We start from the raw sequence: 110,044 nt of genomic DNA, 5'->3' as shown, positions 1-110,044 counted from the left end.
GCCCAGAACTGCACACAGTGCTCGAGGTGAGGCCGCACCAGCGCAGAGCAGAGTGGGACGATCCCTTCCCTCAACCGACTAGCGATGCCGTGCTTGATGCACCCCAGGCTGGCCCTTCTGGCTGCCAGGGCACACTGCTGGCTCCTATTCAACTTGCTGTCAACCACAGCCCCCAGATCCCTCTCTGCGGGGCTGCTCTCCAGCGTTTTGTTGCCCAGTCTGCACGTATAGCCAGGGTTGCCTCATCCCAGGTGCAGGACCCAGCACTTGCTCTTGTTAAGCTTCATGCAGTTGGTGATCGCCCAGCTCTCCAACCTGTCCAGATCTCTCTGCAAGGCCTTTCCACCCTCAGCTGAGTCCACAACTCCTCCAAGTTTGGTGTCATCTGCAAATTTGCTCAAAACACCTTCTAGTCCTACATCCAAATCGTTTATAAAAACATTGAAGAGGACTGGCCCTGAAATGGAGCCTTGAGGGACCCCACTAGTGACCATCCACTTGATGTGGCCCCATGTACCACAACCCTTTGAGCCCTGCCCGTCAGCCAATTGCTCACCCATCGTATGATGTTTTTGTTCAGTTGTACGCTGGACATTTTGTCCAGTAGGATCCTGTGGGAAACCACGTCAAAAGCTTTGCTGAAATCCAAAAAGATCACATCAGCTGGTTTCCCTTGATCATCTCGATGGAACAATTAACTTTATTTTAGAAACATGAGATACAAAAACTTAGCTACCTCATTTTTTTATTTTATGTCACCGGAAGTAAAAGCAAAGAAATTCCTTTCACTCCATGTTATGCGTGATTTTTACACTTCAGAAGTTTTTCAACTGTAATACGCATATATATTGCAAATGACATGCAAAACCAATACGCTTTAAGCTTCCTGTTGTCTCCTGTTCATTTGGTAAAGTTGTGTTATAATGGAAAAAATAGTGTGATAGATCTGGATATGCATTTTTCTTAGTTTTGCTAGTAAGTATTTGATGTATTGGCAATATAGTGAACTGCACATCCTGTGTTGACAAAGAACTGGGCATTTACAGAATGGGTCTGCATGTTTTTATTTATTTATTTGGGGGGAGGTATTATTTATTACTTGTTTCAGTTTTGACTTTTTTCTATTCTGGAGCCATTTGAAGGTATCCTTCTTTCTTCTGGAGAATTCTGAGATCAGTGATAAGAGTTTATACAACTGTGAATCCGATTGTTGGTGAGTAAATTGGCCAAATTCCACTGAAATAAAGGGAGCTATGCCAGAATACAAAACCAGGCGGTCTGTGATCCAAAAGCATTTCTGTGAAATGAATGGATCCACTCTTCCCTGCAAGAGACTATCAAAACGGAGTGAAAAACATGTGTTACCCTTAGAGGAACATTGAAGTATGTCTTTTGTCTCTTAGGATATGACCGGCTGTTGCTGCAGCTTTGCATGAGCCTGGGAAGGGATGGCTCTTCTGACTTTAGAGTGAACTAGGAAGAAGCTTGTGGTGGGATGAAGAAGTGACTGGAGCTGGAGATGCTGTTTTGGAGAGTTACTTTTTTTTTTTTTTTTTCTTGAGGACTGATCATTTCATTATCTCCCCAGTTGTGTGAATCCCAGCCAGTTTTTTCCACCCCTTTTTCAGCTTTTTGCCTATGATTTGTGATAGACAGTTGCTTTTGGCCTGTGCAAATGGTTGATATTGTCGCTGCCATTTCTTATTTACGGTTTGGTAGTGTCAGACTGCAGAAGTTACTTCAGATAGACCAGAAGGCCTGCTGAGTTCAAATTTAAGGGAAAGAAAAAAAAAAAAAAAAAAAGGAAAATATATAGGATACAAAAGGATGAAGGCTTACTTGTTTACAGTTAGAGTAAAGCTTAAACTTTATTGGAAATGTTTTCCCTTGCCCTAGAAAGAGAGAGGATGTTGAGGATACTGTCAGAAGAAGTAGTAGGAATGTGGCTTTCTTAAAAACAGCCTGCCTCAAATTTGCTAGGTGAGATCAGTTTTGAACTATGAGAAAATTATATTTGGCTGTTGCAGAAAAAAGGAAAATGTGTTTGTAATGTCTTCTGGTGCAGTCCAGCTTAATTATAGAGAAGAACATGACTGAAAAAATATTTTTGGTTGGTAACAGAAACAACTGGCTCAGTGCTGAATTGTGGCTAAGATGGGAGAACAGAATGTGGTGGTAATTCCTGACTTTATCCTAGAGATGGGTTTATATGTTATATAAATGCACAAGTATCCAGTCAGATGAAGAAGCTGTTACAAGTATAAACTGTGGTTAGTTAAATGTTCACGAGCTCCTTTCTTTGGCTGCTGTCTTCTTTAAATCAGGCTTTTTGTATCATCTTTCAGTCTCTTTCCAGTTTTTCTCTCTGATGTGCTAAGCAAAGACTTATTTTTTGGTGGTGTAATCTCTAGTTGTCTTTTCCATGTGTTGCTCTGGTCATCTTGAAGTGGTCCATGTCCCCACACAGGTGAACTGATGCTCAGTTATCACCTGCTTGGAATTCACTCTTGAAAAATTGCCTTGTCTTGAGAAGCAGCTGTGGCTTTAATCCTGGGTGCTCCATTTAAATTTGTGATCAAAGCTACCAAGAGTTTCATGATGGTATTTGCCAAGTGTTATTTAAAAACAAACAAAAACCATTAGATATCAAAAGAGAACTGAAATGCAGTCACTTGCTGTTCTGTAGACGGTGCTGTTTTTGCAGGTCAGGCAGTATCATCCTCTAAACACATAAATCCATTGCCTTGTCAGACCAGAGTGGAGTGCAGTGCTCCAAACAGAAGTTGCCTTAAAGTAACAATATCAACGTATATAACAATTCAGTGCTCAGTTCTATTTGCTAGAAATAAGTGAAATGAATATAGTATGTGCAAATTGAAATTCTTGGGTCAAGTGCAAGTTCTTCACTCTCCTGACCAGGAATGATGAGATGAAAATTTGAGTGGATGGTGGATAAGCAAATCTGGACTTTTGAGGTGCAGAAATTAGGAAAAGTGATCTCAAGCACTGTATCTTTGCTGTTTGAGACTTTTCAATACCTAGAGACCAACACTAGCATCTGTAACTTAATACTTATTGAGTGGCAAGCCTCTTTGTGTGCTGTAGAATTGCCATGCACAGCTGTAACAGTAATTAGAAAGGTCATGCTTTTTCACACTAGCATTTGTGAGGTAGCAAAGGATGAGAGAGAGTAGAAATTGTGCACTAGTAATGTGTTCCTTTAAGTCATGTGCTTAAACGTTACCTAAGAAGTGGGAGTAGATACTTAACTTCAAATACCACTTTAAGAGGAAAAGAGCAGTATATTAACAATCTAATCAAAATCATAGAATCACAGAATAGTTGTAAGCGACCTTAAAGATCATCTAATTCCACCCTCCCCTGGCTGTGGGCAGAGACACCTCCCACCAGACCAGGCTGCCCAAAGCCCCATCCAGCCTGGCCTTGAGCACCTCCAGGGATGGAGCAATCACAGCTTCTCTAGGCAGCCTGTGCCAGTGCCTCACCACCCTGAGTGAAGAATTTCTTCCTTATATCTAATCTAAACCTATCCTCTTTTAGTTTAAAGCCATTACTCCTTGTCCTATCCCTACACTCCCTGACAGAGTCTTTCCCCACCTTCCCAGTACCTTTAGGTACTGGAAGGCTGCTATAAGGTCCCCCTGGAACCTTCTGTTCTCCATGGTGAACAATACCAACTCCCCATCCTGTATTGATCTGAGGTGCTCCAGCCCCTTGATCATCTTTGTGTCCCTCCTCTGGACTTGTTCTAATAGGTCCATGCCCTTCTTGTGCTGGGGGCCCCTGAGCTGAAAACAGGGCTCCAGGTGGGGTCTCACAAGAGCAGAGCAGCGAGGGAGAATCACCTCCCTCAGCCTGCTGGCCACGCTGCTTTAGGTGCAGCCCAGGATATGGTTGGCTTTCTGGGCTGCAAGTGCCCATTATCATCTTACGTTGACCTCCTGTCAACCAAAAACCCCAGGTCCTTCTCAGGGCTGCTGAATCCATTCTCTGCTCAGCCTGTATTTGTATTTGGGATTGTCCTGGCCCAGATGCAGGACCTTGTACTTGGCCTTGTTAAACCTCATAAGGGTTGCACAGGTCCAGTTCTCAAACCTGTCTAGGTCTCTCTGGATGGCATTCCTTCCCTCCAGCATGTTGATCATATCAAACGTACGTAGGGAAGAGAATACAGTGAAATGAAGTTCCACCATGAGCTGTATAACAGCTAAAAAAAAAAATATTGCAGTTTCACCTAAGAAAGTGTCATTGCATGTGGTATAGGGTGCTTGATAATCCAGAAACTATTTCTAAATTCAAAGCTGTAAAATAAATAAATAAAAAATAACCAGATTGCCAAGCCACTTTCCACCATCTAACAGTGTTCCTGGTTATCTGGAGAGGTCCCAGAGGACTGAAGGCTTGCTGATGTGACTCCCATCTACAAGAAGGGCCATAAGGAGGACCGGGGGAACTACAGGCCTGTCAGCCTTGGTTCTAGGGAAGGTTATGGTGCAAATCATCTTGGGTGAGATCACACGGCACTTGTACGACATCCAGATCAGGCCCAGCCAGCACAGGTTCATGAAAGGCAGGTCGTGCTTGTCCAACCTCATCTCCTGTGACTGTGTGACCAGACTGGTAGATGAGGGAAGGACTGTTGATGTAGTCTACTTAGACTTTAGCAAAGCCTTTGACATGGTCTCCTGCAGTATTCTTCTGGGGAAACTGGGTGCCTGGGGCCTGGACAGGTATGCTGTTCTCTGGGTAAAGGACTGGCTGGAGGGCTGTGCCCAGTGGGTAGTGGTTAATGGAGTTAAGTCCAGCTGGCGTCCCGTTACAAGTGGTGTCCCGAGGGGTCGGTACTGAGGCCTATCTTGTTTAATGTCTTTATTGATGACCTGGATGAGGGGATTGAGTGTATTCTCAGTAAGTTTGCAGACAACACCAAGTTGGGAGGTAGTGTCAATCTGCCTGAGGTTAGGAAGGTCCTTCAGAGGGATCTGGATAGGCTGGGCTGAGGTGAATGGGATGAGGTTTAACAAGGCCAAGTGCTGGGTCCTGCACTTTGGCCACAATAACTCCACACAATGCTGTAGGCTTGGGGCAGAGACTGTGAAGAGGAAAGCAACCAGGGAGTGTTGATCGATGCTCAGCTGAACATGAGCCAGCAGTGTGCCCAGGTGGCCAAGAAAGCCAATGGCATCCTGGCCTGTATTAGAAATAGTGTAGCCAGTGGGAGCAGGGAGGTGATCGTGCCCCTGTACTCAGCTTTGGTGAGGCTGCACCTCAAGTCCTGTGTTCAGCTTTGGGCCCCTCACTACAAGAAGAACATTTGAGGCCCTGGAGCGTGTCCAGAGAAGGGCAGCAAAACTGGAGAGGGGTCTGGAGCACAAGTGGGGAACGGCTGAGGGAGCTGGGGTTGTTTAGTCTGGAGAAGAGGAGGCTCAATGAGGAGACCTCATTGCTCTCTACAACTTCCTGAAAGGAGGTTGTGATGAGGAAGGGGTTGGCCTCTTCTCTCAGATAAGTAATGATAGGACTCAAGGAAATGGCCACAAGTTGCACCTGGGTAGATTTAGATTAGATATCAGGAAAAACTTTTTTCTCTCAAAGAGCAGTCAAGCACTGGCACGGCCTGCCCAGGGAGGTGGTGGAGTCACCGTCCCCAGTGGTGTTCAAGAAGTGCCTGGATGAGGTGCTACGAGATGCGATTTAGTAGCTTAGTGGGTAGTATTGGTGATAGGAGGACGGTTGGACTAGATGATCTTGTAGGTCCTTTCCAACCCTGTGTTTCAATGATTCTGTGATTTTGTTGCATATCTTTCTCATCACTCCTCTTATTTCCTCCTTACATGTAACATTATTTTTGGCATGAGTTAATGACTTAGGCTTGGCACTTTTTAAATTTTTTTTGATGCTGTTTTCAATATGTTTTATTTTGCCTTGAGTGTGCTCTTTTCTGTTGGGGGGGGGGAAGGGGATGGGAATGAGGATAGGTTAGTAAATGTGATACTGGGCTGCAAGCACCACTTGGTGTGACTTAACATATTCCTATTGGAAGAGTGAGCAATAGGTCTATGGTTTACTTGTCAACAGGTCCAGAAAAGTATGTCTTGGTACTGTGCTTAATAAAAAGTTATATTTAAAATAAAATATAATAAAAAAGCTAAATGCTCTTAAATTGTTTCCCCTATTTTATTTTGAACAGTTTTTTAAAGAACAAAATTAATAATAATAAAAAAGCTTCAATGTCTGCCTGTTTTATTTGAGGGATTTGAAATACATTTGCTAATCCGTAACCAGAGTCTGTTAGACTTGCCAGCAGCACAAGGGGAACTGATGAGAGGGGTTGAGGAAAAAGGATCAATCAACTCTGTAATGTGTGTGCTAGGAAATCTAATTATCTGATTATTGCTATAGCACTTCAAAAGTGGGGCAGCAAGTCATAGTGATTATATGATTAGTGAGTCCTGGAAAGGAAAAGGTGAGAAGTGTTATGTTCAAGCTGAGTGCTGTCAGCGTATAATGTCTTTTTGCCTCTGCTTTCTTTTCTCATGGTGTGGAATTGGAGATTAGTACAGAACTAACTCACTTCTCATGCACATAGGAATACGTAGTGTGGTCAGCCATGCAGAAGCACTGGCACAGTGAACATATAACAAACTCCAAAGTGCTGGACAGACACAGTAGAGCCTGGCAGAGGACGAATGCTGGGCGAAGAGCTGTCCTTCACACTATTTTCCTCCTTTCCTTCAGCACTAAGTCACAAGAACCTTTCTATCTTTACTGCATAGCTATTGAAAAGGCTTTTTTTTTATTATTTTATTTTATTTTTTTTCTCCCTTGTAAGCTGCTGCTGATGTGGTCCAGAAAACAGTGAGGAAGGAGTCCTAATGTATTTTAACTGATCGGTGAATCTGGGAAGTTAGTACAAAAGGAAGATTCTGTGTTTGCGTGGTACATTCCTTTAACAGAAAGCTGGCAAATGAATAAAAGTGATTTGAAATTAAAAATTGGAACTGGGGAGTGGGGGATCCTTGTGTACAGGTGTGTGCTTCATGGCAAGGCAGCATGCTGGAACCTTGTCAGAGCAGCTTTCATCAGTGAAGGATGCCTGGATGTAGGCAAGGAGAACCAGAGGAGAGCAAAGAAGGAGGCTCCAGATGCAAGTTCTTCCAAGATTTCAGTGAAAACTGATGGACTGTTGCCAAGTCAGGAAGAGTTCATTATATATATATATATATATATATATATATATATATATATTTATTTACTCTTTTTTTTTTTTTTTTTTTAGTAATGTTTCTGTAGCAGCAGGGAGATGATGGAACTGCAGGGCTGCCCTGTGCTGGACACAGCCATCTTTACAATGGACGCAACAGAAGACATAGATGAACCTGAACCCATCAGTGACACCGGTGGAGCCTCAATGAAAACATGCATAAGAAAGGGTGGAAAAAGCTGAGGAAGAGGAACAACACAGCCACAGCAGGAGGAGGAATTCTGTGGTGGAGTGGTAACATCCCTGATACGTTTGCAATTTAGGAATAACCCACAGTGTTGGGAGATGTCTGGAGTGAAGTTGAACAGGGGAAAAGGGGAGAAAAGTGTTATCCTTCCCCCCCCCTCCCCCCGTTTTTTTAAAAGTGGTTTCTCTGTTTCTCAATACCAAAACCAGTAATTAAATTATTGTTAGTTGGAATTAAGTGAAGTTCCCCAAGTCTAGATTCACAGTTCCATGATGCAGATCAGGACCTCTTCTTTTTAAGATAAATGGGGATGAAGGAACCTGGTGTGGGATAAAGGATGTGGCGTGCAGCTGCCTGTTATGAACATCTGAAAAAGCCTGAGGGAAGTAGGACTTCATAGTGGCAGCCTTCCTTCCTGGGAAGGTGCTTTTAGAACATGATGCTGGGCCAGGTGCTGAGTCTGCTTTAGAGCAAAAGGGAAATGTTCCTGTCACAGTAAAGTCTCTGAGAATGAAATGCCCCTTGAACGAGGTCCTTCTGGGCAGCCTCAACTGGGATGGGGAATTATCTGACATGCCTAAAATGAACAAAATGCACTTTTATTTTATCCCTGGTAGAAAGCAGAGCTCATGCTTCTTACTTCGGGGAAGGCAACTGTTACCTCACAATCCCATTCCCCACGCAAAATCCATCGCAGACAGGTCTAGTTTTATGCTAGGAGAGAGGAGAAAGCAGCTGGAGGAAGCCTAGCCCGAGGCTATCCCCTTCCCCTCCCGCCCGTAGGCTCCCAGCCCCGGTCGCCATTTCCTGGCAGGCGGCGCCGCGGGCACCAGGAGCACCCCCTGCTCTCCGCCGCGGTCGCCATTTTCCCTCAGCCCCCCCCTCCCCGAGCCCCTTTCATAGCAGCGCCCGCGCCGCCATTGGCTCCTTCTCTCAGAGGGGCGGGCCTTTCCCCTCCGCCCCCGCCAATCGGCCTCCCCTTTCCTCGCGACGCTGCTTCCGGTCGCGTGGCCGGCCGCGCCCAATGGGCGGCCGGCGGGGGGGCGGGACGCCTCACCCTCACCGAGGCAACGGGTCGGCCGGGCGGTTCCGGGTGCGCGCGAGGCCGGCGGCGGCGGCGGCGGCGGGTGAGTGCTCGGCGCCTGGCCCCGCCCCCCCCCGGCCCCCCCCCCCCCCCCCCCCCCCCCGCCGGGCCGTAAACGCCCCTCGGGGTCGCGCGCTGCCGGGAGGTGGGGGGCGGGGCGGGGAGCTCCCCCTGGTGACGTCACCCCCGTGAGCGGCCGAGGCCCCGCCTCCGGCAGGGCGTTGCCATGGCGACATCAGCGCTGAGGCGGCCCCTCAGGAAGGCCTGGCAGGAGCGGGCGGGCGGGATTTCCTTGCTGGTTTTTGGCAATAAAAGTTGCTTTTCTGCCTTTTTTTCGTGCGTCTCTGTGGCTCCTCGTTGGTCGTTGCGTGCTCCCCGCGGCTCACGTTGCGCTCGGGGCTCTCCGCGCTTGCCCTGCTGCCCAGCGCTGTCCTGCCCAGCGCTACCCAGCCCCTGTCAGAAACGAGAAGCTCCCGAACGCGAAAAGCTCCCGCAAATGAAAAGCTCCAAAACACGAAAAGTTCCCCCAAACGACCCCTTCCGCGCGGCCAGGGCTGAGACGCAGCCATCCCTACGTGCGCCTCCTCCTCCCCTCATCTGTAGCCGGCTGTGTGTCAGTAACCGCGGGCGTCCGCCCCGCAGAGCGGGAGGCGCAGCTCTGGGTCCCTCGGGGGGCGCCCTGTGTCCCCCCGGGGCCCACAGCCGGTCCCTGGGGTGTGTGGCAGGCTGCGCGTGCTGGCTGCGACACCCGTGCTTAGTGACTTTATTTTTCCTGAGCACCCGCCTAGGAGTTCGGCGCTTGTTGCTCTGTAAATGCAGTAAGTACCTCGGGCTGCTTCGGTGGGGTTGTCACGGTTTGCGTTCTTTGCGGGCCTCCACCGTTTCTGTAGCTGTGTGGTGAGGAGCGATGCGATCAGCGCTGTCAAGTGTACCAGAGGCCAGCAGAGAGAACAGGCGAATCTCTAAAGGCAGCTGGAAAGGGAGAGGCAGGCTCCATCTGGAGCTTAGAAAGTGGAAGCAGCAAGTTTGGGAATGACGCTTGAAGAAGGGTTTGGAATGGAAGGGATTTGACAAAAATTGGCCTTGAATGATGTTAATGAGATGAGTTTAATATATGTGATCTTTTTAGCTTACTGTGTGAACTCTGCGACTGCCTTGCTCGTAAAAATCACCACATCCTCAAACCCGAGTGCGTGTTAAGGCCTAATTAGGATTTTCAGTCTGGAGCTGTACTATTATTTAGGCTTTAAATAGCATCTCTATCTTCATTTTTTAAAATGATTTCTCTTCCAACTTTATTACTGTTTTTTTTTTTTTCTTTCTTCCAAAACCTGTGTTCCATACTTGCTCCTCTATCATTTTACTTCAGTCTTCGTTGTGCCCCTGTAGGTGTGTGCTGCAGTAGGATGCAGGAAAGTGGAGTCTGTAGCAAACAGGCTGTGTTTTCGGGTCACCTCCTGTACCAACGGCTGCTGGAGCTCCCTTGCTGCTTGTTAGCAAAAAAGGAAGTAAATTGGAGTGGTTGTGACGTGACCTCGAGCTCTGAAGTCTATACATGAGACTTACAGTTGGATGTAGTTTATAAATGATTTTACTCTCTGTAGAATCTGTGTGTTGTAGAGGTAATTTTGTATGAATATATGTGTTTATATTTACATAAGTAAACATAATTATTTATATATGTCTAGAAATATATGAAGATACAAATACGTATTTAGCACCTAAGAGAAAATGAGTGGAAAGAAGTAGCTTCCTAGAAAGCTGTGCTAATTTTCAGTGTTGCAAGGATGGCTTTGGTAAACCAGTAAGTTTGTCTTTTCTGTGCCAGTGCAGAATGTTGACGAATAACATTTGCACTGTTATGGTTGTTTTAAGTGTTTTAATTCCTGGAGTTAGCTGTACTGCATTTGCGAAATTTGTGGCTTAAATCCTACATATTAAACATCCCCTATTCACTTACTAGTATTTTTAGGTTACAAATAGTCCTTTTAGAGGTGGGAGGGGTGATAGATGTCATACTGGAATATCTTGACACGTTATCAGAGGTCTTCATCCATGCATTACGGCAACGTGCTTGTTCACTTCCTGAATTAATCCGACACGTAGAATGTGCTTTCAGTTTACCAGCTGAACTAGAGGAATGATAGTGTCGTTATTTGTCGGTAGAAAAGAGAAGCAGTAAATACAGCAAACTTATCTTCTGACTCTTGAGGAATACAATACATTTTTCTGTACTATCAGTTGAGAGCTTTTACTTTGTATTCTAGAAAATACTGTTGGCTTTTCCAGAAACATCAAATTCTATAAACATGTTAAGGGTTAAGATCCAAAAGCTAGCTAAAAGAATGGGTTTACTAAATTATTTGACTTTGACTTAAGTGTGTTGTGGTTCATTAATAGTCATGGTAGCTGTTATTTTTCTCTAGGCAAACTTTCCTTCACTGTCTTGGGCTTATTTGGCATTATTTTTAGAAATACTTTGCAATTAAAAAAATACTCCTTTTTTCTTTTTCCCCTGTAAATTAGTGGAGAATAATAAGGGAAGGACGTAGAAGGCTATGGAAGACTAGGAATGAGTTCATTGTAGGTTCTTAAACAGCTATTTCTTTCAAAAGAAAGAAAAAGATAAGGCATTATTTTTATTGATATGCTGCAATTCTGTGGAGAATGTGTTAATGATTTCTGATAGACTTGAATTTGTGTTAATGTATGTTTTCTACATCACCTACATAAAATATCAACACAAAATCATGCAGGCAGATGCCAGCACGTGATTTCCGGACAGGAGGTTATGGACATATCTATACATGCCATCTTTTAGCTTTTGTAGCGTTGTTATAATGATGCTTAGGACTTGTCACATGAGAAGGGGATGCCACTTTTAAGAAGTCAAGATTATGACTGTGAAGCATCATTGCATTTAAAACTAGTTAGGCATGCTGGGTGGAAAAATAAGTTATAATGCTGAATAAAAGAAGACCATAGAAAGCAGCTTTCTCAGTTGCATGCAAGCCTTAGATCAGCAGTTCCCTAGAACAACTGGAAAGATTATTAGGTTCAAGTCTCTCAAGGGGAGCTTAAAGGCTGATTCCAACTTGCAACATGGACTTTTCCAACTGAGTTGGTTATCCTAAGCCATGTCAATAGTGCTAGCTAGGAAAGAGGCAGAACTTAGAAGCCCTTCTTTCAACAGGTGTTCTTGCCTTGTTTCAAACCTTTCTTCCAAAAATTCTTTCTGATGTTGATATATATGAAATATGTCTCTTGGAAATCAGTATCTAACATTTGCATGTGATTTGATTTTAGGATGATTCCTCTCCAGAGTTTATTTTTGAATGGAAGCATGCTCTTTTCCAATAGAAGATGGTGATCCTGATGTACGATCATGGAGAAGGGTATAAGTTCGATAGAAGTGTTACCTTCCAAATCATCTCAGGTTACAGCTGTAAAAGTGGTGGTCAAAGAGCCCGAAACAAAGCAAACCCAAAGAGGGAAACGAGTGGGATTTGTGCTTGTTCATGCAGGTAAGGTGCGGAAACGTAACAGCTGGAATGGAAATAGTGCGTATACAGACTACATGTCAATGTTTTATATTGGCTTTGGTCTGCTAGTATGTTAATGAAACATATAATGAAATGAAAATGATTTAATGAAATGTGTAAATCACACATTTACATCCAAATGAAACTTTGGATGTAAACGTGTGAGTGGAGAGTTTGTTTGGAAGTTGCATTGGCTGGAGAATCTTGGGAGCTGGTACTAAAAATGTAATTTTTGGTGTTCTGAATGGTGTTTGTGTATATACATACTTATATATATAATCATATGCATTTGTTCTTTGTCAAAAAAATATTTAAATTTCACAGTTATAAAACATCAAGTTCTTCAGTTACATCTGCTAATAGGGAACCCTACAAAATGTGAGAGAGGTCTATGTCAGTCTGTTTCTTTACCCTACAGAAGGATCAAACAGAGCTCTTTGATTACTGACAATTTTTTGTCTAGCTTGTCCTTAAGCATGTCTAGTTAAGACTTTCTGAAACCTTAGGCAATGTGTTGCAGTATTTGACTCTTTTTACACTTTGAAGCTTTTCTCCAAGTCTATTTTTTTATCATGTCCTTTTTTAAGCGAATCGTTATTTATTCTTTCCACATGTAACAAAGAGGTCTTCTACTCAGATGTGATATAAAAATGATGTACTATGTGTCTCTTGTTCATAAATAATTTTTAATAGGTTCCTTCTTAAATACTGTTAGTCTTGAAAATATGAATAACATTTACATCTGGCTATACATTTGTTTTTAGCTGCTGAAATCCTTCAGGCAAAAAACAAAAAGTCTCCATGGTGCTTATTCTTGGTTGATATTGGAAGACCCTGGTATTTTATTTAAAGAGCAGATTGAATTGATCGATACGTTGCCCTTTGCTGCTATATTTTACTATTTAAAATTCCTTTTTTTTCTTTGCTGGAAGTGTTAAAACTGATTTTATTAGAGTTTATCAAGGCTGGCATTACTAAAGGTGAGGAAAGGGAAGTTGAAATCAATACAAACGTGTTTGTCAAGTTTAAAAAAAAAATGGAAACTAAAGGTCAGTGTGCTAATCTTGTCTGCTGTTTTTCTGGTACTGTATTGAGTCAAATAGTGGACACTGATAAATTTCTCAGGTATGGAAATAGGGGACAGTGGCTAAAACCAGGGCAAAATGGGGAGGTGCAACACGATAGGCATAAAGACTGAAAATGAGAATAAGACGAAAAAAGTGATCCTTATTTCAGGTACATCTTCTGGTTCTAAAACTGGAGTAATGAGCTCTAAAAGTGTAGCATAAATATGAGAAAATAAAATAGTAATTGGCCAACTTACAAATCAGCAGGAAAAGGAAAACTGGAGTTTGACTTAAAAAAATGGAGTTTGACTTTTTTTTTTTCCCGACACGAATGGAGGTTAAATAAAACAGCAAAGCTGAACATCCTCCAAGAATGAACAAAACTGGAGTCCCTTCAAGAGTGTTTATAGGAACAGATTATATGACACTGAGATTTACACCTGTGTGCTCTGTACTCTATAAGTGTATTTGAATGGCATAAAGTTGTCAACCACTGATACAAAAAGGAAATGCTGATTTAATCCAGACACCTTCTCTTTGCCCAGGTCATAATTCTTGCTTTGAACTATAGACAGTAGTTTGATAAGTAGTATAATCTCTTTTTCTTTTGTCTAATTGTAGGTGCAGGTTATCATTCTGAATCCAAAGCTAAAGAGTATAAGCATGTATGCAAAAGAGCCTGCCAGAAGGTATGTCTTACCATCTCCACAGTCTTGTACTGGATATGTAAGAAATACAGAGGGAGCACTGTCCCTTTGCTATAAATAGGCATATGGTGGTTTAGCTACTCAGACTGTAGGCGTTGCTAGAGGAAAAAATGGAGCAGCAACGGTTAACATGGTGGCTGTGCAGAGTCACTACAGTGCTTGGCCCCAAGGTGCAGCAACTTTGTTAATTTGGTGGTGGCAAATAAAATACATCAAAGGAATGGTGGAGAACAAGCAGGTAAGCTCGCAGTGGTGCCTTCACAGAATATACTTATAGCTTCATACACTGCTTCTGTGGTTCAGGGATTTTCAGAGCTGAACATAGTGCCTGGATCTTTCATTAATATCCACTCTTTTTAGAGTTTATTTAAACTCTGAAGTCTAGATTACTCCATAAATATAAGGATTTCTATAATTCCTATATCTTCTTGATAGCTGTTAACTTCCTAATAGGAAGAGAAGTAGAAACAACAAAAAAAAAAACAAGCAACCAACCAAAAAAAAATGCTCTTCCCAAAGTTGGAAAGGAAGAAATGGCACGATTTTCATTTCTATGGAATTATATGTAAAAATATATATATTTATTATTTTTATCTACCTTGAGAATTCAGCTTTGGAGCTGGCAAGTCTTGTACACAAAGTGTTGAATAAGAAGCTGGAATACTGATCTCCAAAATTCGTAATGCCTTTTGCTTTCTCCACAGAGATGGAGCTGAGGAGCCTGGCAGGCTTTTTGGAAGTGTTTCAGAGCTGGAATCTAATAATTAATTAACACTTCATCTTTACAGTTCTGTTGCTCAATCCTAATACAAATCTAATTTCTTAATGAGAAGCTTCAAAAATCATCCAAACTTAATACCAGCTTCGTTAAGGTTGTACATTAACCCTGATGATATTAATTTTTCAGCTAATTATGTGTGGAAAAGAGGTTGTTTACTGTTGAATTTGTCTAATTGGAGATTCTGTTTGGTTCCTTAGGCTAGGTAGCCAACATAAATAACTTGTATGAAGAGCAAACAGTCACAGGTTTGTCTTCCTGCAGCCATAGCTGTTTTCTGGAGGTTACCTGAGGGACCCGTACAGATCTGAGATGCAGCGTTAGGCTCTGGAACTCCTATTGCTTATAAAATCTGAAGATAACTTTATCGTATATGATTTGTTTTTATGCATTGTCTTTTAGATGTGTTCATATGTTGATAATGTTCAGTTCCATGATCATTGCCATGTATGGTACTAGGGATTGGTGTTGAATCTTGGAAAGAAATTAGAAACTTCTTGACTGAAACGTTGTGTTTGAGGAAGTCAGGTATGAGAATTTGTTTTGCTACAGATTTGAGCTTGAATCTGCTACTAAATGCAGTGTTGGAATGTCTACGGAGTAAAAAGCCATCAGATCTTCCCTCACATGGTGCATGGCCATGATTTCCAGTGTATCTTGTTTTTCTGTCTTACATCTTAAAGTAATTTGGTGAAGATTCTCTTTTGTACAGGACTAGGAAAATGTAGGGCTTAGCAATAAAATATTAGAATTTCCTAATCATAAACTCAAAATTTTGTTTTACAGGCAATTGAAAAGCTACAGGCTGGCGCTCTTGCAACAGATGCAGTGACTGCAGCACTTATAGAATTAGAGGTAAGAATTTCTGCCTAACAATGTATTTCTCAGGTACATTGTCACATTTTTCTGTAGGAAGGTACTAATTCAAATGGGGAAGTTACTAATTCAAATAGGAAATGTACTGAGATCCCCCTTTTTGTGTCTTAAATTCAGTTATCTATGTAGATAGGGAAGCGATACTAATTTTATCTTGTCTTTTCACTGTATTTTGGAATAAATGCATTTAAAGACTTCTAAAACTGCCAACTAAATAAAAGTTTTCTACTTGTTTCAATTTGGTCGTTATCTCAGGTATGAGATAGCCTTATCAGATAGCCTTTAACAATTTTACAAAAAATACCAATTAAAGATTTATCTAACCCTTTTTAGGGAACTTCTGACTTACAGGTGGGGTGCACTGGTTCAGCTTCTTAGGTGGGGAAAAATCATGCTACTGGTAACATTGGCTAACTAGACATCCTAGAATAAGTTCTCTCTCTCTCTCTTTTTTTTTTTTTTAGTTTAGTTTCTTGAAATTATAGTCCAAAGAATTTAGGTGTAGTTAGTCCTTAATAACTGTATTAATGCTCTCAGGTTAACATCAATTATATTAATGTTAACTGTCTCTGATATGCTTTCCTGGATTGTGATATTCATATCTTTTTCAGTTTTTCAGGATGATGTTGCGAAAGTGATTGTATAAATATAAGGTTGCTAGTCTCTGTCCAATTAAACAACTATTAGAAAATGAAGTAGGAATTTTAAGTTCTCATTTTTTCCACATCATGCTTGAGCTATGCACTTGAATTAATGTAATTCATGAAGGCTTTTTTTCTTATATTTTTACTTTTTTTCCTCTATGATCTCTGTCCGATAGGATAGGAGACTAGAAGCAGGCTGTTTGGCGAAATGCAGGTTTTTTGTAAAATTATCTTTTTTTTTTTTCTGATTCTTATGACCAGCTGTAAATAGAAAAGTAGGACAAGTAATATTTTATTCCAAATGGATTTTTTATTTAAGATACAAAGAATCAATAATTATAAGGAGATGAGCAGCTGTTTGTAAGGCATTTGGAAGAGTGTCTTTTTGGAGTGGTGAGATTTTACAGCATCTGACTTTAGTGAAGGCTCCCTATGAAATAAGGAAAAGGGGAGTAAAGCTAAAAGAATTCCTGGGATATAAATTAGGAAGTTTAATATTAATGATTGTCCCAGGTCCACTTATACCCTCATGGCAGTAATTGTTTCTTCCTCTCCAACTTTATAAATAAAGAAGGAAGGCATGGTAAGCATTCTACTGTAAAAATAATGTCCCGTTTTTGGAATTTATTGTCATATTCAAGAGGATTAGCAGAGGACTTGCTCACACATATGTTTAGAAAATATTAATTAATGTACCTGATAGGGTTAGCGTGACGTAGGCAGTATGTACTTCAATATGCCTTAGGCATGCTGACTAGGTGCTGAGGCTTCAGTCATACTTCTAACTTGTGAACTTCTTGACTTTAAAAAGTACTTCAGGTATTCACTGAACTGTTCAAATATGCTTTCATGTGCTGTCTCACACATTAAAATAGATCTAGGTGAGAACAAAAGATAAATTCTCTGTAGAGGAATTATTTATGCTGCACATCTATAAGCTAACTGAATCTGCGTTTTTCTACAAGATTTTGTTATTCACTTCCCTCCTTGGTGGAAGAAAAAATTCCTATTTTGTGTTGTGATTTTTATTGTGTTCCTGAACTAAGTAGAAGAAAACATATTTTAAGAAGCTTTACTTAAAAGCTATGTATCTCCTAGCAGCTGTGCCTGGGGTAATTATTTTCTGTTTTTGATATGCCTAAGAAAAACTTTTGCTGTAGTAGATTTAAATATTCTGATGTGACATCTGTAACATGTTAGGGCTTTAAGATGAAATTAAAACATATCTAGGGAATTAATCCAATCAGCAACCTCTTTCTTCTTTTCTTTCCTGATGCTGTTCTGGTGATGCCTGCCGTCATTCTTTCTGCTTTTGTAATTTTATTAGGTAGTATTTTTATGTGTACTGTTGTACAAAACCTGTTTTTTATTGTTTTTTCCTGTTTTTAATATTAAATATTATTTTGTTCAGGCTATTCTTCCACTGCTCTCAATATAATTATTGACTTTCATTTCCTCATTAAGTGATCTATATAACTTCTTAATTGTGCGTCATTCTCTTTTTTATTGTGATAAAGAATACTGGGTTTGGGATTTGGGCTTCTTTTAAATTAAACTTTACAGCTATGCACTTACATTGAGGAAGAATCAAAAGTATACTCAAAACATAAAATGGTGTGTTTTGCAGTGGCAGGTTTTTGGAACTGGTATGAGAAATTCCAAAGTGTTAGACTGTCAGCTTTGAAAATGTTGAAAGGTTTGTGTCTACTCATATCTCATGGTGAACACCACCTCGAGAGATCTCCGTCTTTTCTCTAGCTGAGTCTTCTGGTTTATTTCCAGTGCTTTTTCTATTCCTGCCTGGAAAACAGAAACTGCATGTGGCAAACCAACAAAGCAAACAGAGGAAATTTTCTCTTCCATTATAAGACTTTATAGGTAAAAATGTACGTTTGTATGTTGACTGTCTCTCTTGTGAGCTATCACTACTCGTTTATGCAGAAAAAATACTGATGTTTTCATCAAGTACTTTAGCATTTCAAATTGGGAAAAATAGTAAAAATCTGTATAAAACCAGTTTTGTTTGTTTGCATCTGCCACTGCAATACAGATTAAGGTAAAGAACAACACAATTTTGTATTACGTGATAACAGATTCCATCATGGAATGCTGTTTCAAGCTTCTTTTTATTTTGGTTGCTGTAGAACACATTACTGTGAGTTTATCTGAAATACTTAATCTCTTTTACAGTTCTGTAGAGTTCTTAATGCTGTATTCCAAAAATCTGTAGTCTTTGCAAGACACACAAATCTTTTCATGGAAGTGTCACAAAAGATTAATTTTTTTTTCCCCTCAGTTCCGCTCAATTACACAACTCCTATTACACAGAATTTCAGCTAATCCAAGAGGCATCACTTCAAAGACTTGTTGAGGCGCAAGACTTGCTCTTGATCTTTTATGAGCAAGCTGACAGTTTGCTTGTGGTATGCTGTCTGTTTTTTGTTTTATTTTTGCAGGCTCCAAATGGAGAATGAACAGCCTTTTTTCGTTGTACTTTGAATCTCAAATGAAATAGTGGATAGATTAAGATATAATGCTAATAGTTTTTTTGAGAACTTCTACGAAACAACAACACCTGACCCAGAATACTGTTGAAATAACTGCACTGGTCTTCATAAGCATCAGCTGTATTTCATAAGTAGATTAAAGACAGTTACGTTTTCCAGTTTGTGAACTCTGTCATTGCAGAGAAACAAATGGACAGGTTACTTCTTTCAGCTTTTGGTAATAAAATGGATATGGACAAAGTGCTTCATAAAACTCATCATTTACACTGTATTCTTCTACAAAGACATGAGTCCAGAATCATTTATTTTTGCCCTCTTGCTATCAGCCACCATATGAAGTCTGAACTTGCCTTGAAAAACAAAGGGATTTGGGCAGCTTTTTTTTTTTCCTTATAAAACTTGCAGTTTTCAACAAAACCACATGCTGATTGAATTTATGGCTGGCTGGAGAAGTGATGTGCAATTTCAAGCTCAGAGTATAGAGCACTTCAGAGGGTCTACTGCTCAGATATCAGAGACGAGAGCATAATTTTGTTGTAGAGGATGATGAAGATACTAAAAGTTAATACTATGTGTACATCGCTTGTTTCTTTAATTTGACTTCTGTGAAATATTATTTATGAACATCATTTAAATTGGAAATTAATGTGATTGATGGGGAAGTGGATGTCACATTTTGCTTTTGATCTCCTTGCTACTAAAATTCCTCTATTTACTTTGCTTGTTTTTTAGCCTCAATTCAAAGGAACACAAAACCAAATTTTGCAGTGAAGTAGTTTACTTCTTGTTGAATTGTGGTTGGTTTTTAAACATGATTTATTAATTTTATAGTAAATAAGATTTTGGAATATAGAATCTTAGTCCCAAGGATATCTTTTTTGAAGCTGAAAGTATGATGCCAGCAGCATTGTTGTGGTAAGGCAGTCACCATAGATGAACTTTAAGTGGATAATGAACTGGAAGTTGTTAATTCTAGTTAAAAGCATTGCTGTGATGTTTTGCAGCAGAGTGACTAACAGTAATCTATGACAAAAGTGTTCTTTAAAAACATTTTAGCTGATTTAGTTGAAAGGGGCCTGACTCATCCTTGTAGACTATTACTTCTTGTCACTGAATTCCCATAGAAAAATGAATTTTAAAATTGCAGAGTGTAGAAAGAAATGGCTGTAGACTTTGAAATCCTTTTAGAAGTTGCAAATAAACCTTGGCCTAAACTGTAGAAAAGATGAATGGAATGCTCTTTAATACATGTCAAAATAGAACAGTTTAACTATTTGCCTAGATGTAATTCTGGACTATTACAGTTGAGTAACATCTTCAAGCATTCCAACTTTGACCACAGCTAGAAACTTCAGCATGCCTGTGATTGCTGCCAGAACATTTTCAAATACATCTTGAAATAAAAAGGAGTCTACAAATGAAAATGATACCCTTGGTAGCTTAAGAGTTTTTACAACATAGACTGACTTTTGAAAATTAAATTCTTGTTCCACATCTTAAAGCTTTGTATTATCTCTTTACTACGGTTTCAAGTTTTAAGTTAGAGATATTTCAGTGATGGTGTAATTGCTGTAGTCTAGTATTTTTCACAAATTCAAAAGCTTTTGTTTTATTAACATACTTTGAATAGATACTTGTTTGTCTTCTCTCGTTTTTTAATTATTATTATTTATTTTTGTATAGTGGTAGGGCTTGCTGTTAACTTGCAAAGCTCATGTCTGTTTTGCTTGCTTATCTGATCTTTTTCTGACTGCTTAGAGATATAAAGGCTGATCTCTGCTTGTGTTTTTTAAATACAAGTAAATACCTGAATATACCTACTGTTACAACTTTTTTTTCCTCCTTTCCATCCCTCTCCCAAGTTGGGTACAGCTTGGGTAGTCAGTTCTTGCAGTTCTGCGGTAGCTCAGTTTATTTTTTGCCTTTTGAAAGCATGCACGCTTCTGTTCTAATAATGTTTTCACATTCCTAAAAGGCTGTGCATTTTCATTTTAAAACACTTCTTAATTTACCTAGATTGTATTCCAAAATTTGTTTATCAGAGTCTTGAAATCTTTTGGTCAGACTTTGCAGAGATGAATGTGTTCCAAAAAGAGATGTATTTATGTGCTTTATTTCATGTCCTTGTTTGTTCATAGATGTAGGTGTGAATATCTGTTTCCATTTGTTATAAAGGTTTTTCCCTGCCTCATTTCAAAGGCTTTATATCTCACCTCATCTCAAAGACACTCCGGTAGGTGTCAGAGATTCTGTGCCGTTCATACCCAGTTCCTGCGCTGTCTAAAGCTGTTATCAGATCAGCTTTTAGGTTTGTGAAATTAGAGAGACCACCTTTCTCTTGGCAATTCTGAGACTGCATCTTAACTGAGTGCAGTCTAATTGTAAAGCTCCACTGAAATTCTGAACAGGCCCTTGGAATTTGCTCTTCATTTCTTTTTTACTGGAGAAGTCACTCAGGTTGTGAATGAGCATACTGGTAAGACTCCATAGTTCTGAAATGAAAGAGTTGTGCCATCAAAGAGGCACCTTCTGCTTTGTTGGTTTAGAGATCTTATTTATCAAATACTATGTGATGTTCTCATAAATACTTTGTAGTATTCAGAGGGGAGAAACAGGTGGCATTCGCTTTGTCTTGAGATCCTCTAGATAAGTCATCTTTTGGTGCATCCTCAATGTTGTGTCAATGAAGGTGTTATTCCAAAGCACATCTTGATTTTTAGAAATAAACAGAACTAGTGCTACTATGTAGCCTGCTTTTTTCCCCCCCCCCTTAAACTCTCTTAATTATTACCTGTATCAGATAGCAGGGAGCTTTGCATCTTGCAGGCAGAAGGATTCTAGACAGAGTAAATAGGATTTCTGTTCTGATAGGTCCTCCCTGCTCCCTTTATTTGGCCACAACATCCACTTTTAAGATAACAGCTGTCTTTGCTTTGTGGCTGTGACAGATCTATAGAACACAAAATTCTTGCTCTTTGCTAATGTTTTTGAGTATAATGTACTGAGCAAATGTTTTTGGAACAGAGCCTTAGAAATTAGTCTTCAGTCTTGCAGATCTCCGTGCTCCAATTAACCAAGAGCAAGGAACTTGGAGAGCTCTAGGAGTAAGCACAGTTCATCCTGATGCATTCCTGTTTTTCCTTTGTTCTCCAACAATTTTTCACCATTTGCATTCAGATTTCTTCTGTCACTTCTCTGCTCCTTTTGTTCTAAACCTTCACTGGCTTAATTTTCTTCATGGTTGCAGAGCCTGGCGAGCAATACAGTTGGCTAAGCCTGCTCCTGGTCGGCAGTCTTCCCCCTTTCCAAGGCCATCATCTTGGTAGCCTTCCACCTTTCCCCCTTTCTAGGGAAAACTATTCACTGTGCGCCGAGCTGCAAGTGTTTCATTATCTGAACTTCTCTTCCACTTTACTTTGCTGTGATGCATATCTGTCAAAATGAACAACACAATGAATGTACACAATGAATCTGAAGGTCTGTTATGGCATGAGATAAAATGGGATGGGATAAAATCTTGGGCTACTTCTTGGATGCAGAAGAAAAAGAGAAAATAAAGATGAGTGGTGTAGAATTAACACAACAGTGAGATTACTGTCTGTTTAAGGGTTATACGTTGATCATTTATTAATGATTCTTTACTGTTACCTTTAAGAATAAAACTCCAGCAAGACTGCATTTTGTAACTCTTTCCAATATGTGTTAAATACCTTACCTCTGTAAATTAGAATCATTACCTTGCAAAACAGGTTTTGTATTTACTCATTGCCGTTCATTTGAAAGTTAACAAAAGAGTACTGACTTGCTGCAAAGTTGTTTTTAATGTCTGTTCTCCCTCGTTCTTTCATTTCCTTGCATTCATTGCAAACTGTGCAAAGAAAGAGCCAATTCTCTTAACATTTAAGACAGAACTTTGTTTCCAATAGATGTATTTCTTGATTCTGCATACATTAGATGTATTTGTAACGTCATGGCCATCTAATTTCTATGATATATTTACATACAGTCTAGACAACCATTTTATTTCTTACGTGAAGTTGTTATGCTATTGTAATAAAAACATATGAAACTCTGAAAGAATGCAGCATCTCTAAAATGTCACTGACTGTTCTGGCCTGTTCTCTTTCTTTGTCTTGTGCTCAGTTTTGCGATTGCATCTGGAAAGAAGGGGCTATGCTGAGCTGACAGCAAGACTTGAACTATGCCACTTTAAAGCTTTGTGATTTTAAAATCCTGGTGATGCTCTGAGGGAATGTGTAGGCAACAATTAGTATTTTTAAATCTAGCAGCAACGCTTCCTGTTTGACAAACCTGAGTTTGCAAAAACTACAGAAATCTCTAACAAAAGATGAGTTAGCTTTTAAGTAGGTAGTTTATTAAAGGTTGTTCCACGCTTTATATGAAATATACCTTTGTTATTCAATAAACTTGCAGACCATGGTAATGACTGTCCTCGTGCTAGTGTTCAAATAGGAATTTTGCAAAGTGAATTCTTGTTATTGGTGCTGATTCCTCATTTCTGTGTGCAGGGCTGAAATCACAGGCTTGTCATCTTAAGGAAACATACAGTTCTGATTTGCTGCTCCACCATACTTGAGAGTTTCAGAGGTAGACTGTGGTCTCTGTGGAAGAGATTTTTACTCATCTTGTAAAGCTTTTGCTTGCATATAAATCATCATTGAAATTCGTCGTGTGGTTATTATTTATAATTGCACATTATTACACTTGAGATGTATCACATTGAAGGAGGTGTAAGGTATCTGCTGTAGTAATTTGAGATGACCAGTGCAGATTGCTCTTTTTTGTTGTTGTGGCAGATTGAAATACTGCAATAAGCAGTTGCGCTCTACAAAGACCAGTGTCACCATATTAGTTATGCAAAGGTTTTGATGTAGTCTGTTATGGATGTGGCCTTACAGTGTTTTATTCTTATTTTTAGGATTCTCCTTTTACAAATGCAGGAATGGGGTCTAACCTAAACCTTCTGGGTGAGATAGAATGTGATGCCAGTATAATGGATGGAAAGTCATTAAATTTTGGAGCTGTTGGAGCACTGAGTGGTATGTTACCTATGTATTGTAAAGCTAACTACTGATTTATGTGCAAAGATACATCTTGTTCTTTTTTGTTATCTTTTTGGAGGGGGGTGGCATTATAAAATACTTCCCTGTTCAATAAATTCTTTCCTCTTTAAGGGGAGAAGGAGGCATTCCTGCACCCTGAAATGCTGCTTGGTGTTGTTGCAGTGTGTTGTCTTGTTAGTTCACTGATAATCCTTTGATGCATAATGATCATGTGATAAAGTGTTCACCAACAGAGTTAAATTTGCTCAGGTGGCTTTGGAGAATGATAACTTTATATTAAAATGCAATTATCTATCTACATATTAAAAAAGAATATTAGCATTTAAATTCCACTTTGTTCTTGTTATCTGCCTCTTTGGGGAACTTACCGTTACAGTATTCAGTCATAAGGTTACCTGATATTTGGTCTCTTAGTTAAATTGGTCAAATTAGGATACTAAGGAACTGAGATTTCTTTTACAGTGTCAGAAAGCTACATAGATTGCTAGCCTCGAAGCCGAAGCTTACTGTTTATTCTCGAGAATGGGTTTAGCTAATCATCTGTCAAGCTGTTTGCCTGCGACATAAAATTTCTGTTTAATGTGGACTTTTTTCATTATAAATTTTCTCACAGGATTAGTTACATTTGGATTTTTTTTGTGTGTGAAACTATTACGAGGTTTGATGAATATGCATACAGGACTAATTTAATCTCAGAAATAATGTGCTTTTCTTCTCCTTTTTGCCTAGCTTTCTTTACCTTTGCGTACAAAACAAACGCACAGTCCCAAATAGGGATTGTTGAGCTTTTGCCCTAAGTAGGTTCAACAGCCTTAACTGTTACTATTGAATAGCTTTTCTGACAATGTTTCAAGCTTTGTTCTTTATCCTAGAATGGTTCTAAACTGTGGTAATAACTTCCTCATGTAGATATAAATCTAAAATAAATAGTGAAATGAAGTGTTTCAAGGGTTGTTTGTTACAAAAAATATCCTTCAAACCATGGCGAAGGAGAAAATGAGGGAGTGAGAAAAAGCTAAACCTGAATCCTATAATCCCTGTTCTGGCCAGATAGATCCAAATAAAAGCCTTTTCCATCTTGAAAAATTAATACTCATAAAATGTCTTTGGCCTGTAGAATACCACTTGAGTTAATTTTGAGACTTCTGTGGTAGGCATTCACTCCTAATATTTCAGTATGCTTCCTTCTGTAAAAAAACAAACCAAAAGCAAGTGTTGATTAGAAGGCCTTGCCACCACTGATAGGATATGTGAAGGAAAAACTGATAAAAAGTGTTATTAAATTGAAACATAGCACCCTGAGGTATCTCTCACTGAATTGCCAAAGCCTTGGAAATTAAAGGAAGCTGACTTCCATTGCCAAAATGAATGTTATAATGCAATGTGGAAAAATATTTTAATGTTTTGTTCCCATTTTTTTTTTGCTAATTTTTCTTTTCAGGGATCAAGAATCCGGTTTCAGTTGCAAATAGGTTGTTGTGTGAAGGGCAGAAGGGAAAGCTCTCTGCTGGCAGAATTCCACCTTGGTAATTGCTTTGTTCTGCTTGTCTTTACTTTAGTCTTATGTCTCTACTGCATGCGATATTTGAAGGCTATATCTTACCCAAAGAAGGCTGATGCTGTTTTACATACCAGCTATAGTGTGATTTTAAAAAGAAGCTAAGTTTTGTTCTCTGATCTTGAAACATCTTGTGCACTTGATGCAGCTGCGAGTAAAAGTATTGTGGATAGATGTAGTTGTCAGGCTGTGTTAATTTCTGTTTGTGTTATTATTTCCAAAGTTATGTCATACTGAATTCTTACGGTTTTTACTATATCATTTTGAAAAAACTGTAAATAACATCAAAATTAAAATGAAATTCTGCTACCTTTGCCTCTGTTTGCCTTAAAAAAAAAACGAACAAGACCACATGGCTTTTAAAAAGTATGTAAAGGAATCCTGCTTTATTGACTTTGTGGCTTTATTTTGTAGCTCAAACATGAAAATTTCCAGTATTTACTTGGAAGTTGTTTTAAACATAAACTTAATAGTATTTACAGCAACAATGAAAACACCCCTTATTGATATTGGTATAATAACTATATGAAAGAGGAAACTATTAAGCACATGACAACTTTGAATATACTGGAAAGAATCCAAGAACTGTTTTGGAATTGATTGATCTTAAAAGCATCTTATTTTCATCAACAGTTTAAATTGACAAGTAGAGAGCTAGAACTGGAGTGGTTACCTCAATTATACTCACTGCAAAAATTTGCTACTGTTTGCTCACTGACTGCAGTATTGGCAGATGTGTTAAATCAGCATTTACGTTGTTTGAAATTCCTATATTCAGATTTACAGATTTTACTTTCCTTACTGTGTTATTCTTCCTATAAGACTATTCAAATAGTCAGTCTGTATCTGATAGTACAGCATTCCAGTTTAAATAGAGAGGGAAACTACTATTTCAGCATTCTGTAATGCTTCAAAGGTAGGTCACAGATTGAAAACAGGCACTCCAAAATCAGCCCATCAACAAGCAGATTTTGCATTTAAAACTGTTTTCTTTGCTAAAAGAAGAAAAGAGTGATTGTAGGTAGTGAGAACTTCTTTTTCAGAGGAGAAGTTTACTGAGGAATAGGAACTTCAGTTGGGAAGTTTCAGTTGCTGCAAGTAGCTTATTTTTTGATATTTCAGGAGAAAGCCAGCATTTAGACAAAATACATTAAAAAACGGGTTGTCAAATGGGGTGGTTGTTAGATTTATGTATTTATTTATTCCCAGAACAGGGGAGTTCTGTTGTCTTCTACAGGAGCGAGCACTTGTGATTTAGTTTTGTCTCTACCATCACAGTGTTTTCTCTAATTGTGGCAAGGAAGGGTACCTGGGATAGTCTGTAGCCTATTTTAGCATGTTTTCTGTAACTTCATGACCTAGTTTTTGTCACTATTATTTTAAAAATAACTGAATGGAAGAGAAACTATATCCTCTTGTCCTCAAAAGACAAGACTAAATCTTTCCAACAGTGTGCAAGGTCTTGATTAACAAACACTGTAAAAGACAAGGGAGCTCAAACTATCAAGGTGAGAAATGACTATCTTCAGAGCCAACACATTCAGCATATTGTGCAAATGCTTTGGATCTCATTTACCTATTACATATTTCAATTTCTCCTTCCCCCTTCTGGATTTTGAATATGGATTTTATTAGAAAAAAAATAGTTACCTTGGGAACAATCTATAGGAGTGGAACATGGTAGCTTGCTTTGGTAGATGTTCCTGTATGTGCAGGGTATCCTGAGTTCGGAATGGAGCTAATGATCATTGTAGGTGATGACTGTTGACAATTTTCATGCCTTGCCTTTCTGGCAGGGTTTGGCGTAACACGTTCTTGTTCCAGGAGTGAAACATATTCCAGCGCAGACTGGGATAATATGTTGTCAAGTAGCAAGAGAACAGCTGTATTTTTGGCGCTCTTCCCAAGTGTTAGGCTTTCAGTAACTGACTTTTATTTGTGAAGATACGCAAGTTTCATCTTGTTTCTTGTGAGCAAATAGTGTGTTGGGGAATCTTACAGGTACTACATAGCCCAAGAACCTATCTTGTTAAAGAAACTTAGTGGTAGAGACAGTTTCTATGGCATGAGCTAAGCTAGCTTAATGTTTTCTGGCCAGGATGTCTGGCACAGGACCATGTGAGAGAAATTCAGGAACTGTGAGATCAGTAGAAGTGGCGTTATGGAGGGAGAGGCTTGTCTGTAAGAGAACATATGGAGGCAGTCAGTTTGGCCTGTTTACTACTGTTCTGCACCCATTTGTACAGTGACATTTCAAAACGGCACATTTCTGATTTGCAGTAGAAGAAATTCTAGTGAGTGTGAATTAATTTATTTGGAGATGGTAAGTTTATTGGGAAGGAGTGATCAAGTGTCCTGACTGATACATGTATGCAGTTCGCTGGGAATTGCTCTGTAGTCTGGGTCATTCTGGAACAATATCTTGTTGTATTGTTCAAAACACGGAATCCCACTATCCAAATCAAAATTTAAAAGGTTTCAAGTAGAGAATCCGTACGTGTATGATTGCATTTGTTAAATCTGTTTCAGGTCCTTACACCTTCTCTCATAGTCTATTCAGCTTGATGTTGGCAGAACATTCCCTACCTGTGTATGCAAGAATAGAAAATACTGAACTCTTCAATGTTACATATTATTCTATAAGACATTCCTGATCATTGTATAATTTTACAAAAGAAAGAACAATTATAGTTGCATTATTACACATTGGGTGGATCATCAAGAGTGGTCTTTGGTCCCAGAATAATGGATTAGATGTTTTGTAGTAATAGCTTTTAAGTTTTTTTTGTTTGTTTGTTTTGTTTTTTCCTATTTCATATGCTGAAATGAGGAATGCCTGATCTTCCTAAGAGGAAAAAGCTTATTTACATAGTTTACTATTCACTTTAGATATGTAAGGATTGCAAGATGGTACAAATAGACCTAAATGTTACCTGTTTTTTTTTTTTTTTAACCATTCCTTGGTTTTATTGATTTCAAAGTTCATATTTGTATCCCTTTTTCACTATTAATAATAATCCATATGGCAAGAAGTACTTCCCCCCCTCTCCCTCCGCTGGACACGCAGGGTTTTGCAGTTTTCACTCCTGGGATTCACAGTGCTATAGACAGGATATGTATGCTGGGTAACCTGCAGGGCAGTGCATAGTCAAGAATGTGCATAGGTTGACGACTCACCACCTTTTATCTCTGTTCTTAATGTCATCTGAATAATTTCTTCTATGTAAGAGTCATTTCAGAGCAATTGCTACACTTTAAAATAAACATTACAAAATTAGTTTGTTACATTCAGGATCACCTTGACCATCTTTCATGAACCTAACACTCTTCTGCCATTTCTGTTCAGCTCAATGTAGCCTGTCTCCATACAGCCTGTATTAAATGGTCCCATTTGGAGCAACCAGCACCAGGAGAGCCATGTTCTTGTGAAAATTTGCCTAAAAGGACCATTTTAAGGATCCTTTGCATGCATTTTCACTTACTGTGTTGTAGTTTCCGTGGAATTGGAAAGCACATCCAAACATGGACTTGGTGCTGGGAGGACTTTTTTGTCTTCTGTGTGTTCGGAGCCTGTACCAGCTGCAGAGTACCCTTCATTTGATGCATTTGCAAGAAAGATCTTTTTATCTTGTTTGTGTAGAACCAGCTTTCAGAGTAGCAGAGCACAAACTCTCATTCATTCCTTGTTTTTGTTTTGTTTTGTTTTCCCTTTTGGAAAAAATGTATTTTGAACTAGTTAAAGGCTTTTGAGACTCGGTGGAGTTTTGGCTGCTTTCTGTAGCCCACTGGCTTTGTTCCCTATTTTCCCTCTCCCTCGGTTAATCATGCTTGGTGGTAGCTGTCTAGGGTTAGTTTTGATTTTATGCCAGCTTAAAATATAGCCCTGATCATGCTTGCCTGCTGCAGCTCTTCTACATAGGTATATGGACGTGTCTTACGGCACCCAAAGTAGTTTCCTAGTGCCTGACTGCTGGTTCCCACCTTCCCACCACCCTGCAATCTGTGGCTGTGAGCTGAACCAGATCACAGAAACTTGCTTTTTGGAGTGGTGTGAAGACTTGTTTAGATTTGTAATTATTTGGCTACCTGCAGATCTGAGTTCATGCTGTATGTCTGTAGGTTTTGCTACTAGCTATCTCAGTATCAGTTTAGAGGAGGGAGTACAGGTGGTTGGATCACAAAGCACTGAGATCCTGATTTTTTGGCAAACTGATTGTTGCAAGGATGATCTCTGTGATGACTTGGGGCTTCAATCAATTAGATGTCAGCAAGAGGTGTTTGCTTCAATTAATCTAACTATTCTTTGGGACCAGACCAGGAAAATGCTTTGTCTGTGTCCACCTTTTAACCAGGGAGATGAATCCAGGAATTAAGGACACAAGTGAGAGCAAAATAAAAGTCATGTTACTTAAGTTTTGAACAACTTAGTACATCTTGAACATTCCTGGGGGCTTTTTTTCTTGCTTTGTAAATACTAGTGACTGTTTTCATGTCTTTAAGAATAAAACAAGCAGTTGTGAGACGTCAGGAAAATGTAGCGTTTCTGACTGATCTGGGCTATTCAGGTTTTTGCAGCTACCCTTCCTCTATTTTATTCAACAGGAAGCAATTACTCACTTCCTGAGAACGTATAGTTGAAAGAAAACTTCTTTTAGTCAATGGAGGATACTACTTACTTCACTTTGGCTACAATTTGCATTTCTCTCTTATGTTAATATGAGTGACAGGTTGTTTCTTGATCACTAGCTTACCTAAAAGGAGACACTTGAGTTCTCCCAAAGTACCCAGTAACTTACTCTACAGTATCTTGCAACATGAAAAAATATTTATCTGGAGCTACACTGACAATGGTAAGAAATACATGCTTAAAAATTCCCATTCTTATCTAGAGAAACTTTTTTTTGACGCTTATGTAAGGAAAGACTGAACTTGTAATGGTTACGTCATAGAGAAGATGGAAAGTACCACTGCAAAATACAATATACCGAAAGCTGCAGGTGTCAGATATAATGCTATCAAGAAAATTTGCAACAGTAGTAATGCCAATAAATTTTCTGTATCAATAATGTTCTCAGGAACTGATAGAATTATGCGGCCAAGGGGACTTCTGCGTAGCCGAAATAAGTTTTTTAATCTCATATTCATAATTCTAATATTTCTGTAAAGCTTTTTGAAATTACTCTATGTCGTCCGTCTTTGCTTCTTGTGCCCATTAGGCAGTTGTGGTATTCTTATTTCAAAAGGGAAATAGGAAGTAGTGACTGGAAACAGGTGTCCTTTACTAAGCTGCTGCTGTTGCTGTTTTTCAACGGCTTTCTGAAAATGTGTAATTTTCAACTACCACATTCCCTTTTTCAGGGAATCAGATTAATTTATCTATGGGGAAGTGGTATAATTATTGAGATGACTTTTTTTTTTTTTTTCCTAAAAGGTATGTGTCTGTGTATAACTCTTGCCATCATTCATTATCATGGCAGTAAGTGCTGTCTCACTACTTCAAAATGTTCAGTACTGACTACAAAAAAAAACTTCTCATTTTTTTTTGCCCCACGATTATATTAAATACTCAATGGATTTGTCTTATTTGCAAATGCTCGATAAAACACCATGAGATAGACCTCTGTCTTTCTAAATAAAACTTACTTATAGTTTGTATCATACATCCCAAAGTAATTCTTGATATTCCAGTAACACTGGCTAACTTCACTGGAAATGTCGTACCACTCTTGTGTCATTCATCCCATGTTGTTAGTCTTCAGGGTCTTAGCTGTTACAGAGAGAAAGCCTATGGACAGCGTTGTGCTGTTTTAGCTGCAATTAAGAGCTGGTGCTATTTGATAATTCTTTTAACATTTAATAGCACGTGTTTTTATTCAATAGTAATCTTAATGTCAGAGCTGCATAGTCTTCCAATGAAACTACCTAAGGTTGCCAACTGGCTTACAGCTGACTCTTCTATGAAATGCAGACAGCTTACAATTTTAAAATGACCAAACCAAATAGAAAAAAATAATTGCAAGAAAAGGGGGATTTGTTATATGGTTTTGTTTAAACTCCCTCTTCTGTGTCTCCTAGCTTTTTAGTTGGTGAAGGAGCTTACAGATGGGCAGTTGATCACGGGATACCAGCATGTCCTCCAGGTATCATGGCTACAAGTGAGTAAACTGGTGGTGTGAGTAGGAAGAACAGGACAGAATACTTTAAAATAGTGCCTCATACGCTGAGGTGTGCATCATGTCACTGTTCTTAACATTCAACTAGCTTATGGTATTGTGGTATATAAGGATGGTTAAGTATAATAATTTTCTATTATGTATCTAAATAGCAAAAATTACGAACTGTTACTTCAGCTGCATTTTAGCAACATGTAATTCAAATGAGTTTGTGATTCTAGGATTAAATACAATGAAGGACTTTTTAAAAAAATATTATTTTTAAACCAAAATACAGACTTAGACAGCTCAAGTTGTGATCCATCTTGGATCCCAAAAGCACCAACTAGCCATATATCTAAATAGTCGCAGATTCTGTAATTACATCCAGCTCTGATTCTTTGTCCAGGATTGTGCGGTATAAACAGGCTATTATTATTATTTATTTTTTTAAACTTAGCTAGTCTTTTCTTCATCTAATACGGTGGAATGACCCAGTCCAGCGTGACTTAAAATATACTGTACACTAAGAGTTGCCAGGTTTCTTGTAAAAGCCTTCTTTTTCTTAAAATAAACAAAGTGATTGGGGTATATTGATACACCATCTACAAACCAGGCTAAAAATTTGTGCATGGAAAGGAGGATGTAGCTCCCCTTCCTTTTCCTTTTCAGTCCCTGTCGTTTTGGAAAGTGCCCTTACCATTAGTCTGTAGCTTGCTATTTTGGTGAGAACATGCCTTATACTTCCTATTTTTCCCATGCAGGAAAAAAGTCAGAGTTCATTACCAAGAAGACAGACAATTATACATTTTTTATTTTATTTTATTTTACATTTTAAAAGTTTACTGCATGAAATATGTGAGTAGTTCTGAAATTAGAAATTGAAACCCAGGGCTGCTATTGAGGCTTTTATTGGATGTACTTCTAAATGTAGATAAACATCCAGAAGTTGCAGTTCAGAGTTGCTAATACTCAGTACTCAAATGTAACCCCTGAAACAGAAGTACTGTTATACTCGATCATATCTATTTTCATACACATTCATGATGCATTCCATTTTGAACAAAAAATTTTGATTTCTATTCTCACATGACTTAGACTTGCTCCATCTATCTGCTCTCCAAAACAGTATTTGCAGAACAACTTTGGGCTCAGTTAAGCAAAACAGCTCTATTTCTGTGACTTTAGAAAAGGGGAAAAACTTGAAAAGGATTTTATTTTGGATGTATTTGCTGTGTATGTGTAGGAGATATTCCAGAAGGAGAGTTTCTTGACTAGCTCTGTTTGAATGCACAAACATTTGCCCTGTTTCTAGTACCACTGCCTTTCCGTTGTGGCAGAGATGATCAGTTTCTAACATTAATTTCCAAATGTTTGTTTATTTACTAAAATGTGCTCTGGTCAGAGCAAGTCTACGTGTGAAGGCTTAAAAATAAGGATGATCTTACTTGGTTGACCCTGCTTTGGTTTACCTAACGCAGACTGAATTTACGTTGGAGACATAGCAGAAAAGTAATCTCACTTGATGTATTTTCCACAAACTAGCTCCAAAACATTAGTGATTTCTTTTTGTCTCCTCAGCACACTTAGCCTATAGCTATTAGGCAAAACAATTTCCATTAAAACAATTAGCAGGATTGTCAAGTTAATTCCATTGCAAAGTCAATGCAGAAACGTCATTTTCTGTTGCAACGTCAATGAATAAAGCATTGGAATTAAATACTGGTATTGAAGTAGCCAACCACCTCCCCCTCTGACCCCCGGACCTACACCCCACTTCCACCCAGGTTTATATGCAGCGAAGTACACACATGTATGATTATATGCTTGAGTCACTGCACAGGATGGACCTGATCTAGGAATGAGCTGATGCTGTGAAGCAGGCTGTGACTGTTAGGACTTATATGCAGACTGTCATAGAATCATAGGATATCCTGTGCTGGAAGAGACCCATGAGGATCAGCAAGTCAACTCCTGGCCATGTAAAGGTTTTGGTAGAATGATTTCAGTTTAGGCTACTTGAAGGGTATGCTGGAAAAAAAAACAGTGGCAGAGATGCTTTGTAATAATGAGCAAATTACTTAAACTGAATTCTTCACAGATGTTCTCTAATTCTGTTGCTTTTCCATAGCTTAAATTATAGTCCATGGCTATCTGAATTTACAGAATGGAGATGTTTGACTATTATAACCTTATGCTTCAGTCCTTCTCAAAAAAAGATGAGATGAATGTGTCCACTAGTTAAATAACTAAAATGGATATATAAGAAAGAAAAAAAAAAAACCTGCCTGAGCAACTTATACATTGTCATTTTTCTGAGAATTTGAGTACACTTTGTTGTGCAGTGATTACACTAGCTTGTACATTCGATTTTTCTTTAAAAATATAAAATAAAAAGGGCAAAATGAAACAAAAATATGAAAAATCACTTCCAGAAAATAATATGTTGATTTCCTTAGCAGTCCTTAGGAAAGTTACTCTCTTAGGTTATAGACTTCTGGTTAGTAAGCTGGAAGGTAACCACTAACACCTTGAGTGTTACATGCAATTGTTGTAGCTGAAAGCAATTGGAAACTGTCTCATGGGTATCATGCAAGAAAGCCAAAGTTGTTTTTTTTGGTCCAGTGTTATTAGTGACTTCAGAAATTGCACTGAAAGAGAAAGCTGTTTCCAAGTAACCGCAAAGGATCTCATTTGAAGTGAGCTTTCGGACTACATAATGCAAGGAATTTCAAAAATTGGGAGAGGTTTTGATTATGCTTGCTATGTAGAGTTTTCATGGAGAGTAGGGGGTAAATTAACTTGAAATGATCTGACTGTTGGGTAGCTGTGTAAAGTGCAGAACCAAAATAATTGCCAAATGTCAGGGAAAATATGCCGGTAACCTAATTACAAACAAACAAACAATAACAAAACACACACACAAAAAAACAAACACCAAAACTCTAACTCAAACCATAGAAGTATACTTGCAACAAGGATCAACAAGGAGAACTAGGTACGTATGTTCTGGCTTCTCTGCGCTGCACATGGAAAAAATATTCTTGGAGACACATTATTCTGTCTCCCTTTTCCTGGACCTGAGATGGCAAGAGAAATGTTATACTTGCTATAAGGCTGTGGGATTGTGTGGCTGGTTTTATGGTGGTGGAGCTCTCTGTATGATCAGTTACAAAGAAAGCTGCATGATCAGCTTTGTGGTCACACTCCATAATTCTCTGAGAACTTTCAAAGTATTTGAGCACCAAACTGAAATGACGTTTTAAACCATGTTATTTGTTGAACTACATTAAGGTTATGTCAAGGCTCACCTGCTTTGTCTTCTTCAGTTTGCCAAGTGTGCAAGGAAATGGGATTTCTACTGTATACAGAAATCTGGTGGCTTCCAGTGGAGTGAGTGTTTTTTCTTTTATTAAAAAAAAAAAATCAAAAAAGAAAAAAAAATAATGAAATGTGATCTGCTTGCATTGCCTACGGACTGCAAAAAGGCTGAATTTAATGATTCCTGCCCATACTAGAGCCCATACAAGCTTATACTAGCCCTTCGTTACCCTATGTAAGAGAGACTGCTCTGAAAGTGTGATCAAAATTTTAAGAGTGTAGTTACAGTTTAGAAATTCTAATTGACTGTATCACGCAAGCTCTCAGGAATGTTGAAAGTATGCTTTACTCTAAATTGGCAACATAAATGTGAAGTACACCTTCAACTGCCAGCATCTCTGCTTGCACTACTAATAACCAAACCACTTTTATCTCTGTTTTTCAGTCCAGCCTACGTTAGATGCAAAGCACTGGATTTGACAAAGATAATGTGGTACAAGACAGCATCTTACAATTATGCGTCTTTGATGGTTGATGCCATCAGCCCTGGCTGGGTGGGAATGTGTTACTATGTATGTAACATGAAGGTGGATCTACTTTATACAATTGTGTTTGAAATGGGGAGTTCAATTTCTAGCAGCCTAGAAACTGGCACGGAACTGGAGATCAGGGTTAACAGCCTTAAGGCCTTTTACTTGTAAAGACGGTAGTTATGGCACTTCATCTAAAATCCGACCAAGGTATCACAAAGGGGCTTTAATTTAGAATGTCAGTTTTGTATCTGACGCTGTGGTAGACCTCATCTAGTATTTGTTGCCAAAAAAAATCATACTTACTGCACAGCTAATGCTGCTGAGTATTGTCTTCCTGCTTGACATAACATGGGGCTGCTTAAGCATACAGTCTTTAAAGAGAAAGGGAAGTATACTCGTGCAGTGTGCTTGTACCTCTACCTGTAATGGTGTGGAAGGGACCATAAGCACTTCAGTAAGTTGTATTCCTTAAGAGAAGGAGCACCTACATCAGTAACTGGAAACCAAGTGTAGACAAAAGTGATGCTTGAGGAAAAAGCAATGAACAGAGCAAATGTTTACTATTTACTATCCTAGACAATAAGCTCCTGAATCAGAACTGCTTCCTGCATACCTAAAGGTGATCGATGCTGTTTTGTGCTCTTGAGCCCATATTAATTTCTAGCATCAGTAAAGACCTTTAGAGCTCAGCTATGGATTATTTGAATAACTACCTCTTTTTCATTATTTCGAGATCTGCTGAATAAAATCTGCTGGTTTATCATCAGTCACTGACTCAGAATCCTTCTTCAGTTCTTCTACCCAGTGCTTACCTTGCCTAGCTTAGCATCATCAATTTGTATCATTGTTTTGATGCTGCTATGCATTGGTTTGGCATTCCAGTTGTAACAGGCCACTTATTCCTGCTTTGTTTTCTCTTACTTTAACCATAATAATATTTTTTATTGTCTATGTAAGGATATTCCACTTTACCTTATGACTGCTTGGTTTCTTTAATGAGGGAGAGACACTTCTAGATGCCATGCAGATGGTGATACTTCTAATGCCACCATATGCCTCCGTGTGCATCAGTACTGTCAATACTTGGCCTGTCTCTCTTCCAACCCTCCTCACACCTCCTCATTTTTTCCTCCACTTCACTATTATTGCAGTAAGAAAAATGTTTGTCGTATTGCTGGAACTGTGCTAGAAGCTTCCATCAGGGCAGTGGCATAGACCATGATTTGGTTCTTTGGTTTTAGGTAAAACCCAGGGGTTTGGGGGATTTTACTAGGTACCTTGCTTCTCTGCTCCGTGTAGTGGAATTTCTGAGTACCTATCTTGGTTTAGGAAACTAAGAAATACGTTTCAGAAGATGCTTCTCTTTAACAGTAAGAGTTGCTACTTCTTTTCTATAATATGCAAATTAAATGAGCCCTGGCAAATGCAAGTTTCAGTTGCACAAAAAAAAAAAAAAAAAAAAAAGGCCAGATGTGATGTAAAGCCTCCCTAGATTTGGACATAATATTGCAGATTCACTTACGGTTCTGAAATCCAACCAGCTAAGTGCCACCTATACGCAGGCTGTAAGTTTGCCAGGAAAACTCTGGGGCCAAAACACTGAGAAGAGATTTTGAGTGAAAATCTTCCAGGGGACAGGAAAGGCTGCCTGATGGAGAGAAGGGGGTTTCTTCCAGGAGGCAGTAAGAAATGGTACATTCAGCAATAGTTTACCCTGAGTCCTTGCCGTGAAGGACAGATCTACATGGTAGTGCTCTGAAAAGATAGGTTAATTCTTTTATACGCTTCCGATGCTGAGTATTTTTTTTTCTTTTCATGTTGCTGTCTGTCAAAGTATGGCGACATGGGAAGTAGCACTAGTAGTCTTTGATCTCAACAGAAGCATAAGTGGTGTTAATTTGTCATTTAAAATGGCTTTGTTAAAATGAAATTTATTTTCATCTGTCTTTATTTGTGCCATTCATTTTAGCAACTGCTCAGCAGAATTCCTTGTTGGATCATTTTAATTCCTGTGGGTTAACTAATTTGCTAGTATATTCCTTTTTAATTTTCTTCTCTCCAATAGTTGCATTCTCTTTTAATATGGAGTAAAAAGATAAAATGCAGAAAATTCCTTTGGGTTCTTTCAGTTGACTATAAGAACGTCTGCCAGGGGGTGCTATGTGATTGGTCAGAGCTCTGTACTCCATCTGTACTCTGTACTCCAAGGACTTAAGAAGAGTTTTTGAGTTTTCTTAGTATTTTCAATTTATTGTTTGCTTTTAAACAGGCTTGCTGAACACTCATAGCTTGCATAATGTTTCGTTGCATAACAATTTGTAATGACTGTAATAGAAACAGTGGAGTTTGTGTTCCTGGCTTTCTGTTCCACCACTGTAAATACAAAGGTATTGTCCTGATCTTGAGTTGTGATTTAATGATGCTAGAAATTTGTATCTGTTACTTGAGTCTGAAAACTTTAACTGTCTACTGAAATATCTTAGGAGTTTTTAGCCTAGCCTTGAAGTACTGAAGTGAAATGGTATGGCTTATAAAAGCATGGGAATTTTATGGAAATGTGGACTTCTTACTAAAAACTTTTTGCACCAGCTTTGAGCAAGAAATGTTAGTGTAGAGCTGGTCAGCTACAGGCCTGTTTAAAGTATACAGACCTAGAACTAATAAGTATATATGTATCAATTTCACCATTCCCCCCAAAAAAAACAAAAGACAGTCTTACATTTTGTTCTACATATACAATTCAGTAGTTTGAAGGAGTCCATGAATAGGACAATTGTAACTTTCTCTTTTTAATAATATTTTCTCTTATCTATGTTCTTTGGTCCATTTCCACCATTTCTTACAGTCTGTAAAAGATGACTAAGGAAAAGTTCTGTGTAATGTCTGTGAATAGGACGTCTAAGGCCATCAGGAATGCTACTGGGAAATTATTAGAGGTCTAAGAGTTGAAGAAAACTGTAAAACAGTAACTCAGGAACTGTGCATCAGTCTAGTGATTCCCAAGTCTCAGTCTAATGACTGCTTGGTTGTAGAGTGTCCCATTTTATATTTATAAAATTTGCTTTTGTTTTAAGTTCAATAACTCCCTTTCTGTTTGCAGGTTCATTCTAGATGGTTTAAAGTCCACAAGCTTACATGGTTGTGGTCACCTTGTACTGTTCCTCCATTATGAACCCTACAATTCAAAACTAGTAATTCAGATTTGGCTTTCCTTGAATTTAACACTGGAAAAAACACCATTTCAAGACTCACAGATTTTTTGTGCTGCTATAGATATCAGATTGTGGACTTTGTCTGTATCCAAATGATCTCAGTTTCTTGGTGTTCATTCCAGCTGGTGCTTACAACTGCTGTCACTGAGAATTTGTCAATGTGCACATGTACACGTGCCTCAGTACAGCCACGTGCCTGCATGCACGTACAGCAGTAGTTGCCTACAGGTTAGTTTCCTCCAAGCTCAGTCTCAAGGAGAATATCCATTGGACATACAAAACGTCAGGTCAGCTCGAATCCTACCCATGGGTAGATGGAACTGGGGAGGACCTGTACATACGTTGCTAGAACTTTTCTTCATCAGAGTTGATTTTGAAGAGCTTTATCAAAGGAGGAGAGCATGCAGCATGCAAAATTGTTGCATATACAAATGCAAATACAGAAAACTGTTTTTGAAGTTGTTCTGTTTTTTGAATCAGAAAAGTCAAGTATGGTAACGAGGGCTGCATGAGACAGGTGTGTGCAAGGTGACTAGAAGAAAGGATTGCTGCTCTGGAATGATTTCGGGAGTGCATGTGACTAAAAGAGACTTAACAGAAGTGGTATTAGGGGGCTAATTGGATGTTATAAATGAGACTGGTTTACTGTTTGCAGTCCTGAACAGCACAGAGTAACTTCTAAGTACTAAGGGTTTAGTTCAGCGGTTGGGAGGAATTATCACAGAAGTGTGGTGTGGAATGGGGAATACGGTTGTGTTTCGTTTAATTGGTTACTCTATCATTATATAATAAACTGTTAAGATTTTGGGTTAAATATTTACTTGTATGTAGTATAACACAGTAACAGGAGTTATGGGAATGATCAAAGTTCCAGAGTGCCAACGGGATTAGTACAAGAGATGAAAAAATGATGTGGAATTTTTATGGCAAACAAGTGTCACGCACATGAGATCTCTGAACTGACTCAGACCCATGTTCTGTTTCTTTTTGTTCCACTGACCTGCTTGCAAGTTACTTTCTCATCTATTTCTGTAAAATGGTAATGATGATGTAAAAACCCTATTAAAAAAATGTACTAATTGCCTAGCCATGGTCATACACATGTAAGATGAAGAGCTTGTGCAAATGAATTATGTAATGAAGATTATGTGGTTCTTTCTCATCAGCGTTCCCAGTAATACAGGAACCTTTTCAAAACGGGATAACCTGTAACATGCTAATTTTGAGTAAGATGTTCCTGTGAGGTTTTTCTTACACATTTATAGGTAATAAATAAGCACGTATTCTGACACCACCTCTGCTAATACCGACCGCTCATGCAGGTGAGGGGTGTTGAGTAGGTTCTGCTTCTACCTGTTCTGTGCTCAGCCACTTAACCTACTCTGCAGGAAAACCCCTGTGCTTGTTTCAGCTCCCACAACTCTGCTGTGACTATGTATTCCACCCAGTGCTTCTACCACTGACCACGAATAGACCCAAAATATAGCTTTTAAGTACAGAGTGCACCTGGAGAGTTCCTGTTGGTACCTTGTGCGGTTGATGGGAGAACGTGGAGGACTGGGAAGATGTTTTCAGGCCCTCAGAATTGATTTGTTCTTAGAGGTACCCCATGCTGCATTACAGGGGCTTGTGACAAATGCCATAAATGTGAGAAACCAAAGTCCAGAGCTTTTAATAATGTTCTGGTTCTGCTATGCTTTTGTTTTCAGTCATTACATGTCTTTCATCTGGATGAGGCCTGAGTATGACATTTAAACGCTAACAGACAATCATTTTGTAAAGCTGTGGGTTTTTTTGTTCTTTTTTTTTTTTTCTTGTCTCCCACCAGCTCTGAAGTAGTTTTATTTATGACAGTATGTAGATAAATGAGAAGGCAAAACAGAAGGGCTGGTTATACTCTGTGGCTTCTGAGATGCAATTCTTTTAAGATTGAGTGTACATACTATTACTGTGTAGTAATCGTAAAGGACTTTTATCTCAAGGCACATATCTGATTTTCATCTAAACTTTGAAATTCTTGAGTAAAATCAAAGGATGCTGTACTAAATACCTTTCCATATATTTCAACAACAATACCTCTGGGCTGTACTACAGGAATTTTTCAAACTAAAATCCTGTCTGTTCCCTTACTACCCTTTTTCTAGCTTCCTCCCCTTCCCAGTCAATAAGCTCTATCTCTTGCTTCCCTTTTTCCTTGGCCCAGGTGCAACATCAGGCTGATGTAGCTATATTGCATTTGTTTTAGGAAAACATACCTGTCTTCAACACTGTGTTGTCCTTTTCCTCTTCTCAAGCTTGGAATATGCTGTCTTGTTGGAGAAGGTGAGAGTGTTTTTTGTACTGTCATTTAGGACAAATGAAGTTTCTTTGTATCCTTGCACAGCAGAGTTGAGTTTTTGTTTTGCTTTAGATGTAATTTGAATTATGAACTTGCTCTGTGTTTAGGTGATTTCCTTCTGTGTACAGTGCTTGTTTAAAAAAAAAAAATCCTGGTGGGCTTTACTTCATCTTGTATGTGCATTATTAAACAAGTACATTTTAATTCTGCAATTTTTTAGTTCATGAAATGTTTTATTGAACCAAAACCTCACAGTATGTTCTTTGATAAGGATGACAAACTTACAGAATATTTTCAGAAAAACAATATTTTTTTTCTTTCATTTAGCATGAAGCTCACTTGTATTTTCTAGTTTCCTTTGTCACCTGTAGAACAAGATGAAGTAACCAAAGCACTGGCCAGTTAAATAGCATTCCTAGTGGTTTTACCTAGCTAGGTTCCTGGAAGGCAGGAATAAAATGGGGGCAGGCGGCCTTTTACCTGTTATTAGCTGTTATTTCCTTATTATGGAAAAAAATCAAACTTTACAAAGATTCCAGACATTTTATTTTTAATTAATTATCTGCAGTTGGGCAAAAATCTGTGTCGGAGGAAGAAAGGGAAATGGCTAAGTTTTGTTTTACTAACCCGTCCTTTATTTTGTGATTCTTGGGTCACTTTGGAGGCATTAGCTGTGTTATCCTGCCAAGAGGAATCACTGATAATAGTTATTTCCCATAAATAATGAAAGGCAATTATTATCAGTCTTTGCTAAAGCAACGTTGTCCTGATAACTACTCTAAAGTTGAGTGTAGCGTGAGCACAGTCTGAGTAGACTTTGTTTCTCTCACAGTATGGAAAGGTTTGACGTTTCATGCTAAATATAACGATACTTAATAGGTGAATTAATACATAGATTCATATCAGTAACTCAGGGAAAGGAGGCGCAATATTAAAGAGACCTACCCTCCTCCACTCCCAGCTCCCTAAAAAAGACACCCCCCAAAACAGAGAAACAATCCTTCCTCTGCTCAAGACCCTCAGTTATTTCTGATCAAAATTCATGTCATCCTAAAGCACTGAATGAACCATGACTGGCATCTCTTTCAACATCTGCTAGCATAACAGTATGAACTTGCCCACATGACAAATATCACTAACTCCTACCATGAAAGATACCGTGATTAAGTTTTGTAGATACTGTTGTGGAAGAAGCTGGGAAAGTTTGTGTATTTTTTCTAGAAAAGCACTATGGTAGCTTTGTTATCATAGGCTGTTCTGTGTTTGTCATTTAAGTGTCATATTAGTTACGGTGGTGTCGGCTGTACAGGGATAGGATGAAAGAGGAATGACATAAATTAGGATGTGGGAAATTCTGAGTAAGTAGGGAAAAAATATGAATTTAAATTGAGGTTAATCAAATACTGAAACAGGAGCCCAGAAAATTTCTAGACTCTCCATCATTGAAGATATCCAAAATTTGACTGCATAAGTTCCTGTGCAGCACTTTTGCACTGAGCTTGCTTTTACTAGGAGGCTGGAGTACATGACCTCCTAAGGTACCTTCCAACCTACATCATTCAATGGTACTAGAAAACTGTCTTCTCCGTCTGTCTGCTTGACATCTGACATAGTTTAAGCTACACAACAAAATACGTGCTGCACCGTCTCCTTGGGTTCTAGAGACATTCTCATCCAGAAGAGTCTTTGTTGGAGCAAAAAACCACTGCTCCCCCATGAGATAAGCAAGGTAAAAAAGCAGTGGAGAGAAAATGCACGACAAGTCTTTACCCCAGCATACAGTTAAGAGGCAGTTGAGGTACCCGTGAACTGAAAATATTTGACACCTCTGGATGCAGCAGTTTTTTGTTACCCCAAATTATTGCAGTAATGGTCTGTCTTCTTCCATATATATCCTTACTGACTGCTACCACTTTGAATTAACAGTGCTAATAAGGTACTGTGATCAATGATGTCCTTCAAAGCAAATCTTCAGGTTTTTATATTGTTTTGAAAAGACAAATAGTATCTTAAAGCACGAGGTAAAATCTGAAAATCGTTTAATTGCTTAGCTAGAGACTGAGGACTTGAATGGATGGAACGTAGCTATTAAACTTGGTGAATATTGTATGTTGCGGAAGAAGAGGCTGGATGAGTAGCAACCAAGGTATAGCTGGAGTGATGATGCTAAGAAACCATATAACAGCACCCTGGGTAGCTGTCAGAGTAGCTAGGAACTAGCCCATGTGCTCCCAGTTTTGCCATGATCCTTGAGCGTATGTTCAAACTGGTAGGCATGCAAATGTTGGAGAAGACTTCAGAATACCACTGGGATTCAATTCTGGAGTACAAGGAAAACTTATGTTCAGGTTTCCATGTATGTGTACCCTCATATTTGTTTTTCTTCTCTGGTTACGCAGCTTTTTTTCTGAATTGGCAGGAGCCAATGGCAGCAGTAGATAACAGGCTTAGACATATACATCCCCATCTAATAGCTACTTTTTGTGAATACCGAGGCCAGGCACCACTCTTCCTCACCCATATATAAAGGCTCTGCTCATAGATATTTGCTGTACTTACTGAAGTTGTGTCAACTTGCGAATTTTCCTGTATAAAAGTTCTGCTAAAAACAATGTTCTGGCTTGGTTTATTTGGGGATACTTCGGCTTAACAAATTCTGTTCTTGATCTGTGGTTAGTTTGCTTACTCCCCCTGAATTAATACTATCAAGCGTTTGGTTTTTACCTCTTGGATCTCATTTCAAATGTTAAAAAGTATTGACCAAAGTAGCTGCATCTGTCAGCTCTGTATGATAGGAAGAGTTCCTTTCATGGTGATGGCAGATGAATACATGTTTACAGTTTTAAGAAACTGGTTTGTGTTAGTGTTTTGGAGAGAAATGCCATTTTTCTCATTATTTTTAGGTTATATACTTGAATAATTGTGTCAGGTTAAGGTTAATTTTTGTGGACTTAAAACAGGTTTCACTAGAGTTCACTAGATGATTTTGGTATCTGAATAGGAAGCTTCAAAGAAGTAAAATGTTCCCTGTCTGTGTACTGCGTGAGAGTTGTAAATGAAAGCGTTGTGTTCTTTTGGCTCTGCAGTATTGATTTTATTCATAGCCTCTTCTTGCAGCTGTTCCGGTCTTCTGAATAACAGTGATGTAGCTGTATTATGAATTTCATTTAAAATGGCATTTAAAAAAGGTTATAGTTTAAATAGGAAACCTGTGCTTTTTAACTTCCACTGAGTTAGTGACCTACCTGTATATACCTCTGCCCTCCAAATTACTTAATTTTCCATGTTTGAACAAGTGACAAAAGACACTGTTCTCCACTCTTTTCTCTACGTTTCAATGGAAATGTTAAGTCAATATGGAGATAATATTAAGTCATAACTGATTTAAAATAAACTTGTCAATATCTGCAGGTTATTCATGGACTGAAACTTGTAAAATGGCAACTTGTCATTTTGGACTCTTCAACATAACTTTTTAAAATATTTTTTTTTATTGCACTTTAGAAAACACTTTAATTCTGAATGTGGGACTTAGATGTGGAAAATACACGTTTGTCTTTTCAAGACCTAGGTGGTCTTTATACTGTGTTGGATTATGGAACATAAAAATATTGCTTGATTATTGTGTGGCTTTAAATATATGGGTAAACATACAGATATTCAATTAAGGTAATAAAGTAGTAGCCTAATTTTACGGATATCAGAATGAGGTCACATGGTATCTATTTACTTGTCAGCAGTCAAAAACAATAATTTTAATGCAAGCCATTTATTCCATTCTCCTCTGCGTAGTGCTGCTACTGTGCCAAACAGAGAGATATTTAGACTGACATAGCTTCCATATGTGTTCTGCAACTTGTTTCTACTAGTTATTTTACCCATCACTGTTGCTGAACAATAGTAGAGCTTCTTTTCGTTTAGGAAAAGATGTAAACGTCTTGTACTGGAACTTAAATACTTTATTGTAGGCTTTTTTATTGATGCTTTTTGCTGAGAGTGTGGGGAAAGAGACCTCCAAAATGTAAACTTATCAGTATTTGTTTAACTAAGTTTTATTTAGTTAAATGGTTTTTAAATATTTTTATAGGGTTTAGTTTAGCAGCTTTTAAGAGGAACAAGAGGAAGCTGGAGTTGGCTGAAAAGGTGGAAACGGATCTCATTCAACTTAAGAAAAGAAGACAATCAAATGAAAAGGTTAGTTTGTGTTTCAAATTTTATTGTGTCATTGTAAGCTTACAGCTGATTGCTAATAAATTTCATGTTGTACATATGATCAGACTAATGTAGCCTCAAAAGATTCTTCTCCTTGGCCACCCATATGTTTGGATGATACAATGATAACTTAGTGCAAATTAAAACTTTCTGCCTTGCTATTTGAAAGCCAAGCTCTCACTTTGGATTTGTCTATGCTATGGAAAATGGAAATGGAAGATGTATTTTGTCTATTTTGAAGTGGAAATATGACAAATGTAAACACAAACAGATAATTATTTCCTGAAACATTTTCTTTAGCTTGGGATCTCTGTCAGTGTTTCCCACTTTTTAAATGTTTCCTGAGCACACTGCATTATGGAGCTGGAATTGGTGAAATTTGAAATATCAGGTAGGTAAACATGTGCATCTGTGCATGCATCTAGCATTGACATGGCCCCTATTACTTGTACTACAAAACTTTTAGGACTCCCTCTGTTTCCCTCACTCTGTTAGTTTAGAGCCTTTGTTATCATTTGAAAACGTTGATCACGGTATTTGTGTTTACTGTTAAATTTTAGCTAAATAAATTAAACCCTTGTGCTTTATCTGGGGCCTGTGGCCATTTGGGTTGGCCGCTTCTTTTTGCTTTGGTAACCTGACTGACCACTGCCTTATTTAGTTGCATATATTGGTATAAATAATGTACAAATCCTAGAGAATTGGACTACAGAGAATGCAACTTTTTTTGCCTTGCAAATGCAAACCAGTGATAAATTCAGCATTTTTCTTCTTTGTTCTCAGATAAGGACTTTTCTCTATCAGGGTGCTAATTTTCAATATTCAGGGAGGTAAGACCTGTAAAGAAAGTAAGCATAGAGGAGGGAGAAAGTTATTTACTGGTTTTGCAACTTTTTCTGTTTACGCTACTTCACGCATTTCCTTGTGAAACTTCCATTTCTTAATGGTGTTAAAATGTAACTGAGGGAGGAGGGGGTCTCTGTGTAGTATTGGAGTTCATGTAATAAGGGGCAAGTCAATGCTTGAAACATATGCCAATGCATGAGCTTACCGACCTGCAATTTGAAATTTCAAGGGCTCCAGAGTCATGTGCAGCACTTGTGGGAGACCCTCAAAGGCCAATGGTGGTAGGTAAAGGAGGTGATCAAATAGAGCTCTACTCACCGGTAAGTAATTCAGTAAAGCAACACAGTGGTTTTATCCACTTTCTGGGTGCATTGTGTTCATGGAGGGGGGATGAAAACCAAACCACGCTGACAAAGTGGACTGCTTGTCTTACTGCACAGAACATAGGATAATTGCAGTTTTAACTCCTCAAAATGAAATAGAAATGAAAAATTCTGTGAGAGCAAACTTTACAAGAAAAGTAGAACAGTTCTTGCTAAGCTGTTAGAGAGGGGCTGTTTATCAAGGATGAGACACAAGAACTGTGATCCCCAAACTCATATTGCCAAAGCTGAGCTCTCATACAATCTTAAAAATATTTTTTATAGCTACTTAAATACATGAATACTTAAAAGTGAGCATTCTCGTCAAGGTTAAGTTTTAATTGTTAAATACTCATTTTATTTTTATATTTGTTGTGCTTCTCTGGAGCTGGGGACCTGTCTCTGTAAGCAGAATTTGGTGTTTGCCTACTTTCAGTCTCTTACCTGCTTTTTGTTAGAAACCCTGGTCATTTTTCATCTCTGAAATTTGAGAAGTTAGGAGAAGAGCAAGGTAGAAGGATGTTAACAATTTTAATTTTGAATGGAAAACATAACTGAAAGGATTAAGCAAAGATACAGTATCGCTGACCAAGAAAGATAGGTCAAAATTAACTGGAAGCTTAAGCTGTTAAATTTAAATTTAACCAGCTAAAAATGTACAGTTTTGAAAATGTAGCTTTTGATAAAAAATTAAGTATACTAATCTGAAAAAGAATGAGAAGCTGTTTAAAATGTAATAAAATTCAACGGGAAAACTAAATATAAACTACACAACAGATTATTTTTAAATTGTGGTACTACATTGTTAAACCCCCCAAACTATTTTTGAAATTGACTTGTTAATATAAATTATTAGCTTAAGTTACATATGGAATTTGTTAACAGATATGGCCAAGTAATAACAAAGTTTCCTCAGGAACTGGCAAAATTTTGAAGTCTAAGGTGTTAAATTTAAGAATTAGATACATAAAAAACTATGGAATATGGACTTACTTTAGAGTTTTGACAGTCTGTTAAGTTTGCCTACTTCAAAATATATATATGTGTGTATGTGTATATCTATATATATATATTTAAACCTTGTGAATTGTAGTATTTAACATAGTTCTGTTGATTGTCTTGGTATCAACTTGACAGGATCCTGAATCTTTCTATGTTCATATGGTTTGTAGAGCTGAAACGTGTCATTGAAAGTCTTCTCACCAGGTGCATTCTTCCTGGAACCCCTCAGGGGCATAATGCCTTTTTGTATGGAGAGGTACAGGCAATACCTTTGTTAGATTGTGAAGAATTCTTCGTTCACTGGTTCAGAAATCGTAGGGTTGTTGGTGTGCTCTACGTAGGTAGAAGAGTTTGAAGGCTGAACTATAGACATTCATGGTGTCACAAGTGTGTAAAGTCAATAGAGTTGAAATGGGAACAAATGTAGAGATAAATCTAGAATAGATCCAATCATATATTTTCCCATTGGATGTGGAACAGAGCCGGTCTACGCTGGTTTTGAGTTTGCTGAGTAAAGGTAAAAGTAACATCAGCAGTGATTCTTTTTCTAATCACAATCTACACCCCAGCCCCTACTTCTGTTCTGTGAAGCAGAATGCAGATTTGCTTTGTTTTACTGATACAAATTTCCTTCAGACAGCTGGGGGGGTGCATGTTAAAATAGGCATTTCCCTTAAAAAATAAAAAATTCCAGCCTCCTAAATTTCCCTATGTAAAAATAAAAAGAATGCTTTCATGCAACATATATTTGTAAATGCTTGTGGGTTTTTCATTAAAATATCTCTGGAAAAAAAGTACAAGGCAACTATTTTATGCAAGTAAGAGCTAATTCTGAAGTTAGATGACAGATTGAGCAATAAGATGCTGCAAAAAAAGGCTGTAAGCATTTTTTCTTTGCTGTCAGATGATACGGGAAACATACTGGTCTATTATGAGCCTCATCTATCTAACATATATTTCTGTTCGTTATGGGAGCCCCAAGTCTTTGATTTAATGTGAATTAAGATTACACAGGTGGCCTTTATTCTGGCATTTCCTAACATTGATGGGCTTGATTTTCACATCTGTAGTTGTCTCATCTATTTTTTGTTGTGGGTATAATTTCCTTTGGTAAAAGGGAGGGCAAGAGATAGACAACAAAACCTGCATCCTATTAGTATTTCTTCTCTATACAGAAATCGTAGAATCATAAAAGTTTGGAAGAAATTTATCCAGTCTAATCTTGAAAATCTCCAAGGACTGGGAGTCTGCACCCCCAGTGAGCAGCCTGCTCCACTGCCCAGTATCTTTGCAATCCACTTAGCAGTGTTGTTCTAACTGCGCTTATAATACCTGAATTAGGGTCTATAATTTTTCACCTCTCCTTCTCTTTTCAAGTATTCTGCTTTATTTTTAGGGCATCTATCTGTTTTAATATTGAATATGGCCAGCTCCTGAGTGTAGAACTTGTTCAGGTGTGTAGTTCAAGAGAGGGAGCTTGCTGTTGTCCTGGGTTAAAGCTGAGGATGATGCTCCTGCTTAGGGGTTCCAGTTGCATGAAAAATACTGTAGAATACTGTAGTATTGCATTATATGTATTTCATTTCAAGACTGGTGCAATATTAACTCAATTAGAATCCTTCAGTTGGAAGGGACCTCCAAAGATGATTTAGTCCAGCTGCCTGACCACTTCAGGGCTGACCAAAAGTTAAGCATATTGTTAAGGGCATTGTCCAAATGTCTCTTGAACACTGACAGGCTTGGGGCGTCAACCACCTCTCTAGGAAGCCTGTCCCAGTGTTTCAGCATGCTCAGAGTACAGAAAATGTTCCTAATAGCTAGTTTGAAGGAGTATTGGTTAGTTAGTTAGTTAGCTAGGTTAATAGCTAGTTTTGGGAGTATTGGTTGACAGTTGGCTGAATGTGAGCCAGCAGTGTGCTCAGGCGGCCAAGAAGGCCAGCAGCATCCTGGCTTGCATAAGAAACAGCATGGCCAGCAGGTCCAGGGAAGTGATTGTCCCCCTGTACTCAGCTCTGGTGAGGCCGCACCTCGAGTACTGCGATCAGTTCGCTACAAGAAGGACATGGAGGTGCTCAAGCGAGTCCAGAGAAGGGCTACGAAGCTGGTGAAGCATCTGGAGAGCAAGTCTTACGAGGAGTGGCTGAGGGAGCTGGGACTGTTTAGCCTGGAGAAGAGGAAGCTCAGGGGTGACCTTATTGCACTCTACAGGTGCCTCAAGGGAGACTGTAGCGAGGTGGGGGTTGGTCTGTTCTCCCACGTGCCTGGTGACAGGACGAGGGGGAATGGGCTTAAGTTGCGCCAGGGGAGGTTTAGGTTGGATGTTAGGAAGAACTTCTTTACTGAAAGGGTTGTTAGACGCTGGAACGGGCTGCCCAGGGAAGTGGTGGAGTCACCATCCCTGGAGGTCTTTAAAAGATGTTTAGATGTAGAGCTTAGGGATATGGTTTAGTGGGGACTGTTAGTGTTAGGTCAGAGGTTGGACTCGGTGATCTTGGAGGTCTCTTCCAACCTAGACTATTCTGTGATTCTGTGAAGGCGTTACATCTATGTGAAGTGTGGCCAGACTATCACCAGCATGAGTCTCATAGGAATTCTGCTTGACAAGGGACTCTTCTTGCCCAAGTAAATTTTCATTGATGATGGGAACTTGATGATTTGAAGTTGAATAATTGGATATAGTGTGTTTTTTTTAGTTTGCTTTTTCACCTGGGTTCTAGTCCAGAAAAAAACATGTTTATATGAAAAAATATAGCTTAACATCATTTGGATTTATTTGCTTGAATAAGTTCTATTTTTATTTTATTTTACTTTATTTTTTAAAGCAGGTAGGTTTCTATGGAGGAAAGATCAATCAGTTCAAGGGTTGAGGGCTTGTGCAGAAGAAGCGTTCATCTTCAGAGTGTGTGATGGATGATGTATCAATGTTGTTTATTCACTTTATTTTATGTATACTGCATGCTGTGTCCCATTAAAAGTGTGCAGTTGGGCATGAAGTCAGAGTGCCTTGCACTGGGTTGGGCAGAGAGGGGAATCTAGGGGAAGCCTAGGCAGAGGGGAAAACTGCTGTTTCTGATAGAGTGACTGAGTGTGGCGTGTTAAGGAAACGGGGGAAGGAAGGGGAGGTTGGAGGGTGAGAGGTGAGAGCTGAAGCGTTCGTGAGACAGTAGGCAGAGAGCTCACATCAGGAATAGATGCTGAAACACCCCTGCTTTTAGGGGAGGAAATGTGCCTCAGAAGTGATGGAAGTAAGGAGATGTTTTGAGCAACCCAGAAGGAGCGGAGGGTAATTTGTTTCAACCAGGAAGCCACTGGAGATTGCTAAAGTAAGAACAAACGTGGCGGAAAGAATCTGTGCGGGGGGGGGGGGGGGGGGGGGTATTTTTTTGTTGTTCCTCAAAATATTTGAATTTTCTCTTTATGTGGTAAATTGCTGCTTGTGAATTCTGTTTTCTTTTGGTTGTGTGTGTGTGTGTGTCTTTTTTAAAATCATACGTAGCTTTAAAGATCAGAAGTCTCTGAAAATGCCACCTCAAAGCTTTTGGGAGAGGTCTTTTGATATGGTATCTTTGGAATGAATTCCTGAATCACTTCTTAGTGGACAAGTGTGCATCACTAGCATAAAAGGATTTTTGGAGTAAAGGCAGGTAATCTAAGCACTGGATGAGTTGTGAGATGCTTATTTCCTTCTTGTTTCCAGAGAAGCTTTCTTCAGCTCTTGTCTGAGGCAAGAGAACGTTTTGGGAAGATTCATGGCAGCACCACCAGTACAATATGCATGATAACAAATCTGTTTTGTTGATGGGCCTGCCACTTGGTTCTGTGCACGTTAGTTCGCACACTCCTAAAAAGCATAATCTGACTTTAATATGCTATTTTAGTAGTTATTTCTGTTTGTGTATCCTGCAGGAGAACGACTCAGGAACATTGGATACAGTTGGTGCAGTTGTTGTTGACCAAGAAGGAAATGTCGCTGCTGCTGTCTCCAGTGGAGGTTTAGCACTAAAGCATCCTGGAAGAGTCGGTCAGGTGATTATATGTTTTCACTTGGGAATGCCTGTTCAGTAGAGCTGTGGTAGCAAACTGATGTTCTTCCTCCATTTCCCATTAAACTCTGAAGGTATTATCACTGCCTTGGAATGTAAGTTTTGTTTTAGGTATCCTGCATCAGTGTTATAAGACATTGATAGGTAAGAACTTTTTCTTCAGTTACCTTTTGCCAGAGCTCTTAATATTTAATTTTCAGCCTTAAATACCTCTTGCTTACTACAAGTACTCTCTTAAATGCTTGAAGTGTTTTTAGGCAGGATTTTTATCAATATTTAGGGAAGTTGTCCTAGTTATTCAGTTTTTAAATAATCTTATGAATTGGTAGAAGTAACAAGGGTATTAAAAGAACAAATCAGTTATAAGCATTCTTTGTTGTTGTTAAGCAAGGGAGTTTTGAAATGCATCAGAAATTATGCCATATTCTGCTGTAGAGGTGTATTTTTGGTGCACTTTTGCCACTGTCATTTGTCTCTTTCACAACATAGTAAAGATTTCCTTTTGGAATAGGAGGATGAAAGGGACTGTATGAAAGGGAGCAGTTGGCATTATTTTGTTTTGATATTCATACTTAATTTTCTCTAAGGTTAGGTTAGAATTCTATACCTCTAGAGATAATCACTCAGTTCTGAAGAGTAGTATTGGAAGATACACCAAAGTGGGTTGGAATTTTTATTTTGACTTACGATTTTCTTATTTGTTGCATGAATACTTGGATTTTTCTCGGGTTTCTTTTTTTTTGTCCTTCTTGTTTGTTTGTTTTTTAAGGGATTGAAACAACCCAATAGCTTGGATATTTAAATTTATGAAAGATGTGTTTCTTTTCTCAGGCAGCTCTTTATGGTTGTGGCTGCTGGGCTGAAAATACAGGAGCTCATACACCTTACTCCACTGCTGTGAGTACTTCAGGTATTTGCTACTTTTATAAATATTTCAAAATGTTGCTATCTCTCTGTAATTTGTTTACAAATCCAAAATAGTTTTATTATAAATGATGAATTAAAATATTATCATTATTTCCATAATGCATTCTATATTTGTATCACTGTATTTATATATATATAAACACACACACACATATATACACCAGTATTGTCTTTAAATCCATAAACTAATCTCTGTTGGATGTCTACATCGGTCACTGTACTTAACAACCACTTGAACTTTTATTGCACTGAAAGGATGTGTTCTATCTGTTAGGTATTAAGAGACTCGTCCTGTAAAGAACTGTTTTTAGAAGTCTAACACTGTTTTAAACAAAATGCATCTCTAACTGTAAGCCTCCTGTAGAGGACTAAGATAATTTGAGGTTCCTTAACAAAGGAGGGTCCCTGGGATACAAAAATGCTACAAATTGCACTTTTCCCTCCAAAATGGTTAAGTATTATTTTAAGTGAATATTTAATTTATTTTCTTCACGAAGCTCTCGTTTCCTCTTAAATGGAAAAGGCAAAAACAAATGACTAGAACATACATCTTGGAAAACATTTACTCAGAAATTGTGAAGGTAGCATCAGAAGAATTAGGGTGGCTTCTCTTCCATTTGGAAATCTCAGGGTCCTGGACACACAAAAGTATTTTGTTCATATTATGCCTTCCAGTCTGCTGTCACACTGAACTGTTCTATTGGCTGGAATGCTGAGCACTGGAGACAACAATTGTAAAAACAAGTTTAACAACAGATCTACTAAATTTAACAGGACAGGAGGAGTAGTAACAAAAGAAAAATAATAAAAGAGTAGATAATTAGGATAATAGCTCATAACACTATGTAAGATTGGAGAATTTAACCCAAGATGTTTCTGACATGTCAGGAACAGACATTGAAAAGATAACTGTGTTGTATTAAATACCAGGTAAATATTTAGAACACAAAAGTTGTAAGATGAAGTTACGCAGGAGTTGCAAGTAAAATTAAAAAATAAAAAGTAAAAGCTGTTGAAAGAACTGAATTTCATCTTATGATTGATCCTGGTTGTATGAGCAGTATTAAGCAGAAAAACTACTTGTCAGGATACAAAATCTGTGATACTAAATGCAGAAGATGTTGGAAGACATCTCTGCGCAAGAAACACCATATTGATTTTAGTTTAAAAAATGCCTACTTGTGTAAGCAAATATATTTAAATATTGTAGAGTTGGGGACCATAGTAAGTGGTGAGCATAAGGCCAATATTGGAGAATGTTTGTGGAGTAGCTAAGAAGGACACCTTTATTTAACTTTTTAATACTGCTCTTTACAAATCACCTGGATTCGAAGTCTATGTAAGTACAGACAAACATCCTGATATACTTAAAGGAGATTGACTGGGTTTAATGATGGCCTTAAACAGAAGTATCCTTTTTTTATGCTGGTACTAATTTTATATAATGGTAAATACTTTAATGTTACACTATTTATAACCCGCACACACACATATATAATGTATTTCCTTGGTTCAAGTCTACTAGCTTCCATCGTGTTATATTAATACCAATCGCAGTTAATTGAAATAGACTGCTGGCGGTCTATGAAGCATGGCCATCTGTTTATTCGGTGATTTGAAATTCAGACTAGTGGTGTTTAATTAAACTCTTGTTTCTGGCTTTACTTTAAAGTTTGTGTGTGTGAGAGAGACGAGCAAGAGAAAGAGCGGGAGATAGAAATGTTTACAGGAAGTGAGAACTCCTCTGTAATCAATACCATTCTTTTTTCCATTTTCAGAAGCTCAGAATGTTTTATCTTGTAAATAAATTTGTTTTCTAGATAGCCAGAGGCTATTTTTCAGTGATAGCTAGGGATAAAAATTTGAGCCTTGACAGTTTGTTGAATCAGCCTTTATATTCAATGTTGAGAAGGGATATTTTTTGGCATTAGTTTTCTGCAAGCAATTTTAAAGAGCCAGTGTTTGTAAAATATTTTAAGATCCACGTCTTTGGATTTTGAAGGCTGTGATAAGAAAAAGATTGAACAAGCTGGGGAAAACCTCTACTGGGGAAAGCACTCTGGGATAGTAATTCAAAGTATACAGAATACAAACACTTGCATGTCACAATCCATTCAGAATTGGCAGGAACATAGGACTGGACACACTGGGTCAAAGTAGAACTCCAGACAGTTTGGTGTCCAGTTCTGAATAGAGGGTGGTTGCAGGTCTGCAAGGAAAGGTACCGGACTAGGATTGGCACCTCCACTCTGTTATGTAACCTTCTAGTGATATGCGACAGTGGGGCTTTACAAGCTGGAGATACCTTTGTTTTTTATAGGTCAAATGACTTTCTAAAGATTTCTTACTTGTGTTTGGAAGTTCAGTCATTTAATCCTTGATGGGAGTATTTTTCTTCCTGTGATGACTGAATTGTGTAGAAGCTTTCTTGGAAAAAGAAATGTCAGTTCGAATGCCACAGTTAATAATTCAGTTGTTTATCCTTCTTTCGAAGCTTCAGCTTAAGACGTATCTTTCACTGCTTTTCTCATAAAAGAGAAGAAAGGGGTTGCCAAAGTACTTCCAAATTCATGTAGCTTTTTTTAATGGTCATGTATTATTTGAAGACATGCTTTTACGTCTTGATTGTCTGTTGGCCCTGTGGATGCTGGCTAGCTTCCTGCTTTTGACGTGTTCAAAAAGGATTTAGTATTAGTTGTTATGCCTTTAGCAAGTTGTTTCTCAAATATTTTGGCCATTTTTATCATGATTTTACATGGGATGTGCCAAAGATGGTGGTTCTGAACTTGTTTGGGCATGACTTCAACTGGTTGAATTGTATTTTCTTACCTCTAACAGTCTCTTGGCCTTGTTGTTTAGTCACACTGTCTTTTGGCTTTTTTTTTTTTGGCCTTTCAAAAGATACTTCATGGTTTATAATACACAGGATATTGTAAAACTCATATTGTATGGATATAGTTTAACAGGGGGTGGAACAACTGAAATCAAAAGATGATGACAGGAATGGGGAGACTTTGGAATTTAGGAATGACTTTGAATGTAAAGGGCATTGAATTCAAGGTCTATTTTGTAACTGTTAGTCTGAAAATAGTTTATATGTTAAACAAGTAAAATCTTTCTGAGTTCTGCATCGTTTTTGGGGAAGACATTTTAAAGCGGGAACTTTGAATTATGTTACAATTTATATTTTTTCTGAAAAAATGGTTTAGGGACTTCTGGCAGCTTACGGATCAATATTATAGGAATGCTGTAAGTATCTCGAAATGAGTATTAAAATTCAAGAAATTCAGAGAATGTTGCTGTTACAGACATAGCTAAGATGCCTGTGCAACTTTAACTGTGGCACCTAACAACAGAACGCAAGAGCAATTCCATGCAAGAATGATGGTAGAGATTGAGTGAAAGTGTGCTAAATAAGGTAGGCATTGCCAACGGCCTTTATTTAGCATAAAGATAAGTAGAAGCTAAACTCTTTTTTGGTTCAGAGTAGTATAAAACTACAGCTTTTGCCTTTAACAGCTCACACATGCATTTGTGCCCGTGCACTCACGGACATGCACACACTTTTGTGTGCACACAGAACAGCCTCCCCTTTTAAGCACCCAACCCCCCCCAAAGCCAAAGGCACACTCCAAGGCCACTTGGAACTCTTTAATAAATATTTTTGTTGGTATATGAATATAAACACAGGAAGATGGGTATTATTTGGCAGGAAGATATTTGTGAACAAAATCCGACCACAGGAGAAACAATTGTCTGCCTTTTGGCTGTACTTTAAGAAAACATTTCCTATTTTTTCCTGAACACAATATGAATTAAAGACATTGTGCATATTTTTTTCATTCAAAATAATATCAAGTGTGACTTCAGGCTCCTCCCCGGCTGGGACATCCATGATGATTGTGCATATTGATCTACTAACTGCTAAGAAGAGGCAGTTTATGTTTTTCCTGGGAGATAAGTTGAAAAGTAATGAATGTTATTTGGAGATATAGAGCCTTAGATATAAAATCTACAGTAACAGCTAATGGAGGAAGCTTTGAAAACACAAATGTAAGTGGAATTTTTGAGTGGAAATAAAGAGACAGAGAATTATATGTAGCATTCCTTTTTAACATCTTTACAACAGCAGCTGGTAGAAAGCATCCTTACCTATTCTTCATGCATTGCTGGTGTGCTTTGTGTGTAAGTAGCAGCCAATGAAACCAGCAAGCCCTTAGGTACTGCATTTCTGAAGATAGACGTAAGGTCTTGGGTTATTTAGAAAATGCAGAAATTCTGTAACACAAAGCTGAAAAGTCTCTGACTTTTAGTAGAATTCATTTGAGGAGCATGTTTGGTACATGAATGTTGAAGTGATGTCCTAAGGAGAATTTAAATGGGGCTTCATTATGGTTTATAATCCTAAAGAAAGAGGAGAGTGGAATCTTTAAATATATTGAACTAAGTTTATTAATTAATACACTTAATAGGAGAATTAAGTGTATTGATGAATATAATTGGACTTGAGGACCGAGCCCAAAGTAATGTTCTGTTGAGAATGTAGCAGGGATGTCAGGTTTCTGGACCCAAACTGAGATGCAGGTGAGGATTAGTCTGGCAGAAGTTCTCATAGACAGAGTGGCCTCTTCTCATAAATGCATTTTAGGGATTACATTGAGATACTTCAAAAGGTGGTTTGGATATACTTTTCTTTTGATGCATCATTCAGTGAAGTGAAAAATAGCACGTTTTATACTGTGAAGTATTACAGAATTGCTTTGGTTAGAAGGAACCTGAGATCATGTAGTCCAGCCCCTGCTGAAGCTGGGTCAGCTGGAACAGGGAGGTCAGGACCAGTGTGCAGTTGGGTTTTTACTATATCCACAGACAGAGATTGCACAACCTCTCCGGACAACCTGCTGTAGTGTTTGACCACCCTCATAGTAAAGATTTTGCTTGTGTTCAGACTGAATTTCATGTCCGTTAATTTGTGGCCATTGCTTCTTGTCCTGTCACTGGGCTCCCCTGAGACAAGTTTGGCTCACTCATCTTCATTCCCTCCCATCAGATAATCGTACAGATTGATAAAATAAGAAATTAGGAGAGTTGTTTCACAATAGGTTGAGTTAGCTGGTGTGCATGCCTTTGCCAGCCCTAACAGCCATGGGGCCATGTAATGATCCTTACAAGCTAATCCTTTTTCCTTAAGTTTTGGGTATGGCTCAGTTTTCGAGAATATGATTCAAGATTGTGAAATTGCTCTAGGATACATTGAATTTACTTGACAGATCAGTTCATCACTGTGGCCTCTGTTCATACAAGTTACTGCCGCCCATGTTCTCTTCTTTTCAAAATTATCATCGATAAGAAATGAGCATATTCACTCTTCCTTCCCCTGCCTCTTCCTGCTCCAATTTTTACTTTTGTTCAGTTTTGTTCTCCTTTCAAGTCTGTTGTGTACCCCATGGATGATTTTGCTGGAGAACAGAGCAGGTAGTGTGGAATAGGAAGTGCCTCCTGTGAAGAGAAGATGGCTTGTGCTCGGTAAATTGGTTGTTGAGCTATGCCAGCATCTTCCTTTGTGCTTATGGAACTTGCTGAACCATAGATTCTTACGTGAAACCTCATTTCCAACAGGAACCTGCAAATGTGCAGAGGAAACACTTCTCAAGGAAGCTTTAATCCCAATAAATTGACTTGTGATGTTTGGTTTTGAGCTACCCGTGCACGGAGAGCAGTAGCGGCTGCTGTGGAGCCCAGTGTCTGCAGTACGTGGGCAGGTGTGGTCTGTCTGCCTGACCTGTGCCCTTCTTTGTCCAAAGGCCCACGGTAATTTCATGGGCACATCTTGTATCTTGCATGGGTTGTTTAAGCTACATCGCGTGAGATAGCTATTGTGGTACAGCTAATCTCTTTGTAGAGAGATGTATTGTCTCTCAAAATCAGTCTGCTCTTGTAAGGTTTGGGGAATAAGAGGTAATTTAATGCATCACAGATGAAACAGCTGCATATGCAGAAGAGTTATGTCATTGTGCCAGTTGAACAGAGTGCCGCGGCAGAAAGGTCTATCTCCAGACAGATCAGTATTTACCTCTGAAGTGGATGCTTCTGTCAAGAGTTCAGACTTTGTCGCCAGATGCCTTTTGGAGGCTTCAGTGCTGCAGCATGTGGTGTCTGAACTGACGTACTATCACCACAAGGCTGTGTGAAGAGGGAGGAAGCAACAGGCAGAGATGATTTGTGGAAGTGGTAGCGCTATGAGGCAGTCAATGAAACATGCTACCACAGTGCTCAAAGCTGAGGGGTTGTCTACAAAATAATCAAAATGCTTCCCTGAATGGCCTTCAGAAAGGTGTTTGTTGCTTGTTTGTTTGTTAGTTTGTTTTTGAAGCAGAACTGGATGGATGCAACAGTCGTAGGATGCTTATTGCGTTTTGAAATTTTGATTGGACTTAATGTAACAATATATTTTAAGCATGAAGTTGCACTGCCTTTTTAAAAAGCAGTCCTCTCCTGCAGAAGGCCCACTGCTCACAGAGCAGCGTGTTCATAACCTGGGGCAGTAGCCAGGCAGGCAGCACAGGACTGTCTCCTCTGAAAAGTGTTAGTCCTGGTCTGGCTGCCATGCCTGGCCCAAATGGCATGACCTGGATACAATAGAAAATTAAATGGAGACCACATCCACCTGAACTCTGTTTTTGTCTTAAGCATTTTTCTGTCATTGGGAGAAAATGATTGTATGCGTTCAGGTAGCTAATACATAAGCTACTGACTCACTTCTCTCCATGTAAGTTTTACCTGACCAAAGGTTTGTTGTTTGGTGTGGTGTTTTCACAAAGAGGTCAGTAACAACAAACCTTCTGATGAAGGCCTAGGCAAAAATGAGTTTGTGTCTTTCCTTTTCAGATTTAGTGAATTTAATCTTCCAAAATATACTAAATGTAAAATAAAATGTAAAATGTGCATCCAGTTTAATGGGACTACATTTTTTCTTCATTCTGTTTTCCCTTTGGCAGGCATCTAAAATGCTTGTTCATAATAATTGAAACAAGCAGTTTATTAATACCTGAAGTTATCTGGCATTTTCCAGAAAAATTTTCATTGAAAGTGAAGGATTCATAATTTTGCAACTTTTAACTTAGTCTTTTTTTTTTTTTTTTTTCTTATGCTAAGAACGTGAAGATGTAGAATGATAGAGCTCCTTAGAAAAGATATGTTAGACAAAGTTTGTCCCAATGTTAGATATTTCTTGTTGTCTTTGAAACTTAACCAAATTTACTGAAGTTACAACCTTTCGGAAAAATTCAGTTTGCATCTTCTTAGTAGGTATTTGCTAGTTTTGAAGTGAAATCACCCAAGAATTTTCTGTCTACAAGAATGTGCTCCATTGATCCCTCTAGGATCAATGCTTCAGGAATTGTACGGGATTTTGCTTGCAGGTGTTCTTCCTGGCAGCAGGTCAGTAAGTTAAAAAAATTTCCCCTGCTAGTATGAAGGCAAGATGCAGCAGCTGACACAAGTACAAAAAGCTAAAAATTAAGAGGTTTTAATTTAGTACTGTAGTGCATTATGCTAGACAGTAGCATTTTCTGTCTTTTCAGAATTAGAGTTTAGAATCTGAAATGTTCTTAAATTTTAATAGATAACTAACTGTACCAGTATCTTGCAAGCCAAATACATTTATTTTACTGTATTTTATTTTTTAACATCATTGCCTTGTAAGTTTTTAGTCATCTCTTTCTAGAGAAGCTGTTAATAGACCAGAGGTTACTATAATACAGGTTTCACTGTGTTTCCATTAGGCATTACTAAGAAACTACTTCAGGAAATAAAACAGGAATAGTAATTTGTAACTTGTGAACTGATACTTGTTTTTTTGGCACTACTAAAAATAATAGCATCAAAACTGAAACAACTTGGCAGGGCCAGGTTCAGACTCTGCTTTATGAAATAGATAATAAAATACAGATAACTTGTAATTTATATCTTTAGCTTCTGAAAAGGGACGAGTCATATTTTGGCAGTGGAGTAAACCAGATTAATTTTTCCATTCTTAGGTGAATGTGAGTAATGCAAGTTTCCATTTTGTACTCCTTTCAAACAAGCTCCAACAGTTTGCGTCAAGGTACTGTACATTTCAATAGCTAGACGGGCTCAGGCAGCTTGTCAAAGCTCCATAGGCTCTCTGCTTATGGCTTGCAGAAAGAAAGCTAGATTTTCATTTCTCCTTCCATTCAACAGGAGTCTCTTTCATGTCTGAAAATTGAAAACGCGTGTTTTTCAGTGTGGTGCATGGATGTGTATGTGCCCTCTGGCACACCTGTTTCTAATTTCCTGACTTGAAAGCATCTTCCATCAAAAGAAGCAGAAAAACAATTTCTTTCTGACACGCTGTTCGGAGGCCTTTGCTTTGCAGAAGGCCTTCCTTTCGTTTGCCATCTTGGTTCCATTGGTAGGACATTATAAGATGCAGAGCACGCTTTGTATGGGATGTGCAGCTTATATTGTGCTGGGTTCTTTTCCCTCTTGTTGTGGTTATTTTAAGCATTAGAAATCTACTTGAGAAGTCCCTATGTTGAGAAAAAAAAAAATAGAAAAAAAATAATAATTTAATCCATCATTTCTTGCATGAAGCACAAATTAAGAACCAAAGTCTACAGCAAGTTTACATTTGTATAACCTATGAATTAGCTGGAGCACTAGTTACTGTTTGGTCCAAAAGGTTAGCCATGCTCAGTTAACTGTTATAGCTCAGATTCCTAACGTTTTCTTCAAGATAATATGCAATGTGGCATAGTATGTCATTTAATAGCCGAAAATCAAAGAGACTGACAACCTTGAAAATCAGTAATTTGGTTGTTGTGAATTTTTTGTAGGCTAGCTAGTAAATTTCTACAGAATAGAGCAGTTAACTATGGAAGATCATTAGGAATTTTAAGCTCTACCTTTCATGTCACTGACTTGTTTTCTCAGTTCAGCAACTGACACATTCACAAACAAATCTGGATTGTGTCCACAGCTGCTGTGCTGCAGTACGTACCTATCCAGCAGTATGTTGTTGAATTACATTGGTATAGTTAATTGCCAAGCTAAACAGAACGAAACTTTCAAAAAGACATAGGGCTTAAAAACCATTATATGCATATAGCTAAATAGTACTTGAAGTGCAAAAGCCTTAGCTTGGCTCTAACACATAGTGACTAGTAATTATACTAATAATACACCCGGAAAACCTGATTTTGCTAAGCTTTGCTCATTAATAATACGACCTGGCATATCACTGACAAAACGTTAAAATTGTGAATCAAGTTCTATACTTCTATGCAACTTTATGGACTAAAATAATTTTAAAAAAATCTTAAATATTTAAATGGGTCAATAAGGCGTGCCATTCACATTTATACCTGCTAAGGTTTGCAGTCCTAATATATTTCTTGTCTTATGCATATACTGACATGCTGTAACAAAGACATCCTGTGCAGAGAGAATATCTGCCTGCTGTTAGAATTACAGATGGCAGTGGAAAATTATTGTCATGCGTCAGCATAGTGACAGCTTTCCATGACTGGTTCCTGTCTTTCATTCCCCTGCAAAATGGCAAGTGTCACACTTGCAGGACAGCACTGTACAACGTAACAGGTACTTTTTTTATAACAGGTACTTCTGGTTTGCTTGATCCGTGATTCACTAATCAACATCTGGTGTATGGGGCAGGGAGTGCAGGAAGGGCCATCTTGCTGTGCTCAGAGCTTGAAAAATGCATCTTGGGGGCTCTGTGTTTTTCTGTGCTATTTTTGGCTGAAATAGTAATTTGAGAGAACTACTGATATATACATAAATGTTAAGTTATAACAGAAGAAAGAGACACTATGGGAAAAAAAGGAGGCTGTGGATTCTCAGATTGTTCTTGCGGGGACCTTGTGTGAATCAACGAGGGGCATCTGAGTATGAGAAGTGGTATTCTCAGAAACAGCACATTTAAATACTCACAGAAGAGGGAAGTCATATTTCATTGTTGGTTAGCTTTACAGTTTGAAGGAAACACTGCATTAGAAACTGTACTGTGATGTGATCCAAGATGATCTGTATTTCTGAAAGTTAGTTCTGATGCTTTTTGTATGATCTCCAGAGGTAAAGCAGTTTTCAGACACGTCTGCAAACTTCTGAACTTTGCGTTAAAAAAGGTTTAACTTGATCAGTTAGGGTTTGACGGGTTTTATTTATTTATTTAATTGAGACTCTGGATGGATCTCCTCAAACCTTTTGGTTTAAGTGTGAAATAAAAGCTGGGACTGTTGTGCCCTATACTCCTTTGCTTCCCTTGTCATAGGAGCCTGTTCCTGCTGTGTGCCTTTGGAGCCTTGAGGAATCTGTTTTTTGAACCTGCTTACTTCCCCTTGGCCTAGGAGTCTAGAAAATTGCATCAAAATACTTCCCTTTATCTGCCTTTTGATTTATGTATTTTTCAAAATAGAATATCCATTGCTCCTGCAACCATAGACAGCAGAAGGCAGCATGGTGTTTGCACAGTATTACTGCGGTAGAAAAATACTTTGGTTACTATATGAAACAGTTCCTTCAGTGAGAAGCACTAAGTTAACCCAGTAAATTTTTCCAGATAGTCGTCTCCATTTGACTCACTCTTTTGTGAAGACTTATGGAAGCTTTGGTCTCGTTGCAGACCATTTGTCTCTGAGATATCATGAGCTTCTGGTTACCGAAGAAGTCATCATCTTAACTGGGAAAGGATAATAAAATGATTCAGACTCTGTTTACAGGAAAGTTCCTAAAACAAGAATACTTCAACTTTAATGTAGAATTGAAAATTCATCACAGGGAGTTTCCTGTTGGTTTGTTTTCAGTGTTTAGTGAAAATCTGTAAAGTGTAATAAGAGATATTTAAACATAATGTGAGATAGTTAAGCAAATGAACCAGACCTAAGTTTTCACTAGCTCATGCGTGATTTGGAAATGTGTTGCAGTAGCTCTGACTTGTTGCTATCTTGGTTCATGTTAATAAAACTTTTTCACAAGTTGGCTAATGCTGGTGGTTAGTTTACAAATGAATGAAACTATAAATTTGAACCCACAACTTTATATTGTACGTTATAAATCAGGTTTAGATTACTGTAGTTCTGTATGCATTTATTTTGTGTCTAGTCCTGGTGTTATCAGCACTATTGTCCTGGTTTTAGACAGTAGAGACGTACAGGTGTGATAAACCTGCAGAGAGTGCATGTTCTGGTATTTGATTGTACTTGAGATAATAGGAAATGCCATTCTATTGGAATAATTATGATAATTAATTTTCCCAGCCTTTATCTGGTCAAGGCATGTGAAACACTGCTTAGTTATTTTTCTTGTTCAAAAATAGATGTTCCTAGTTGAAAAATTGAAGGAACAAATTTCTCTTTTCAAAGAAGGGCGGCGGGGGGATTGTTTTCATTAGTTATCTGTCCCTGCAGATTGCTGGCGTGTGATGTGCTGAAAGATTTTTACGTACGCTGCCAGCAGCGGTCTGTAAGTTTACTGCCTTATAGGTTGATATAAATATGACAAAAAGAAATCAGTTTGTCTGTGGGGATGTAGAGATGTGTGATGTGTTAGTAGAATTGCAAGGCTGCTTTCCCTGTGGTTGTTCCTGGATCACATCAGTGGGCTGCAGCTGTTCTTAACCTATATTAAGTTTTGTGTCTCTTCATTTTTTTTTGTAGCAGACTCAATGTTATGGGAACTCTTCAATAAAGATATTCTCTTGGGGGAAAATAAGTTACTAATACATCATGCTAAAAAATAGCTATTGTCTTTTTGATGCCAATTTAGGAATTACTTAAATTCGGAAGTAGTAACATCTGGCTTTATTACAACTTGGAAATACATAGGCTATCTCTTATTTTTGTTTCTCATTTGCTTGATTCAATTGTAAGCCCCATGCTTCTTACCTCATGTAGTGTATTAAATTTATCTTTAAAGTTGTTAACAAGTTTTGTTCAAGAAAAAGTCAACTTGCTAAGTTTGTGTTGGAGCATATTCTTATTTAGTTCTATTCGTTACAGCTAAATTTCATAATAATTACATTTTCTTTCTTTAAAAACAAATGAGGTCCAAATTGTGATCTATGGGCAAAATGCACCTTGCAGCTTTTGCATGTTCTTTATGCATTACTTTATCTTGAATGAATAAATATGAGATAACTCTCAACTGTATTGTGGTCGAAAAGTTTCCAGTGTGCAATTAATGAGGCAATGAACAGACAGACCCTCCTGTAAGGAACAGCTGAAGGACACTGTATTGTGTGATCCTCTTGAAGATAATCTCCTAACCAGGACCCTTTTCTCAGTAACTGGAGAGTTTGGCAGTCTCTGTGAAAACACTTTTTTCTTGTGCTCTCAATAATGGCCTCCCTTTGCTATGTAGTTGTACTATTTTAGATCTTTTGTTTTCTTCTAAATTTATACCTGGCTTTTACTCAATCAGTTTTCTATACAAAGATATTTTTTTTGTCTTTCCGTTCTGCCAGTTATGTGTAGATTCGATGCCAGAGTGCCCCACTTCAAACAATGCACTTTAACTGAATTGTATCAATCGGGAGATGCTGCCCATTTGAAGGAGCATGTAACTGAAGACTAAAGTGTAAGCTTGATGATGGAAGATTTTAAGATTTTGGGACAAGTACACACAATTCTTCTGCCATCTGATCCTGGGCTTGTTCTCAGACTTCTAATGCTTACCTAATGCTCCGGGGCGGGGGGTTGGTTGTTCTTTTTTTTTAATCTTGGAAATGAGGGTGAAGGAGCAATTTTTTGTTCTGTTTTCTGACATATTATCAGCTTTTGAGAAACAGTATTTGAAAACTCATTTTTCCATGAAGGGGAAAGGTATAATTGTGTGACAAATAACCAGAGAGAAAGATTCTTGGAGAAGGTCGCTGTGGTAATTAGGGCTTAAAGTGGTGGCAAGAACAAGAAGCAAGTCAGCGAGCAGCTCCAAGACACGGTGCTAGACCTGCCTGTGTGTGTTTGTGCAGCAGTGTGCCTAAGCCAGCCAGTGCTCCCAACTCAGAGCTTTGGGAAGCACAGAGATGAGGCACGCAGCAGGCTGCACTGCAGCCAGTTTGGGTTGGATTTAGTTATTCTTTCTTTGTGCCAGATCTAGGCTGGCTTCATCCAGAGTCACTCAGTTTCCTCTGTTCTGGGCTTGTTCATGCTTCCAGTAAAGTGAATGTGGAGCCTGAGCTGCCTTTGTCTGAAGCCAGCTTAGGCCTGATGTCTTACCAGCTCCAGCTCTCTGCTGTGTGAAAGCAGCTAGGTGCTTTCCAGCCCTAAATCGTCTCTGGAAGCTGGAGAGGTGTATTTATATAGCTCTGCACCTGAGCTAATAATAAGTCCAACTGGATTATAGCTGATTTTTGTATGGAGCCAGCACAGTGCTTGCAGCCTTGTGGTTAATGAGAAATTAGCTAGAAACATATACAAATATTTGGGAATTGGCTGCATTTGACTTCTCTTTATATATTCTGGTGTCAAATGAGGTTTTAGGCCCTGGTACTCTCTGAAGTTGCAGGTCTGATCAAATTGCAGTGTGGTGGTTTTACCGTGCTAGGCAGTTGAACACCACAACCGCTCTCTCACTCCCCCTCCTCATCTGAGGAGGGGAAGAAGTAAAGGAAAGAACAACTCACGGGTTGAGATAAGGATGATTTAATTAAAGAGGGGAAAAAAATATATATATATATATAATTAAGGAAATATTATTATTAATTAAACAATTCAACTAAAGGGAAAAAAGGGAAAGGGGAAAAGGGAGGGGGAAAGGGCATAACTAAACAAAACAAGTAAAGGCTATGTGGAAGTGCAGAGGAAAGAAATTACTCTCTACTTCCCACAAATGAGCGATGCTTGACCACGTCCTTGAAGCAGGGCCTCAACGCACGTAGCCGGTGTTCGGGAGGAGGACAGAAGTTTTCGCAACGAGAGCCCACCCCTCCCCTCTTCTTCCTTTTTCCACCTTTTATTGCTGAGTGTGACATCATATGGTATGGAATATCCCTTTGGTTGGTTTAGGTCAGCTGCCCTGCTGATGTTTCTTTCTCACTTTTTGCCCACCCCCTAGGAGGGTCAGAGAGAGTCCTGATGCTGTGCCAGCACTGCTCAGCAGCAGACACAACACCGGTGTGATACCACTGCTGTTCTAGCTACAAGTGCAGAGCGCAGCACTGTATGGGCTGCTGCAGGGAAAGTTAACATCCCAGCCAGACCCAGTACATGCAGTCACCTAAATGTGGATAATTAAAGCCATTGTTGTGTCATGGCTGTTAAATTAGTTGTGGCTTTCCTTTTTTCCTCACTGGATTACAAAGCTGAGCTAAACTGATGCTTGCTGTTCTAGCTGGTTCATCTGCTTCCTTGCCACTGAGGGAAAAAATGTCAACAAATGGGAAGCACAGCAGTAAAATGACTTTCTTATGTATCTAGAAGGTATCATCAAGGTGGTGTCCTCTCCAAGAAGACTTTTATCCAATAAACATTCACTGTACTCTTTGACCACAGCTCTATGTCACAAAGAATGTTACAGGAATGGAGAAGAGGATGGCAGAAATGCAGCGGGTGTGAAAGCATTCCTCCAAAGTAGCACTAATGACCAATTCACCTTCCTCGTTGACAGGTTTCCTAGAGAAAGTACTGAGGCAGTAAACGGTTGCCAGCTGGTGTTTTTTAGTTTCTTAAAGACAAGCCTTTGAAAGTTACAGTAATTTTTATTAACAGTCCAATAAGCAGACACCATGTGAAAGGAACATAGTTGTAGGTAAATTCACTTATTCCTTTTTTGACAAAAGGCTGAATCAGATGGACTACGTCATGCAGATGAGTTAACTGTGGCACTCACCAAAGATGATTTTGGTTTAAAGATTGTAAGGTTAAACTGTTAAAAATATTTGTTGTATATAATGAGCTGTATCCAAGGATCATTCCTGTGAGAATGACTAGTCAGTGAATTGAGAGGGAATTGCAGGATCATCTGGATAAAGATGACAAGTCAGAGACAATCTTACTGTTTATTCTCTCTTTATTTAACGCTCTCTGGTTTATGACTTTGTGCAGTAAAAATTTCAATAAGGTTGTGAGAGAAACTGTTGGCATAATTGAACTTTCTGGTGACTCAGTGTCATCCTTTTAAAAAATAATAATTAAAAATTGTTGGATACTGTCATATGCAGCTTTTACTTTTTGCCTGTGGTGTTAATGGCAGAGTACTTGCAGACAGAGTACTAGTGCTACCTATATTTTGACTATTCCTAATCTTTATATTGCCTTAGGTTGTGGAGAGCACCTTGTCCGAACCATACTGGCCAGAGAATGTTCGTGTGCTTTGCAAACGGAAGATGCCCACCAAGCTCTCCTAGAGACTATGCAAAACAAGTTTATTGGTAAGTATCTGGCGCTAATTGCCTAAGCATTTCATAGCATTATTTAAAATGCAATTAACCCTATTAAATGAACTTAAGATACTTATTTTTATGATTTCTGTTGAAACCCTATGTTGCAGTTGGCTTCAAATTTAGTGTTGTATTACATCTAAAGAATGTTAAATCAAACTAGAGGAAAAAAAAAATAAAGGAAAACCCTTGGAAATATCTCAATTGATATGTGAGTCATAGAATACCCAGAGAGGTTTGAAGGAAGAATTTCCTGTCTGAATCATTGGCTGTAGCATACAATTGCATGCTTTAGAATTGGTGGTTTAGCAGCATTTATAAAAATTATTCATCACATTAACCCTTTCAAATATAGCAGACCTAAAAGCCACTGCCTTTTCTAATTGAATTTCTTGGACAGACAGCTTATGGTTTGCTATTTACATTACGAAATTGATTTCTTGAAAAAGTGATGTAGACTACATTCAAGACTATTGTGACGTAAACAGAAGTATATGGATTAAGTATATGTGAATGTAGATCTTGTTTTCTTCCTTCAAGTTATAACCAAAATATGAACGTGAAGTTTCAAAATATCTATGAGCTTGAATTTATGAAGATAGCATAGACTTTAATGGCAATTCAGGCATACATGTTGACTTGCATTGTCTTTTATACCTTAAAATTTTTGAAGCCTTAGTATCTACAATTTTGACTTTCAAAATTTCTTCTGGAAAACATAGCACTTCTACACTGTGTTGTAAAACTTTATTTTTATGGTGTTTTAACTAAAACAGAGAGCGACATCCAGATACCCTTTTGGGACCCGGGAACTATTGCCCCTGGTTTTAGTAAGAATTGTATTGCAGTTCCATTATTTCTGTTTATAACATTGAATCCTTATTGAATTCTGCTTCTGACAGCATTACATTTGACTTTTTGAGGAGAAGCTACCTCCATATTAGAAAGCTTCACTTAATAATATACTGCTGAATTGCAGTCAATTCTAGGTGCTGTAAAAATGCAGAACAAAATAATCCTAGTGTTTTCCCCAAAGAGATTATAATTGAAGTAGAACAAATGTAACTTTTTTAAATTATTATTAAATTATTTATCCCAGTGCACAAAGTCAGGGATTTATTTATCCAAGAGGTCTTTAGGAAGGATGCATGTGACAGCACCACTAATTTGTAATGTCACTCTGCAGGTTCTGTATGGAAGTGACCTAACTTCAGAAAAATCAGGTCTTTAGTCTCCCTACTTTCAAGAATTATTGTGCACTTTGTTGTAGGAATGCCAGAAGAAAACTTAAATAGTACATGTCCTTGTTTGATTTCATGTTAGCACACACACATGCATGTACACACACAACAGCTACCGACAAAATAGTACTTCATAAAAACTGGCTGATAAAAGATTAAAAAAAAAAGTTCAGGAAATTTTTAGTTGAGGTACTTAAAGTTGCTAACGAAAGTGCAGTTCTCTTACTGTTTGTCCTGGTAAAGGTATTTTTAATGTGATCAACCAGCTTCTTTAACTCTTTTTTTTTTTTTTTTTCCCTTTGGTTTCAATATATTTTACCTAGCATATTTCAATATATTTTGCCTAGTTTGCATAGCAGATGTTTTTGTTTTAAACGTTAACTGGCTACTCTGTGATATATGAATTGTTTTCTTTGCTGAAAATGTTTGTATTGGACTTAAGAACATATTGAATATTGCTAAGCTTTTTATTATACCTGAAACTATAAATTACAGAGAAAGAGGAGCTGGACAGACAGAGATACCAGGCTAATAATGTGATATCTTATTGCCTTGGGAAAACAGACTAAAAACAACAGAACAGGGGAAAGTGAAAAGTATGAGAGGCACTATCAAATTATGCTTTTCTTGGCAAACTTGAAAAAAAAAGTTTTATAGTTCTTTTTTGTAATTTCATATGTTAATTAGTGACAGGTTTTACTTGTATTTTCAGAAACTTATCACTGCAGGTTTTTGTTATCCAGGGTAATAAGGGTAAAATATAGTTTGTCCTCAGCAGTCCTGTGAATGAAGAGACTGAGAAAACCTCAAAGTCCAGATACATCTTGTTGTTTACATGTAGCATCGTACTAACATCGTACTGAGGTTGTAGCCAGTAGTGTAATTGTGAGGAACTTGGCAGTTTTGAAGATGGAATGCAAAGTTACATCTTGCTAATATAATGTAAGAGCTGAAAAAATGCGCTGCATGTCAAACCTTAGGTTTGTACTAAATATATATACATATATTTATTTATTTCTGTAAATTTTCATAGATGTTAATGTATTATTTGTTATCTCAAGATGTATGGTATGATGTAGGATTTCTTACCATTGTAAAAAAATAGGTTGAAACAGCTTAATAGACTACTTGCTAATGGCATGGATTCTTTCCTTGATAGTCTTTCTTAAAGAAGTAGTCTTTGTGGTCATGTCAAACTTTTGCCAGAATTACAATGGACAAAGGCCAAAAAAAATTAATAGCTTTAACAAAGCAGAGCTGGAACGTTTTGTCAGAAGTCAAAATGTGTGTTACTTGTATTGGAGGGAGGAACAGCTGATTTTGGCAGTTGCCATCAGATTGGTGCTTCCTGTTTACAGAACTCTTCAAATCTCCACAGAGCCCTGGGAATTGTTCCAGCAAGGGAATGCCTGGCTTAAACAGTGAATGCTGTTTAAACAGCAGGTGATGAACAAACTAATGGCAGATGTGCTTCTCTCATCCTTGCTCAGAGCCAACTAAGTGTGGAGAATGCACAATTGATGGTTGAGCTGGAGGTGGGAGAAATTGAATTTCAACTTCTTGTAAGTTGAATGGGCTTGATATCTACTGTAGAATAATGCTAAAGGCTTGGTTCGCCGTCGAAGAATGGTGTTCTGTAAACACAAATACCTTCCATACAGAAGAACAGAGGATTTTGTTACTCATCATTCCTTTCAAATGTGGCCAAGTTTGTGGAATGTAGACTTAGAGTAAATGTTTGTGTCATCTCACTGGCGGGAAATCTAGGCTTTTAACAATGGCAATGTTATGAATTCTGCTTCAAAGTTCCTTATAAACTAGTAGAAAATAACAAGCTGAAAGACATAGGTGGAATCTGATATTTGTTCTTTCCTTAGCTGCAAAGTGTTCATCTATTCTTGAATTCTTAAGCTGTACTTCCATGCACAAGTGAGCAATGTCTGCAAAAAGGTTTTAACAGAATGATAACACCACAACTTTCTCTTTTAGAATTTTTGTGCTGAATACCTCTCTTGGGGAAGGAGTTTGGACTGTTAGGAATCACAGAGCATAAATTTCTCCATTATGAGCTGTACTCGGTGCTGGAAAAAAGCCTCATGCCACAGTTGCCAGTGACTGTTGTTACACAGGGTTATTTTTGCTTTATATTGTGGTGCTGCACCACTCTAAGCTTTGTAGTATCCCTTAGGGTTTGATAGCAGAGGAAGCATGCTATGGAAGCATTATTATGCCTTCACGATGCTGAGAAGAGAATGAAGTGATCCTGAAGTTTCGTGTAAAATGTTTCATCCACTGCAAGTTTGAGATTTCAGGAGTTTGTATGGGATGGTAGGACAGGTCTCTCTCTGTTATCTGTACAAAAACAAAACAAAACAAACAAACAAAAAAGAAAAACTAACATGACATGGTGATGTTACACAAGGGTTTGTCTAGGCCCAGGTTGTGCTTCTCCTTATCAAGAGCATTGAGATTTTTTTTGGACAGCAGTATCCTCAGTTTTTAATTTTTAAAAATTTTACTTGCGAAGTGTGAAGGTACAGGTTCTTTTTCCTTGCAGCTTCTTTAAAAATTCTAAACAGAAGTTTTAAACAACTTACTTATCATAAAATATGAAAATCTCTGGTTTCAAATAGCTTGTGCTTAAACATTTTACAAATAATAGTGCATGAAATTAAAAGCAGGTTTCATTTAGTGCTAAAGTATTCCTCTAATGTTTATTTAAATTGTTAGCTTGAAGTTTAGCATGATACATAGCAGAAGCAGAGTGGTGAGCAGCTTTGTTTTAAAGGTGTGCTGTACAACGGCTGACAAAGTGCAGTGCCATAGGTGAACTATGGACTGTTGGCCTGAGAAAATCTGAATTTCACTCACGTTCTAGCACAAGATGCAGAAGTGTTTAGCTGGGGGATGCTATGGCGCTTAATTTGTTACACCACGCCATGACCAGCGTTTAGACCACAGTTTTGAAGTCTTTGAAAGCTGATGTAAACAGTGAAGCTGGTAATGGTTTCTCTGCTGTATAAGAGTATGAATGTCAGACATCTGATGAACAGCTGGTTAGTCCTTCAGCTGGTAAAGTGTAAATAAAACACTTCTTCTACTGTTAAGAAGATCTGTGCTAGACTGGATCTGTCCAGTAGCTACAAATGGGGAAAAAAGCACAGGATCAGAAATGCTCGTATTGATCGTGTGCTTTGGAGCAAGTCCTCTTCATCTTGGGAGCAGATTAATTTACAGGAGATGTAGAAGAAAAAATATCCTTTATTTATAGATGTGGTTCCTCCAGAATAAGGCTGAATGTTGAGGCCAGTATTTAACACTTGTGAAATCTCTGTGCTCTGTCCCTGTTGGAGGCTGAAATGGGCCTCGGTGTTCAGCTATGGTTGTTCTTGCAGAACTTGAAGGGATCGGTGAATGGTGGAGCTGCTGTGAAGATCTGTTTGCTTATTTTAAAGCATTATTGCAGATTAATAAGGTACAAAATAAATAAATAAAAACTTGATAATGCTTTCCATGTGTCAGATAGCATTAACAGACTAGCTGAGCTTTGAAAGATGGAAACATGTTTTGTAAGACAATTCTATGACTGGGGGAGGTGAGATTTAAACCCAAAATATCAAATGATGTTCTTAGTTTGTTTGGCTTTCTACACCTTCTCTCTGGTGTGGCCAGTCAGGGCTAACATTATTTGTTGATACTGTACTTCCAGTTTTGCCTTGGATTTTTCTTACCAAATTCTTCCATGTTATGCCAGTATAAACGGGAAGGAACAATGAGTTTCATAAGACTTAAACTGGTATTGTTAAAAGCCCTGGGTTTTTATAGCTTTGTCATTAGCAAGCTATTAGATCAAAGATAGCAATTACACTTGATTGCAATAAAAAAAATAAAAAATAAAAGAATTGACTAGTGGGCATGTTTTATTTTATTTTTACAGAACTTTTAGTTTTATAGCAAGATCTGTCACTCTTAAGAGTACAGAGAGAGCAAAATGATGTAGAAGCCTGGGAGCAAGATTACTTTTTTCTTCTAATGCAAAAGCTTTATGGTTTTAATATTCATTGAAGTTCTTTATTTGCGGATTTTCTCTTTTTATTTACATATAATTTAATACAATATATATGAAAAATATCATTACCTATACTGTTGTTTTTATGTCTGCACTGTTCTTTCTTTTTCTCAGTGGCTTGGCTTTTAACAGAATGATTTTTAGAACTGAATTAATGAAATATGTTCCTAATGTTTGAATTCATAGTATTTTTGAGAATAATCAAATTGCTTTATGTGTACATTGCATGGGTTCTATTTAGAAATAAAGTATAATACTATTTTTCTATTTACAAATAAAGTACAATGCTATTTTTGTGCAAGTGTTTTCAGAAACTTATTAATGGATGCACATCATTCAGCTGTCTAGAATCTTACTTAACTTAGACCTAGTCATTTGCCCTGTATGGCTGTATTAGAATACACCCTTTAGTGTAATCCCCAGTAAAACGTCTGCATATCCAGAAAAATCTTTGTTTTTAAAAATATTAATATATTTGAATTCCTCTCTCAAAACAAATGCTCTAATTGGAAAATAATGCATTCTCTGTTTTAAAGAATGTACTGGTTGGTGTGCATTTAATTTGACTTAGACTGATTTTAAGGGAGGAGTAACAGTCTCACTGAATTTATTGTTGTGTAGAAAGATGTAGTATTACTGTAGGCAACTGATTTTTACTGCCGCTATTTAGAAGCTGATTCCCCACAACTTAGTAGTGTAAATTGGAGGCATATTCCGTATTGTTGCTGGTTTGCACTGAGATGGTTTAGCTGAAGTTGCTGATGAAATCAATTGGAATGGATGAGGGAGCAGTCACGCAATTCATTTCTGATGACTCTGTGGAAGGCAACCTCCAGCAGAAGTGGTGTGTGTGGGGAGATTATGAACCGTCCTGATGGTTTTACAAGTGACTATGTGTTTGTGTCGTTATTTGTTATTTGTGTTTGGAGGTGAGACGAAGGGTTGTGTTCTTGTTTCAGATGTTTTTTCTTATTTCCAGAAGAATGTTCAGTCTGCAGTTTATCATAAAATGGTGTTGAAAATTAGAAATTGGCTCTGGTTTATGCTTAAAGAAAAGAGAGGAGAGAGAAGTTTTCAGTAACTCATCTGAAAATACTAAATCCCGGTAATTTATTGAATTGAAACTCTGTTTTGGCTCAACTTCTATTGCTACAGCTATGTATGATGGCTAGCTGCAACAAGAAAATCAACATAGTCTCATCATTTTCATCGTTGTGCTGTAGTATATTGGTCAATGTGCTGCAAATGAGGATAGCCTGTAGGTTCTGGGTTTATGAGAGCTAAAGTTAAAACTGTACTTCAACATACTTTTATCTCACACACAGCTATTGAATTAATCCTCTTTTTAAACTATTTGAAATGACAATAGAGTGGCAGTTTGCTTCAGCAAATGCTAAATTCATACATTTAATTTTATAAATTTTGAGTGTGTAGCATGGAATTCATAGTTTTTGAATCTTGTAAACTGTAATGAAGCTTCCATGGTAGATAGTCACTGAAGGACATAAATTGGTTTGGAGAAACACTTGTTTATATGTTTAAGGTAGTACAACAGGGAAAATGTATAAAGTAAAAAAGGAGATATGCACTTGCAGAACTGGGATTTTCATGACTGTAGTTCTGCATGTATAGGTAGAATCATAGAATATCCCAAGTTGGAAGGGACCAATAAGGATCATCATGTCCAACTCCTCACACCGCACAGGTCTACCCAAAAGTTTAGACCACGTGACTAAGAGCACAGTCCAATCTCTTCTTATATTCAGACAGGCTCAGTGACTACTTCACTGGGGAGCCTGTTCCTGTGTGCAACCACCCTGTCGGTGAAGAACCTCTTCCTGATGTCTAGTCTAAACTTCCCCTGCCTCAGCTTAACCCTGTTCCTGCGGGTCCTATCACTGGTGTTTATGGAGAATAGGTCACCTGCCTCTCCATTCCCCCTCACAAGGAAGTTGTAGACCGTGATGAGGTCTCCCCTCAACCTCCTCTTCTCCAGGCTGAACAGGCCCAGTGACCTCAGCCGCTCCTCGTACGTCTTCCCTTCCAGGCCCTTCACCATCTTCGTCACCCTCCTCTGGCCACTCTGCAACAGTTTCATGTCCTTTTTGTACTGTGGTGTCCAGAACTGCACACAGTGCTCGAGGTGAGGCCGCACCAGCACAGGGTAGAGCAGGACGATCACTTCCCTCGACCAACTAGCAATGCCATGCTTGATGCACCCCAGGATACAGTTGGTCCTTCTGGCTGCCAGGGCACACTGCTGGCTCTTATTCAACTTGCTGTCAACCACGACCCCCAGATCCCTCTCTGCGGGGCTGCTCTCCAGCGTCTTGTTGCCCAGTCTGTACGTGTAGTCAGGGTTGCCCCATCCCAGGTGCAGGACCCAGCACTTGCTCTTGTTAAACTTCATGTGGCTGGTGATCGCCCAGCTCTCCAACCTGCCCAGATCTCTCTGCAAGGCCTTTCCACCCTCAGCCAAGTCCACAACTCCTCCAAGTTTGGTGTCATCTGCAAATTTGCTCAAAACACCTTCTAGTCCTACATCTAAATCGTTTATAAAAACATTGGACTGGCCCTAAAATGGAGCCTTGGGAGCCATGGAGCCTCCTGGTGACCATCTGCCAGCCTGATGTGGCCCCGTTTACCACAACCCTTTGAGCCCTGCCCGTCAGCCAATTGCTCACCCATCGTATGATGTTTTTGTTTAGCTGTATGCTGGACATTTTGTCCAGTTGGATCCTATGGGAAACCGTGACAAAAGCCTTGCTGAAATGCAAAAAGATCACATCAGCTGGTTTCCCTTGATCAACTAGACGGGTGATGTTATCATAAAAGGAAATCAAATTTTCTAGGCAGGACCTACCCCTCATGAACCCATGTTGGCTGGGACCAATGACTGCATTGTCCCCCAGGTGTGCTTCAATAACTTCAAGAATCGTCTTCTGCGTAATTTTACCGGGCACTGACATGAGACTGAGAAGCCTGTAATTGCTAGGGTCTTCTTTTTACCCTTCTTGAAAACTGGCACAACATTTGCCAGCTTCCAGTCTACCGGGACCTCTCCAGATTCCCAAGATCATTGAAAAATAATTGAGAGAGGTCCCAAGATGACGTCAGCCAGCTCTTTAAGCATCCTGGGATAAATCCCATCCGGGCCCATGGACTTGTATGGATCCAGGTGGAGCAGCAAATCCTGCACACGTTCAGGGTCGGTTGGGAGTTTGTCATTCCCACTGTCATGGTCCTCCAGCTCAGGGCACCCTGAGTCCCGTAGCCCATCATCAGTGTTGAAGACAGAGGCGAAGAAGGCATTAAACGTCTCTGCTTTGCCTATGTCATTGTCTGTGAGGAGACCTTCCCCATCAAGTAGTGGACCTATGTTTGCTTTGGTTCTCCTTTTTCTGTTCACATATCTAAAAAAAACTTTTTTATTGTTTCCCACAGAGAGCATTTATTTGGACAAAATTGTAGGCCTACAAATTTGTCTTATGTGCTTAAAGCTCAAGTTCCAAATTATTTTTAAATCCTGTTTTTAAAAAAATAATAAAACACATGCTTTGACTGATTACTTTTCTCCTTCTGTACTCCACTGAAGAAAATAAATTAACACAGCTTAGGGAGAAAACAAAAAACAACAACAAAAAACTTCTAGTTGCAATGACTTTGACCATAGCATGGCTTATAGCCTAAAGAATTTAAGCAATTGATTGTAAGTTTAGGTCTGCAAACCAAGTTCATGTTAAGACATTGTATTAGAAGTAGACGATTTTCTGAAGTAAAGATTAAAGGACACGTTTCCTATGAAGAAAATCACTTATTTTCTTCATTTACTTGCAGAAATCAAAACATGTACTTAACCAGAATTTGGTTAATGCAATGAAAGTATGTAAAATATAAAATACATTTGACATCTTGGAAATCGTAGAATAAACAATTTTGATTTGGGTGGAAAAACTCTTCACAACTTCTTAGGCCTTGTGTTTGTATTTTAGTCAACCCTGTTTTCCTGTTTTGTTATCTATTATATTATGATTGGCTGCATTCCTGGTTCACAGGGATGTGGTTGCAGTTGACGAGCAATGCCATAGCACGTAGCAATAGTTCTTGTGCAAAGTGAGTGGCACTTAAGTGACAATATCTATGATTGTATTAGGTCCCATTAGACGTAGCTGTTTATTAGGCATAGTACTTTTGTTATCTTCCTGCTATTTGGACATCTGTTGTAATGACCATCTTGTATCACTTCCGAATAAGGCATCTCTTATGTTGAGAATGAATGTGGTAAGACTTAAAGTTTTCCCTACAGAAAAGCTTGAAGTTGGTTCTTATTGTTTTTGACAATTTGCATTAATGTAGTAATTTGAATCATAGGAATAGCTGTGGGCAAATTGAAGGGGGCTGATGAGTAGATTTGCTTTGAAGTTCTTGTGGCCAGCAAAGCCTTTTACAGTGTCTGTACATTAGCCATAGTATACTAATTTATGTAAAAGAAAATAATTGAAAAGAAATAAATGAAATGCTTTTTACAATTGTATATTCAAGTTTAAATTGCAGTTTATTACAAATGTGTAACTATGGTCTAATTGGGTTTAAGTGCAAGAACTTGGTTAATTTTGTGGCTCAAGGCATTTTAAATCGTATATAAATCATGCCATTCTTTTCACAAACTATAGGAATCTCATTTCAAATTAATAGCCAAAAAAAAGAATACTTAGACTTGATTCAGCTAACTTTAAAAGTTTTCCAGCTTCTGATAGAAGATTTTTTTCTAGCATATGTCTTAAATTAACAATAGAAAAGCCACTTTAAAAAGTAGGAGATTTTTTGGCTTTTCTGCTAATATCTGTAAAACAGCAAGAAAGACTATAGCAGCTTGATCATGTCTTTCTACAAAGTGATTTAAATTGGGAAAAATGTGTCCCATTCTAAAAGTGACTCAGATTTGCTTGATTCTTTATTTTTGTGGCCATCTTTATATTAATTACACTACAGAAGGAACTAAATATTGAGACTGTTTAACTTGACACTCCATTTTTCTTTATTATATCTTCTTTGGTCCAAGAACAAATGGTTTTGTACTGGAATGTAATTTCCAATTTTTATTTACTCTTTTTTCATTTTTTATTTACTTTTTTTTTTTTTTTTCACTTTTTGCTTACTGGTATATTGTGCCATGATTCATTTTCTTGGAATCACTGTATTTCTCCACAAGTCATTTTAAAAAACTGAAGTTTGAATATGTAAAGCAAAATTCAAAGTGCTACTAAGTGTTTTTGGGAATTGTAGTTTGAATCCGGAATGATACTGAAGACAAAGGAAGCATGTAACAAATGAATCATAGTATCTGTATGTTCACTACAATCTGAGAGAAGGACTTGTGGTCATTGACAAGTAGTCAACTTCCCAGACGTAACTTTTGAGATGTGAAACCTTGTTTGTATCTTTGCCTGCTACGGGTGAGGACCTCGGAGCATCACACTCAGTATCTGTGATTTTGACAGTGACACCTTAAAGGCCTACAATTTGCTATCACAAATACATTTCTAAAGATCATTAATGAATAATGCCACTGAGAATTAAAAACTAAAGAGGATAAAGAGCATAGGAATAGAGAAATTAAACAAGTTTGGGAGATATTCATCAGAATTAATAGAAGGTTTCAAAAGCTCAACAGCTGAGCTTAATTTCTAGTTCTGCAAAGTGTGCCTCAGACTGTGTTGAATCCTACACAAAAAAATAGTTTCTTTGCTCTTCAGTTGTCTGTGCAACAGCAAAATATAGTGAAAATTTGTGATCTCTATTATATTGATTTGCCTGAAGAACAATGTTCATGCAGTCTGTTTAATGCCAGTTTTGTCAGGGGGCTTCAGGGAGGCTTACTAGGTCTTATAGAGCAGTCTTAAGTTGGAGTGTTTCATGGCTTAGGCTGACCATCTTTTGCTTGCTGTCTCCTCTTCTGTGAGTGGTATTTGATCTGCTATTAATGTACTGAAAACTTGTGACTCATGCTAAAATCAGACTGAGTTCTAAATTTCAGGTTTGAGAAGTTTAGATATCTATTTCCTGCAGAAAAAAAAAATGTAGCAGAAGCACAAAAAGTTAGTAGCATATAAATTTTTTCTAATTCAGAGTTTTGGATTATTTCCTTCCACAGATAAGAAAGGGTGTAAAGTGCTTGGGAAGTGGTGAGCAATCGCTACTTGTGCTTTAACTACTTTTCTCTTGCTTCAGTTTGGCGTTTTCTGTTCTGTTTTGAATAATGAATTTTCAAGCTTCCATTTTAAAACTGCCATGGGAATTTTCAGTGTTATCTTTGTTATTTATGCAATACAAGACAAGCTTTCATGAACCATCAAATCTATTTAGAAAGCTACTCATGAGAAACACTAGAAAAATAAAACTGATGCTTTAGTAAAGGCTCTGGTTGACCTGACTGTCTTTTCAACCCTTACTGATCAAATTAAAGAGGAATGTCAAATAACAAAATATCCAAGAAACTAATCCTACTGCAAATAATTCTCCACAACAATTTTGCCCAGGTTCACCTTTTCTAGCCAATGAAGATGGTGTACTCGGAGGTGTGATAGTTCTTCGGTCTTGCAGGTGTTCAGCAGAGACTGAATCATCACAGGAAAAGCCAACTTTACTCGGTGAGAAATTGTACTCATTTTTACTTTAGGTTGGTACTAACTCAAGGTAATAGCTGAATTAAAAATTCTCATTGCATGTTTACCATTGTTTAAAAGCCACAAGTTAATACAGTTGCACAAGGTAAGGTGTGTGTTACCATTCATCGTTATTCTTGTATTATGCCTTGCTGGTTGGAGTTATGAGACTTGGTGTACATGAGATATTGTGTACTACTTTGTCACTCACCTTGAGCCTGATTGTATTGCTCCCCAGTCATTTACTCTAGGAAGTAATCCTGCTCAATATAGTTAATACCATTAGCGATTATCAATTCAACAATGCTTCATGTGTTTAATCAACATTTCTGTAGGAGTTTCATGTACACTTATTTTGCTATTACAAAGAACCACAGATTCACAAGGTGAATTCTCACAATTCAGATGATGGTTCTTGGGTAATACTGATGAACAGCAAAGGGATTTTGGAAGTCTTGGATGGGAAAAGGATTTAGAAATAGCTTTTTAATGTTATATTTTTGGAGTTATTACTTGAATAATGTGTCATTTTGAAGTAGACTATTAAATAGCATTTGACAATCATCCTACTATTGTCTTTCAACTATTTGAAAGCCAAGATGGTCTCATGCTGACTCCTGAAGCAGGACATGGAGTTGCTAAAAATACAGAGAATGTTGCAAGTTTGATTTACAATTTTAAAATTTAAGAATGGAATAATTGTGACATTATTGATCTAGTGGAAAGTATCCCAGCACATAAATTTTACCACTAAAAAGGAGTTAAGAAAATGAAAATACAAGTTTGATTAAACAAGAACAAATAAGATCAGCTTAGCCGTAAATTTCTTACGTTTGGAAATGAGAGTAATATTTTCTATTCATTTAATATTTGACTTACATGTAAGAAAACATGTACCTAGTAAAGAAGATTTTCCTCAAAAATATACAAAGAAAATTCCCCGTGCATTGTAAGTAGAGTTGATTGTTCTTTTTCTTTCCACTGAAATAAGATTCTTGCATCACAGCTTATTCTAAACATATTTTTTTCTTTAGTGCAGCAATTTCCTGCCTTATAATATAAGTTGAGTTAATCTGTATTTGAGCATATGTAGTATTTGTGTTGTTTGGATTGAAGATAAGTTGTGTGATACTGAACAATTTGGTGGATAGAACAATAAAATCATTTGTCTCTATTACAGGGATGATCTTTTTATATTTTTGAAACTATTGAAACAATTTGCAAGAAAGTGATTTATTAAATAGTTGAAAATGTTGGAAATACCCTCAGAGCAAGTATGAAATTTAGGTTTTTTATTGTAATTCCATTACTTTTATTGGTTAGCAATAATCACATTGCATACTAGTAGTATGGTACTTTTGGTGGACAACATAGAAGCAAAAAAAAATCTTAAAAACTTTAAAAAAAAAATATGCCTAGAGTTAACAAAGACAAAGAAGTATTTTGAGGGTATTTGACCCGAACTGTTACTCAAGTTCTCAAAATTAAAAGATAAAATAAATTTTGTCTGAAAAAAAATGCTTTCATTGACTGTTGAACCCTTAGGGTGTTAGGGAGGGGTAGGCCTCATCAAACGCAGTTACATTGCACTGAATATGTGTCACTGAAAGGTTTTGACTAACCTTTGGCAGTATCAGTCACGAATCTATTACATGGGAGCAAATCGCATACCAAAATGAAGTTCATTTTTCTTTTATGGTGATACCTACACATCTGTCAGAATCTTCCAGTCTGCTGGGATTGTCCAAACTTTGATCTTCTGCTAAGGGTTAATTGCTATGCAAGATGAAATGGTTCAAAGGATAAGCATAGTCGGCATGCTGTGACCTTCGTCAGTCATATTAAAGGACCGTGAGGAATAACAACAGAGGAGTTTTAAAAATAATCTAAACATGCTTTTTACAATATGTGAAAGTCTTTCAGTAATAAAATATGTGAAAACAGCTTTTCATAGCATCATATTTAATTCTTTTAAGACTGCTCCTGTAATCCAAGAGAATAATTTGTACTTTGGTGCAATTTTTAACCCTTTACAACCCTTTATACCCTAAATTCTGATTAACAACTCTTTCCATCATCCAAATTTTGTACTTCACGACAGGAAAGGAAAATGTCTCTGAATAAAGCAAGAAAAATACTTTCTGGCAATTTATAAAGCTTCATTAGATGAGAAATAATACGAATAATGTGCTCTTCGTGTGAATTTTGTAGGAGTGTATGTATGCATCAGGGAATTAAAGATCACTACAAATGGCTGTTTAAGACTGATAAATCAGGCCAATTTTCAGAACATCACTGCTTGATTAACATGCTATAACAGTACACGTTACCAGAGTTTAGTTTTCTAAATCACTATCACTACAAACACAAAACTGTTGGTCTGTAACGTTTGTATTCTAAGTTACCTGTGAATATGCGGTACCACGGAGCTGATGCTGTATATAGCTGGTGCTAGAGGTCAAGGTGATCAGATTTGAAAGTGCATTGATGTGGAGGTCACAGTTAAAATAGGCAAATTTCTTCTCATCTTTCTTCTCTTGCCTTTGGTGTTTCATGCTCCTCACTCTCTCCCCAAAGAGAAGGGGGGATAGTAGCTGCTCTTGATATCATTCAGTATACTTTCAGGATCGGGTCTTGCTCTGAGTTTGCCAGGCATCTCTCTTGCTTATTGTGCAGGATTATTCTGGCTCCATCCAGCATCTCTCCTGCTGCTTCTGCAGGATTATTTCTCTTTCACCAGACCTCTTTGTGTGTCTTCATTTCTGTCTTGCAGATTTTACTAATTCTGCCTGTTTTCCTGTCTCCATTATACCACAAATCTCTGTTTACCCCTGCGTGGTTGCATGTTATATATGTATGTACGCTCATTTCTGTGGAAAAAAAATGCTTGATGCAGTTTATTTTTGGATAGTCTTACAATTCTACAGAATCTCTGTACAGCATCTGAGCTTATGCTATTGTAGTGGTCTTGTGTCTGAGTTCAAGGCATTCAAACACAATTTATATCTGCTTCTGCTTTATGGGTGGAACCAGCCTCTGCTTTAGAAGTCAATTGTATATTTTAACTGCATTTAAAACTTATGTATTTCTTGCCTTGGAGGCTTCTTATCGTTGAAGTAACTTTCTTATCCTGGGTATTAGTTCTGCAGTGTGTGACTGCAAATAGTGCAGGAAATCTTGTTGTTTGGTTGGTAGCTGTTTCTTTTGAGATTAAATTATTCTGGTAAGTAGTTTTTCTTCTTTGAGATTTATAAGACCCTGCTCATTTCTTTCTCCTTTCTCAAACTTTATTTTAAGGCAAGTTTGTTTCTCAAGATTCCAGTCTTGTTAAAATACATCTTATATTTTAAAAAATATGCATTTTTATGACTTCTTGCATTTTCCTTTATAGTGGAATTTCTGTGGAGCCATACAACAGAGAGCATGTGTGTAGGATATATGTCTGCACAGGATGGCAAAGCTAAGGTAAGCCATGAGGAATAGGTTGTAATACAGTAGAATGGGTGCAGAAGTTAAGGAGAATTTATATAACGAAATACATAAAAATTCTATCTGGAAGGGAAAAAGTAACGTGTGCAGAAGAAATTAAATATATTTATTAATGAGGCCTTTCTGATTCTCCTTCCTTAATTGCAACAGTTAACAAACATATGCTAACATATGTGTTATGTCAGGAAAAGGCGTCACAAACATATTGTCATTCCTTTTGCTGTCAGTAATTTTATTTCAATAATTTTATCCAGCTTGATTCCGTTACACTCTTTATCCAGGGAGGTACACTATTTTTGTGTGGGTGTGTCTTCCTTCAGATAACAGAATTGCAACATCATCGAGGAAGAAGGAAGGGGATATAAAACAAACATTGAGCTAGTTCCTAGAACAGCCTCCTTTATATATAATCCGGATATTAACATCCATGTTTTCAGTTTCTTGGGGACTATTAACTTTTTTTTTTTTTGCATGAGAGAAATAATATGTTAAAATTGAGTTTAGCAGTGGGAACCAGAAAAGTCTTTAATGTCAAATAGTAGAGGTCAACCAAGAAGGCTGAGAGCCACCTATGCTTAGGCGAATACAGTACTGAAGGGAGAAGGCAGGTACTGCGATGGAGGGGAGAGGACTGTAAAAACAAAAATTCTTCTCTGTCAGTTATTTTTTTTTTTGGTGGTGGGGGGAGAGGGTGCAGGGGCAGACTGTATTTCTTTTGTGAGAGAAATATTAAAAAAAAATACAAAAGAAGGAAATTGACGTCAGATAATTTTACACACCAAAAGTGGTGTAACATGCTGGTTGGAGCATTGGGAACAGATGTGCTACTTTGAGGAGAAAAATGTATAGAAAAAAATACAAGAATGCCCCAGCAGGAGAAGGAAGATAAAGAGCTGGGGAAGGTAATGCTGGTAGAGTTGTCAGTGAAGTACTCTCTTTCAAGGCATATGTCAAGTTCCTTCCAGCTGAGTATGGAACAGAACAAGTTTTTACTTGTTTTCTTAATATTTATTTTAGATTTTATTAGAAAAGGATCCAAGCTCAAACTAAAAGCTCAGACTGAACTAAGTAAAAGTCACTCAAGCTCAGCTGTGGATGTGCTAGTATTAATTGGTTAATGCAGAAGTCATTGTGTTCACAGTGAAAGAAGGAGGATTTCTAGAATGCACAATATTAAATTATTACAGTGCGCGCACCTGCTTCTTGCTTACATTATAGTGCTCAAAAGCTGTGTCTAAGGAAATATTCTGTTTCTTCCTGGTAGTGTCTGTCTAATTAATGAATAAATGCTAAATATGAAATCTGTCTGGTAATGAGTACTAGCATGACAGTGCCATGCCCAGAGATGTTTTCTTTCTCACAGTTGCAACATTTGACATCTGGTGTGCATTGTTTTCATACTGCTGGTAAATGCTCCAGCTGGTAATCTCAATTGCGCTGACAGACACAGCTGCTCCTCTTGGTTCACTTTTAAATTATGTTTTTGACCTTCATTGAAGAGTTAATCCCCCTCCCTTTCTTCCTCCTTTGAGTCTGTGGCCACAAATGCTTTCCAGAGAAAAACCACAAATGCTTTTGCTGCTGACTTCTATTGATCAAAAAAAGTCTTCTGTCATAAAAGCTGGAATTTTATTCTGCTACAACTAGGGCTAAGTTATAGATGGAAAACTGAGCTTGAAATAGAACACAATGTATTGTACGTTAAAAAAAATACATATTTTTTGTTTAATAGAATAACTGCTTTGGAACAGTTAATTTTGAGTGCTTGCCATGAAAAAAAATAAGGGTATGAGAATTCATAAAAGTATAAAATATCACTTGTTTATGAGTACCATAACAAAATCATCAGGCAGCAGCTTGTAGGGAAACATGTTGCTTTCCTGTTTATCTAGGGTGGTAAAGAGCTTCAGTTTTTATTTCTTTCATCAGTTTAGGACTTGAGTTTTATTCTTAAACCAAGGAATTGTCACGGTGGCTGATTTGGGGCTGTTTCAATTTAATGAACATGAAAGCAGATATTGTCACAGCAAGGCTTTTAGAAAGTGAGAAGGTTTTTAGTGTCTAGTGTTATGAATTAGACTACTATTAGAATCATAATTATATAAACGGGGACGTACTTAAGAAAAAAGGTCCTGCTTTATAATCTTGGTGTGTTTCTTTTTGTATTGGAGGCCAATGCATTTCATAATAGTATCTAGCAAATGGTGGTCATGAATTTACTGCTAAGAGGTAGCAGAGGCCTTTCTTACAAGGTAGACACTGCACTCTGACCAGCTGGATACCAGCTCACCTACAGAAACTGGTATGCTTGAGAGGCAGAAACATACACAACCCATTAACTAGCAAAAACTTCTTAAAAGACAAGGGAGGCAGGAAAAGCGGGATCAGAGGCTTGAAACGGTTTGTACATCCTGACCTGCTGGTGCCTCTGGCTTTTAGCGCTGTGAGCTCTCCAAGTACTGATCTGGAGGCAGCCTTGCAACAGGAGTTTATTTCCTTCCAATTTAGAAACGGCTGGGTTCTGCAGCCGGCCGTTCACCTCCAAACAAGACTGCTTGTATGCTCACTTGCCAGCCTGAATGCACGAAATGGCTGAGCCTGCAAGAGCTGTAGAACAGTTTTGCTCTGTGACTAATAATTGTTTGATTTCAACCATGCTTTCTGGAAAGGTGTCTGGTCCTTTTTGCTGGAAACCGGTTTTCTGGAGAAGTCATTGCTTCCTGTTGAAACGTTGGTTTAAAATGTTGGTTGAAATTTAACAGTAGTGTGAAGGCTTGCCAGATGAACTAAGTTCACACCTGACTGCTGATGCACTCATCTCCGGTTGTGTGTCCTGCTACTTGACTTTAGCTCTCCCTCAGAGTGAAAGTATTTCAGCTCCTCTAGCACTGATAGCAAGAGTAATGTCATCTTTGCTACCTGCATAGTATCTGTGTCTGACCTCCTTCTGGTTCCTAGGCCCTGGAACCCTTACATCACTGCCACAAGTACCTCATCAAAGCACAGTCTTGCTGGTTCAGCATTGTACCCTCTCAACACTAGCAGTTTCATAATCACTCAGCCCCAGTGTTTGTCACACACTGGATGTGGAAGGAAACAAACTTTGACTTTTTAAAATATACTTCTTGGAACTAACCTATACCACCCATTGCTACAACTTAGGCAGACACTCTCAGCTATAATGAGCTTAAGGGATGGATATATTCTATTTTACCAGTTGCCATTACATTAGAGATGCAAATGGTGAACAGGAGGGAAAGGAGGTTTGCGGATACAAATTAACCGACTCCTCTGAGCTGCTGCATAGTCTTTGTAACTTGTTCTTTGCCTGCTTTCACCAGCTGAGAACGCTGCAAAGGAAAAGTTCTTCAATCTCAGGTGACAATATAACATATGCGGGCAATGTAGACACCCATATAAACTGTATCTCTTGAAGGTTCTGGTTAGGGGTGGGCAGCCTTTCTTTGATTTAACACTGTATACTTTTGCATAATCTAACAGGAGCCCTTTTAACCCTGGCATGGTCTGTAGTGTATTTGCTCATGTGGGGCCCACAGCATTTTGTGCCCACAAAGTAGAAGTGGATGGAATGTGCCACAGCAGTTCTTTTTTCATGGATGCCCCCAATTTCTTATATCATCTTAGTGATTTAGAGTAGTTGCTGGTGGATGATATTTTTGCTTGAAAATAGGGACTTCCTCACTGTGTTCTCAGTAGTGTTTCAAGACCAGGAGCTTTTGTTCAAGTGAAAAATCCAGTCTCAATACCAACAATATGCTGTTCTAGTCCTATGTTATCCATAATTATTTGAAATAATTTGTCAGCTCAGTATGGTTCTTAGTAGGGATATGATGAGTTAATATATGATCTGTGTATAATTGTTGCTTACTTTTGCAACTATTGCAAATACTGCAGTGCTTTTGAGATACTGTTGTAGTTCAACTTTTCACATTTCATTTTTTTTCTAATAGCTAGATGAGCTAGACAACAAGTTTCTAAAAATCTAGCTGTAATATTGAATTTAGTCCAGATTGAGTTGCCAGTTTAAATCTCTCTTTGGCATATATTCAGTTCGTGAATTAGTGAGCTCTATGTTATAGTAGGTTTTAACATTGCAAAACTATGTATGCCATTCTTTCCATTTTCTAATGAACCAAATTCACGTTGCTTTGCAAGATGGGGGGAACTGTAGAGGAGAGTGTTGTATGTTGCTGTGTTTGGAAACATGCATTAGCAGCAACTGCAGTCTGCACCAAATGTGGTTGTAATACGCAAACAGAAACCTAATCTTTGACAGCTAATTTCATGTTCCAGCACGAAAAAACATAGTGGATGGGGAGACCATTTCCAATTCAATCTTCCTGTTGAGATTAAGCATTATAATCAGATTTATTTGACTTTACTAACACTGTAAAATTTAGAAAAAACACTTCCTTCTATGTTTAAAGTAATATTTATGACAAACACCAAATGTAGTGATTGTTGTCAAGTTTTCTGATGATAAGCTGTGTTTTACTTGTGAATAAAAGATTTGTGAAAGCCCTATGTGAGGAGAAGGGCAGCCGTCCAGTGCTCATTGGGTGAAGAAATACATCTTGGAAGAAACCAAATATTAATTTGAAAATTAGTGGAAAAATTTAACAAACCTGTTTAGTTAAGAGAAATACTAAGTCAAATAATTTAGTCATTCATTTCAGGCTACAGAGACGGTCTTTTAGCTTCATAAGACAGGAGAAATATATGTCACTGTTACCCCTTTTTTTTTCTTTAATCTGCACTCTTGTCTGGAGACTGGGGAATCATGCAGAAATTCTTACTTTAAAATAACTCTGTGCATACAGTAGAGCATCCAGTTCTCTCATAAAAATAAGGTATTTATACTTGCTGGAAATAACCTTCAGTACTGAGATACCAGTTAAAATATTTGGCTTACAGACCTTCATGGAAATTACGGGCTTTGAGATGGGAAGATAAGTTCAATTTATTGGGTTGAGTTCTTGCATAAAGCCAGAAGTTCTGGAACTTTCCTCATATTTGGCTGTTACATCTTAGAGCAGAATAGAGGACAGTATATATCTAGATATGCAAATATAAATATAAGGACCTGACCTAGCACCTGCAATTCAGAATAGTAAAGATCACATTTTTAAATATATGGCAGTATTCTAAAATACCTCTACAATTGCCTGGAGTGGTGAGCTGAACAGATGATGGGTTGGTACATAGATTTAGATTAAGTATGTGTATGCATGATACAAAGAGTTTAAAACACTTTAGTTTTCAACTGTCTTAAAATTTCATTTGTTTCTAATGCATTATACTAAACTTTTTTGGTGCACCGATTGTGTATAATAATATATTTAACCCACAGAATGAATTTGAGCTTGGAGAACTGTTAGCTTCCTAAGCAACCTGTGTGTAGAACCATTATAATGAGTGCCTCAGAGCCAGAAGCATGCCATCAGTATGACTGTCTTGCCCACAGGGACAATCCTTCTGGAGCACCCCCCCAATACATATATATATTTTTTTTCTGCCAAGAGAGAGTTGTGTATGGGATATTGTGATAACAGCAGTTGCCAGTATTTTTCAGGGCATCCTCTCCTGTCATATGGCAGGCATACATTCAGACTGGGATGGAGGAGACGGAGCAGCAGAGGATGGCTGTTGCCACCAGAACGGGCTGTTACTGCCTAGAGAAGAGATCGAGAATAGGTCCAGATGGTTTTCATGGTGGAAGTGCGTACCCAGCTAGAAAGCTTGTAGGTATCTGAGTGATTCTGAGTTTCTAACAAATATATGGGTTTGGTACTCCTTTTGTTTAAGGAGTAAGGTGGTAGAGAGCAATTTAATTAAGTACATTATGTCCTCAGCCTCTGTCTCATTATATTTCATCTCAATAGTGTAATGAATGGAAAAAGTTTGTTTTATACATTATTCTGTCTAAAGCACATCCGGAGCATGTAATAAGAAAGCTAAACACATGAAGTACTCCCTTGACTTGCTTAAGAACTGAATGTGCTGCCATCTGGTAGTTGTGCTCTGTTCTCTTGGCAGTATTTGATTGACTTCAGTTTTCTCATGCAGTGCTGTCTGTCTTTTGGCTTAGACATTATATTAATTCTACACTGTATCTATGCTTTTAATGAAAAAAATGAAGCTATTGTGACAAACTCGTACTTTTATGTGAATAAAAGGAAGACTAAAAAAAAATAAGTTTTTGATATTAGTTGGCCCCCAAAGTTGTTTCAGAAACTTTATCTGAGAGACATGAGGTAAAGAAAGTCTTGGCACAAGTTGTAGTATTTTAAAAATATACTAAAAATACGTAACAAAAAAATAATCAAATGTTTTTGATGAAAAGATGAAATCCCTGTAGCAGTTAATGCTTGTTCCAGGGCAGGATGACCAATTAGTTTTGGACTTGCAGGGGAGTGGGAAGCTTTCCAGTGCAGATCAAAAGGGACTGAGAGACAGTAAGCTTGGACAGTGTCTGGGGTTGTGGGAGTTAGTTGCTCCATGGCTTTGGTTTAGTTAGGAGGGAAAGAAGGATTAATTTTTGTTTTGTTACGTTTTTGATGACAAGTACACGCAGAGCAAGAATCAGTGTCTGAAGGCTGGCTAGCTTCGTTGTGCTCTATAGGCTGGGAGGGGGGAGCAAAATCAAGTACTTAATCTAACATTTATTTATTTTCTTTTTTAATAGTGGGCATGAGACTTTCCCTCTAAGCCACAGACAAAGATCTGCAGTGATGATGTGGTTTCTTAGTCCATTCTGTCAGAATCTGTGTTTCTGCTAGGTGTCACCAGACTTACTTTTTGCTAGGAAAACAAAAAAAAACTCAAAATATTCTTAGGGACAGTAAAATTTCTATTTGTAGAGCTAAAGATCTGGATAGCCCTGTCATTCTTGATTTACCTTTCCTTAGCCTACTGTTTCCTCAAGGGGAAGCTTCTGTGAAGCTTAGTGGAGGATTAATTCCAACCTTTTTTTTTTTTCTTTTCCTATTTGTATATTCCCAGGTGCAATTTCCCCTAGATGTAGGCTCATTCAAGTTTTAAAGCTGATGGACTAATCAAATTTAAAAAATTAAAAGATTTCCAGTTTTTTTTTTTTGTTGTTTTTTTTTAATATATTTTAAAATCTAAATCCAATCCACTGTACAATCTGGACTTAATATAAAATATGATGTCAAGGTAAAAAAATGTAGTAAACAGTACAACTAAGTTCTGTGGTTGCATTTTTAAAATCTTAAATATTCTTTGATGTTTGTTTTTATTTACTAGAGTTCATTCCTATGGCTAGGAACAAGGGAATAATATGGCAATATTATCCTTTGATATTACTTATTAGTAAACATATTTTAAATACTCTCCTCTTATATCTGTGTGGATTTTGTTCTACCTAAAGCAGACATTGGTGGAAGTAAGAAGCAGTAGTCAGTGTAAGACAAGATCTGTATTTGCTTCATCATACAAAGTGCAAATAAAGAGGATGCAAGTAAAGGATTTAAGAAAGGTTTTGTTAAAATGTGGTTTGGGTGTTTCTGTAAATAGAAATGTACGTGTGCTAGTAAGTAGTGTTGGTTTTGTTGTTGTCAGTTTGGTTTTGTTCCTTTTTTATGGAAAACTTGTTTTTTCTTTGTATACAAAATGTTTTTTTTTTTTTTTTAAATAGGAAATGTGTTTTGGACAGCTATTTAAGCATAGCTACTTGATGATGTATTGACAGATATTAAATATCTGTTTATCCTCTCTCTTGGTCTTTTTTCCTTCCCTTGCTCAAGATCTTACTAGGATATTATGCTCAGCTAACTTTCAAATAGCATGATCTATAAAATTTCAGGTGGATTCAATGAAGTCTCACGTTTTGCTCCTGCAATTATGTAAGTGTGTACTAGGCATTTAACTTTGGGTTGTGGGTTAAATCAATCCTATGCAAAAGATGAATTCATAATTCCAGTGAGAAATCTAATTCAAACAAAGAAAGTCTGTTGCATTTATAAGGAAAAAAGAGATTATAAAATTCATAATAATCATGATAGTGCTAATACTTCTTACATTTTGGTAATAAGCTTCCTCCCATATGCCTCTTGGAATCATCTTCAAGCCTCCATGCTTTTTATTGTCTTGCTGCTACGGTCTGCTAATAATTCTGACTGATCACTGTGTAAATGTCCTCATTTACAAATGATGTTTTATTGGCCCACAGGTTTCCTTTGATTTTAGTATCTCACTTTAGTATTTCAAGGGCATTCTTCCATTGAGGAAAGATTGGTACAGTGCCCTTCAAACAACGTTGTTTGTACACTGTCATCCTATCCTACTTTTCAGTTACAAAACTTAACAAACCTGGAAAAATGTCTTGGGTCTTTTGCTCTTAAAATCCCTTTTTTTCATGTGTTTTTTTTTTTTTTTTTTCATTTCTTTTTCTTTTTTTTCTTTTTTTATTTTTTTTTTCCTCTTTTTTCTTTCTCTCTCTCTCATTTTTTAAACTTAAGAAATAGCTTCTCAAAAAAATGTCAATAAGATTTGGGGGAAACTAAAAGATTTGAAAGGAATCTTTTCTTCTTGAAGTGGTAAATCACAGTTGTAACCAAAAGTGGTCTGAAAGTAGGAAGATGTTCATATGTCAAGCAGGAAGGCCAGAGATCAAAGTTTTTGTAGTAAAATGAAAACCTTTAAATGTTTTTAATTAAATCTCATTCCGTAATTTAACTGAAAACAAGACCACCTAAGAGCAGAATCCAGGATACCCTTATCAAGAAAGGAATTGAAAGAAGCTGCTTCTGAAATACAAAAAGTCTCTGTGATGCAATGAATTATGGTTACAGCCTCAAAAAACTTCCTGTTGAACTGATGGAAGTTACTCTTAGGGAACTTTCATCATAGAACCATGGAATGGTTTGGAAGGAATCCTTAACGATCATCTAGTCCAACCCCCTGGCAACCCATTGCCTCATTGCAAGTTACACGTTTTGCAGCACTTCAGTCTATTAAATGGGATAATGTACACACAAAAACTTAACAATGTAGTTGGCTGCACCTAAAGGAAGCTGTAATTTCTCATGCCAGCAATTTCATTGTTGTGAGCTTTATGTCATAGTAGGAGGCATTCAATAATTGTTTAAGCAATAAGTTGTTTGAGCTTTAACTTAATGAAAGTTGTTACTCGTGAGGAGAATGAAGTGCTTCTGCTTTGGTGGGAGGGGTGGCTAGGGAGTAGCCCTAGCTGGTGACGCTTTCTGCCTCAAGCCCAGGGAAATGCTGTTATCAGCGCCATTGCATTTGAGAGTTCCACTAAGGCTCTTTTCAGTGTTTTACCGGAATCCACTCAGCAGCTCTGAAACCTGGAAACAGCGAAGTCTGTAGAAACATGCTGCCGACTCTTTGCTGTTTTGGTTACACACTGATTTAGCTCTTGGCTCTATATGAAAGGAGTCAATATATCTGAAATGACTCTGCTGTAGCTCAAAATCAACAGCGTAGATGAAAATAGAAGCAGTTTCCACAGTCCAAAAACATGCACAGGAAGAAAGGTTGTCATTACTTTTAAGAATAAGTCAAAATTTTTAATAAGTGAATACTTTTGCCCATCAGTAACAAGATGTACCACAGAATAGAAAGTTTTTTTTAACAGATTTTTAGTGTAACTGAATTGCAGCAGTGTTGTAAGGTAAATTGCTATATGCACATGCATATATGCCCAGTTTATTGCTGCAATATCACAGAATCATCTAAAAGACCTGCTTTTAAAACTTAAAACTTCTCCATAGAAAGATGCTTGTTGACAGAAACACAGTGCTCTTTGAGTCCTTTTATTTGGCAATGGACAACAAATACTCTAGAGGAAGCTTTTCTGGTTTTTGTTTTTTTTTAGAGGGACCAGTAGGTCTTTTATGCAGAGGATTTTTTTTGGCGTTTTCGTCGTTGCAGTTTGCTTATGCTCTGAGGTGCAAGTTTATCTCTGTCAAATATGTTATTGTGTCTAGGGCTTCTGTAACATGTGTTTCTGTATGCAGTACTAAATTTCTTTGAATCTTCCAAAGGAGTAAGCTAAAAAAACATGGAAGACCACAGTTATTCTTCTTTTTTCTCTTATTTCTCTGTTCTTATATTTTCAATGATCTGGGTTATCCAGTCTACCTTTTCTACACATCTGTCATGGTCCTTCTCTTCATATGTTAAACATTAGCACAAATAAAACAAAAGAGAATCCGAGTTGTTTGCAACTTTTGAGGTTGCTTTGTAATTTGCCCTTCAGACTGCAGTAATTAAACAGATTAATTGTTTGATATTTACAAGCTTGCTCTGTGTCCTGTATACTTTTGCCTCTCTTCTTATTTGATAACACTCTCTTGGCTTCTCCACAGACTCACATTTCAAGACTTCCTCCTGGAGCTGTGGCAGGGCAGTCCGTGGCAATAGAAGGAGGGGTTTGCCGACTAGAGAGTCCAGAAAGCTAAACAGCTGATTCCTCACTTCATTGCAAAGAATGTGAATGACTTTTTGTACAATAAGTTTTTTTGTGTTTTAACAGATGTTGGAAATTCTACTCTTGTTTTATACCCCGTATTGCAACCATGTGCACCATAACTTGAGACAAGTGCTGCTGTAGTTTATGTTCTCACTCTGTGAATGGGGGTGTGTGCATGTTCATTTTTTCCGTAATAAAATAGGAGCTCTTCCCAGTTGTACAAAGATTATGTATGATTAATGATTGTGTTTTCATTGTTTTATGTTTGAGAAATATCCGAAAGTTCAAAAAAAAAATTAATTTAAAGATGTGGTCACAATTGTCATTCATGTTCTAAATTTAAAAGTAACAGGCCTTTGAAGTGGCTGTATAATTATGCAAAAATGATTATGGTTTCTAAGTTTCTCAGTGGTTTAAGGAAATCCAGTGATGGTTTAAACATGGGTTGTTTTTTTCCTCCCCAATAAGGAGGATTTTTTTTGTCAAAGAATGGTTTCAGTGAAACAAACTAAGGGAGAATTAAGGCTAAAATTGTTTAAAATAATCTTATAGGTCATATCTCTGTTCCCAAACTAAGATGTTAATAGCTTCAAGCTGTATGTATTACAAAAAGCTATATAAAGATAATGTATCGTAACGCAGTCTTTATGTATAATGGAATATTACAATGTAAATAAGAAAACAAAGTTTATGGAAAGATTCAATATTATTCTTCGCTTCTGTTTTAAATCTATTTTTGAGAGAGGTACAGAAATGAACATATTACTGGATGCGAAGTGCAATGTGTATTGAATGGATGCTGGGAGGTCTGATACTAGCTTTCTTATAGATAAAGCAACTTCCTAAAGTCCAGCCACAGCATGGGTATTTATATAACTGTGTGTAATATGTATGTACTGTGCATAAATTTACTGTAATTCTTTTTTATACCTTCAACAAAACTGCAGTATAAAACAATGTAATCTTTGTCTGCCTCATGAAGCATTGGCAGCTGAACTGTCTTTTGTCACCAGTTCTGATATGTTAGCCAGACGCCTGAGTTCTAGAAGTGAGTTCTGACATACAATCTTCCTTTCAGTACTTTTTTCTTCACAGCACTGGCAGCAATAGAAGACTTTTGTAATTAATTCATTGTCCTGATAAGTATGCCAAAGAGAAACTAAATTAGTTCATCTTTTTCCCTGGTGGATATTTGATAATTCTGTTTTCAGAAATAGTGGATGAATAGATATTCAGACTGTATTTGCTTAATCGGGCATTGTACTTGCCTCTTTTGTAATGTTGTGCCTGCCTATAACAGACATACTTGACTGATAAAATGGTTATATTGATTGTAGTACCAATCTTTCATGGATAAAAATCTTAATAAATTTTTTTTAATACCCAGAGTTCATTTTCACTTTTACGTTAAAGAATAAGTTGAGATACTGTCTTTTTTTTAATGTGAAATCAATATTGTCCTGTAGTTGAAGATATTTCTATAAATTCCTGCAAAAAAAATATGAAACAGGCTTTTCAGGTTGCAAAAACAAAAAGTGGAATGCATATCAGTCTGCATCCTCAGAGGATATACTTAGTCTAGTCTGGTGAAGTGAAGTAGAGCAATAGTGATTTGCACTAGCAGAGATCTTGGCAGTGAAGAGTACAACACTTCAGAAATGTTCTAACGAAGAAGCTGAGTTATCAGAGACAGTAAAATTTCTCTAAAATACAACAGTAAGTTACTGTATGGGCGCTGTACTATGTGGTGAGTGAAAAACAGAAATAATACTTATGGGTTTGCAACATTTTTATTTGGAAAAGTATTTGGAAAAGTAACAGTGTTAACCTTCCATTCTAAACATGCTTTTCAGTGTTGCCTTCACAGAAGCATTTGTATAAATTCACTCTTTCATGGAATAAACATGGCAGAAGGGCTTGTAAAATGACAAGTTCTTTCTTCCACTCACTTCCTTCATTTCTCTTTATGGAGAGCTATATTCCAGCTTATGATTTTTTCCCATATGCTGTCTCAAAATCTTATTTTTGTGTGTGTATATATACATATGTGTATATGGAAATCATAACCCAAGTGTCAGATGACATGTTTTGCTTCTCCTTTGCTTCCATGTGTAAGTAGTACTCCAATCAATTACTTCGTAAGTAGTATTTGTCAAAAAAGTCATGTTTCTTCATGAAGCTATGTAGGAATTATTGTTTGAACTTGGGCAGTGTCTATTTTCATTATCCAACTTTTCCTCCTTTGGTCTGAATAGAGGAACAATTTAAAAAAAAAAAAAAAAAAATCTTATCCTGAGAATCACAAGCAAGGTACAGAGCACAAGGCACAAACCAGATACAGAGTTGACTTTCTACCTAAGGTACTCATAAGAAGCAAACTGTTAGCACATTTGCATTTCTGTATCAATAATCACGAAGCCTGGCAGGAGCACAACTTCCTATCATCCTACTCCCACTTAAGCCAATGAAAGATCTTACACAGCTCTAATTGTGGGTCTAATTCTGCCGCTGGGTCTATTTTGGACTTGAAAAGGGCTTATGAAAAATAAGTGGTGAGGACGACGGATACACTTTGCAATGAAGTGATCTGCAAACTCTTGTATGTGATGAGTAACCATTGCCACTGGCATAAGCAGATACAGTCCAAGAAGAAATTATACAGTTGACAGCACTAGCTTGCTAAAATTATAAAGGAAGGGTAACCAAATGAAATGCATATAAATACAAACAATTTGAATACTGTTGATTTTATACTCAAACACACAATTACATGTCCTAGGTTATTTTGTAGCAGACAGGTTGGTGCCAGTGTAGTCATTCATCTACAATAATAAATTTCACTGCTAAAAGCTTGTCATAGCCTCTCAAAGTAAAGTTCAGAGCTGATTTGAATTCCATTTTGTGTATTCTGTAGGTACAAAGACCGTGCTTCTCTGCTTGTCAATTAATCTGTGGAAAGGACATGAAATTCAAGTGATTTGAATGGGAAGGAAGAGGGAGCCTGACTTTCTGAAGCTGCAGCCATTCTCCATGCAAAGGTTAATATGGGACATGATGTGGAAGGAGAAGAAGGCCTAAGAGGAAGCAGTGCTGGTAAAAAAAATAAAAAATAAAAAATCAGGGGCATTAGCAAGGCTATGGTAACTGCTATGGTTAACTAAAATTCAGGTTAATAGCAGGGTCTAGAAGAAGAAGCCCGTACTATTGACTATTATGGTATAACAGTTGAAACAGGTGCAACATTTCACAGCGGACAGTCTTTACAGCTCAGTTTTGAGCAGAATGATGCAGAATTAAAGACAGGAAGTTATGGAGCATATATCTACACATTTGAGAAAATTAAAATTTGTTATTCCACCATAATATAGTAGGCCTATAGCTTTTTTTTTTCTTTCTTTTTCTTTTCAGAAAGTAGTGTGGGAGGATTAGTCCTGTGCACGATCATTCACTCCATTACAAGATAGCACAGAGATTAGGAGGACTTTTTTTGTTCAAGGTCTTACCATGATGCAGCGTTCATCTTCTGCATAACCTAGGCAATAAATCCTCATAAAAATGGTCAGGATCACTTAATGGTGATTAGAACACAATAAATGCCTGTCTTGTTATACACACTCCTGTGAACTCAAATGAAATGTTAGTGAACACATGAACAACAGCTGCCATGAGACCTGCTTTCCTATGGCTTTGTGTCTTAACCACAATAACCACAGCTGCCTTAAAAGTCTCATGTGTTGCCAATGCAATACACGTATTTCTTATGCTCTACACTCCTTCAGTAAGATATTTCTTGCGAGGTAATATCCTGCTCTCTCATGTTCCCCATCTCAGTACAGAAGTGTCAGCTACTCCGTCTCCTCTGTCTCCACATACTGCAGTATCTTTAGCTAACCCTCATGTTTCTGGTGTTCACGCACATCTGCTGCACAGGAGGCAGCAGACGTGTGTGGTGACAGGGTAAGTGTCTCTAATACCTTGGCTGCTGGTCTCAAGGGTTGCCTGTAACCCCCAGGCTCATGTTGTGCAAATCTCCCATAGGCAACGACTATCTGTCAGGTATGTAGTCCTCTTCAGATTTGTAGGAATTGGCTAATGGAGGCAGGAATTACTGAAACAGAACAGACAGCATGAGTATGTAAGCATGGTTTCCTTAGGATCCAGCCTGAAAGAATATGAAGCAGCTGCTTTGCCTTATTTCTTAAATAACATCTGAGAAGCTTGAGAGCAAACCAACTTGCACCAAGAGCTATTCACAAGCCTGTCAAGGGTGATGTAGGGCTGTAAGCAAGTCAAAGCTGTCAGGCTCCAACAGGCCTGGGGAGAAACCAGCTGTGACATTATGGTATCAGTGCTCATCCTGGAGTTTGTATAAACCTGACAAGGACTGTGGGTGACATGTCCTCGTCTTGTTAACCTCTGTTACGCTCTGCACTTTCAGGCACACAAGGCTTGTTTCTGTGCAAGCCGTGCAGGTGTATGTTAGCCAGGCATGCAGGGGGGCTAGCAGAGCAGGAGCCCTGCAGTTTATCTCATCATCCCATTTGGAGTCTATCAATCAGCTGCAATATATTTTAGTAGATATTTAGGCTAACATTGCCTAATGTATTACGCCTTGTTACGTTGATGTAAATACCAACATATGAATACAGAAAGAGACCACCTAAACTCATCTTTCTAAAATAAAAAGGCCTTCTGAAGTTGTTAAAGTGCAGTTTTCAGAAAGTACTACATGAAGGCTGTTTGAAGTGAAATCGTGTCCCCAGTGAAGTCACTAGGAGCTCAGCCATCAGCTTCAGCAGAGCCAGGACATCTCTCTTTGAAGTCTTTCTCTTAGAGGAGTCAAACATTACAAGTCCCTTAATGTCAACACTGGAGACTTCTGAAACGAGATTGAGCAAGATGTTTTGATGGCTGATGCTTATTTTTTGGATAATCTGAGAGTATCTGTTGGGTGTGCATGGACTGAGAAGTCAGATGGAAGAATCAAAATGCAGACTCTCCTGTGCAAGTAATTTGATGAAAGCAGGCGATGACTTTGCTCCAAAAGGAGCTCTTCTCTAGCCAAGGACTTTCAGTGCTTTTTAAAATTTAAATGATTTTTCTAAAGGTGATAATTTCTACAGCTCTTGTTTCCCTGTGGATGCATGTATGGAAATTGGATGGAATACACTGTGTGGTGCAGTACAAACATTAGCAGGGATTTTTGTTTGGCATGATACAGCTTAACAGTGGAAAAAATACTGCGTTCAGGGTTGTGGATCAGTCAATCACAACACAAGCCTGAATTGTAAAGTCTTCTGTGCGTACTGCACAGAAATAGAAATGCTGTTAAACTTGTTTCTAGAATGATTTCCCTAAAATGTGTGTTGTATCCCTCAGCCACTACAGCTGCACATTATGGTGCCATACTGCAGGTCTCCAGAACACGCTGCCCATGGACCGGAGGAGATTCAACTCAAAGTTCAATTTTACAGTTTGAAAATGGTGCTTCTTTACTTCTCATGGCTAAAAGTAAACTCTCTTGTCATGTGTCAGCATTGAGGCGCTGCAGCGGGGGAGCCACGAGGCCTCTGTGAGGGAGCCGGGGCTGCCCCACACAGCTTCCAGAAAGTTCTGGTGGGCCCAGGGCAGAGCCCAGCACCTCAGCGGCTCCTGAGGGGAAAAGGGCTGGAAGAAAGGGCAGCGTGGTGCTGGGCAGCAAGGCTGAGGGGAAAAGGGTGAGGAACAGCCCTGAGGAGACAGGAGGAGGAGGTGCTCCAGGCATGGGGCAGGCATTGCCCGGCAGCCTGTGGACAGACCACAGATACAGTTTGTCTTTGTTTCTCAATATCCAAACCTATTTTAATTGAAAATAATAAATTAAACTACTTTTCCCCAAGTTAAGCCTACTTTGCCAGTGATGGTGCTTGGTAAGTGATCTCCCTCTCTTCATTTCATCTTAATTTCTGTCCATGTTGAGGAGGGGGAGTGAGAGTCTGGCCAGGTGAGTGCTGGCAGCTGGCCGGGACCTGTGCACCAAAGGGATCAATTATGGTTGCACCTAGAAATTCCTTCAGATCTTGAAGTACCATTTTGCAGATGCTAAGTTTTTTCTTGTGTTAGTTTTCTTTTGGGTCAGTGAACTGAATTTTGTGCCCTGCAGCTGCAGGATCATTAGGTCTAATATAAAGGAAACACGGGAGCACAGGGATGCAAGAGGGATGGAGAGGATGGGATAACCCCTTTTGGCTGATGTTAAATCAGATTAGGTGTGAAACTGCCCCTTCATTGCTCTCACTGTGATTATTCTTTTTGTTTAATAATGTTCTTATTCTGTTCCAATCCATCTCAGGAAGTCACTGGTACAAAGTATCATAGATTTTGTTGGGGAAAAAAATATGTTTTTAAAAATCACGTTATTTCTCTAATTTTGCAGGAATCAAGACTAGTTAAGTGCAATTCTCAATCTGATGAAGAAATGGTTTCTAAAATTTGGAAGCTAGTCCTTTTGAAAGGCGGTGAACTCCTCTGGGGAGATAAGAGCGTGCCAAGTCCTGAGGTAATTAACGGTCAGCGTTGTGACATGATGGCCTTTGAAATTAATACCGTGTGTTTGAGGAGGGAAGGGAGATTGTTTCAAAGCCCATGTTTGTTGTATTAATGTGTCATGTAATTTCTATGAAAGAAAATTAGCAAACCAAAAGACAAACAATGCCAGGCATAGCAGAAAATGCATTATGATACATGATTTGAAAAATGTTACAATTTGAGAGCTGCAATCCAGTTCATTCCTTAGGGAAAAGGACAAATGAATAGAAAAAATACCATTCTGAGTACACTCTGCACATCACAGAACAGTTATTCTCAGGTAAGTTTCAAGAACCTTGACCAACATCAGGAAGTTACCTCAATTAGAAGAGAACTCAAGTGAGGAAACTCCCTCTATAAATGGTAAACAAAACCCCAGGATGAAGTTCACTGTTAAAAATGATATGCAAGGGACAGAAATCATACAAACTGTCTTTTTTTTTTTTTGGCCAAATTGTGACTGAGAGTTGTAAGTTCAGGTATGAGCTAATGCTGTTTTCTTCCTTCTTTTTATTTGATTTGTTTTCAGTTTTTAAACTATGATGCCTTTTCTGGTTTTGCTAGAATAAAATTATTTTTACTTTAACTATCTCTAAAGTCATGAAAGCTCATTTAAAATGAAGATGCTTCTACTTCCATGGAAATGACAAACCTGGATAAGGGTATATGTACAGACTAATCCCGCAGGGAGGGATATAGCACCCAAATGTGTTCAGGTGTCTGAAGAAATGGGGTGGGTTTTGAGCACTAAAGTAGCCTCTGTTCTTCATCAACCCAGTTCAAACTCTAGTCCTTCGCTGGTGTATTTTCATTGCTTTACCCTGCTCTGTGGCCTTAACTGCACCTGTAACTATTAGGATTCACCTATGGCACTTCCAGAGTCCAGCTGTAAATCCTGTCTCTTGTGAACCTTTGCCTCATCAGCAGAAAATTTGTGTTAATCAGACCATGAGAGCTATGGATGGCCATGTAAGAATCACCATAAGCCTTTCATCCATATTCATATGAGACACGCCTCCTAGCTTCCTATCAAATGCAAACCAAGTACAACCTGATTATCTGAAAACTCAACTCAGCGTCATATGTTCTCCAAGTCTGCCTGTAGCTCTGCCTTCTTATGCCCAGGGCGTCTCATTCTTCCCTCTAGCCATTTGTCTCTACTTTTGGTAATTTTTTGCTTTACCAGATCAGCTTCACTAAGATCAGGTCTTAGTTCTGCAATCTGCTTCACCAGGAATAACGTCAGACATAACATTGTGTGACTATCCTTGGATGGTCGTCTTATGTTTCACAGCTCCCTGTAAGCAGTATGTTTCTGTGGATAGCAGGAACCTCTCAGGTCCTGCTGTCCTCGCAGTACCTACCAAGGGCTTCATTTTTCTGTTCCTGATTTTTTGTAAAATTAATGTCAAATTTAACCCTACACACAACTGCATTAGAATGAGCCACAGGAACATTAGGTGGTCTCATAAATGACACACATGAAGAGGTAAAAGGCTTGCTTTTGCCCTTCCTGGAAGGGCAATGAAGTAAACAAGTCCTATTTTTTTTTCACCCTCTAAATTGTACCACTCAATTTTGCCTGATCCCTGCCCTGAGGATATGTCACAATTTCTTCAGAGTGTTTTCTGAATGTGAGAGCATGATGGTCTGCAGGCCTGGTACTAGGAGTGCTAACTCTTGTTTCCACCACTGTGATGCTGTTTCCTGTCCTAGCACTGAAGTACTGTCAAGAGCCTAGTAGAATAATTTGGTGCCTGAGGAAACCCTTGAATCTACCATTTAAAATGTCATTTTGATTTTTTTTTTTATTTTTTTTTTTTTCCTTTTTAGCAATAACAGTGGCCAGGCTGGCTAGTAAGTGTGATCACCTATTCATTTGGAAGTTTGCAGGTTGATAGGTGCAGGTTTTCAGGCCACCATGGTCCTGTAAATAAGGTTTTTATGTGAACATGCTGTCTTTATGTGCATCCATCTTTATGTCCTGTTCTCTCCCCTCTTCTCTGTTCCTCTTTTCTTCTCTCTTCCCCCAGTGGCATCACTTGGCTCAGTTCAGTGCTATTAACAGAGGGTAAATAATTAAATTTCCCTACTTAAATGAATGTATATGACCAGACAGAACTACATTAAGTCCCTGAATTCATAGGAGATTGATGAGTCTCCTGGGGATCCACGCAGAAGAAAACCTTTATAAAGGATTTTTACCAGTTAGGGCTAAAACATAGGCTGCTGTGGGATTCACTTTGCACATATCTAGAAGAAACCATGTTTCTTCCAGTGGTCACGGAGCATCTTTATTCACAACTAAGAACTTGTCAGGTTGCTTCAAAAGTTTATTTTTATTGTAACCATTTTATTTGCCTTTTTTATTTTTCCAATTTTTCAAAACTGGTAAAAAATCAACTCCACAATACCATAGTGCAAGGTTTACATTGAATATCATGTGAAGAAGTGCATCCCTAGAGGCTGCTGGCATCAGGGGAACTGGTGATAGTGACGCAGGAGCCGTCTCTGCTTTCTGGGCTGGTGGAATTTAGTTTTTCTGCTCTGCAAATTCTCCACAAAAGACGTCCCTCCATTACTGCATATGGAGTCCGTTTGCTAAGAACAATGCGGTGTTCAGGTAATTTTGCCATGAGAAATCCTGTATCTGTTGTATAAAAGTAGATACACTGGCTTTTGGGAACAGAGCTTATAACAAAAAGCCCACAAAACCTTTCTTCTTTATTGAAATATTTCTTCTGGCTGGAAAGAAGACACAAGCCCTTTCCCCCTATCTAGTAACAAATAATTTTTCTCTCTCCCCCCAACCCCCCCCAGAAAAAATTAAAAAGGCAAAAGTCATTCAAATGAGAGCTAACATTTCCTCATCGTTCTGTGTTTTCTGGTTATTTATATTTCACTGGCAGACAGGCTGCAAGGCCTTGTTCTTTGTGCTAAAGATACCAAGGACATTTTATTGTGGCCTGTCTTGCCAGGAGTAAAGAGCAGTACCACTTTCCAGTGGATCTTTCCTCCCAGTTTGCCCCCTAGAGAAACAATGCAGCTCCCAGAATCACTGGCCATACAAATGCATTACAAATACAAGAAAGGTCACCTGCTGTTTGCTGTTTCCTCTTTCCTGTCCTCCTGGTAGCCCATAACACATCCCTGGTTGCTGGTGAGCCATGGAGCCAAATCCTTTTGATTTGAGGCTCTGTGAGGGATGATGCGAGTCCAGCACGTTTGTGATGCTCCATATGGTGGTGCTCTAAGTTGTGCTTGGTGCGGAGGACTGGGGAGTCCCAGAATGTCCTTGCTGGGTGTGCAGGAAGGGCTTAGGAGATTTGCTGTCATGCTTAAATGTGCCTCATGTTGAGCATGTTATGAACTAGTGTAGTTGGGAAGTGTCACAGGCACGTATGGGGTGTCCTCAGTGTGAAAGTCCTGAGCAAGTGCTGTGATGAGAGCTGTGTAACTACAGGCTGTGAGGCTCCAGCCTTCTGCTTGATGGGGTGTGATGAGCCCTTCCTCTCTTCTGGGACAGAACATCCTCACACGCAGAGTTGGAGAAATCCTGGGGTTTCCCCGTCCTGGGCTATAGCTTTGTTGACAGACTTATTTTTCACTTTCACAAAGTAAATTGAGTATATCTCCTGCTTGGCGATGATTCATCTCTCATTACGTTTAATAATTAGAATTCCATGCTTGTCTGCTGCTTCCCCTGTGCTCTGCCAAAATGAGTGGTCTCTTCTCTGAACAGCTCCATCTGTTGGCATTGCATTGCCATACCAAACCCTATCCAAAAAAAAGAGTTTTTAAAAAATGCCCCCCAACAACAACCCAGCAGCAACAAGAAGATGGAACCTTTCTGCTTGGACTGTGAAGAGACATGATGGGCACACGCCCTGGTGCACCAACAGCCTGCATCTGAAACCTGCTGGGTAAAATTCCTGCAGTCCTGGGCTTCTTCACCATTCTCCAATGCCAGGAGTGGCATGTGTTTGCTCCGCAGATCTGGGCAGAGATGGGGAAGGTGATCCTCGGCGCCTCGTGTCCTCAGCCCATCGCTTTCCGTTTCAGAGCTGGGCTGGCAGCCAGCAGCAGCCTGCAAAGGGCTGGCAGTGCTCGGGGAGAACATGCGGCGAGGTGAGCGGCAGGGCTGGAGGAGGCTGCAGGTGGCAGGGGGGTGCACGGGGGTTGCTATGTCAGACCTGGCCACAGGGGGGTACCACAGACAGGGACACAACCACTGCGACACGGTTTCGGTATCCGAGCTAACACATGCGGTCGCAGCACGTCTTGCTCCTCCATGTTCCCTCCCTCCCTTGTTGCTAAGGGCGAAGGTGGGAGCAAGAGCTAGGCAGAGCATCGGCCTGTTACGCGTTACATAAATCCTGTCCAGCCTTTCCTCCCCCGAGATGCCTCAGGATTAAGCCTTCGTGTTGTGCTTGAGGCGTCAGCAAGGAGCTGTGACTGCTGCCTGATTTCCTGGCACACAAACCGTAGAGAGCAAGACTGCTTCCCGACTTGGTTTCGCAAATTTACTGGGGGTAAAGTGGTCTTTGAAAAAAACATGCTACTTAGGGAGGTTAAAATTCAACACAAACTTCTTTCTGTTGTTAAGGACCTAGAGCCCAATGCCAAGCACCCGTAAATTCAGTTATCTCCCTGGTGGCTGTGTGTGTCCAGGCTCAAGTCTGTAGCTGTGTTTGAGCAGCTGCTTAGCTTGCACAGGGCATGAATATGGCTGGCATCAACAGAGGCAGCTTCAGTTGCTTCTAATTGTCCAAAGCTGGAGCCATTAAAAAATTAAGATTACAGACATGCTCACAAGCAAATGGTTTTGCCTTGTATGGTTTATGTAAGTTTCTGCTTCAAAGAAATAACTACCTGCCTTCTTGAAAATGTTGACTTCTTTCATTTGCCTTCTTGAAAATGTTTCCTTATTCCAGCTGCTTTTAGTGTATAGGTATGAACAGGTTTGTACAGTATCTAGTGCTTTGCATCAAGTTTAGGATATTTTCACTATTGACACTTCTTATATGTGGCCTGGTCCTATGGTCCTAAAATAAGAGTGAGGCTGTATTCATTATACACATTCACTTTTGTTTTGTTGTTGTTTTAATATCTTCTTCTTTAAGGAACATCAGATGTCTGGAGTATCAGAAAGCAATATTCTTTATGATTAAATATTCTGATTTTTTTTTTCAGTTTTTTTTTTCCTCCACAGAAGAGCAAATAAATCTTCCAGCCAAATAAATACAAACATTTCTTTTTCTCGTGCTATCACATGTAGCATGCAATATCATCCAGCCTCATCTTTAAAGAAACAGTTCTAGTTACACAGATGAAAAACAATACTTAAAAGGAAAAAAACTAACCAAACCATGCAGTTTGTTTGCCTATCTTCAGTTATGATTGTCCTTTGGAGACTGAAGCCTGGCCCAGAGCTGACATGACGCAAGATAGATTGCTTCCATGGACTTCAGCGGGAGTTTGGATTGGACTATGTGATGTTACAAAACTATAAATGCCTCTCAGAAAGGCTTGAGTCTAACTTATTCATGATACAGGCTTTAAAATGGAAAAAGTGGGTTTTGAACAATGTGGCAATCACTTCGGATTTCCAGACTTCTCTGCCTTGAAATGGGAACACCTCTGGGCACACTGCTACTGCTCTCTGGCATGGTTTGGGTTGCCTTTGCTCGTATGTGGGCACAGCCATCCCGGGAGGAGCAGCAGCCCTCAGCAGACATATGCTGGCTGCAGCATCAGCATACCATGGGCACTGGGACCCACCCTGCAGCTTCAGCAAGATGTTGGCTATGTTGGAGTTTGGAGAACTCAGTTCTGGAGAGTTTGGAGAAGAGCAGTATGCCCTGTTTGGCAGATGGGATGTAGAGATTTGGATTGCTTAGCTTACCCAAACCAATTTGCAGCAGTCTTGAGATGCCTTCATAGTTTGAAGAAAAAACACTACCATGGCTTGGGAAATGTGAGTGAGTCTGACTCCGGTTATGGAAAAGCTACTAGGCAGAAGTATGAAAAGCTTGCTGGTAAATCATTTACAAGAAAATATCTTGCTCAGCATGGGGTTTGCAATGAGGGGGTCATATTTAATGACCTGCTTCAAATGTTAATATAAATCATTACTTCCTCACCAGCTAAATCACAGCCGGCTAATACTCTCTGTATGCTCTCCTGTAGAAGTGCCACTAGCTTGTGAACATGTTGGAGTTCAGAGCCATGTGGCCCCACAGGATGGAGGAAAGGTCAGTAGCATGAGGGGCCATCAGGTGTCCTGGGGGCAATGCCTGTTCCTCCCTCAGCCACGCAGCTCCTGTGTTTTCATAGTGCCAGCTGCCTCTGCCAAACACAAGACCTTTGGGAGCTTTTTGACGAGATGCTAAACTGGAGTAACCTCAATTAAAGCATGTCCCTGGTGCAGAAGCAAGAACAGTTTTCAGGAGGATAAAGAGGGCAAGTGTTTAGCTTTGGTTGAATGATGCCTTTGATTTACGCAGGGAAACTTCTTCCAAGCTGCGTAATAAACCTCATGCCCGCTTGGGACAGTCAGCAGGGCTTCACAATAAACTGCTCCAGAGCCTGCCCAGGCAAAACCTCCAAATCCTCTTTGGGTTATGCACAATCTGCAACAGTTAGAGGAGCGTGAGTGATGGCAGCCCATGGGTACATGGGATTCTGGCTAGTGGGGATGTCTGTATATGGGGGAGAAACTCCTTCCCCACTGAAAACAAACATCTTACCTCTGAAAAGCAACAGACACTGCAAACACGAGGGAACACAGGTCCCACGTACAGTTCTTGATGGAGGATCCACTTTATGCTGGAAGGAGTCTATGGGCTGCTTTCACCTATTTATTTTACACTGAGAAGTGGGGAAGAAAAACCTCAGGGCAGTCTGTAGAGGCACTAACTCCTTGGACAAATGCACAGCAGTGGGGATGTCAACATACAGTTGGTAGCTTCCTACTTCTTTCTACCTTTAGGTCATGCCTTAAAAAAATCACTGTGCCTTGCATATTCTCTGTCCCTACACCTATATGAGAACCACAGTCAGCAGTTCTGTAGGTCATTTAGAGAGATTTTATTAATAGAATAAGAATATGCAAGTGGAAGCAGAAATTTCTTTTGATGGATATGTTTAATCTAATAGTACTTTTACACTTAAATAAAAAAAAAAAAAAGAGAGAGAAGAAAGCTTTAATGCCTCTTCAGTCCATAGAGAGCACAAAAAATCAAAGTCAAAGCCTATTTAAGATCTTACTCTTTCTTAACAGAGCAGCCTTAGCCAAGGAGAGAAAATAGGGCTTCTAATCAAAGTAACTGAAAAACAAGTTCAGATTTGGGGTGAAGGTGGAATAAGGAGATGAGGAATATAGCATGAATGGGAAAATGAAATCTTTGGCAGTGTCACATCTACCATAAATAAAGCTGTAACAGGACCCAGAGACCAGCAAGGGACATACCCTGGCTGGGCTGTCCTATTCCCCACGCAGAAACCAAGAATGGTGTTTGCCAAGTCTGTGTACATCAGTGGTATGTACTTGCCTCATCACACATCTCACTCTCTCACTCTCACTCTCTCTTTTTTTTTTTTTTTTTTTTTTTCCCCTTCCTTTTAGATTTTAATCTTATAAAAAAATCTGGTAGTCTTTTGTGGGCAGTTTGGAGGAGGGGAGATGAGGGATAGTTGAGTATTTTTGTTTCTGTTTACAAAGGCAGGGGAGTTTGTCTGGGTTCAGCTGGTGAGGCCACAATCGGGCAGGTGTCACAGTCTGGTTTGCATTTAACTTTCCAGGGCTTTATTGAGAAGAGGATGTCTGAAGTCACCATGCATGGGCAGGCACAGAGCTCATACAATTTATATACAGGTACAATTCGCACAGGTCTGTCTGACTTCACCTCCTCCTCCACAGCACGCTGGATCCTCTTGTGTGCCTATTGCTCTAATGCCTCCAGAAAGCAGCTTTGCAGCTCCCTTCCCTCGGCTGTGGTCCGACAATAAGGCTCTCAGGTACAGCTCCTATCACGATGTGGTTTTGTGCAAGCAAAAAATGTTAAAAAATAGGTGACTGTCTCTCTGCTTATGCATTTTGCTGTTTTGCAAGGGTCAGCATCTGCCTGGATAATAGAGGAGTCTCACTCACGCGAGTAATTCATACAAAGGTGTTCACACATTTGCTTTATGTTGCACTTCTTGGCTATTACTGCAAGAGATTTTTATAAAATGATGATCTTTTGATGGGTTCGACCATGGTAGAACAGGTAACTGAACTGACCTCACTAGTCCAGATAGGGACCCAAGGTACCCGTGCTGAGTTATTACCAATGTTCAGTGCAAAAGCACAGAGAAAATAGCACAGGGTTTCTTTTGACACTGAGCAATGCTGGAGTCCAAAAGATACCCCTGCCTGCTCTGTTTGTTTGTTCAACACTCGTACACCCCTGTTTACTTACTGACACAAGAGACATTGGCTCATTTGGCAACCTCTAATGACAGCTTAAGGTTCACCACCCTGTACCAATTATGCAGTGTTAAAAATACAATTTTTTTCCGAATGAGGAGCAGCAGTAAGCAAAGGCAAGGAATGGTTCTCCACAGCATGTTTGTTTTGTCCCACACCTTTGTTTTGGAAGCTGCTGTTTTCATAGAAAGTGAGTACAAAGCTGGGTAGGACTAACTCAACTCTTTCTAAGTATGTTTTCTGGGGATTATCATGCTGGCTGAAAAACATGCCACTTCTCACAGCCAAAGATGTGAACTCAAAATGAGGTCATGAAACTTTGATTACAAGATGAGCAGAGGCCTTTCAATTAAGATTGGCCACACTGCTGTAGGATGGTTATTACTGGTCAGACACTTCCTGAAATGCTCTACAACTCCCATAGAGTGGTGTCAGGAGCTAAAATTGCCAACATTTCTGTGGGGTTTTTAAAAGCCCTTCCTATTCAGTTCTACCAGCCACTGTATCAGCAGTGGTCAATATTTTCCCCTACATTGGTACATGAGGAAATAACCAGAATACTGAACGAGCTATTTATAAAGACATACTGCAGTGCACACTCATCTGCTTCCAATGAGAGGTTCTGGCCACCAGCAAAACCATGCAGAGTGAGAGGAGAAAACGGCTTTGGGTTTAATTTTGTACTTCGGCTTGATCCTCAGTTCCACGTAGGATGCTCTGAGGACCCTTGGCAAGCACCCCTAGTGAACGGTGATAGGAAAACACAGGCGTATGTGGGCTATAACAGCATCACTTTCTAGCCAGCCTTTCGCCAGAGGTCCAAAATAGCTTAAACTCTGCTCCTGGCATAATTTGTGTGGGACAGAAATGCAGCCTTTCTCTGCCATGACTCTGTTGTGAGGTATTTGGCCTCACACTGTTCCAGCGTTCAAGCCTCAGATGCATTTGTGCAGGCAAGACTTTCCTCGGTTGCTCTTGCCTGACTGCTGAGGTCGGAAGGGTGGATGGTGCTGTGCAACATGTTACAGGACAGCTGTTCACAGCGGGCATTTGCCACTTCCATGCACAAGGAAAAGCTCTGTGGTTTAACAGAGGGTTCTGTGTGCCCCTCACTGCAATTCCCCTGTAAGTACATAGTATGATTTGTATTTGCTGTGGCCCTGCAGGGCTGCAGAAAGATTAATTGTGCTCTCACATGTTAGCTGATGTCTGTTCTATCAGTATGGTGGTCTTAACACTTCTAAAATACTTGGGAAGGTTTTTTTAATGGAAGTAAATATTGACTTTCAGTGGAAATAGACAGCCCTTTGTTTTATCTGAAATTAAAAGTCCTTTGCTGTGCTAAACAAATGGTATAGTTGAACTCTTCTCCATAGTTGTC

General features: G+C 38.5%; 1 protein-coding gene across 1 annotated transcript; it reads left to right on the top strand.

Moving 5' to 3' along the window:
* Positions 1 to 8,530: 8,530 nt before the first annotated feature.
* Positions 8,531 to 95,014, top strand: TASP1 (taspase 1). The gene is given in 16 exon segments (XM_035321903.1): positions 8,531 to 8,599; positions 11,863 to 12,080; positions 13,787 to 13,854; positions 15,437 to 15,505; positions 23,617 to 23,737; positions 25,203 to 25,287; positions 31,395 to 31,474; positions 44,963 to 45,069; positions 46,163 to 46,216; positions 46,218 to 46,253; positions 51,204 to 51,323; positions 52,172 to 52,250; positions 67,566 to 67,676; positions 79,535 to 79,645; positions 83,052 to 83,125; positions 93,523 to 95,014. Coding segments are annotated over 15 exon segments (1,347 nt in total). The 5' UTR covers positions 8,531 to 8,599; positions 11,863 to 11,941; the 3' UTR covers positions 93,616 to 95,014.
* Positions 95,015 to 110,044: the final 15,030 nt, after the last annotated feature.

The sequence above is a fragment of the Oxyura jamaicensis genome, chromosome 3 (assembly GCF_011077185.1).
Source record: "Oxyura jamaicensis isolate SHBP4307 breed ruddy duck chromosome 3, BPBGC_Ojam_1.0, whole genome shotgun sequence".
Taxonomy (NCBI): Eukaryota; Metazoa; Chordata; class Aves; order Anseriformes; family Anatidae; genus Oxyura; species Oxyura jamaicensis.
This window is presented reverse-complemented; position numbering and strand designations above follow the sequence as displayed.